Below are 119,647 nucleotides of genomic sequence, written 5' to 3'. Positions count from 1 at the left end.
ACTAGTTTTCGAGTAAGAGTGGTCACCGACTTCAAAAACGTTGTTTTGAGAAAAACGTGTTTAAAGTTTCAACTCACTATTACATAAACCGGACGCCCCTACCTTTAAACATGTAGGTAGGTATCTCAATGAATTTTCACCGGATCATTTCAAAATTTTGTGAACACATTTCTAAATATATATACTTTAAGAAAATGAAAAAAAAAATTCGATTTTTCGAAAGTTACAAGTGCGCATGCCCCCTTAAATTTACCGACCATATATCTACCATGGTTAATAAAGCTATGGATGTGCTTGGTTTTATTAAAAGATGGTCAAAAGAATTTAATGGCCCGTACATAACTAAAATGTTATATACAATGCTATACAAATAATTTTTTATTATTTTTTTTTTATACTTTTATCTTTTATTTGTTGGATCTTCTCTTATTAAGAGACTAACAACAATTTTAAAATCTTTATCTAATACATAATTAGTTTATCTTTGTGAACATCTATACTATGGGGCCTCCGATGTCAACGGGCTGGAAGGTCATTTCTTCTTAATCGGGATTGTTGACTAACTTGGTTTAGTGATCTGTCTAGAGAATTTTGGTGCGTGGAGAGTTTCCTTTTTTATTTTTCCTGGAGTTGAGAAATTTCGACTTTGACGAGAGGTATATCTAGGTCTCTATGGATATCTTCATTGCGAATATACGATGGAGCTCCTGTGATGGTTCTGAGCACTTTAGACTGTGCCCTTTGGATAACGTCTATATTGCTACTGCTTGCATTGCCCCAAAGTTCGGAGCCATACTTCCAGATAGGCTTTATGACTGAATTGTAGAGTAGTACTTTATATTCCAGTCGAAGTGGGGAACGAGGATTGATAAGCCTGTGCAGTCCTCTGGATTTATGTCTTAATTGGTCCCGTTTCGCTTCAATATGTTCTTTCCACGTAAGACGCCTGTCCAGGTGAACTCCGAGATATGTGACCTCATTCACAGAGGGGACTATGGTATTGTTTAGAGTTGGAGCGGGGCAGTTTTGTCTGTTGAGAGTAAAAGTAATGTGTTTAGATTTTTCACCGCCAGTCCGCCATCCACTTCTCTATTAGTGTAAGGTGAGAGGAGAGGCTTCTGGATGCCTCCAGCGGGCATTTAGATCTTTTTAGTATGGCTGTATCATCGGAAAATGTTGACATAGTTAGACGCTGGTCTGTTGGGATATCTGCTGTATATAGAAGATATATAGAAGGTGGGGCCGAGGACGCTTTCTTGGGGTACGCCCGCCTTAATTTCGAACTCTTCTGTTGTATAGTTTTTTTGTTTTACAGTGAACACTCGATTAAGCAGGTATGTTTTGAGCAGCTTATGACAGTTTTGTGGGAGTAATAGTTTTATTTTATACATAAGTCCTTGCAGCCAGACTCGGTCAAATGCCTGGGATATGTCCAGAAATATAGCAGAACAGTATTCTCGCTGTTCATAGGCGGTTCGAAATTCAGATGTGATACGGTTCACCTGCTCTATGGTGCCATGCTTTTCTCGGACGCCAAATTGATGTTCAGGGATTATATTATTCGAAGTCATATGAGGCGTGATACGGAGCAGTAGAAGAAAGCTTTGTCTTTCCCTGGTTTCGGTATCATTATTATAATGGTTTTTTCCATTGTTGGGGGAAGTGGCCAAGCTTTGTAATAGAGTTGAATAGAATTTTTATATAATTGATAGCGCACGCAGGGAGCTCCATAATCATTTTTGGCGCAATGAGGTCATACCCTGGAGACTTATTTGGCATGAGGTGCTCTTTAATGACCTTAGTGATTTCAGTTGCTTGAAATTCTATAGCTGGAATTGGGTCTCGAATTGGTAGCTCTGGAAGAATGAAAGGAGAGGCTGCTTGATTTGGAGTAAAATCTTTACAAAGGTGACTAGCGAAGACGCTTGCTTTTTCTTCATCACTGCGCGCCCAAGATCCATCTGGTTTTCGAAGGGGCATATCTGCTTCTATGGGCGGCTTTAAGTTAGGATGGGCTTTCCATAGAGGACACCTGGTACTTTTTGGGGAAAGCTGTTCTATGTATGTTCTATGTGCTCCGTAGGATCTTTGTGAGCCTCCGTAGGATCTTTGTGAGAAGGGGATCTGTGTGCCTGCCATTCACGGCGGAGCTGCCGCTTTTCCCGGACTAGATTTTCTGTATGGGAATTTGTGGCGGAGTATGGAGGTTTTTGTGTGGTCGCAGGAGTCGAGAGCTTTGCTGCTGAGGTCATCATGTCTTCCAGGTGGTTGACTGCATCTTGAATGTCCTTGCTACAGTTAATTGACGGTCTTATGTTTATGTGAGAGCTTATGTACTTTTTGTACCTAAGCCAGTTTGTCCTTTTTGATGTGAGATAAATTTGATTATTTTGTAATTCGGCATGTTGAAATAGATGAAGAAGGACAACTGAATGGTCAGACGATAGGTCATCCAAAGGTTCGGCTCGAATGACGCTTCGTGGAATTTTTCTAGTGATCGCAAAGTCAATTAGGTCTGGCTTCTTCCGTGGGTCCGCTGGCCAGTATGTAGGCTTTCCCGGTGATAGAAAGTCTAGTTTATTTTCTGGCTGTATCAAAGCGTTGTATAGTTGTCTACCCTTTGGGTTGGTTAGGCGAAAACACCAGTGAGGGTGCTTGGCATTGTAGGCGCCGTCTGCTATAAAGCAATAAAGCAAGTGTATCAAAGAATTGCATAAACTCCATATCAGATATGCAGAAACGTGGTGGGCAGTATATTGCTGTTGGCACCTAGTGCCAAGACCTACTACCCTATATGCACACTTAGTAATTTGATCCAATCAATATGCATCAGCATGTCGCAATATACAAACCCACTAACCGATTTTCTCACCTATAAATAATTAGTAATAAGCATAAAACTATATCCAACCTATTAACCCAGCACTAGTAGACGGCGCCAGAAGCAGAATCAGCATATCAGCGGGAAGAATGACCGACTGACCGATGCAAGCAAAAACCAGCCAGCTAAGCCGAAATGCGTGTGCAAGCAGTACATGAACAAACAATCTGAGTCAGCAGACTCAGAGGTGGGTGACCTTAGCATTAACATTAGTTTTAGCACGTCCATAACTTTGACCGTTTAATTTAGCATCTTATATAAGAGTTGTTCTTCTGAAATAAAGATAGTTCCGAAATCAGAGTCAATCGTCTCGTTACTCTGTGTCTGAACCACGGCACTTAAAATTAACCTACTTCGAGTGATCCTGTGTAAAACGGTTCACAAGTAGAATCCGCGGCATACCAGTCTACTTCTAGTGTTGCTCCCGTGAAACGGACCACAAGTAGACCCCACGTCACCTTATTACTTCGCGTGTTGATTCCGTGAAACGGACCACGAGTTGATCCCGCGGCATTCCAGTCTACTTCGAGTGTTGCTCCCGTGAAACGGACCGCCAGTAGACCCCGCGTTACCTAACTACTCCAAGTGTTGCTCCCGTGAAACGGACCTCGAAGAAACCCCGCGGCATACCAGTCTAGCTCGAGTGTTGCTCCCGTGAAACGGACCACCAGCAGACCCTGCGCTATCTAACCTACTTCGAGTGTTGCTCCCGTGAAAAGGACCGCCAGTAAGGAATCAGCCGAACCACCATACCACCGGTACTTGAGGAGAACCACCCCAGGACTTAAAGCACATCAACTCCAGCCTGATCACCGCAAGCGTCTGGCTAACCCGAGCAGTCCCTTGCAGAATCCAGTTAAATTTAGTCAAGACTATTTACGGTCTTTGACTACGACTCCGGGACCTACCGTTACTCCCGTGAGTTCAAGTTTGAAGTAGTTGCCGCATAACGCTCTACGGACGAACAATTGCAGCTAGGTTTAGATGACCTCCCACGGTCTGAATTCGTATTGAAGTTGACTGCAAGGAATTTGTAGCAACTCGTTGGAGGGAATGGTGTTTTATGCGCTGCTTTATGAGGATCCCAGTTCCTCCATGAGCCTTCCCATCTGGATGATTTGTTGCATGAAATATACATCCCGTCAGATAGAAGTTGTTTTTGTTCGTTAGATGAGTTTCGGAGAGGAGCATAATATCGATATTATTATCATCAAGAAATGTCTTAAGTTCATTTCTGCGCTTTGAAATGCCGTTAGCATTCCATAGACAGATTCTCAAATAAGCCATCTAATTGGATTTTTGTTTGACTAAAAGCTCCATTAGTCGATTTTGGTTTCGCATGAGCTCCTGCATATTATTTGGCATTGTGACCATTAGACTTATAAGTGTGGACAACATTCCTTCGATACCCTTTATTTCGGGGGTTGCAGATTCTTGGCCTACTCTTTCCCTCGTAGTACCCGTAGGCGGAGGTAGGATATCCACCTCGTTTCAGGTTCCAATGGTGCTGAACCTACGCTATTTAATAGTCCTGGCCATCGTAGAGCGCTAGAGAAAGAAACTCCAGGTGTAGTCAAAGATGCCGTGGTGGTTAGTGTGAGTGGCAAACAGACGTTGTTGTAATGGTTTTTTTGTATTCATACGATTTTTTAGCTCTTTATAAACTGGGTATCCCCTGTAATTGGCAGTATGATCACACAGACTGCACGCAAGGTGCAGTACGACTTTGAGTGTCCATATTCTTAGCAGTTTGAACGCTGTAGAGGTTGGTTGCGCTTATGAGGTTCCTCTACCGTGATTCTTCTATGCAGAAGATACTGTAGTTTGCATATGGGATGAATCATATTTTTAGGAGTTGTTTTCGTTTCAGGTTGCAGCTCAACTTTGAACATAGGCTGGGGGACTTTTTGTCTGTTGATGATATTAATGGCTCCCTTAACTTTAAAACCTGCGCTTGAAACGGTCGATGATTTCTTTTATTGGTTCGATGATTTCTTTTATTGGTACCGACGATTCAATACCCTTTATGACCACTTGAAGGCTCTTGCTGCTCTTCAATTGGTAGGTGTAATATTTTTTCTGGTTGTTGAATAGGTATTTCGTGGCTAGGCAATGATTTTCCTCCGTGTAGACTTGGAGCTTGGTCTCCCGTATATTGCCCTGGGTCAGTGGCATTATATGAAAATTGTTATTTCCAATTAGCTTAGCGAGACAGTTTACCATATCGCTGCAGTTTTTATCACGTATGTAAATGGGTGGGGGCTTTTGCTTGGCTTTGGTAAGTCCCGTATTCTTCACTTATTATAGAAAATATGTTTTCAGACAGAGAATTAATCGGTTCGTCTTGATTGTTGACTTTCATTGCTTTTGCAGCGTTAGCATTTTTTTTCGGCTGAGGACTGAGCTTTCGTTTTACTTGGATATATCGGTCAATGCCCGTTTCGATTGTTGCTCGGGGGGGCTGAGAGGCAGCTACCGATGTTGCTGTTGTGGTTGATGTACACGATGTGGTAATCGATGTACTCGTGCTCGTTGTAGGCAAATATAACGGAGTTGATAGACCAGAGGGTGATAGTGCTAGGGAGGTGCACTGCGCCCTCCAGGTTACTGCACTGCTTGTGCCTGGGAGAGCGGGAGAGCATGATCTTGCACGCTCTTCGTTTGCGACGAATGAGAAATAGGCATTGGAAGATCGTCTACGCTCTGTTTCTGGGACAGAGAGCTTACTTTCGTTCATGTTGTTGTTGCTTATGTTAGGTACTGCAGGTAGGGGGCCGCTCTTATTTCTTTAAATGAATGTGCACAAGCTGTTGGTTTAGTTTGTCGTGATGACATTTCAATTTTTTAATTTAATAAATTTTGATTTTGTGTTAGTTATTAGACACTATAAGCCGAGACTTATGTGTGTCCAAAAACGTCCTTTCGCAATTTCTAGAGCACACCACTTCTTTTGCTTTTTCACTGAGTTTCCTTGTATTTGCATAGCTGCTGGCGGACAAACATCTGTGTCTTAACCCTCTAACTTAAAAAAACACTAACGTTATGGCATTTGCGATCAATCAATTATATGGCTGCTATAGGATATGGTTGACCGATCCCGTTCGGCTTATCCGACTTATATACTGCCACCAAACGAAAAAAGGACGTGTGTAAAGTTTCAAATCGATAGCTTTAAAGGCTTTTTAACTGACTTGCACACTTGACTAAAATTATAATACCATCGGCAAGGGTAAAAAACAAGTAGTTAAGGAAAATGTTCCTAACAAAGTTATTATCAATAACAGAAACCGTACAATTCATAAAGACAATATTAAATAATTGACGTCAAATTATTTAATATTATTGCTGGTAGCCACAACCAAATCAGAAATTATGGATTGTACAAACCATGATTTTTTCTATGCAAGGATACCTAAGATGTTCTTTTGTATGTACCATACGCAGATTCATTTCATTTTACTAATATAAACCTTTGTAGAGATAACTAATCTAGTGCATATTGAGTTACCGAGCGTTTTCGGGAGCTTTAATTAATGTTCCAAATCCAGGCTTTAATAAAAAAAAGCTCTGTTAGATTTATATAAGTAAGAGACGCGGCTTAACGCTTAATGGTGCGGAGCGACCGAGAGATACCGCGACGGGCGACGCGAAAAGGGACATAAAAATAAAAGAAAGTGACGTCACGAGTTCAATAAATTATTGCCGGCCAAACTTTCCGGCGGCTGCTTGACCCGACATGCTCACTCCATTCATATCGTTTCTGCAATTGGGTTAAATACTCATCCTTCTATCTGGACCAGAAACACTGCGTTTCCAGGCATCTATCCAGTTCATGTTGAGTTTTGTGAGGTCTAGCTAACTAAAACTAAAAGGAAGCCCTCCGTGCAGAAAATGATTAGAGAAATGTTCTCAGAGAGAGGGACTAACGGCCTGGAATTAATCACTGCAGCAATATTGTACACCAGGGTCTGCTACTCGTCGGCCTTTAGTACAGCCGAGCCCACTCATGGAAGGCCACCAAGCCAATCAGCCAATAAAAGTTAAATAAGACTGCCGATTCTCTTTAGGCACGCCGGCCAACAAGCTAAGGATATTGGAGCACCACTTCCGCAGCTGAAATTCGCACTTGGACAAAAGCGCTGAAATCTGCCCTGAAATGCCAACAACCTCTCCTTGGTGGTGCCACTAGAAATAAGATCATCGACGTAAAAATCTCAAAGCAAGATTTCGGATCCCCCTGGAAAGTCTTCAACCTCGTCCTTAGCAAATTGGTGCATCGCTCGCACAGATATATAGGACGCCGGCTTTGTTCCAAACAAAACAGTGTCCAATTTATATGTTTGCAGCTTCTCCAGAGAGGAATCAGCGCTACCGGATGCGCACGAAACCTCAGCAGGTTGTAAAAAAGCTTAGGTTGGATGACCAGCCCAGCCATTAAGAATAACCTGAGGTAAGAATAACCGTCTTCAAAGAATAACCTGAGGTGGTAACAGCGGAACCGTCAAACACCACCCTAAGTTCAACGTGGTGCAGTCTTTCTTTAGGAGACAGTATTGGGGCAGAAAATATTTGCAATCTCAATGAACCTCCGGCGGAACCAGGGACATATGACGTAGGTTAAGATACTCCTTTATAAAGGTCGAATACTGAGCGCGCAATTCTGAGCGCTAATAAGACAGTTTCCTCTCTAACAACTGGAAACGACATAGAGCCTGTGAGTACGATCATCCAATAATCCCTTTTGGAGTATCCAATAAACCGGAGTTATGTTTAATTGGCAACCTGACCGTATAGGCACCACCTTATAACCGCACGAAGTTCTTAACAAAGACTATCGCAATCCAGTTCTTCCTTTGACGCCTTCACAGGCGGATCGGTGCAGGTTACCACTTCCCAGATCTGTCGAAGAGGTTGATCGAGGCGCTTATCTCGAGCCTTTTGGGCAGATCAGTTCCGCCCGCTCAGCTGAAGAGCTTACCATTGTCAGGGTCTACGCCTCCCAACCGAGCCGAGTTTTTTGGATTGAGGACACCCCAGGAGACAGATGAATTTGCCCCACACAAAGCAGCTAGTAAAATAATCCAGCCGCACATTTTTCATCGCCTCCGGAAATGTCTCCACGGCTTTCAAGGAGGACAGCAATCCATGAAGATCCTCAAAAAGGGCAACTGCACTTTGACTCAAAAATACTTTCCTTCTAGGAAAGGCACACTCGAAAAACGGATTATTTTCGCAATAAAACATTTATTTTTGTTCGTTAATTTAATGTCAGCTCACGACCCACTGTGCAATTGCTTTATAACGGGGTAATATATGTATGAGCGATTGTAGCACTCTACAAACAGCGAATATGCGTAGGTAATAGATGGTGTTATTGCTCGCAAAAATCACAAAACCGAATAATGTTTTTAAGGTTTTAATTTATTTTATATTTCAAGCCGCGCAGCTCAAAATCAAAATATGAGCGTTGTGCGGCCACTACGTCGAATTTGAACTCTCGGGCATAACGACGTATATAAGTTCTGACTAAATGTACCTCGATTCTTGAAGGGACTGATCGGGTTGACCAGGCGTTTGCTGAGATCAGGCTAGAGTTGATGTGAGATACCTAAAGTCCTGGTTTGGTTCTTCTTATGAAAGTTCTACTTATTATCCGTTTACACTGGAGCCACGCGAAGTAGATAGCTTTAAGAGAGTCCTACTTGTGGTCCGTTTTACACAGGATCACTCGAAGTAGGTTTGTTTTAAGTGCCTTACCTTGACACTGAGTAACGAACCGATCCACTCTGTATTCGCAACTATCTTTATTTCAGAAGGACAATTCTTATATAATATCCAAAATTATACATCATTAAATGTAAGGAAGGTCTATGTTATGGACGTGCTAAAACCAATGGTAACGCCAGTGTCACCCAACCCTGAGTCTGCTGACTCAGATTCCTTGTTCATGCATTGCTTGTCCATGCATTTTGGCTTAGGTAGCTGGTTTTTGCTTGCTTCGGTCAGTCGGTCATTGTTTCCGCTGATAATGCTGATTTCTGCTTCTGGCGCCGTCTACTAGTGCTGGGTTATTAGGTTGGATATTGTTTTATGCTTATTGCTAATTATTACTAGGTATGCCAATAGGTTAGTGGCTCTGATCATTGCTTATTGCGACATGCTGATGAATATTGATTAGATCAGATTACTAAGTGTGAATTTGGGTTAATAGGTCTTGGCACTAGATGCCAACATTCTCCCCCCATCGAGGGACTCAATCCAATGCGGCTGTGCATTGTTGTTGGCCCGTCTCAGTTGACCGTTGTGTACCCTTGCACTAGAAAATATTGTGGATCTTAAACTTATTACTAAAAATCTAATGTTAATACCAAAAAAAATTTTATTCATGTGGGTGAGATCTTCAACATTCCTAAGATACCAATGATATTTGTATCCAGCCTGTTGTCTCCTTCGCCTTGTTGTGCGCCCTCGTAACCATTCTCCTTGGTCATCCCATCTAGTACTAGTACTAGTGCGGCATTGCTAAAGGGGTTCGGCTGGCCCATGTATTGTCACTTGGGCGGTTGGTAATAGAACGGTGGGCTTAGACATTTTTCCCGAATTTTTTTCTCGAAAACTATTGCATTTTTGTGAACCATCGCTTTAATATGTGAAAGTACATCATTTAAAAAAAAAAGTAGAAAATATTGAACAGTTTCAAAGATATGCCCCATTGAAGTTGAAGTATGCCCCATGCAAAACCAAGTTTTGCATATAAAAATCAATCCTTCGATTAAGTACTAGATTATTATGTATTAAAAAAGCATACTAAATTTCAAGACAATCGGGTCACTAGTTTTCGAGTAAGAGTGGTCACCGACTTCAAAAACGTTGTTTTGAGAAAAACGTGTTTAAAGTTTCAACTCACTATTACATAAGCCGGACGCCCCTACCTTTAAACATGTAGGTAGGTATCTCAATGAATTTTCACCGGATCATTTCAAAATTTTGTGAACACATTTCTAAATATATATACTTTAAGAAAATGCAAAAAAAAAATTCGATTTTTCGAAAGTTACAAGTGCGCATGCCCCCTTAAATTTACCGACCATATATCTACCATGGTTAATAAAGCTATGGATGTGCTTGGTTTTATTAAAAGATGGTCAAAAGAATTTAATGGCCCGTACATAACTAAAATGTTATATACAATGCTATACAAATAATTTTTTATAATTTTTTTTTATACTTTTATCTTTTATTTGTTGGATCTTCTCTTATTAAGAGACTTACAACAATTTTAAAATCTTTATCTAATACATAATTAGTTTATCTTTGTGAACATCTATACTATGGGGCCTCCGATGTCAACGGGCTGGAAGGTCATTTCTTCTTAATCGGGATTGTTGACTAACTTGGTTTAGCGATCTGTCTAGAGAATTTTGGTGCGTGGAGAGTTTCCTTTTTTATTTTTCCTGGAGTTGAGAAATTTCGACTTTGACGAGAGGTATATCTAGGTCTCTATGGATATCTTCATTGCGAATATACGATGGAGCTCCTGTGATGGTTCTGAGCACTTTAGACTGTGCCCTTTGGATAACGTCTATATTGCTACTGCTTGCATTGCCCCAAAGTTCGGAGCCATACTTCCAGATAGGCTTTATGACTGAATTGTAGAGTAGTACTTTATATTCCAGTCGAAGTGGGGAACGAGGATTGATAAGCCTGTGCAGTCCTCTGGATTTATGTCTTAATTGGTCCCGTTTCGCTTCAATATGTTCTTTCCACGTAAGACGCCTGTCCAGGTGAACTCCGAGATATGTGACCTCATTCACAGAGGGGACTATGGTATTGTTTAGAGTTGGAGCGGGGCAGTTTTGTCTGTTGAGAGTAAAAGTAATGTGTTTAGATTTTTCACCGCCAGTCCGCCATCCACTTCTCTATTAGTGTAAGGTGAGAGGAGAGGCTTCTGGATGCCTCCAGCGGGCATTTAGATCTTTTTAGTATGGCTGTATCATCGGAAAATGTTGACATAGTTAGACGCTGGTCTGTTGGGATATCTGCTGTATATAGAAGATATATAGAAGGTGGGGCCGAGGACGCTTTCTTGGGGTACGCCCGCCTTAATTTCGAACTCTTCTGTTGTATAGTTTTTTTGTTTTACAGTGAACACTCGATTAAGCAGGTATGTTTTGAGCAGCTTATGACAGTTTTGTGGGAGTAATAGTTTTATTTTATACATAAGTCCTTGCAGCCAGACTCGGTCAAATGCCTGGGATATGTCCAGAAATATAGCAGAACAGTATTCTCGCTGTTCATAGGCGGTTCGAAATTCAGATGTGATACGGTTCACCTGCTCTATGGTGCCATGCTTTTCTCGGACGCCAAATTGATGTTCAGGGATTATATTATTCGAAGTCATATGAGGCGTGATACGGAGCAGTAGAAGAAAGCTTTGTCTTTCCCTGGTTTCGGTATCATTATTATAATGGTTTTTTCCATTGTTGGGGGAAGTGGCCAAGCTTTGTAATAGAGTTGAATAGAATTTTTATATAATTGATAGCGCACGCAGGGAGCTCCATAATCATTTTTGGCGCAATGAGGTCATACCCTGGAGACTTATTTGGCATGAGGTGCTCTTTAATGACCTTAGTGATTTCAGTTGCTTGAAATTCTATAGCTGGAATTGGGTCTCGAATTGGTAGCTCTGGAAGAATGAAAGGAGAGGCTGCTTGATTTGGAGTAAAATCTTTACAAAGGTGACTAGCGAAGACGCTTGCTTTTTCTTCATCACTGCGCGCCCAAGATCCATCTGGTTTTCGAAGGGGCATATCTGCTTCTATGGGCGGCTTTAAGTTAGGATGGGCTTTCCATAGAGGACACCTGGTACTTTTTGGGGAAAGCTGTTCTATGTATGTTCTATGTGCTCCGTAGGATCTTTGTGAGCCTCCGTAGGATCTTTGTGAGAAGGGGATCTGTGTGCCTGCCATTCACGGCGGAGCTGCCGCTTTTCCCGGACTAGATTTTCTGTATGGGAATTTGTGGCGGAGTATGGAGGTTTTTGTGTGGTCGCAGGAGTCGAGAGCTTTGCTGCTGAGGTCATCATGTCTTCCAGGTGGTTGACTGCATCTTGAATGTCCTTGCTACAGTTAATTGACGGTCTTATGTTTATGTGAGAGCTTATGTACTTTTTGTACCTAAGCCAGTTTGTCCTTTTTGATGTGAGATAAATTTGATTATTTTGTAATTCGGCATGTTGAAATAGATGAAGAAGGACAACTGAATGGTCAGACGATAGGTCATCCAAAGGTTCGGCTCGAATGACGCTTCGTGGAATTTTTCTAGTGATCGCAAAGTCAATTAGGTCTGGCTTCTTCCGTGGGTCCGCTGGCCAGTATGTAGGCTTTCCCGGTGATAGAAAGTCTAGTTTATTTTCTGGCTGTATCAAAGCGTTGTATAGTTGTCTACCCTTTGGGTTGGTTAGGCGAAAACACCAGTGAGGGTGCTTGGCATTGTAGGCGCCGTCTGCTATAAAGCAATAAAGCAAGTGTATCAAAGAATTGCATAAACTCCATATCAGATATGCAGAAACGTGGTGGGCAGTATATTGCTGTTGGCACCTAGTGCCAAGACCTACTACCCTATATGCACACTTAGTAATTTGATCCAATCAATATGCATCAGCATGTCGCAATATACAAACCCACTAACCGATTTTCTCACCTATAAATAATTAGTAATAAGCATAAAACTATATCCAACCTATTAACCCAGCACTAGTAGACGGCACCAGAAGCAGAATCAGCATATCAGCGGGAAGAATGACCGACTGACCGATGCAAGCAAAAACCAGCCAGCTAAGCCGAAATGCGTGTGCAAGCAGTACATGAACAAACAATCTGAGTCAGCAGACTCAGAGGTGGGTGACCTTAGCATTAACATTAGTTTTAGCACGTCCATAACTTTGACCGTTTAATTTAGCATCTTATATAAGAGTTGTTCTTCTGAAATAAAGATAGTTCCGAAATCAGAGTCAATCGTCTCGTTACTCTGTGTCTGAACCACGGCACTTAAAATTAACCTACTTCGAGTGATCCTGTGTAAAACGGTTCACAAGTAGAATCCGCGGCATACCAGTCTACTTCTAGTGTTGCTCCCGTGAAACGGACCACAAGTAGACCCCACGTCACCTTATTACTTCGCGTGTTGATTCCGTGAAACGGACCACGAGTTGATCCCGCGGCATTCCAGTCTACTTCGAGTGTTGCTCCCGTGAAACGGACCGCCAGTAGACCCCGCGTTACCTAACTACTCCAAGTGTTGCTCCCGTGAAACGGACCTCGAAGAAACCCCGCGGCATACCAGTCTAGCTCGAGTGTTGCTCCCGTGAAACGGACCACCAGCAGACCCTGCGCTATCTAACCTACTTCGAGTGTTGCTCCCGTGAAAAGGACCGCCAGTAAGGAATCAGCCGAACCACCATACCACCGGTACTTGAGGAGAACCACCCCAGGACTTAAAGCACATCAACTCCAGCCTGATCACCGCAAGCGTCTGGCTAACCCGAGCAGTCCCTTGCAGAATCCAGTTAAATTTAGTCAAGACTATTTACGGTCTTTGACTACGACTCCGGGACCTACCGTTACTCCCGTGAGTTCAAGTTTGAAGTAGTTGCCGCATAACGCTCTACGGACGAACAATTGCAGCTAGGTTTAGATGACCTCCCACGGTCTGAATTCGTATTGAAGTTGACTGCAAGGAATTTGTAGCAACTCGTTGGAGGGAATGGTGTTTTATGCGCTGCTTTATGAGGATCCCAGTTCCTCCATGAGCCTTCCCATCTGGATGATTTGTTGCATGAAATATACATCCCGTCAGATAGAAGTTGTTTTTGTTCGTTAGATGAGTTTCGGAGAGGAGCATAATATCGATATTATTATCATCAAGAAATGTCTTAAGTTCATTTCTGCGCTTTGAAATGCCGTTAGCATTCCATAGACAGATTCTCAAATAAGCCATCTAATTGGATTTTTGTTTGACTAAAAGCTCCATTAGTCGATTTTGGTTTCGCATGAGCTCCTGCATATTATTTAGCATTGTGACCATTAGACTTATAAGTGTGGACAACATTCCTTCGATACCCTTTATTTCGGGGGTTGCAGATTCTTGGCCTACTCTTTCCCTCGTAGTACCCGTAGGCGGAGGTAGGATATCCACCTCGTTTCAGGTTCCAATGGTGCTGAACCTACGCTATTTAATAGTCCTGGCCATCGTAGAGCGCTAGAGAAAGAAACTCCAGGTGTAGTCAAAGATGCCGTGGTGGTTAGTGTGAGTGGCAAACAGACGTTGTTGTAATGGTTTTTTTGTATTCATACGATTTTTTAGCTCTTTATAAACTGGGTATCCCCTGTAATTGGCAGTATGATCACACAGACTGCACGCAAGGTGCAGTACGACTTTGAGTGTCCATATTCTTAGCAGTTTGAACGCTGTAGAGGTTGGTTGCGCTTATGAGGTTCCTCTACCGTGATTCTTCTATGCAGAAGATACTGTAGTTTGCATATGGGATGAATCATATTTTTAGGAGTTGTTTTCGTTTCAGGTTGCAGCTCAACTTTGAACATAGGCTGGGGGACTTTTTGTCTGTTGATGATATTAATGGCTCCCTTAACTTTAAAACCTGCGCTTGAAACGGTCGATGATTTCTTTTATTGGTTCGATGATTTCTTTTATTGGTACCGACGATTCAATACCCTTTATGACCACTTGAAGGCTCTTGCTGCTCTTCAATTGGTAGGTGTAATATTTTTTCTGGTTGTTGAATAGGTATTTCGTGGCTAGGCAATGATTTTCCTCCGTGTAGACTTGGAGCTTGGTCTCCCGTATATTGCCCTGGGTCAGTGGCATTATATGAAAATTGTTATTTCCAATTAGCTTAGCGAGACAGTTTACCATATCGCTGCAGTTTTTATCACGTATGTAAATGGGTGGGGGCTTTTGCTTGGCTTTGGTAAGTCCCGTATTCTTCACTTATTATAGAAAATATGTTTTCAGACAGAGAATTAATCGGTTCGTCTTGATTGTTGACTTTCATTGCTTTTGCAGCGTTAGCATTTTTTTTCGGCTGAGGACTGAGCTTTCGTTTTACTTGGATATATCGGTCAATGCCCGTTTCGATTGTTGCTCGGGGGGGCTGAGAGGCAGCTACCGATGTTGCTGTTGTGGTTGATGTACACGATGTGGTAATCGATGTACTCGTGCTCGTTGTAGGCAAATATAACGGAGTTGATAGACCAGAGGGTGATAGTGCTAGGGAGGTGCACTGCGCCCTCCAGGTTACTGCACTGCTTGTGCCTGGGAGAGCGGGAGAGCATGATCTTGCACGCTCTTCGTTTGCGACGAATGAGAAATAGGCATTGGAAGATCGTCTACGCTCTGTTTCTGGGACAGAGAGCTTACTTTCGTTCATGTTGTTGTTGCTTATGTTAGGTACTGCAGGTAGGGGGCCGCTCTTATTTCTTTAAATGAATGTGCACAAGCTGTTGGTTTAGTTTGTCGTGATGACATTTCAATTTTTTAATTTAATAAATTTTGATTTTGTGTTAGTTATTAGACACTATAAGCCGAGACTTATGTGTGTCCAAAAGCGTCCTTTCGCAATTTCTAGAGCACACCACTTCTTTTGCTTTTTCACTGAGTTTCCTTGTATTTGCATAGCTGCTGGCGGACAAACATCTGTGTCTTAACCCTCTAACTTAAAAAAACACTAACGTTATGGCATTTGCGATCAATCAATTATATGGCTGCTATAGGATATGGTTGACCGATCCCGTTCGGCTGATCCGACTTATATACTGCCACCAAACGAAAAAAGGACGTGTGTAAAGTTTCAAATCGATAGCTTTAAAGGCTTTTTAACTGACTTGCACACTTGACTAAAATTATAATACCATCGGCAAGGGTAAAAAACAAGTAGTTAAGGAAAATGTTCCTAACAAAGTTATTATCAATAACAGAAACCGTACAATTCATAAAGACAATATTAAATAATTGACGTCAAATTATTTAATATTATTGCTGGTAGCCACAACCAAATCAGAAATTATGGATTGTACAAACCATGATTTTTTCTATGCAAGGATACCTAAGATGTTCTTTTGTATGTACCATACGCAGATTCATTTCATTTTACTAATATAAACCTTTGTAGAGATAACTAATCTAGTGCATATTCAGTTACCGAGCGTTTTCGGGAGCTTTAATTAATGTTCCAAATCCAGGCTTTAATAAAAAAAAGCTCTGTTAGATTTATATAAGTAAGAGACGCGGCTTAACGCTTAATGGTGCGGAGCGACCGAGAGATACCGCGACGGGCGACGCGAAAAGGGACATAAAAATAAAAGAAAGTGACGTCACGAGTTCAATAAATTATTGCCAGCCAAACTTTCCGGCGGCTGCTTGACCCGACATGCTCACTCCATTCATATCGTTTCTGCAATTGGGTTAAATACTCATCCTTCTATCTGGACCAGAAACACTGCGTTTCCAGGCATCTATCCAGTTCATGTTGAGTTTTGTGAGGTCTAGCTAACTAAAACTAAAAGGAAAATGATTAGAGAAATGTTCTCAGAGAGAGGGACTAACGGCCTGGAATTAATCACTGCAGCAATATTGTACACCAGGGTCTGCTACTCGTCGGCCTTTAGTACAGCCGAGCCCACTCATGGAAGGCCACCAAGCCAATCAGCCAATAAAAGTTAAATAAGACTGCCGATTCTCTTTAGGCACGCCGGCCAACAAGCTAAGGATATTGGAGCACCACTTCCGCAGCTGAAATTCGCACTTGGACAAAAGCGCTGAAATCTGCCCTGAAATGCCAACAACCTCTCCTTGGTGGTGCCACTAGAAATAAGATCATCGACGTAAAAATCTCAAAGCAAGATTTCGGATCCCCCTGGAAAGTCTTCAACCTCGTCCTTAGCAAATTGGTGCATCGCTCGCACAGATATATAGGACGCCGGCTTTGTTCCAAACAAAACAGTGTCCAATTTATATGTTTGCAGCTTCTCCAGAGAGGAATCAGCGCTACCGGATGCGCACGAAACCTCAGCAGGTTGTAAAAAAGCTTAGGTTGGATGACCAGCCCAGCCATTAAGAATAACCTGAGGTAAGAATAACCGTCTTCAAAGAATAACCTGAGGTGGTAACAGCGGAACCGTCAAACACCACCCTAAGTTCAACGTGGTGCAGTCTTTCTTTAGGAGACAGTATTGGGGCAGAAAATATTTGCAATCTCAATGAACCTCCGGCGGAACCAGGGACATATGACGTAGGTTAAGATACTCCTTTATAAAGGTCGAATACTGAGCGCGCAATTCTGAGCGCTAATAAGACAGTTTCCTCTCTAACAACTGGAAACGACATAGAGCCTGTGAGTACGATCATCCAATAATCCCTTTTGGAGTATCCAATAAACCGGAGTTATGTTTAATTGGCAACCTGACCGTATAGGCACCACCTTATAACCGCACGAAGTTCTTAACAAAGACTATCGCAATCCAGTTCTTCCTTTGACGCCTTCACAGGCGGATCGGTGCAGGTTACCACTTCCCAGATCTGTCGAAGAGGTTGATCGAGGCGCTTATCTCGAGCCTTTTGGGCAGATCAGTTCCGCCCGCTCAGCTGAAGAGCTTACCATTGTCAGGGTCTACGCCTCCCAACCGAGCCGAGTTTTTTGGATTGAGGACACCCCAGGAGACAGATGAATTTGCCCCACACAAAGCAGCTAGTAAAATAATCCAGCCGCACATTTTTCATCGCCTCCGGAAATGTCTCCACGGCTTTCAAGGAGGACAGCAATCCATGAAGATCCTCAAAAAGGGCAACTGCACTTTGACTCAAAAATACTTTCCTTCTAGGAAAGGCACACTCGAAAAACGGATTATTTTCGCAATAAAACATTTATTTTTGTTCGTTAATTTAATGTCAGCTCACGACCCACTGTGCAATTGCTTTATAACGGGGTAATATATGTATGAGCGATTGTAGCACTCTACAAACAGCGAATATGCGTAGGTAATAGATGGTGTTATTGCTCGCAAAAATCACAAAACCGAATAATGTTTTTAAGGTTTTAATTTATTTTATATTTCAAGCCGCGCAGCTCAAAATCAAAATATGAGCGTTGTGCGGCCACTACGTCGAATTTGAACTCTCGGGCATAACGACGTATATAAGTTCTGACTAAATGTACCTCGATTCTTGAAGGGACTGATCGGGTTGACCAGGCGTTTGCTGAGATCAGGCTAGAGTTGATGTGAGATACCTAAAGTCCTGGTTTGGTTCTTCTTATGAAAGTTCTACTTATTATCCGTTTACACTGGAGCCACGCGAAGTAGATAGCTTTAAGAGAGTCCTACTTGTGGTCCGTTTTACACAGGATCACTCGAAGTAGGTTTGTTTTAAGTGCCTTACCTTGACACTGAGTAACGAACCGATCCACTCTGTATTCGCAACTATCTTTATTTCAGAAGGACAATTCTTATATAATATCCAAAATTATACATCATTAAATGTAAGGAAGGTCTATGTTATGGACGTGCTAAAACCAATGGTAACGCCAGTGTCACCCAACCCTGAGTCTGCTGACTCAGATTCCTTGTTCATGCATTGCTTGTCCATGCATTTTGGCTTAGGTAGCTGGTTTTTGCTTGCTTCGGTCAGTCGGTCATTGTTTCCGCTGATAATGCTGATTTCTGCTTCTGGCGCCGTCTACTAGTGCTGGGTTATTAGGTTGGATATTGTTTTATGCTTATTGCTAATTATTACTAGGTATGCCAATAGGTTAGTGGCTCTGATCATTGCTTATTGCGACATGCTGATGAATATTGATTAGATCAGATTACTAAGTGTGAATTTGGGTTAATAGGTCTTGGCACTAGATGCCAACATTCTCCCCCCATCGAGGGACTCAATCCAATGCGGCTGTGCATTGTTGTTGGCCCGTCTCAGTTGACCGTTGTGTACCCTTGCACTAGAAAATATTGTGGATCTTAAACTTATTACTAAAAATCTAATGTTAATACCAAAAAAAATTTTATTCATGTGGGTGAGATCTTCAACATTCCTAAGATACCAATGATATTTGTATCCAGCCTGTTGTCTCCTTCGCCTTGTTGTGCGCCCTCGTAACCATTCTCCTTGGTCATCCCATCTAGTACTAGTACTAGTGCGGCATTGCTAAAGGGGTTCGGCTGGCCCATGTATTGTCACTTGGGCGGTTGGTAATAGAACGGTGGGCTTAGACATTTTTCCCGAATTTTTTTCTCGAAAACTATTGCATTTTTGTGAACCATCGCTTTAATATGTGAAAGTACATCATTTAAAAAAAAAAGTAGAAAATATTGAACAGTTTCAAAGATATGCCCCATTGAAGTTGAAGTATGCCCCATGCAAAACCAAGTTTTGCATATAAAAATCAATCCTTCGATTAAGTACTAGATTATTATGTATTAAAAAAGCATACTAAATTTCAAGACAATCGGGTCACTAGTTTTCGAGTAAGAGTGGTCACCGACTTCAAAAACGTTGTTTTGAGAAAAACGTGTTTAAAGTTTCAACTCACTATTACATAAGCCGGACGCCCCTACCTTTAAACATGTAGGTAGGTATCTCAATGAATTTTCACCGGATCATTTCAAAATTTTGTGAACACATTTCTAAATATATATACTTTAAGAAAATGCAAAAAAAAAATTCGATTTTTCGAAAGTTACAAGTGCGCATGCCCCCTTAAATTTACCGACCATATATCTACCATGGTTAATAAAGCTATGGATGTGCTTGGTTTTATTAAAAGATGGTCAAAAGAATTTAATGGCCCGTACATAACTAAAATGTTATATACAATGCTATACAAATAATTTTTTATAATTTTTTTTTATACTTTTATCTTTTATTTGTTGGATCTTCTCTTATTAAGAGACTTACAACAATTTTAAAATCTTTATCTAATACATAATTAGTTTATCTTTGTGAACATCTATACTATGGGGCCTCCGATGTCAACGGGCTGGAAGGTCATTTCTTCTTAATCGGGATTGTTGACTAACTTGGTTTAGCGATCTGTCTAGAGAATTTTGGTGCGTGGAGAGTTTCCTTTTTTATTTTTCCTGGAGTTGAGAAATTTCGACTTTGACGAGAGGTATATCTAGGTCTCTATGGATATCTTCATTGCGAATATACGATGGAGCTCCTGTGATGGTTATGAGCACTTTAGACTGTGCCCTTTGGATAACGTCTATATTGCTACTGCTTGCATTGCCCCAAAGTTCGGAGCCATACTTCCAGATAGGCTTTATGACTGAATTGTAGAGTAGTACTTTATATTCCAGTCGAAGTGGGGAACGAGGATTGATAAGCCTGTGCAGTCCTCTGGATTTATGTCTTAATTGGTCCCGTTTCGCTTCAATATGTTCTTTCCACGTAAGACGCCTGTCCAGGTGGACTCCGAGATATGTGACCTCATTCACAGAGGGGACTATGGTATTGTTTAGAGTTGGAGCGGGGCAGTTTTGTCTGTTGAGAGTAAAAGTAATGTGTTTAGATTTTTCACCGCCAGTCCGCCATCCACTTCTCTATTAGTGTAAGGTGAGAGGAGAGGCTTCTGGATGCCTCCAGCGGGCATTTAGATCTTTTTAGTATGGCTGTATCATCGGAAAATGTTGACATAGTTAGACGCTGGTCTGTTGGGATATCTGCTGTATATAGAAGATATATAGAAGGTGGGGCCGAGGACGCTTTCTTGGGGTACGCCCGCCTTAATTTCGAACTCTTCTGTTGTAAAGTTTTTTTGTTTTACAGTGAACACTCGATTAAGCAGGTATGTTTTGAGCAGCTTATGACAGTTTTGTGGGAGTAATAGTTTTATTTTATACATAAGTCCTTGCAGCCAGACTCGGTCAAATGACTGGGATATGTCCAGAAATATAGCAGAACAGTATTCTCGCTGTTCATAGGCGGTTCGAAATTCAGATGTGATACGGTTCACCTGCTCTATGGTGCCATGCTTTTCTCGGAAGCCAAATTGATGTTCAGGGATTATATTATTCGAAGTCATATGAGGCGTGATACGGAGCAGTAGAAGAAAGCTTTGTCTTTCCCTGGTTTCGGTATCATTATTATAATGGTTTTTTCCATTGTTGGGGGAAGTGGCCAAGCTTTGTAATAGAGTTAAATGGAATTTTTATATAATTGATAGCGCACGCAGGGAGCTCCATTATCATTTTCGGCTTAATGAGGTCATACCCTGGAGACTTATTTGGCATGAGGTGCTCTTTTATGACCTTAGTGATTTCAGTTGTTTGAAATTCTATAGCTGGAATTGGATCTGGAATTGGTAGCTCTGGAAGAATGAAAGGAGAGGCTGCTTGATTTGGAGTAAAAACTTTACAAAGGTGACTAGCGAAGACGCTTGCTTTTTCTTCATCGCTGCGCGCCCAAGATTCATCTGGTTTTCGAAGGGGCATATCTGCTTCTATGGGCGGCTTTAAGTTAGGATGGGCTTTCCATAGAGGACACCTGGTACTTTTTGGGGAAAGCTGTTCTATGTATGATTTTTGAGCATGTTCTTCTCTGCTCCGTAGGATCTTTGTGAGCCTTCGTGTCGATTTTTTTAGCCTTTCCTTTGAAGAAGGGGATCTGTGGGCGGAGCTGCCGCTTTTCCCGGACTAGATTTTCTGTATGGGAATTTGTGGCGGAGTATGGAGGTTTTTGTGTGGTCGCAGGAGTCGAGAGCTTTGCTGCTGAGGTCATCATGTCTTCCAGGTGGTTGACTGCATCTTGAATGTCCTTGCTACAGTTAATTGACGGTCTTATGTTTATGTGAGAGCTTATGTACTTTTTGTACCTAAGCCAGTTTGTCCTTTTTGATGTGAGATAAATTTGAATATTTTGTAATTCGGCATGTTGAAATAGATGAAGAAGGACAACTGAATGGTCAGACGATAGGTCATCCAAAGGTTCGGCTCGAATGACGCTTCGTGGAATTTTTCTAGTGATCGCAAAGTCAATTAGGTCTGGCTTCTTCCGTGGGTCCGCTGGCCAGTATGTAGGCTTTCCCGGTGATAGAAAGTCTAGTTTATTTTCTGGCTGTATCAAAGCGTTGTATAGTTGTCTACCCTTTGGGTTGGTTAGGCGAAAACACCAGTGAGGATGCTTGGCATTGTAGGCGCCGTCTGCTATAAAGCAATAAAGCAAGTGTATCAAAGAATTGCATGAACTCCATATCAGATATGCAGAAACGTGGTGGGCAGTATATTGCTGTTGGCACCTAGTGCCAAGACCTACTACCCTATATGCACACTTAGTAATTTGATCCAATCAATATGCATCAGCATGTCGCAATATACAAACCCACTAACCGATTTTCTCACCTATAAATAATTAGTAATAAGCATAAAACTATATCCAACCTATTAACCCAGCACTAGTAGACGGCGCCAGAAGCAGAATCAGCATATCAGCGGGAAGAATGACCGACTGACCGATGCAAGCAAAAACCAGCCAGCTAAGCCGAAATGCGTGTGCAAGCAGTACATGAACAAACAATCTGAGTCAGCAGACTCAGAGGTGGGTGACCTTAGCATTAACATTAGTTTTAGCACGTCCATAACTTTGACCGTTTAATTTAGCATCTTATATAAGAGTTGTTCTTCTGAAATAAAGATAGTTCCGAAATCAGGGTCAATCGTCTCGTTACTCAGTGTCTGAACCACGGCACTTAAAATCAACCTACTTCGAGTGATCCTGTGTAAAACGGTTCACAAGTAGAATCCGCGGCATACCAGTCTACTTCTAGTGTTGCTCCCGTGAAACGGACCACAAGTAGACCCCGCGTCACCTGATTACTTCGCGTGTTGATTCCGTGAAACGGACCACGAGTTGATCCCGCAGCATTCCAGTCTACTTCGAGTGTTGCTCCCGTGAAACGGACCGCCAGTAGACCCCGCGTTACCTAACTACTCCAAGTGTTGCTCCCGTGAAACGAACCTCGAAGAAACCCCGCGGCATACCAGTCTAGCTCGAGTGTTGCTCCCGTGAAACGGACCACCAGCAGACCCTGCGCTATCTAACCTACTTCGAGTGTTGCTCCCGTGAAAAGGACCGCCAGTAAGGAATCAGCCGAACCACCATACCACCGGTACTTGAGGAGAACCACCCCAGAACTTAAAGCACATCAACTCCAGCCTGATCACCGCAAGCGTCTGGCTAACCCGAGCAGTCCCTTGCAGAATCCAGTTAAATTTAGTCAAGACTATTTACGGTCTTTGACTACGACTCCGGGACCTACCGTTACTCCCGTGAGTTCAAGTTTGAAGTAGTTGCCGCATAACGCTCTACGGACGAACAATTGCAGCTAGGTTTAGATGACCTCCCACGGTCTGAATTCGTATTGAAGTTGACTGCAAGGAATTTGTAGCAACTCGTTGGAGGGAATGGTGTTTTATGCGCTGCTTTATGAGGATCCCAGTTCCTCCATGAGCCTTCCCATCTGGATGATTTGTTGCATGAAATATACATCCCGTCAGATAGAAGTTGTTTTTGTTCGTTAGATGAGTTTCGGAGAGGAGCATAATATCGATATTATTATCATCAAGAAATGTCTTAAGTTCATTTCTGCGCTTTGAAATGCCGTTAGCATTCCATAGACAGATTCTCAAATAAGCCATCTAATTGGATTTTTGTTTGACTAAAAGCTCCATTAGTCGATTTTGGTTTCGCATGAGCTCCTGCATATTATTTAGCATTGTGACCATTAGACTTATAAGTGTGGACAACATTCCTTCGATACCCTTTATTTCGGGGGTTGCAGATTCTTGGCCTACTCTTTCCCTCGTAGTACCCGTAGGCGGAGGTAGGATATCCACCTCGTTTCAGGTTCCAATGGTGCTGAACCTACGCTATTTAATAGTCCTGGCCATCGTAGAGCGCTAGAGAAAGAAACTCCAGGTGTAGTCAAAGATGCCGTGGTGGTTAGTGTGAGTGGCAAACAGACGTTGTTGTAATGGTTTTTTTGTATTCATACGATTTTTTAGCTCTTTATAAACTGGGTATCCCCTGTAATTGGCAGTATGATCACACAGACTGCACGCAAGGTGCAGTACGACTTTGAGTGTCCATATTCTTAGCAGTTTGAACGCTGTAGAGGTTGGTTGCGCTTATGAGGTTCCTCTACCGTGATTCTTCTATGCAGAAGATACTGTAGTTTGCATATGGGATGAATCATATTTTTAGGAGTTGTTTTCGTTTCAGGTTGCAGCTCAACTTTGAACATAGGCTGGGGGACTTTTTGTCTGTTAATGATATTAATGGCTCCCTTAACTTTAAAACCTGCGCTTGAAACGGTCGATGATTTCTTTTATTGGTTCGATGATTTCTTTTATTGGTACCGACGATTCAATACCCTTTATGACCACTTGAAGGCTCTTGCTGCTCTTCAATTGGTAGGTGTAATATTTTTTCTGGTTGTTGTATAGGTATTTCGTGGCTAGGCGATGATTTTCCTCCGTGTAGACTTGGAGCTTGGTCTCCCGTATATTGCCCTGGGTCAGTGGCATTATATGAAAATTGTTATTTCCAATTAGCTTAGCGAGACAGTTTACCATATCGCTGCATATCGCGATATTTGGTAAGTCCCGTATTCTTCGCTTATTATAGAAAATATGTTTTCAGACAGAGAATTAATCGGTTCGTCTTGATTGTTGACTTTCATTGCTTTTGCAGCGTTAGCATTTTTTTTTGGCTGAGGACTGAGCTTCCGTTTTACTTGGATATATCGGTCAATGCCCGTTTCGATTGTTGCTCGGGGGGGCTGAGAGACAGCTACCGATGTTGCTGTTGTGGTTGATGTACACGATGTGGTAATCGATGTAGTAGTGCTCGTTGTAGGCAAATATAACGGAGTTGATAGACCAGAGGGTGATAGTGCTAGGGAGGTGCACTGCGCCCTCCAGGTTACTGCACTGCTTGTGCCTGGGAGAGCGGGAGAGCATGATCTTGCACGCTCTTCGTTTGCGACGAAGGAGAAATGAATGAGATCGTCTACGCTCTTTTTCTGGGACAGAGAGCTTACTTTCGTTCATGTTGTTGTTGCTTATGTTAGGTACTGCAGGCAGGGGGGCCGCTCCTATTTCTTTGAATGAATGAATGCTTTTAATGAATGTGCACAAGCTGTTGGTTAAGTTTGTCGTGATGGCATTTCAATTTTTTAATTTAATAAATTTTGATTTTGTGTTAGTTATTGGGCACTATAAGCTCGAGACTTATGTGTGTCCAAAAGCGTCCTTTCGCGATTTCTAGAGCACACCACTTCTTTTGCTTTTTCACTGAGTTTTCTTGTATTTGCATAGCTGCTGGCGGAGCAGCACAGAAACACGTCCACTCTCTCTCGTTAATTGGCTATCAATTCTATACACACATAAATATCTTGAATATCTTTATTAGTTAGAATTTTAGTATTAAATACGTCAATTTTTGCAAGTGTATATTGCCACCAAACGAAAAAAGGACGTGTGTAAAGTTTCAAATCGATAGCTTTAAAACTAAGATCGAAGTTTGCATAGAAAAGACAGACTGAAAGAGGGCAGTCGGTCGGACGGTCAGACGGAAATAGGGACAAGCTTATATAAACTCAGCAGATGATCCTGTTGAAGAATATATATACTTTATGGGGTAGGAGAAGGCTTTTTAACTGACTAGCACACTAGACTAAAATTATAATACCCTCGGCATGGGTAAAAAACAAAAAGTTAAGGAAAATTTTCCTAACAAAGTAAGTATCAATAACAGAAACCGTACAATTCATAAGCTTTAATTAATGTTCCAAATCCAGGCTTTAATAAAAAAAGAGCTCTGTTAGATTTATATAAGTAAGAGGCGCGGCTTATTGCTTAATGCTGCGGAGCGACCGAGAGATTCCGACCAATTTTAGATTGAGGACACCCCAGGATTCAGATGAATTTGCCCCACACAAAGCAGCTAGTAAAATAATCCAGCCGCACATTTTTCATCGCCTCCGAAAATGTCTCCACTGCTTTCAATGAGGACAGCAATCCATCAAGATCCTCAAAAAGGACAACTGCACTTTGACTCAAAAATACTTTCCTTCTAGGAAAGGCACACTCGAAAAACGGATTATTTTCGCAATAAAAAATTTATTTTAGTTCGTTAATTTAATGTCAGCTCACGACCCACTGTGCAATTGCTTTATAACGGGGTAATATGTGGATGTGGATATGTGGATGAGCGATTGTAGCACTCTACAAACAGTGTGCGGCCACTACGTCGAATTTGAACTCGCGGACATAATGACGTATATAAGTTCTGACTAAATGTACCTGGATTCTTGAAGGGACTGATCGGGTTGACCAGGCGTTTGCTGAGATGAGGCTGGAGTTGATGTGAGATACCTAAAGTCCTGGGTTGGTTCTTCTTATGAAAGTTCAACTTATGGTCCGTTTACACTGGAGCCATAGTTGAGCCATAGTTCTGCTTCTGGCGCCGTCTACTAGTGCTGGGTTATTAGGTTGGATATTGTTTCATTCTTATTGCTAATTATTATCTTTGCTTATGGCGACATCTCATCCTGGAGTGTGGTAAATTTCTTGCGCAACAAAATTTCCAACGGCTCCAGTACCATGATGGTCAAGTCTTTCCTCTGCACTGCAGCCTTGACCTTATTATGCAGGTCTCCCATCTCCTGGTAGGTCACCTCTGCTCTTCGCCGCAAAAGCCTTTCTCTGCTTGCGGGAACCGAGGCACTATCTACGTCTCCAGACTCCATTATGTAAGTTTTCGTGCCACTAATCAAACCGGGCGCGATCACGCCGGGTCACCAAATGTTGAGTTATCAGCGTTTTGATAGCGGCCGAATTAACAAGACGAGGTTCAATTTATAATTTATTATGGGTCAATTTAACCGCAAAACAAATTTCGCGGCCGATCCGAACCAATGCCGACTAACAAGTGCATAAAACCTAAGAGCTTGCGCAGAAGCGCTACAAAAGAACAACAAAGCGCATGCGAATCTGGGAGAAACAAAGAATATGAAACACCTCATAACGGGCAATTAGTGGACCGCTGCGGCTAGTTACACTGAGAGAATTAAATAGAAATAATTATGATATTTGATGATGGTACAAGTATCAACAGCGGCTGTGCATTGTTGTTGGCCCGACTCAGTTGACCGTTGTGTACCCTTGCACTAGAAAATATTGTGGATCTTAAACTAATTACTAAAAATCTAATGTTAATACCAAAAAAAATTTTAATCATGTGGGTGAGATCTTCAACATTCCTAAGATACAAATGATATTTGTATCCAGCCTGTTGTCTCCTTCGCCTTGTTGCTCGCCCTCGTAACCATTCTCCTTGGGCATCCCATCTAGTACTAGGCGTTTTTTCTGGTTGGTCAGCGCGAACACAGGACTCTTGTTCCTATCTTGGCCTTGCTTCTTGCTCCCTTTTGGAGATGCCTTTTACCGGGTGATGTCTCCTTCCTACATCCTTCAGAATTGGAGGTGACTTCAATTCCCTGAATTCTTTTGTCTACTGGCCCTTACACTCTGTGCTCTTCAGCTGTGAGTTGACAACTTGGGCTTGTGGCTTGTGGCTCAGGGTCCGTCTGCTTTTTCTGTCATCATTTATCATTTATATGGCTGCTATAGGATATGGTTGACCGATCCCGTTCGGCTGATCCGACTTATATACTGCCATCAAACGAAAAAAGGACGTGTGTTAAGTTTCAAGTAGATAGCTTTAAAACTAAGATCGAAGTTTGCATAGAAAAGACAGACTGAAAGAGGGCAGTCGGTCGGACGGTCAGACGAAAATAGGGACAAGCTTATATAGACTCAGCAGTTGAAGAATATATATACTTTATGGGGTAGGAGAAGGCTTTTTAACTGACTTGCACACTTGACTAAAATTATAATACCCTCGGCAAGGGTAAAAAACAAAAAGTTTACGAAAATTTTCCTAACAAAGTTATTATCAATAACAGAAACCGTACAATTCATAAAGACAATATTAAATAATTGACGTCAAATTATTTAATGTTATTGCTGATAGCCACAACCAAATCAGAAATTATGGATTGTACAAACCATGATTTTTTCTATGCAAAGATACCTAAGATGTTCTTTTGTGTGTATCATACGCAGATTTATTTCATATTACTAATATAAACCTTTGTAGAGATATAACTAATCTAGTGCATGTTCAGGTACCGAGCGTTTTCGGGAGCTTTAATTAATGTTCCAAATCCAGGCTTTAATAAAAAAAAAGCTCTGTTAGATTTATATAAGTAAGAGGCGCGGCTTAACGCTTAATGCTGCGGAGCGACCGAGAGATTCCGACCAATTTTAGATTGAGGACACCCCAGGATTCAGATGAATTTGCCCCACACAAAGCAGCTAGTAAAATAATCCAGCCGCACATTTTTCATCGCCTCCGGAAATGTCTCCACTGCTTTCAATGAGGACAGCAATCCATCAAGATCCTCAAAAAGGACAACTGCACTTTGACTCAAAAATACTTTCCTTCTAGGAAAGGCACACTCGAAAAACGGATTATTTTCGCAATAAAAAATTTATTTTAGTTCGTTAATTTAATGTCAGCTCACGACCCACTGTGCAATTGCTTTATAACGGGGTAATATGTGGATGTGGATATGTGGATGAGCGATTGTAGCACTCTACAAACAGTGTGCGGCCACTACGTCGAATTTGAACTCGCGGACATAATGACGTATATAAGTTCTGACTAAATGTACCTGGATTCTTGAAGGGACTGATCGGGTTGACCAGGCGTTTGCTGAGATGAGGCTGGAGTTGATGTGAGATACCTAAAGTCCTGGGTTGGTTCTTCTTATGAAAGTTCAACTTATGGTCCGTTTCCACTGGAGCCACGCGAAGTAGATAGCTTTAAGAGAGTCCTACTTGTGGTCCGTTTTACACAGGATCACTCGAAGTAGGTTTGTTTTAAGTGCCGTACCTTGACACTGAGTAACGAACCGATCTACTCTGTATTAGCTACTATCTTTATTTCAGAAGAACAATTCTTATATAATATCCAAAATTATACATCATTAAATGTAAGGAAGGTCTATGTTATGGACGTGCTAAAACCAATGGTAATGCCAGTGTCACCCACCCCTGAGTCTGCTGACTCAGATTCCTTGTTCATGCATTGCTTGTCCATGCATTTTGACTTAGGTAACTGGTTTTTGCTTGCTTCGGTCAGTCGGTCATTCTTTCCGCTGATAATGCTGATTTCTGCTTCTGGCGCCGTCTACTAGTGCTGGGTTATTAGGTTGGATATTGTTTCATTCTTATTGCTAATTATTATCTTTGCTTATGGCGACAACTCGTCCTGGAGTGTGGTAAATTTCTTGCGCAACAAAATTTCCAACGGCTCCAGTACCATGATGGTCAAGTCTTTCCTCTGCACTGCAGCCTTGACCTTATTATGCAGGTCTCCCATCTCCTGGTAGGTCACCTCTGCTCTTCGCCGCAAAAGCCTTTCTCTGCTTGCGGGAACCGAGGCACTATCTACGTCTCCAGACTCCATTATGTAAGTTTTCGTGCAAGGTGCAATGTAATGGAAACAACAGCAACAAATTTTCCTTTACAAGGTTTCCTTTATGCACTTTAATGATCACTAATCAAACCGGGCGCGATCACTCCGGGGTCACCAAATGTTGAGTTATCAGCGTTTTGATAGCGGCCGAATTAACAAGACGAGATTCAATTTATAATTTATTATGGGTCAATTTAACCGCAAAACAAATTCCGCGGCTGATCCAAACCAATGCCGACTAACAAGTGCATAAAACCTAAGAGCTTGCGCAGAAGCTCCACCAAAGCTCCCAAAGTGCATGCGCTACAAAAGAACAACAAAGCGCATGCGAATCTGGGAGAAACAAAGAATATGAAACACCTCATAACGGGCAATTAGTGGACCGCTGCGGCTAGTTACACTGAGAGAATTAAATAGAAATAATTATGATATTTGATGATGGTACAAGTATCAACAGCGGCTGTGCATTGTTGTTGGCCCGACTCAGTTGACCGTTGTGTACCCTTGCACTAGAAAATATTGTGGATCTTAAACTAATTACTAAAAATCTAATGTTAATACCAAAAAAAATTTTAATCATGTGGGTGAGATCTTCAACATTCCTAAGATACCAATGATATTTGTATCCAGCCTGATGTCTCCTTCGCCTTGTCGCCCTTACACTCTGTGCTCTTCAGTTGTGAGTTGACAAACTTGGGCTTGTGGCTCAGTTTTCTGCCGTGATATCAGGAGCTGATTCCGGTCGCACTGGACCCATCACAATCCATCCAAGCGCGGTATTTTTTAGTAGCGGCTGTCCTTCTCCCAAATATGCCTGTTGTGGCCTCATAAGCTGGGAGATGATTTCGGCGCCCGGAAGGCGCCAGGTCAATCTTCTGGGGCTGAGTTCATGAAATTCAGCATCGGCTAAACGCAACTGAGGTGAGATATTTCTAGGCGCTTGAATAGGGTGGGATGGTAAATTGGGCATTATTTCCGGTAGTACAACGATGTTGATTTGATTTTCAAAATCAGTGGTTAATGATGATAGGGACACCACAGTCCTTTGTCGTGAACTTTTAGTTGTTCCTCCCAGTGCAACGATGTTCTTATTGTAGTCCAAGTGTGTCAGCCATCCTTCCGGTGATTATGTTAATCTGTGATCCAGAATCTAGGAGTGTGCGGCATTGCTGAGGGGGTCCAGCTGGTCCATGTATTGCCACTTGGGCGGTTGGTAATAGAACGGAGGGCTTATCTGTAAGCAGGGCTGAACGTCGACGTATTTTTCTACATTGTTACTTGACTGGTTGCTTGACGCTTAAGGTTTTCTAACATCTCCTTCAGAGATTGTCGATTGGTTGGATCGGTGATGGCTAGTTCTAGAGATGACAGCGTGTGTGGATCCAATCTTTCCCCAATGATGTGTATCAAGATTGGCTCCCAGTTGCCTACTGACACCTTGAGTGCGTTGAGAGTGGCGACCGTTCGGAACATGGTATCATGTAAGCTGTGCAGCTGGTCCGCTGATCCATTTGTCCATTTGTCTGGGGTGTCCGAAAAGCTTTTGGGTCGCGGACTTAATCAACAGCCGTTCTTTTGTGGTATCGATACCACAAGAGTAGTCTCCGTAAAACTCTAGAATTTCTACTGGTGGTATTTCAAAGGAAAGTTCGATCGCGGGTTTTTGTGTTGATGCTGAAGTCGATTGCGATTCTTCGCTCAGAAACGAAAAGTATTCTGCTCGTACAACCTAAAATCTGTCATCGGTGTGCCCATAATTTTTTATGGCTGGTTCCAGGTCGATGAGATCATGGTATCACGTGACGATTTCCTTCCATAGCTCCTTCATGTGTTGTCTGACGTGTGTAGTCACTTCCCGTCCTTCGGAGCGGTTGCACAGAAAGTCTTCCATATCGTCTAAACGTCCTTCATGTCTTCGTTTTAATGCTGTTAATCGAAGGTCTTCTAATTCGTTTCCTCGTGTTGATTGTGCCTTTGGCTCGAGATTTTTGCCTGTTTTCCAGGGCCTTTTGACGGGCCTGACACTGATGGGATTCGAAAATATTGCTTCATATTTTTTCACAAGTTCTTCTAGCGCTTTGGCCTTTGTAAAATACTCATTTTCCGGACTTAGTGCCAGCTCATGGAGCTTGGCATCATTCTTCTTAAACTGGGTCCATGCGTGAGTGAGTTGCTTGCGACTCTCCTCGAAGTATCTTTCCTTGAGTTTACGCTCTGCGGAGTCCTTAGTGAAGTTTCATATTAGCCTTTGGATGGCTATGTTGCTTTCAATTTGAGCATTTGTATTACGGGGTCTGATTCTGATCCCATAGTTACGATGTGTTTTGTTTTTTTCGATGAGTTAAATTGCGTTGCGTCTTGTGTTCAGGTTGTGATGCTATAGAAAAGGACCATGTCGTGGTCACCAAATGTTCCGTAGAGCGTTGTGCGGCCACTACGTCGAATTTGAACTCGCGGGCATAACGGTAGGTCCCGGAGTCGTAGTCAAAGAACGTATAAAAGTTCTGACTAAATGTACCTGGATTCTTCAAGGGACTGATCGGGTTGTCCAGGCGTTTGCTGTGATCAGGCTGGAGTTGATGTGAGATACCTAAAGTCCTGGGTTGGTTTTTATCAAGTACAGATGATACGGGGTTTCGGCTGATTCGTTATCGGCCGGTCGTGGTCGTGCTAAAACCAATGTTAACGCCAGTGTCACCGATCTCTGAGTCTGCTGACTCAAATTGCTTGTTCATGCATTGCTTGTTCATGCATTTCGGTTTAGCGAGCTGGTTTTTTCTTGCTTCGGTCAGTCGGTCTTTCTTCCCGCTGATAATGCTGATTTCTGCTTCTGGCGCCGTCTACTAGTGCTGGGTTATTAGGTTGGATATTGTTTCATGCTTATTGCTAATTATTACTAGGTATGCCAATAGGTTAGTGGGTCTGATCATTGCTTATTGCGACATGCTGATGAATATTGATTAGATCAGATTACTAAGTGTGAATATAGGTTAGTAGGTCTTGGCACTAGGTGCCAACAAAATTATTTTCCCAAGCACAATCACGTCAGAGTTCACAAAATGTTCAGTTACCGAGCGTTTTCGGGAGCTTTAATTAAAGTTCCAAATCCAGGGTTTAATAAAAACAAGCTGTGTAAAATTTATATGTATAAACACAATTTATTTTTCTAACTTGATTTGATTGATGCGTAAAGTTGAAGACCGATCAAATAAGTAAGTGACGCGGAAGCGCGGCTCAACGCTTGATGCTGCGGAGCGACCGAGAGATATCGCGAGAGAGCGAGACAAAGCTAGCGCATAACGGCAGATGCAGGTGGCCGATCAAATGCACGAGAGCGGGCGACGCGAATAGGGACATAAAGATAAAAGAAAGTGACGTCACTAGTTCAATAAATTATTACAAAAATAAAATTAATAATTTAATACTGATAATAAATTTAATTAAATTGATAAAATAATAATGATCAGTTCGTTATTAATTGTAAAATATTCAAAGAAAAAAATATTTTTATCTGAAGAATTTAAAACAGAATTTAAATATCGCCTGCGCTTGTTTACTTACGATTTGGTGAATTTAATGGACAATGCACAATTACACTTGCAGTACTAGAGTACATTTTTTTTATTAAAATCTGGTTGAACTAGTTCCATTTGAATAATTAAATTTTCTTTTAGCCCGTTGAAAGCTCTTACGGCTGAATCATCAAACTGTATTAGGGTTTTACGTGATACTTTTTTACTTTGCCATTTGGGCCTTCTAAATATTTAGTCAAAGGTCTTTGCGTAATTTTGTACAAATTTTCTGTAACATAATATCCTGTAAGGCCTTGGAAGATTCAAAGTTTTTGAAGATTTTTGGGGATTGGATATTTTTCAATTGTAGAGATTTTATCAGAGTCGGTTTTGATTAAATTGTGAGAAACTTCGTAACCGTAAAATTAGATTCTAATTTAACAAATTTTGAATTTTCAGCTTTGCAGCTGATAGAGCATAAGGGTATTGTTTTCTGTAGATGGCCTTATCATTTACGGTGGAATCTGCATATTTATTTTTGAATGCTTCTCTTTGATTATATTCTATATGTTATTGTCTATACATGTACAAAAGTTCCGACTAAGTTAACCTGGGTTCTTCAAGAGTCTGCTCGGGTTGAACAGGCGCTTGCTGTGATCAGGCAGAGGTTAAAGTATCGGCTAATTCCGTATCGGCAGGTCCTACTGGCGGTCCGTTTCATGGGAGCAACAATCGAAGTAGGTTGGTTTTAAGTGCAGTAACATCGGCAGGTCCTACTGCAAGTCCGTTTTACGAGAGCAACACACGATGCAGGTTAGGTAAGGAGGGTTCTACTTGTGGTTCGTTTGGTTGGTTAGGGAGGGTCCTTCTTTTGGTACGTTTCACGGGAGCATCACTCGAAGTAGGTTGGTTTTAAGTGCCATGACTGTATTCGCAATTGTCTTTTTTTTGGATAAGGTGATCTTTTATAAGATCAGATAATTATATATGTTGTGGCTTAACTATGGTTAGCTGGTAAGGTCACTGTTAACGAACGTACATGCTATGTACTAGTTCTGATTTCTGTTTCTGGCGCCATCTTTTAGAGCTGGGTTTTTAGGTCTTAGCATCAGGTGCCAACACAGGCAGCGGATCTTCCAGAAGATTAAACCATTTCAAGAATTGAATGAGCACGGGGAACAGGTAAAGTTGGACTGAGCAACATAGAATATGTGCTGCAAATCAAGTCACAGTGATAATAGACCATATGCAATCGTGGAGAGAAAAGGAAGCATAATGGAATCCCTATGGATGCCTAAGATGCCTAGAGTTGGTGTCAAACTTGGGACTAAATAAGAAAAGGAACGATCTATCTCCAGGTAGTCGCCAAGGTGCATTGCATATCAAGGCCAAACATACCGCATCCCTAGTATGCCCCTCCTGGATGCAGAAGCTTTATCTGGGCATAAACTTCTAAATAAAGTTTCACATTCTTCCGGAGCTGGTGGCTGGGCTGGAGAAGTTACAGACTTATTTTCACAGTAAAGGATAACTAAATGAACCACACATCCCAACCAACAAGCAACAGGTTCGCCTGGATAAAGGAAAGGAGGTTTTGTAATTATATGGCCAATAAAATTATAAAACCGCGCTATACGCTCTTAAGAATCTCAACCGTCCATGTTATCCATGACATACCCCACAGGACATATGCTCAATGAAGAGCAAATCAAAAACAACGTCCAGAAGTTGATCAAAAACTTTACAAGGGATTCATCTGATCGCCGCATAAAGGAGGGTTACTACGAAAAGCGACTACGCCAGATCTCCTACTTATTAAATTAAAAAAAATATAATGCCAAACTCCACGAATTAACCTTACGTCTTGAGGACGAATATTTTACAAAGATAGAACTCGTTATTAAATACGTAGTATTCCATATTTTCAGATATTTTTCGCAATAACTCCGGAAAACCGGTGAATATCTGAATCCCAAGGCACAGCCTAAGACTGTCGAACAAGTTCTAACAGAGGACCCAACAATCACCTCACTGAATCGAAGTCAAGAATAAAGGCACACTGAAGGAAAAGAAGTTTCGTTGTACACCAGGCCACATAAGAAAAATTTATGGAAAGGGAAAGGGACGGCAATCACGACCTCATTGATTGGGATCCAAACATTAAGAGAGATAGACATACTAGCGATAGATTCCATTTTGTTCAAACGGAATATTTCACTTTTTTTTAATGAAAAACCACAAGAAAAACAGGGAGCTACAGGGTATTTTTGATAACATTTAGCTTCTAACCATCGATAAGCCACAAAATATGTATGTAATTAAACATCCTATAAAATATCTGTTTCTCCCGTCAGAAGGAACTTTTATATATCACATAATACATTAATATGGAATATATAATGACAACAATTTATTTTCAAAGCTAAAGATTTAATTCATTTGATTTAAAAATGAAAAATCGATCGGCTAATTTTTTCGAAAATTCACATATGCAAATTACCTAGTAGTCCGAATGAAATCTATAAAATTATGTTAATTTTATAATATTACACTTGACAGAGATCCCTCCAACGATTCCATATTTTCAGTAAGTTTGCACAGCAAGTTCTGCTCGTTGCAAGAGACGCATCCAAACTGACCTGCGTAACACAGAGTTGTTTCTAATTTCATCATTTCTCCAAAGTCTATTGCCATCTCTGTTTCTTGCATTCAGTCCGCGCTCTCCGATCAGACCATGCTCAGCAGCAGAGTGTGTCCCTTTTTCCCTTTCAGCTGCTGTGCATTCTACAACTACTAGACAATGTGTCGCCACACCAAAGCTGTACGCACATGACGCACAACTACTAGACAATGTGTCGCCACACCAAAGCTGTACGCACATGTACTATGGACAAACTAACCATTCTACGACACGGCCTTCCTGACAACTCACACGTCCTCGTGTGTTTTGTTTTCAATACCACGAGACTCAATTTCTCTTTAAACTTTTCTTTATTCTTAAACAGATATTTTTTTTCTTTCTTTTTACTTCATGTATTGGACAAAAGCTTTCAAAAATAAAAATCACTTACATAAATATCAAATCTTCTGTATTCATTACATTTCTTCAATTAAACATAATCTTATTAATTCATTTTGTTATTCTTTAATAACATTATTCTCTTTTGTAAAATAAAACCTTTGTGCATTTCCTTTGGCACATTTTAACAATTTTGTAATTCCTTTTACACGTCTTACGATATAACATTAGTGTAGTTCCTTTAACACTTTGAAATAACTTTAGTGTAGTTCCTTTAACACTTTTAAACATTTGTGTAATTCCTTTAACACATTGAAATAACTTTAGTGTAGTTCCTTTAACACTTTTAAACATTTGTGTAATTCCTTTAACACAATGAAATAACTTTAGTGTAGTTCCTTTAACACTTTTTAACATTAAATTCTGTTCGGTATATCTCTATACATTAATTTATGCCACCCCTTTTTTTTTTTTTCTTTTTGAATCTCTTTCTTTATTGTCAGACGCTTTTTCCATCATGCCGTCTCTATCTTTGCGTATTAGCTGATTGTTCGGCAAAGCTCTTAAGAATTCATGGGAATATTTGTAAATTCGCTTACTTGCTAAGGACAGACATCTATCTCCATTTAATATTTTGACAATCTCAAACGATTTGCAAAAATGCCTACCACCTATGTATGTACCCTCGGCGTTAAGTTTTACAATGTTATTTATTCTTTTGTTTCCCCTTAAATTTATCCATGACGCTTTCCTCCACTAAGGAGCATTCAGCACCTGAATCAAAACAAAATGGAATAGACTCACCGGATGCCCTCATTATTCCAGTCGGTGGAGCTACTGTGCAGATATCTACCCGCTTCTCATACGTACGGCCTTTTGGACAAGCGGATGCAAAATGTCCTATTTCGTCACATTTAAAGCATTTGACACTTGACCAATCCTTCGGTCCAGTCATGTTGCTGCCGCTGTTGATTTTGCCTTTGCTCTGACCCTTTTCCAAGCGAGCACGGCATTCGGCGTATTTATGACCACCCTTTCCACAGTAATTGCATTCCGTCGGTGTCGGAGACTTGAACTTCTTGCGCTCCGAGCGTGTTGAATCGTCATCTATACTGCGCTTTTTGAAAGAGTGTGCGTGTAACTGTTGTTGTAGCTCATTGCGAGTTTTTACGTTGTTTGTAAAAACCAAGTGCGTCAACTTGTTATCTATTTGCGCCATGTGAGCCAGAGTCACAGATACCGCTATTTCTTCCAAATCCTTGGCTTTCCATTTTGACATAAGTAGCGTAACAATACGGCTACCGTATTCAGCGAAGCCCTCCTCCGGCTTTGGTCGACCATTCAGAACATTTAACAGCATGGCGGCAGAAGTCTCAATTCCAACAAAGCGTTGTATAAACAGCTCCTTGAACTGCGCCCAAGTGATGCCGGCAAAGCAAATTTGGGAAAGCCACTGTGATGCGCCGCCTTCTAGTGCCTTGCTTAGGGCGATCACCAGATTGCTACCCTCGAGCACGTTATCCGCAAAAATTAGGTCCACTGTTGAACACCAAGAGGAAGCATCTGCTCCAGCACTGTCAGGATTGAATTTTGGAAGAGCTACATATGACGCTTTTCCATCGGTTGGCGGTGCCCTTGGTGTCTGCATGTTTTTGATGATTTCCAGTAGGTTGCGGTTTTGCAGCTCCAACGCCAACAAATACGGATCGGTGGCACGATCAGTAGGCAAAGCAGATCCCACTTCTGATGACAGAGATCCCTCCAACGATTCCATATTTTCAGTAAGTTTGCACAGCAAGTTCTGCTCGTTGCAAGAGACGCATCCAAACTGACCTGCGTAACACAGAGTTGTTTCTAATTTCATCATTTCTCCAAAGTCTATTGCCATCTCTGTTTCTTGCATTCAGTCCGCGCTCTCCGATCAGACCATGCTCAGCAGCAGAGTGTGTCCCTTTTTCCCTTTCAGCTGCTGTGCATTCTACAACTACTAGACAATGTGTCGCCACACCAAAGCTGTACGCACATGACGCACAACTACTAGACAATGTGTCGCCACACCAAAGCTGTACGCACATGTACTATGGACAAACTAACCATTCTACGACACGGCCTTCCTGACAACTCACACGTCCTCGTGTGTTTTGTTTTCAATACCACGAGACTCAATTTCTCTTTAAACTTTTCTTTATTCTTAAACAGATATTTTTTTTCTTTCTTTTTACTTCATGTATTGGACAAAAGCTTTCAAAAATAAAAATCACTTACATAAATATCAAATCTTCTGTATTCATTACATTTCTTCAATTAAACATAATCTTATTAATTCATTTTGTTATTCTTTAATAACATTATTCTCTTTTGTAAAATAAAACCTTTGTGCATTTCCTTTGGCACATTTTAACAATTTTGTAATTCCTTTTACACGTCTTACGATATAACATTAGTGTAGTTCCTTTAACACTTTGAAATAACTTTAGTGTAGTTCCTTTAACACTTTTAAACATTTGTGTAATTCCTTTAACACATTGAAATAACTTTAGTGTAGTTCCTTTAACACTTTTAAACATTTGTGTAATTCCTTTAACACAATGAAATAACTTTAGTGTAGTTCCTTTAACACTTTTTAACATTAAATTCTGTTCGGTATATCTCTATACATTAATTTATGCCACCCCTTTTTTTTTTTTTCTTTTTGAATCTCTTTCTTTATTGTCAGACGCTTTTTCCATCATGCCGTCTCTATCTTTGCGTATTAGCTGATTGTTCGGCAAAGCTCTTAAGAATTCATGGGAATATTTGTAAATTCGCTTACTTGCTAAGGACAGACATCTATCTCCATTTAATATTTTGACAATCTCAAACGATTTGCAAAAATGCCTACCACCTATGTATGTACCCTCGGCGTTAAGTTTTACAATGTTATTTATTCTTTTGTTTCCCCTTAAATTTATCCATGACGCTTTCCTCCACTAAGGAGCATTCAGCACCTGAATCAAAACAAAATGGAATAGACTCACCGGATGCCCTCATTATTCCAGTCGGTGGAGCTACTGTGCAGATATCTACCCGCTTCTCATACGTACGGCCTTTTGGACAAGCGGATGCAAAATGTCCTATTTCGTCACATTTAAAGCATTTGACACTTGACCAATCCTTCGGTCCAGTCATGTTGCTGCCGCTGTTGATTTTGCCTTTGCTCTGACCCTTTTCCAAGCGAGCACGGCATTCGGCGTATTTATGACCACCCTTTCCACAGTAATTGCATTCCGTCGGTGTCGGAGACTTGAACTTCTTGCGCTCCGAGCGTGTTGAATCGTCATCTATACTGCGCTTTTTGAAAGAGTGTGCGTGTAACTGTTGTTGTAGCTCATTGCGAGTTTTTACGTTGTTTGTAAAAACCAAGTGCGTCAACTTGTTATCTATTTGCGCCATGTGAGCCAGAGTCACAGATACCGCTATTTCTTCCAAATCCTTGGCTTTCCATTTTGACATAAGTAGCGTAACAATACGGCTACCGTATTCAGCGAAGCCCTCCTCCGGCTTTGGTCGACCATTCAGAACATTTAACAGCATGGCGGCAGAAGTCTCAATTCCAACAAAGCGTTGTATAAACAGCTCCTTGAACTGCGCCCAAGTGATGCCGGCAAAGCAAATTTGGGAAAGCCACTGTGATGCGCCGCCTTCTAGTGCCTTGCTTAGGGCGATCACCAGATTGCTACCCTCGAGCACGTTATCCGCAAAAATTAGGTCCACTGTTGAACACCAAGAGGAAGCATCTGCTCCAGCACTGTCAGGATTGAATTTTGGAAGAGCTACATATGACGCTTTTCCATCGGTTGGCGGTGCCCTTGGTGTCTGCATGTTTTTGATGATTTCCAGTAGGTTGCGGTTTTGCAGCTCCAACGCCAACAAATACGGATCGGTGGCACGATCAGTAGGCAAAGCAGATCCCACTTCTGATGACAGAGATCCCTCCAACGATTCCATATTTTCAGTAAGTTTGCACAGCAAGTTCTGCTCGTTGCAAGAGACGCATCCAAACTGACCTGCGTAACACAGAGTTGTTTCTAATTTCATCATTTCTCCAAAGTCTATTGCCATCTCTGTTTCTTGCATTCAGTCCGCGCTCTCCGATCAGACCATGCTCAGCAGCAGAGTGTGTCCCTTTTTCCCTTTCAGCTGCTGTGCATTCTACAACTACTAGACAATGTGTCGCCACACCAAAGCTGTACGCACATGACGCACAACTACTAGACAATGTGTCGCCACACCAAAGCTGTACGCACATGTACTATGGACAAACTAACCATTCTACGACACGGCCTTCCTGACAACTCACACGTCCTCGTGTGTTTTGTTTTCAATACCACGAGACTCAATTTCTCTTTAAACTTTTCTTTATTCTTAAACAGATATTTTTTTTCTTTCTTTTTACTTCATGTATTGGACAAAAGCTTTCAAAAATAAAAATCACTTACATAAATATCAAATCTTCTGTATTCATTACATTTCTTCAATTAAACATAATCTTATTAATTCATTTTGTTATTCTTTAATAACATTATTCTCTTTTGTAAAATAAAACCTTTGTGCATTTCCTTTGGCACATTTTAACAATTTTGTAATTCCTTTTACACGTCTTACGATATAACATTAGTGTAGTTCCTTTAACACTTTGAAATAACTTTAGTGTAGTTCCTTTAACACTTTTAAACATTTGTGTAATTCCTTTAACACATTGAAATAACTTTAGTGTAGTTCCTTTAACACTTTTAAACATTTGTGTAATTCCTTTAACACAATGAAATAACTTTAGTGTAGTTCCTTTAACACTTTTTAACATTAAATTCTGTTCGGTATATCTCTATACCAGTGGTGGGCAAACTCTCATTTCCCATAACTCGCGAGCATAGGGCCAAAAATTCTGCTGCAGCGCTGCCGGCACACGCACAGTATGAGCGAGCTCGCTCCTCTCCGAAGCACTCTCATTAGCTTTCGTGAGAGGGCCAAAGTTGGCATTTTTCTCTCATTTCATTTCATTTGAGCGCCAAAAATATTCTGTTCTACCAATGAAAATGAATTTATTCGATGATCGGACCTCACTGGAGCACGACCATTGCGACAAAAAAATCACTGAGAAAAATGTTTCTTGAAATTTGGGAAGAAAAATTTTTCTTTATAGAAAATATGGATGGGGAAGCGCAATGCTTAATTTGTTTAAGAATATTATCTAGGAAAGCTTTATTTAATATTGAAAGGCACTATAATAGTGCGCATTCGAATTATTGTCAAGATTCAGGCGAAATTCGAAATTCGAATTTTATTATTATAATTGTGTAAATTCATTATACAAGTCTGAAAAATACAAAAAGTACCTTATTTTGTGCAATATTTACAAAATTACCGATGAACGAATTAGTACACAAAGTTTTTCGCTCAGTGAATGGGTTGCTCTCTTTGTTTTTCGCTGCTTACGCACACAATCAAATGTTATAAATGTGTGCGTTTTGCCCACCACTGCTCTATACATTAATTTATGCCACCCCTTTTTTTTTTTTTCTTTTTGAATCTCTTTCTTTATTGTCAGACGCTTTTTCCATCATGCCGTCTCTATCTTTGCGTATTAGCTGATTGTTCGGCAAAGCTCTTAAGAATTCATGGGAATATTTGTAAATTCGCTTACTTGCTAAGGACAGACATCTATCTCCATTTAATATTTTGACAATCTCAAACGATTTGCAAAAATGCCTACCACCTATGTATGTACCCTCGGCGTTAAGTTTTACAATGTTATTTATTCTTTTGTTTCCCCTTAAATTTATCCATGACGCTTTCCTCCACTAAGGAGCATTCAGCACCTGAATCAAAACAAAATGGAATAGACTCACCGGATGCCCTCATTATTCCAGTCGGTGGAGCTACTGTGCAGATATCTACCCGCTTCTCATACGTACGGCCTTTTGGACAAGCGGATGCAAAATGTCCTATTTCGTCACATTTAAAGCATTTGACACTTGACCAATCCTTCGGTCCAGTCATGTTGCTGCCGCTGTTGATTTTGCCTTTGCTCTGACCCTTTTCCAAGCGAGCACGGCATTCGGCGTATTTATGACCACCCTTTCCACAGTAATTGCATTCCGTCGGTGTCGGAGACTTGAACTTCTTGCGCTCCGAGCGTGTTGAATCGTCATCTATACTGCGCTTTTTGAAAGAGTGTGCGTGTAACTGTTGTTGTAGCTCATTGCGAGTTTTTACGTTGTTTGTAAAAACCAAGTGCGTCAACTTGTTATCTATTTGCGCCATGTGAGCCAGAGTCACAGATACCGCTATTTCTTCCAAATCCTTGGCTTTCCATTTTGACATAAGTAGCGTAACAATACGGCTACCGTATTCAGCGAAGCCCTCCTCCGGCTTTGGTCGACCATTCAGAACATTTAACAGCATGGCGGCAGAAGTCTCAATTCCAACAAAGCGTTGTATAAACAGCTCCTTGAACTGCGCCCAAGTGATGCCGGCAAAGCAAATTTGGGAAAGCCACTGTGATGCGCCGCCTTCTAGTGCCTTGCTTAGGGCGATCACCAGATTGCTACCCTCGAGCACGTTATCCGCAAAAATTAGGTCCACTGTTGAACACCAAGAGGAAGCATCTGCTCCAGCACTGTCAGGATTGAATTTTGGAAGAGCTACATATGACGCTTTTCCATCGGTTGGCGGTGCCCTTGGTGTCTGCATGTTTTTGATGATTTCCAGTAGGTTGCGGTTTTGCAGCTCCAACGCCAACAAATACGGATCGGTGGCACGATCAGTAGGCAAAGCAGATCCCACTTCTGATGACAGAGATCCCTCCAACGATTCCATATTTTCAGTAAGTTTGCACAGCAAGTTCTGCTCGTTGCAAGAGACGCATCCAAACTGACCTGCGTAACACAGAGTTGTTTCTAATTTCATCATTTCTCCAAAGTCTATTGCCATCTCTGTTTCTTGCATTCAGTCCGCGCTCTCCGATCAGACCATGCTCAGCAGCAGAGTGTGTCCCTTTTTCCCTTTCAGCTGCTGTGCATTCTACAACTACTAGACAATGTGTCGCCACACCAAAGCTGTACGCACATGACGCACAACTACTAGACAATGTGTCGCCACACCAAAGCTGTACGCACATGTACTATGGACAAACTAACCATTCTACGACACACTTATTATTAATTTTATTAAAATCATAATAACGTTACATATGTATGTATGCAGATTAGGGACCTTAACATTATTTCGATAATATTTTCGACGCTACCTTGTCTAACAATAAAATAAATATCGATACTATCTGAATACATATTAATTTTACCTGCAGTTAATAAAAATTGTATGTTAATACAACATATAATATATCTAATTGTCATATTTGTATACAACTGTCACTTAAAAGAAAGGTCCGTGATAAACTTATTAGTTTGTAAAAATTTCCAATTCAGGGTGACATTTATGTATCATTAAAATGTATACATATGTATATTTTTTTAAAGGGTGTAGTTTCTACGCCTTTTTTAATATAAATATATACATATGTATGCATTTTCAAACACCTAATGAAATATTAATGACAGATTGAATATTTTTGCCACGAAACACTCAATATAAAAAATGGCCGAATCAACGACTGGTACAAGCATTGAAGGTGCTGCTGCTCCGGAAGCTTCACATTCTAATGCTGAAGTTATTAGAGGGCAGATTTTTGAAGTGGCGCCGAGATATACTAAATTAGCATATATAGGTGAAGGAGCTTACGGCATGGTTGTGTGAGTATTATTCCTACATAAGTAGTTACATATGTAAATATATACGTATATGTACGTATGTATACATAGTCCTACGTACATTTAAGTAAAATATAAACTTCCTTAAAAATTAAAATAGTGTTGATTAATAGATTAAGCCGAAACTCAAATCTTTCAAAAGAAAGCTGCTGTTTTAGACGATTTTTAATTCAAGAGCACACTGAACACTTTACATATATGTTTGTATATGTACATATTTATCATACATAATATGTTTGTATCCTTCAGTACCAAATTTCCTGGCCGAGCTTTTCCTGGGGTAAAAAATATTTTACTTCGATAAGAAACACCAAATCAATGAGATCGAACAAACGAAAATCGAATCGAAGCAGAGGAAGAACTTCTGCCGATCCTCTGCTGCTGTGAATGTTGGACCGTGCATAATTATTTTTGCTTTCGGCTATTTCGAAGACACACTTACAATGAAAAGGGATCGGAGATAAGAGTACAAGTGTAAGACGGTGAAAAAATTGGGAAGTGTCTCATAAAATACTCTTTAAATATTGTGGATGATATTTTCCAATCCATTTATAAGTAAGATTATACTAAACAAAATATTTAAGTTTATAAGTGAAATTATGTTTCATACATATTCGTATACATGAGCTATGGAAATTCTCACAAGGATCACCTATTTATATCCGATTAAGTTATTTATCCAATCCGATAAAGAACTTAAAAAAAAAATGTATGGCATTTTCGATCAATCAATTATATGGCAGCTATAGCATATAGTCGACCGAACCCGGCCGTTCCGACTTAAATACTGCCTGTAAAAAAAAGAAGGATGTGTGAAAAGTTTCAAGTCGATAGCTTTTAAACTAAGAGACAAGTTTGCGTAGAAACAAACAGACGGACAGACGGACATGCTTATATCAACTCAGGAGGTGATCCTGATGAAGAATATATATACTTTATAGGGTCGGAGATGTCTCCTTCCCTGCGTTGCACACCTTTGACCAAAATTATAATATCCTCTGCAATGGAATAGATAGTAGAATAATAAATTGTCATGCTACGTAAAAACTCCATAAGCTGTTAGTAATTACATAAAAAAATTAGCACCGTAAGCTGAGAACCTCTGCTATTCTTTCTTGCTATTTTTTCCATTAAAAGATCTAACTTGTATCTTTTTACCATATATTTGGCATACATTCAACTACTTATGTAAATTTTTTGCTAAAGGGAATATAATTAAATTTAAGAAAGTTCATAGGGTAGAAGAAAAATAACCCCTCCTGGCTATAATTTTTCAGCCAAACTATGGAAGTTTTTCAATTATTTTAGTTTCGGCAATCATTTTCTGATCGGCAAGATAAAAAACAGTTGTTGCTAAAAACCCCTCTTGAAAATGGAAAAGCGACTTTCCGGGCGATGAAATGCAAACCTTCCGAGCGCACAAGTTCTATAAATTCTATACCATAAATTCTATTTATGAAAAATAAAATTTTTCAAATCATATTTTTTTCTAACACCAGTAAATAAGAACAATTTTCAAATTTAAATCAATTTATGGTGTTGCTGAACGGATTTTATTAAAGATAAAAATAATAAATTTTTTCGCGCGGCTCCCACTGCATACGTACAGCCCACCTCCCGACCGAGGGAAACTGCCGCATAATGTTCGGCTCGAATCGCGGGTATAGCTTAGAGCTGGAAAAACATCGATGTTGGCCGCAATCGATGTTGTCGATGTTTTGGAATGAAAACATCAATTATAATCGATTATCGAAAAAAACGAATATTTTTTGTCGTTTAAATTTAACTTATTTAATTGAGATTATAAAGGAAAATAACAACATGTTAACAATTTTTGGTTTAAGAGAGCTCCTGCGCTCACTAATGACTTGGCCAGCTTTGCTGAAGATCCTCTCGGACGCCGTGGAAGATGCTGGAACGCAAAAGTATTGCTTTGCAATGCTTTTCAAAGCTTCCATGGAATCTGGGCATTTGTTGATCTGCTTACATTTGAAAATTTGTTATCTGCTTACCACGCTTTCTGTTTCTCGGTTACAAGTGACGATAATCGATGTTTCCAGAAAACCATCGATGTTTAAAATATTTTTGGCAACATCGATAAAATCGATGTTTTTTCCACCTATAGTATAGATCCGAGAAAGTTTAAGCGAAGAGAAGGACTAAGATATCACAAAGAAGAGTGGTGCACAGATAAAGCGTTTAGTATAAATATGTACATATATCGAACTACAATGGGTGAGGATTAGAGGACGAAAGTTTCTAGTCCTCCTACTTGGAATGAAACAATTTAAGCGTATTAGTAAATGCTGGATGTCTACATTTCCATAAATAAGATTATTTAGAAACATGACACCCAGTAGGTCATGTAGGACGACAATAACCGGATTGGAGTCGTCTGAAACTCCACGGTATCTGCCCCGTTGTCTGCGTCGCTGTAATTATGGAGCAAAAATATGCTAAAATGCTTTTAAGCTAAAATTTAGGCTCTAATTTTACCTTCAGAGGTAACTACTAATAGCTTGTACTTCGTGGTCGCTAGTCCAGAAACCTTTTCACCTGCTATCCATGGTTCCTGAACTAAGACTATATCGGCTCCATCCTCAGTCAAATGGAGCAGCTGAGACTGCCATACAATGGTGGTGGTTTATCTGCAGAATCCGTAAGGACATCTGACAGCTTCCCATCTGTTACTCTTATGTCGGCGTCTGAGAGGTCTTTGTCGGTGACCCGACTCGTAGCCATCCTGCGAAGCAGAAACCTCTAACTCTGAGGCCAGTTCCTCTTGAGAAGTGGCTGTGTTTGCTTCATCATTCGAGTCCGACTTACAAACCTTTATGGTGACGGAACTAAAGCCGAAGTTTAGCTCCCCAAGAGCAGCCTCTATGGGAGCTATACTTTAATTGTTGATGATTAAGATTGCCTGATTGCCCCCTTTGCAGACAGGAGAGGGGTTCCCTGGTTCCTTGGCCAGAAGTTCGAAGTATTTTACTGCTAGGGGTGCATCCACCCATTTCCACTTATACCTTGGGACTTTGCCGTCAGAGTTACATCTGTGGATAACCCCAAACAGGATGCGGCTTTTCGGAATTTCTGCGGTGGCTACGCAGAATCTGCCCTGCGGCATATGTTAATCTGGTGTGGCCAAGTTTGCTATCCGCCTCAGATTCGCTACCTTAAGGGGGCAGGATGGTTTCAGAGGCTGAAAAAAAAACATTTTTGCGAATTTTATTTTCATTTCTGAGTGAATATAATTATTCAATTAATTTACACGATACATGGCTATATTTGGAGAGTATCTAGGAATTTTTTTGTTAAGAAATAATTATTATTTATCCCGTGACGGGTAGTCGGCCGAAGTCACTTCAAACAGTTGTTATCTTACGGTGCGTTAAGTCTGTAAAGTCGGAGGTAACATTTTTACATTAAAAATCAGCCCATTATTGTCCGTAAAAATGGCAGAAAAAAATTTAAAAAAAAAAGCGTTGGTTCATCCGCAAGTATTTATTGTATAAAATATGTGTAAACAAATTTTATTTAGATCCGAGCATTACTTTTTGAGTTACGTTACGCACTGTCTTGAAAAAGTTGTTTTGAGAAAAACGCGTCTAAAGTTTTAAAAGCTATTGAAAGTATATGGAGAGAAAGAAACTGGAAAATCGGTGTCTCAGCGAGCTTTAGTCCGATCGACGACATGACATTTGGAGATGACGCCATTGTAGGGTTAGTGGGTAGCTTACCGCTACCCATCCCTAGTTTGAGGCGGTGTCCACCCCAGACCATGCCTAGTTTGCTCGCCATCTGGGGGCCCCAAAAAAGACGGACACCCCTGGCGGTGACGAACCGCACCATTTCTGTTTTTGGCCAGACTCACTCGTCACTGCCAGTGTTGTGGGATTTTTGGGAGATCCCGAATCGTTGATTTTGTTTTTGTTATCTTTGTTTAAATTCTCCATAGTTTGGTCCCACTAGCTGCGGAGAAAGGACGGTCCACCCGGGTAAGGCTTCTTAGAGAAGGGGTCGCCAGGTACCCTGAACCCTTCGTTTGAGACTGGGCAGAGTTTATTTACCGGGTCCCCAGTCTGGCTGACTCTTGCACGAGTCGAGTGACATCTTAGTCCGGTGGGCAGGCACTGTAGTGTAGGAGAGGCACTGTAATGTAGGAAGTGTGTGAGGCTACTTCTTAGATGCGGCAACACAAGCGCATCGTCGGCCCCGCTTACGGTGCGGATACCCGCTATCTAACCGGGGCTGTTTATTTGCGAGGAGTGCCCCAAGGAGAGTCCTTCTATCCTTCGCTTTATTCACAGCTAACCTTACTGTAAAGATAGTTTGCTATCCGCAACATGCGACCCGTTCGGTAGCCATTTCGGATCTAAGTTAGGCATCCTAGGAGTCATTTCACATTTCACGTTTTTTTGGAAAATTTATTGTAGTTTATTCGATATGTCTTCATGTTTTGAGATACATTGGGGAAAATTTGAAAATTTCGGTTTGGAAAAAATGCGTTTAAATATTGACGACTGCATATGCAGCGCACGAGAATCTCTTATAACTGCTGTCTCTTTAAAACGACTTAGTAATTTCAAAAATTACTTTATTACCATGTTGTAAACATGTTAACAAAGCAATTTGTGAAAAAAAAAACAAGAAAGAAAAGCTAACTTCGGGCGGAGCCGTAGTTGATATACCCTTACAGTTAGGTAGCAGCTTATATAAATATAATCGTAGAAAGTCCCATCCATCTAGCTTAAAACAACACAGTTATGCTAATTCCGATCGTTCAGTTACATTTGCAGCTATAGGATAAAGTCGGCCGATCCTGGTCGTTCCGATTTACAGCTGTGTTCATTGAAATAGCAGTGCCTACAACCTGCACGTTCAAGAATGGAAAATACTATTATAAACACAAATTTGACACAAAATTTATCTATAACAGCTTAATGTATTTATTTTTAAGTAAATCAAAATTTTTTCCAAGCTACATACTTAAATATTTAAAAAAATATGGCTAATAACAAAAAAATAAGTATACATTATGATGATCATTGAAATAGCAGTGTTAAATTAAAAATAAAACAAAATTCTCAATAGCTTATAAATAACTTAATTATATTAAAGAAAATATTTATTAGTTCCTAATATTTGGTTGTAAACCCCTTATTAGCTATTACAGCCTCACACCCACGTGGCATTGAGTCCACCAGATCCTGGCACCGTTTAAGGGGAATCTGGCCCCATGCCTCCTGCACAACTTTCCAAAGCTGCGGTTTAGAAGTCGGAGATTTCTTGGACACATACCGCTTGATGTCCCCCCATAAATTTTCTATGGGATTTAAGTCTGGAGATTGTGCTGGCCAAGGCATTACGTCAATCTTTTCTTTATTGAACCACTCCTTGGCCAATTTGCTGGTGTGCTTTGGATCATTATCCTGTTGGAATGTCCATTTTAATGGAATCTCTTCCTCAGCAAACGGCAGCATAACTTTTTTTAGTATATCTACGTATACTCGTTGATCCATGATTCCCTCTATCATGTGTATGGGACCTACGCCACTATAAGAAAAACATGCCCAAACCAAGATTTTTAGGCCCCCGTGCTTCACGGTTTTAAGCGTATGGTTTGGGTGGTATTCAGTGTTTGGGGCTCGACGAACATACTCTCTAGAGCCTTTTCCTCCAAAAAGCACAAGTTTTGACTCGTCTGTCCACAGGATATTACGCCATTTCGATACTGGCCAGTTCAAGTGGCTTTTGGCAAACTCCAACCTTGCTTTTATATGTCTTTTACCAAGCAATGGAACCTTTCTAGGACTTCGTGCACTCAAATTTTGGTCTAAGAGTCGTCGGCGAATAGTCACATCACTGATCTCCAAGCTCAGGTCCGCTTTTATGTCCCTAGAGGATGCGAAAGGATTCGCTTTGCTGAAGCGCACTATACGGTGGTCCTCTATGATTGTTGTTTTGCGTTTCGCACCGCGTTTTTCTGGCTTGGAATCATGATTTATGGCATTCGAAACCATCTTGGCTGAACATTTTAAAATGTTTTGAATTTCCTTGTAAGTTTTACCCTCCTTTCGTAGCCAAACAATCTTTTCCCTTTCTTCCTTAGAGCAGTGAGGTCCCCTACCCACTAAAATTAAAATTTTTTCAAATTTATAATGTATTGCCATAAAAATTACAATAATGAACTTAATTAAACTCACTTTTTACAAAATTACAAAATATTTTGTAACTTTTCTGGAAACAAAATCAAAAACTGCTATTTCAGTGAACAGCCAAAAAGTTGTGCACATGGCCAAAATTATCGATAAAACACAAAAATGGAGATAATCTGGCGGGATTTTTTTTCTTTTCTTATGTCTATATTCCATTCTACTAAAAGAAAGTTCAAGTCATCAACTATCAAAAGGGAATATGGCAAAAAAGAGCTTTATAGTGCTGCTCCTGTCGCACTGCTATTTCTATGAACACAGCTGTATATACTGTCTGCAAACAAAAGAAGGATGTTTGCGAAATTTCAAGTCGATAGCTTTTAGACTAAGAGACTAGTTTGCGAAGAAACAGGCAGACGATCAGACAAACAGACGGACATGCTTATATCAACTTAGAAGGTGATCCTGGAGGTGATCAGGAGGTGATGATGGAAGGAAAAAAATCATCTCGGCCGCGTCCACTTGTCATTCCGTGGGTTATACTGAGCAAAAAAGCTCACTTTGCAGTATGGTCCATATATATCTAGGGTGAAAATCGAGCTTGCGAGTTTTCGCTTGAAGTTTTCTTTTTGCACTTTAATATTTTTTAGAAAATAGTATTTTTAGTCATACTTATATTTCGTAAACTGACTGAAAATTTCGTTATATTGTTACAAAGTTGTAGCATTTGATACGTCCTACGCACGTCCTTAGCGCAAGTCAAAAAATTTATTATCATGGTGAAAATGACAAAAATGTCGAGAAAAACGTACCTTTTTTGAGATTGGAAAGTGGAAAACTTCAGCCACAAATTACACAGGCCGACAATTTCCAAATTTTTTTTTCCTCCACGAATAATTTTACTTGCTCCATAACCTTTAGGCTCCCCTGAACCAAAGTCCAGAACAAACATAGGTTTTATCACCCACAGTTTCCGCTGTACACCTAATAGAAGAAATTTATCAAATTTTACCATATATTAAATTATGTATGCCGTGTAATGGCGATGACCATCATTGTTTCTAGTACAGATTAAAAACACCTGTTTGAAATTGCGATGACCATCATTGTTTCTGGTACAGATTAAAAACACCTGTTTAATTGAAGAAAATATTGTTTAACTAACTATAATAAATTCAATAAAATTCGAGTATTTCGAGTTTTCCCTTAAATCCAAAATTAAAACATGGTATGATCAACTGATTTCAATAAGAAAATAAAAATCTTCCATAGAAAAATGTTTGGGGAAAAATCATAGAAGACCAAAAATTAATGTAAAAAATCTGAGATTTCGACTTTGGATGAGTATTCCATTTACTGCTAGATACCATTTTTGAATTTTAGTTGGTACACGTACATTTCAAAAACAAGAAAGAAAAGCTAACTTCGGGCGGAGCCGAAGTTTATATACCCTTGCAGTTGAGTCGCAGTCCGCTAGGTGGCGCCACGCATATTATATTATTAGATACATAGCAGATCGTATATAGTTATGAAATTTGGCTTATGAAATTTGGCATCTTGAATTAAATTGCCCAAAGAGGAATCCATTGAAACTGCCATGCTTTTAACATGAAAAACAATCAAGATATGGCATTTCCGATCTATCAGTTATATGGTAGCTATAGGATTCTTATCAAATTTGGCAGATCGTATAAATTTGCCCAAATTAGAATGCATAGAAAGTCCCATCCTTCTAACTTGGAAAAAACGTAGTTATGGCACTTCCGATCAATCAGTTATATGGCAACTATAGGATACAATCGACCGATCCGACTTATATACTGCCTGCAAAGGAAAGAAGGACGTATGCAAAGTTTCAACTCGATAGCTTTAAAACTGAGAGACTAGTTTGCGTAGAAACAGACAGACGGACAGACGGACATGCTTATATCGACTCAGAAGGTGATCCTGATCAAGAATATATATACTTTATAGGGTCGGAGATGTCTCCTTCACTGCGTTGCACACTTTTGACCAAAATTAAAATACCCTCTTCAAGGGTATAATGATATTTTCTAAAAACAATGACGGCCTACAATTCAATTAATGGTAAAATTTTATCAATTTCTTCTCTTAGGTGTACCGCGGGATCTGTCGGTGATAGAACCTATATTTGTTCTGGACTTTGGTTTAGGGGGCGTAAAGGTTATGGAGCAGGTGAAATTATGCGTGGAGATTTTTTGCTGTTGGCCTGTGTTATTAATAAAAATTTTAATTTCAAAGACTTTCTTTGAAATCTCTTTGAGTTTCCATACGGGGCAATTTCTTTCGGTCTTCAGATACAGATGCCATTATACCTTCACGATTATTGTCGATTGAGCGCTTAGCAACACTAATAGTTGGATTCATATCCGCTCCGTACCTTGAATATGGCAACTTGTTACGAATGTGGGACCAATATGGGACTTGGGCCAGCATCAATTACTGTAATTATCTGCTTGCTCATCATCAGCAGTTCTATCTTCTTTGATTCTCCCAGATTTCCATGCTCTTTGTAGCGCATGCACTTTGGGAGCTTTGGTAGATCTGCGCCCAAGTTCTTAGTTATTTACTTGTATATTCGGCATTAATTTAAGCGTATGAATATTTTATGGTTAAATTGAACTTCTAATGAATATTGGAAATTTGAACTGCAACTGGTTTATTTATTCGGCCGTTATTAAAAACTATTAGTAGTATAACTGCAAGGTATTAATGGATTTGGTAATGGAGGATCTTCATCATCTGTATCTTCAAGGTATTGCTGTAAATATTCATACGGAATTTTCTGATATATGGAGGTTCAGATAACAAGGTATAATTTGTTATCTGAACGTTTCTGTATCTGAATTGTTCTGTATTACAGGATTTATTATGCCACGTAAATTATTTGTTAAATATTGCGTCCATTGGATAAATTTTCCAACCATATACAGCCGAGCTAGAGTATTTCACGTTGAAATATATGAGAACGTACATTTACATGATGTATTTTCCCAAAACTCCAAAATTTTCTGATGGCTCTTTTGTATATACATACGGATCAATCTACTAGCTTTTGTTGTCCATTTCGAATTTTCTACCGGTCTAGGTTTGATGTTTACAAGACTAATTGAGAAACTACCATTTAAAATAGATTCAGCCATTTTGTATAGATATTTCATGTCCGTGGAAAGCTTTTTCGACACGAAAAGAGAGAGACAGAATAGTGAACAAAAGGCAGAGGAATCGAGTGACGTCATGGGTGTTTCTGAGGAAAGTAAACTTTTTCCGACCAGATTTTCCGGTGGCTGCTTGACCCAACTCAACGCAAAATAAAAAATTACCAGGTCAGGACATCCAGATCTAGGGGTTCTCAGAGAGAGAGCTTCGAACTATAAGAAATATTATAAACAAGCGTCTGCAACTCGTCGGCCTTTAGTACAGCTTCCCACAAGGACGGCATTCGTCGTGAAACAGATGAAAACTCTGATGTAACATTTTATAGGGGGGCAGCAAAAATCAATACCGGTTACATCGAAGACCTGATAACTTTACACTGTCTCCTTCGCAAGATCGCCCATTACTTGAGCACAGTTCTTCTCCCAATCGGCCAATACTGAGAACGTATCATTGCCAATAACGATCGAGGTCCAGCGTGCAGGTTCTGCTCATAAAAGCTAACGATTATGTTTCGCGTTACCGGATGGCAAAATTACTGAGTGACGACCATTGGTAACTGATTCAAAAAGAGGGACAACGAAGTCAACGTGTTGGAGGAGGCAACCATTCCCTTTGTCGCAACGTTCTTATTTCATCACACAAATAAGCGCGATGAACAGCCCACAAAAGCATGCTAGTCACTGCCTTGAGATCATGAACGGTAATTCCAATATGTCGGACCCGTCTGTCAAACTTATATCCTGTGTCTTTAGAAGATAGGGCGACCCCTTAAGACTTCATCCACCCTAAGATTCGTCGGGGTGCTGTCATTTTTTAGCACACAGTGATGAGGCTGAAAAAATTTGTTATCTCGATGCAACTCCGGCGGAACCCGGAACATATGATCTAGGTTAAGATACTCTTTTATAAAGGTCGAATACTGAGCTGTTGAGACAGTTTCCTTTTCAACGACTGGAAACGGCGTAGAGCCAGTGAGTACGAGTCGCCCAGTACACCGAAGCTATGTTTAATTGGCTACCTGACTGTGTAGGCACCACCTTCTAACCGCACCAAGTTCTTAGCAAAGTAACTCTGAATCCAGTTCTTCCTTTGACGCCGTCACAATCGGATCGGTGCAGGTTTCCACTTCCCTGAACTGTCGAATAAGTTGATCGAGCCGCTCATCTAAAGGGCATTGGGGGCTGACCAGTCGCGACCACTCAGCTGCCATTAGGACTTTACCATTATCACGGCCTTATAACGTCAAAATTGGGCTGAAGGTCAGTGATGTTGGATGCTACGATCGTAGTTAATTGCGCCGAGTAGTCCGAGCATGGGAATTGCAAGCAGACTTGCACAGAAAACACATCTGTATATGGGCGTCACCTATACCGGCTACAGACAACCTTAAGACTTAATTTTGTAATCTTAATCTAAAATGTACCTGCGAGCCAGAATCGAGCAGCGCTTTGCAGGGCAGTAGAACTCCAGAGCGGTGCCGGATTGGAATATTACCAGTGACTGGAAGCCCCACATCCCCAAAACTATTCTTGGCGACGAAAGAATTGAGGGCAGCGAAGTGGTTGGGCTCGTATGGAGCCGCGGCCAAAAATATTTCTAGTAGTGATATCGCTATGAAATTTTGTCCAAAAATCTATAAAAATATTCTAAACACACTGTAAAAAAAATCGTATCGTATAGCTTCCATACAAACGGATGGAGCGACTTTTCATAAAATTTTTTTTTTTTCCAATAATAAATTAAATATTTAACATTTTAATAAAAACGTTATTATTAAATTGGTTAACTTGTCATCCCAGAAATTTTACGTAACTAGGCATTAAGTTAAAAGATATTATACTAATAAAAAACTACGAATAAGCAAATATTGATGTTTACTCATATTTGTATCAAGAAAGAGTGATAAGACTTCAACAAAATTAAATTCTGTAAATTCTGTATAGATAAATTGCATGAGCGTAATATAGTAATATAGCAATAGATTCTTCGGTTTTTGACAGATCATACATTAAAAACATATAAACGCGAGAATATACACTTATAAGAAGAACCTATTAAAGTTTAAAGCAATGGAATAAACAAAAATTAAATCAAAACTATTAATAAATGAAAAATTATTAATAAAAACAAACTCAAAAGACGAAGACAAAGCAACAGAACAACAATCACACGAGCATAACAAATTTTTGTAGTGCAAAACTGACCCTCAAAAAGTTGAGAGGGTGTTAGAATTTTCACGATTTTAAGCACATTTGCAAATTTCTGCAAAAAAAATTTACACATTTATTACCTTAAGAGCCAGGCAAACACATTGGTTACACTTAATTGTGGATTTTTGTGTATATTTTATTTATTAAAATAAAATATATTTTTTTGTTTAATTATAAATTTTATTGAAAAATAATGTAACTTAAAAGAAATGGGTGTTGTCCCACCATTTTTTTTCGCTGGATAACTTCTGAAATAATACTTTCCAGCTATTGTTCTTGGTCTTCGTTTTCCAACGCCATATTCCACGAATGTCCGATTAAGTCATTATAATCCTTCATCCTCTACCTCAGCCGTGCTGTCCAATTCACAAGATAATAATTGAATTATGTACCTCTGTTGGGAGATTTTGCCTTGGAGAGGCAAACCTCTGTTGAAGAAGTTACGACCTAAAAAGTTTAATTTCAGAGAAATGGTATTTTAACTGAGTATAAGAAGAATACAATTCTCTACGACATGTAACAAATTCTAGAGGTGCAAAGTGCTGCAATCACTTTGTTGCTCTATTTAAAAATTACATTTCACTACCGAATTTTTGTTTTTTTATGTTACAACTTACACAAGATTTTATGGACATTACAATTAATTTACACAGTTAACGCTCACAAACACATATTACAAACCACGATTGTTGGACTCCATTTCAAAAACAGTACTTAATTTTTTTTTTTTGTTAAGCTTTTTCCACTTTGAACCAGAAAGAAAATTTTTTGCTTTTGCAACTCGCTTTTTTATTAGGAGAAACAGCTGACTTCAACAGCTGACCTATAACGTTTATATATTCATGAAACAGTAATGACTGGTCATTTCCAAATCCAGACGCATAACTTCGCCAAAAAGCTCCTAAGGCGATAAGCTTAAAAACCCTTGGCAGGAGTTTACTATGTGGGATAGCCATCACAGATCCAGTAGCGTAGATAGGGGGGGGATCAGGGGGATCAATCCCCCCCTTGGGTCTGAGAATTATAAGATGATATAATCTCAAAATTGAAAAAGAAACACATTTTTACGCGATGACTGTGCAGTGCAGCATTATTATTATTATTATCGCAGATTGCGGATTATTATCGCAGTGTAAAATAAAACTTACATAAAAACAGGATATTATTCTGAGTCATATCCCCCCCCCCATATCAAAAAGCTATCTACGCCACTGCACAGATCATGCATGCGGAAGAGTTTGTAATCACAAATGCAGAGTTACCAGGATGAAAGAGTCTATTCAGTTCTACCGCAAGGTCATATGCACAAACCGGTATCGTCGGTAAATCCATGCTCTCCAAAGTCCGGCACCTCTGCTCAAGGAAACTAGCGATGGACTCCCACTTTGGAATGGAATCTAAGGAATCCGAGTCAGCTTGCATTTCCTTCCACTTAGACTGCGTGGCATCATCAACCTTCTGAAACAGCACTTGGATTATGATGCAGCTAGCAATCTGCTTCGTTGTGCCCATGGTTGTCAGGGCTGGCATATGCGAATTAAATTTATCCGAAAGCTCGCGAAGCCTCTTCGCCGATGCTGATTCTTCGGTCCTCAGATGCAGTATCTCATCAACATGAGCTTGAAAAATAAGCCGGCGATTACTGAACGTTTTGTTAAGCAACTTCAAGGCGACTTTGGCTCAAAGAGAGATTCCTTTCAAGAGATGCAGAATCAAAAAACGGATTGATTTTCGCAACAAAAAATTTATTTTAGTTAGTTTATTTACTGATGGTTCACGACCCATTGTGAAACTGTTATATATCGGGGTATATAATGTATGTGTGTTCCGCCTGGCGCCTGGCAGGATATGCGGTAATGGTGCCTGGCAGCCGGTTAGATACCAACCCGAAAATGCTTTACTAAATTCAGTGTAAATTACATCTGTTTTTAGTCCGTTCTGGAACCTATCCGTGGCAAAAGGTCTAATAAGTTGGTAGTGGTGGAGCGGCGCTTCCTGAAGCGATGTGATATTATTGAACTAGAATGATGTTGCCAATGTGGAGTGATTAGTTTTTCTAAAAGCTGTGGAATTGCTGACTATTAAGAAATGGCTTTCTAATTGGCAATGTCGGACTTTTTTCCTTTTTTAATGCAAAGAAATATTGTAAGATTTCTTCCATTAAAAATATAGCTAAATGATCGAAGTTTCCAGAGATAGATGAAATAATTTAGGTATAGAATTGCACAGTGCTTCTACGCAGCACCTGGTGATATAACATTGGTTTTACCTTAAAAGGGTCCGATGATAAACCACTTTTATGAAAAGATTGCCAAAATAAAAAGTTGGCTGATTGGATATTACAAGTGTAATGCTGAGTCGCAGTGATATTAGGAGAACACGTCATTTGAAATAACTCGGCTTTATTTTATCTTTGTCATTAAGTTAACGAGCTTTCGCCCGTCCTATGCTAAAAGGCGGCCCACTCGTATTCTCTATCTCAGTGCATACGCATTCTAAATCGGAACTTTCTGGCACTTCATTTCATATGCAAACAAATAAAAATTTTATAACGTTGTGAAACAATTAATTCCCCTTTTTGTTATTTTGGAAAAAAGGGAAAAAGTCATTGAAAAGACTCAATGACCAAACAGTACCCTTTCCCAGCACATATAAGCAGTTTTAATACAGCCAGCAGGACAAATATGGAATTTAAAAAAACTGCACGGATATAATACCTTCGGCTACGGTCGAAGTTAGTTTTTCTATCTCGTATTCCAAAATACGATATATAAAATTTTTCCTACAATGAAATAACAAAAAAAAAAAAACAATTATTCAATGTAATAATTATAAAAAATATTTCTTTTTTGAAACTTTTTTCTTGTATTTCTAGGTCTGCCGATGATACATTAACTAATCAAAGAGTTGCAATTAAAAAGATTTCACCTTTTGAGCACCAGACATATTGCCAACGAACTCTTAGAGAAATAACAATTTTGACTCGATTTAAACACGAAAACGTAATGTTTATTTTTTTTAAATTTAAATAAATGTTATTCAAGATTTCATATTTTTAGATTATTGATATACGAGACATTTTGAGAGTAGACAGTATTGAACAAATGAGGGATGTTTATATAGTGCAGTGTTTAATGGAGACTGATTTATATAAACTATTAAAAACACAGGTAATAATATATACTGTTTAAATAAATATTACAAAATTTCCCTTTTTTGTAAATTTTACCAAATTTGGCGGTGATCTTTTTAATTATCCGTCAGACCCGCAGTCAGGCGGTGTCGTGTCCCATGTGGCCGCTTGTTTCTAGGTGTTTTGTTTTTTTGTTTAGAATATTTTCTGCCTCCAGTAAATAGAGCTTTCAAATTTTAATCATTTGTTAACATATATGTACTTAAACTAAATAAATATAAATTTTGAACTAAAAATATTGTGTAAACCCAAAATACACCATTGCAAATATCTCCACCTCAAAAACAAATGTTGAAACTTCCATCTTGTATCTTGAATCTTGAGAATATATATATGTATTTTATAGGGTCTGAGATGTTTCCTGCACTGCATTGCACACTTTTGACCAAAATTATAATACTCTCTGTAAGGGAATTCTTCATTTATCCTATTTCTCTCAATACACTTACATGTGCTGAGTATAGCCTACAAATTTCATTTGCTTTTATTTATTAATTTAGTCATTTGGTCAAGACGTTTTTTTTAGATACTATTTACGCATTAATAGATACGCATTAAAAGTTTTACGACTGCGTACGTTCAGTTGAACCTTCTAATTGCGGAATCTATTAATATCTATTAATATTAAATAATGAATTTAAAAGATATTTGAAATGAAATTTTTTTTTTGTAATTTTAAAAGACCCTTCTTTTCATTTTGTATACCGTTTCCATTTGGCAAAGAATTGAAGGAAACATGTCCGACCCTGTATGTATAGTTGTGTTCAATAAAATAATTGCAACACATTCAAATAAAATATAAATGTTTTTTTTTTATATATATATGACTGAAAATGTTTACGTTTGATGAAACGTTTCGTGTCTTTAAAATGCGAAATGAAAAAGGGAGGGAATCCCCTCTCGTCCCTTCCCGAACCCGGATTGGAGAGGGGAATAAGTGGTCCGGGAAGGCAGAGATAGCGTATAGGATAATAGAGAAATTGAAAAAAGCCTCATATTCGACATGAGTGTATCATTTTTTGTGTTGACGTATTCTTTAATATGTGAAATGTACTATTCAATATAAAATAAATAAACCCTGTTGGTTTCGGGGTTTTCAGGGCTGAAAAAAAAGTTTTTCGCGATTTTTTTTTTCATTTCTGAGTGAATATAATTATTCAATTTTTTTACACGATACATGGCTATATTTGAAGAGAATCTAGGAATTTTTTAGTTAGAAATAACTTGTCGGGTCGACATGTTGGACGTTCAAATAAGATGATAAGAAACGTCATAACAAAAGTGAAGAAACACACGTAGAAAACGTTCCCTGACCACTCTAGAGGTCTGAATATTGCTTCAACGGATCAAATAGTGCGCACATATCTCAGAAAACATAATCTGAAAGCCTACAGCCCAAGAAAAGTCCCACTTTAAAATGCCAGACATATCGCATCGCTCAATTAGTTCCCGGCCCGACATATAAGGAGCAGTAGTAAGCAAATATAGATATTTTTTATCAAAAGTGTCGATTATGATAATTATCATAAGCTCTGTGTAAAAATTCTACAACTCTGTGACCACGTGCTTTTAAGTTACAAATTTTTAAGTGAAAGGGAAATAAAGGAATTTCCTGTCCTGATTAAGCACTGTATTTTGATCGGAAAAAATACAGTATAAGCAAAAACTTGGCTTGATAAACATTACCCAGATTCTTCTCCGGGAAAATCAACCATCAAAGATTGGTACAATGATTTTAAACGTGGTCGTGTGGACACCGAAGACGCTGAACGCAGTGGTCGCCCAAAAACAGCAGTTACGCCAGAAAAAGTGGCGAAAATCCGAAAAATGGTATTGGCCGATCGCAAATTGAAATTAAAGGAAATAGCTGATGCCTCAAAGATATCGGAAGGCAGTGTGTTTACGATATGACATGAACATTTGGAGATAAGAAAGCTCTGCTCAAAGTGGGTGCCGCGATTGCTAACACCAGACCAAAAGCAACAACGCATCGATGTTTCCGAGACGTGTTTAAGCATGTTGAAGCGCAATAGGACCGATTTTTTTTCGCCGTTACGTAACCATGGATGAAACCTGGATACACCACTATACTCCAGAATCCAGTCGTCAGTCGTCTGAGTGGGTGGTAGCCGGTGAAAGCCGTCCGAAGCGTCCTAAAACACAAATATCGGCGGGTAAGGTTATGGCTTCTGTATTTTGGGATGCACATGGGATTTTATTTATAGACTACCTGGAAAAAGGTAAAACAATAAACAGCGAATATTATATAAAACTGCTGGATTGACTGGAACGCGTCCACATATGGCAAAGAAGAAACCACTCTTTCATCAGGATAATGCACCGTGCACCAAGTCTATGGCAACAATGGTGAAATTGAGTGAATTGAGGTTCGAACTTCTGCCGCATCCACCCTATTCTCCAGATATGGCCCCCAGTGACTACTGGCTTTTTTCAGATGTCAAAAAGCACCTCCAAGGCAAGAGATATCGATCAAATGAGAAGGTGATTGTCGATACTGAGACCTATTTTGAGGGTAAAAGTTCATCTTTCTACAAAAATGGCATAGAAAGGTTGGAGAAGCGCTGGACTGAGTGTATAGCCGTAGATCGAAACTATATTGATGAAAAAAAAAATTTTTGAAAAAAAAAAGTGTTTTTACATAAATACATAACAATGTGTATAAGAATAAGAGTATATTGCTTTCTTCTGACAAAAATTCTGTCACTTATGCCACATATTAATATTGTCTTATTAATACTGAATAAAACAAGACAAATTTAATTAAAAAATAATAAAAATTGTTGAAGTTATAACGCTTTTCCCAAAAAAAAGTCAATAAAACCATGCGAGCACTATAAGAAGAAGAGCATATTCCTTTCTTATACACACTGTTACTCCGGAGCGCACGCAAGGTTGAATAGACTTTTTTTTGGGAAAAGCGTTATAACTTCAACAATTTTCATAATTTTTTGGTGAAATTTTGATATGTGGCAAAAATGACAGAATTTTTGTAAGTTGTACCGAAAAACTGGCATCAAAATCCGAAAAACACGAATAAAAGTCGAAAACTTCAGTTTCAGGTGTAAAAATTTTGTTCTTTTTGTTTAACAAAATCGAAGATATATATTTCAAAAGCTACAACATTTAACTATTGAAAAACACCGAACATTTTGAATTCGGTTGAAAAAAACAAGTTCAGGAATTTTTAAGCGTAAAAAAGTCCCGAAAAACGGTTTTTTAACCATTAATCAAGATTTTAAGGGTGTTACAAATATTTCAAACATGGTTTTGTGATATACTCGACCCAATAAACAATTCCTACTATGTCACTTCAAAAGTTCAGAATCACTGTTACACTGTGTAGGAACATTTAAAAAAATTGAAGTTTTGTTCATTTTTACTTTCTTTAGGGTCTTCACTTTTGAAAAACATATAAAACGTTTTCCTAAAGCTAAAAATATGATTATGGTGACTATTGAAAACTTTTATCTGGTGGTGGTGCTATTTTTTTCGCAGCTGTGTGTTTTTACGTCCAATTTTCATGCTGAAGACAAACTAAACTTCTTTTTTTTTTTACCGTTCTTTATGCACTGTTTTCTTCAAATTGTTTCAGAAACAAAAATGAAAATTTTGAAAATATTGTCATATTTTTTTTTTACATTTTATGCCGTAGAAATGTACCGTCCGCAACCTTTTTTCCCACTCTTTATGCATTGTTTTCTTCAAATTGTTAAAAAAAAGTGAAAATTTCGAAAATATTGATTATTGTTATATATTTGTTTTTACATTTTATACCGTTGGAATGTACCGTTCGCAACCTTTTGTGCCGATTGCGCTCTTTAATTGTTTAAAAAATAAGAAGCTTTTTACATGAAGTTAATTTTTTTGTTCAACTTACATTTAATTCGAAAATATTTGTCGGATCGACTTGAAATTTTTTGTGTGTATACGCTGATATAAATATATAAAAATGAAAAATTAACAAAAAAAATTTTTTTTTTGTAAATCCTAACTGTAAATAACTTCTTAACATTATGTGCTCCATCGACATATGAAGTGTAATTTGTGGCGCCATCTGTGGAATGGTGTGCAACCAAAATATTTATTTTTTTGAAGTGAAACTTCTTTAGGCGCGTAATGGATTTTCGGGGACGGAGTAAAACCGAGTCAGGATCGACACGAAAATGCGAGTACCCCACCCCCCTCACCGTTCATTGTCCCTCTCTCACCATATGCGCTTGTTGAGGTGGGAGAGCCGCTCACGAACGTTGTCTCTCTTCTCTTCTTTCCTCTCTCTCAGACACCAGCGAACTGCGTTATTGAACTTTTTCAAAAACACACTCAATTTGGATATTGTTAATGATAGGCACACTAGCACGACTAGACACGGGACAACAATCGATGCAGTTTTTGCACGATTCATTAAGGATTTAAGTGCTCACGTATATATCTCGCACTTTAGTTACCATAACCCAATTATCACGACATTAGGAAATGATATTCATGAAATTGACAATGAAAATGGCACATGTTTGGTAAATTGTCATTGTAATTTCTTTGTAATTTTTATACCCTTGCAGAGGGTATTATAATTTTGGTCAAAAGTGTGCAACGCAGTGAAGGAGACATCTCCGACCCTATAAAGTATATATATTCTTGATCAGGATCACCTCCTGAGTCGATATGAGCATGTCCGTCTGTCCGTCTGTCTGTTTCTACGCAAACTAGTCTCTCAGTTTTAAAGCTATCGAGTTGAAACTTTGCACACACCCTTCTTTCCTTTGCAGGCAGTATATAAGTCGGAACAGCCGGGATCGGTCGACTATATCCTATAGCTGCCATATAACTGATTGATCGGAAATGCCATAACTTTGTTGTTTTTTAAGTTAGAGGGTTGGGACTTTCCACACATGTTATATTTGACCAAAATATCTTGTGTACAAAATTTCATAAGGATCGGCCGACTATATCCTATAGCTGTCATAGAACGATCGAAATTGGCATAACTTTGTTGTTTTTTAAGTTAGAAAGATGGGATTTGGTACAGATTCTATTTTGGGAAAAACAATCTGATTTGTCGAATTTCAAAAGGATCGGCCGACTATATCCTATAGCTGTCATATAACTGATTGATCGGAAATGCTATAACTACGTTGTTTTTCAAGTTAGAAGCATGGGAGTTTCAATGGATTCCTCTTTTGGCAAAATAATTCGATATGCCAAATTTCATAAGGATCGGCCGACTATATACGATCCGCTATATATCTAATAATATAAGATGCGTGGCGCCACCTAGCGGACTGCGACTCAACTGCAAGGGTATATCAACTTCGGCTCCGCCCGAAGTTAGCTTTCCTTTCTTGTTAATTGTAATATTGTTATTTATGTAATATTGTATACTTGTGAATAAATTGAAAATTTTTGGAACTATACATTAATCGAACGTCATTCATCTATAAGAAAATATTAGAAAAAGCAAATTCATGCTTCGTCGTTGAATTATTTAACCTCTAATTTTCAAACTAACCTAAGAGAGAAAATAGAGATGATGAAATGAAAATAGAGAGAGAGGAATACTAGAAGTTTCACTTCTGTCTTGCGTAGGCTTGACACACCCTTTTATTTTTTTTTAGTTTTAAATAGTGTGGAACTTTTATTCATGCCTTCAATCATTGTAACGCTAGCTTTTTTATCGCTTTAACAAAAACAATATCAAGTTCAATTTAAATAAACTTTGTCGTCAAACGATAAGTACCTGGAATCATATAGTCGGAAAAGTCTTCCCCACTCCACCTTCTTCAGTTACTAGCTTTTGAAGGCATGCTTTTGTTTAGCGCTCCTGGAGGCCGGAATTTAGTGCTAAGCTCTTTTGGTCCTGGCTTTGCTGTTTTGGTCGACCGGCGAGCTCAATCTCTATTTTCACTGTAGTTTCTAGCAGTTGACCTTTCACTGGACGATGTCTTCGGCTTTATGTTGGGAATTTTTTTTTTGTTTTGAGAGCCCGATTCCTTATTAGTTTTGTTTAAAAAATTGGCTTCCATAAAATTCCCACGATCTGCATAGAAAATAGTGCCGCCCGGACGTAGGTCCGTTTCGATCTGCAATGGGGGGTGCGTAGGTAATGTTGTGTAGGAATAAGAAAGGGTGTTAGGCACATAAGAGGCGGCAACACAAGAGCTTCGTCGGTTCCAAGTAGGGTACCGCGAGGAATGTCCTCGAAACCATCTGTCATTCCCATGCAAGCAGTAATGTTCTTGCTACTCCAGTACGTTATACCCCTCCTGTGGGTCTTACAGCCTAAAAGCTCATCGACCAAACTTCGCGGAGTTTTTGATGCGTCCTGTAAAAAAATGTCTAAATGATCACCGTCGACAGCCTCATTTCTGGCCAAATGGTGTTTCAAGAATCTGCGAAAAATATATTCCCTAGAGCTGCTAAAGTTATTGGGTCTGACTTTTACGTCGACGACATGTTAACGGGTGCTGGTTGCGTCGATGAGCTTAAGACAAATTAGTTTGAAGTAACTTCAGACCACTTCTAAGCCTATAGCATAATAGCCTTAATTTTCTCATATACTTATTTCTATAATATCACGTTTTCCGGCGCATATTTTTAAAATCGGTACAACGAGAAGGAAGAGTACACACTTGCTTACCTACGAAAACTGTACCGTTCATTTTGAGGAAATTGAGCCAAACTAAAAAGTGCACATCAAATTCTTTCCCTTAAAGTCGACAATATATTTGAGATTCAAAAAAAAAATTTCGAAGATACATACTTTAAATTTGAAACAATCATTGTTAAGAGGAGCCCGTAAATATTCGTGATACTCCAATGAGTTCCTTTTTAAAACTGTTTTTATTTCTTACAATTCTCTTACAAGAAACATACATGAAAATCTTAAATCTATTTAAAACTACTTATCAACGGACTGCTCGCTGACATGCTATGTGACCCTTTCTTAAGTGCTTCAAGTGCACCACATAAATATTTGGTTAGACTGCAGGAGATCGTCTTTCAAACCATGCTGTTAATCACTTATTCACATGGGTCCGATCTCCTACATTCTATGTTTGGAATTCTTATCGTGTTCAATGCTTGAAAATTCTGCAAAGGGCCACAAAAAAGGTGTACATTTTATATATTTTAGATTCATTACATTGTCCTTTGATAACACTTGATATCGGACTGTACATTTATACTTTTGTTTTTATAAATTTCTTTCCTTTAGTATTCGATAACAATATGTTGTTAATTATATCATTCTATTACATATTTTTAAATAGTTTAACATTGTTTAAGTTATTTTATTAGCTCCCATGTTCAACTTAATGTTTGAACATCCTGCAAGGGGCCACAAAAGTGCTTGACTTATGTTTACATTTTTAAATTAATTATTATTTCTGTTCGATTTCTTAGTAGACTGTAATATTATATATATTTTTAATTTTTTGATTTTAGTGGACATCTTGAAAACTTTTTTCATTCGATATTTTAGTGGACTGTAATATTATATAAATTTTAATTTTTTCTTTAGATATAGCTTTTTCTTTTTTATTTGATTGATCACTTAATCATATGTATAAAACCATTACATTATACAATAATCATATAAAATAAACATTTTTTTTTTAAACATTCGGCATTGGGGTTGGCAATGCTATAGCCATCAATTGTCTTCTCGACTTTAATTTTCTTACATAGGATATAATCAGTACAGTTATGATTATCATTATTAAAATTAACGAGCTATGACCTGACACATGATGAAAGTTGATATTTTTTAATTCTAAATTTTGTGCTTTCAAGTCTTCTATTTGTTTGGCCAGGTGAGCTATTTCTATGGTTCATAACAGGAGGCTTTAGAGGGTCCCAAGCTATTTTCGGAATCTCGTTTACTTCTCCTATATAAGCCGAAGCTAATGCTTCTTGACTTTCCGTTTCAATAATATGCTGAGCAATTAGAATTTTATCATCGGTCCGAGCTGTACATTCTGAACTGATTGTTAATATGCCTTGCTCCGGCAAATCAGTGATCTGGATTTTGGAGTGGCCACATTGGAGCCTTAACTTAGTGTTTGCCTCAACTTTAAATAACCAACTACTTCTTTTTTCTAATTCCACCCAAAATGAGTTTGACGATAAGACTGGTTTGTAAAAGCAATTGGAAGGTCTATTATGTTTAAGGGGTCCTAGCTGACAACTATTATCGTTGCCATTGCTCCATGGCCAGCTGCCGTCACAAACTCTTTTGTTTGCTTGCCACTTTTGGCATTTAGCAATTGTAGACTCCGTCATTAAGTGGTATGAATCTATCTCAAAGTTGTACACTAAATATTCCGCGTCAATTTGAGCTAGAATAGTTTGATTCTCTGCTCTAACTGGAATAGAAATAACCCTATATAGTTTAGACGCATGTCGACCAAACAGAGGTATTTTCGCAATAATAATTAGTTTTTTGTCTACGAACAACCCTCTTGCGGTAAGTAAAGTGTACACATCTTTTAATTCTGTACCTGATCTTTTCCCTGAAGGAATCAAATTTTCGGATAGGACATCCTTAATTCTAGCTATTTCATTTTTAAGCTGACTTGGACTTAAAATGTTGGTATTAAGCCTTCCATGGTTGATATCAATTAACAGGCTTATGATTCCTGCTTGAATTTTTTCGCATTCATCGATCAGCCTACTCAATTCCTTCGTTACCATAAAGAATTTAATAGACTCTTTGTATACGTAATACGACTCTTGCAGTATTACAATCATATTTTCTATTCTTTTGTTCATACTTCTGAAGTGTGTATTGACTTCTTCCGTAGTTTTCTTTAGAATATTGGTAGTAGAATCGACTAACGAAGTTTGTTTTTTGCTTAACTCTTTTAAACTTTCTTGATTGTTCAACAAATTTTTCATATTTTCTTCCATTTGAACTCGATCATCTTCATCCATTATTCCAAACAAAATATGGTATAAAGAACCTATAAATTCAAACGGTGCCCGCCTTTGCCTCGATTTATTATGAGTCATGAAGAGTTTATTATTTTCCTCCAACTCCAAAATCTGTTTGAGGGTGTTCTCTAAAATAAGGTTGCACTGATCCTCAAACCCATGAAGTTTTTCACAGACTAATCTCATCTTGGTGATTATGTTTTTCCCTTTATGGATCATCTCGAAATATGCTTCCATATCGTAGTATATCACTAAATTCCATGAGGATGAAACCACTTCTATGTCTCCCATCGGATCTAAATATATGGACGAAGATTTGGGAATTTCTTCAAAACCATATTTTGAATCTCTGATTGCCGGGACTGCGTTTGTCAGCTGACAGCATAATGAAAGCATTATTAAGGCCAGCATCACTCCCAGCTTAGAAAATCTAGAACTTCTCGCTTTGGGCGGGTTGGATCTACTTTGACGTTCTTCTGCGTCATCTAGATCATTTACACCAGCTAGGGGACATATTTTATTTAATGGTCTGGTTACCACGTTCTCTTGCACCCTAAGCTTAACAACTCGAACTTTTTCGTCCTTTCCTTTATGGACTTCCTCAACCTTTGCTAGAGGCCACCTCGCTGGATGGCAACTATCATCTTTTAAAATAACTACTTGACCTTTTTTTATATTTGAAGAATTTCTTTTCCATTTATATCTTTGCTGCAAGGTATTCAAATAATCATCCTTCCATTTATTCCAAAAGTCTCTTTTTATTTTTTGGATGAATCTCCATATATCATATATCGTCATTGGGTTCGATTGCATCTAATAGCGGTCTTCCAATTAAGAAATGACCAGGAGTTAGCACCTCATTATCATCTACATCTTCGCTGGATGAGTACAAGGGTCTTGAATTTAAAACTGCTTCTATCTGGCAAAGCAGTGTAGACATTTCTTCATATGTTAGTACATTGTCCCCAATTACTCGTTTTAAATGGTATTTCATTGATTTTACTCCTGCTTCCCATATCCCTCCAAAATGGGGGCTTGCCGGGGGAATAAAGTGCCACTGGATCCTTTCCTTCTGTAATTGCGATGCTATTTTACTATTTTCCCTAATGGCCTTTTCCAATTCCTCATCTAACTTTCTTGATGCTCCTACAAAATTTGTTCCATTGTCTGAATATATGTTGGCACATTTTCCTCTTCTAGCAAGAAACCGCTTAAATGCTGCTAGAAAGGCATCAGACGTTAAGTCACTAACCACTTCTAAGTGGATAGCCTTTGTGGCCATGCAAACAAATACCGCAATATATCCTTTAAATGTTTTTTGACCGCGGTTTTTGGAGCATCTTATAAGGTATGGCCCTGCATAATCGATTCCCGTATTCAAGAAAGGATACGACATGTTTACCCTGTAATCAGGCAGATTTCCCATTATTTGTTCTACGGTGATTTTGCGATACCTTGAACATTTTACACATTATCGCAGTTGCTTTTTTATTATATTTTTCAACCCAATTACCCAATATTTGCGTTGAACATAGTTTCTCATTAAATTTATACCTCCATGAAGCGTATTTTTATGAGCATCCCTTATTATCAAGGTCGAAATGTTACCTTTGTCTAAAATTATAGGATGCTTAACTTCAAAGGCGGCATTAGAGTTTTGCAGTCTTCCACCTACCCGAAGTATTTCATTAATATCTAAAAACGGGTTAAGACCTATTATTTTACTGCTAATTTCAATTTCTTTACCTGTTCTTAGGTATTTTATTTCGTTGTTAAATTGAAACTCCTGTTGTTTTTTATTTATAATCATTTCAGCTTCTTTTAATTCTTTTGCTGTTAAAAACTTTGGGTTAGAGTTTGTTCTTGTTTTCATCCTTAAAAATCGTATTACGTAAGCTATTACTCGTGTTAATTTATGTATGCAGGAGAACTTTTGCATCAATTCGTAAATCGCGTCATCTTTGGTTTTTACTAGTGTATTTAATATTAAGGATTCCTCCATGATTGGCGACTGTGGCCATTGGCTTTTTGGATCAGTCAACTATTTGGGCCCTCTCCACCAAAGATTGAAATTTACCAATTGATCCGCGCTAACTCCTCTTGATGCTAGGTCTGCTGGATTATCCTCGGATCTTATATGATTCCATTCAGCATTTTTTAATTCCCGAATTTCATCTGTTCTACGCCTGATAAATTTTATCTTATTTAACCCATTCTTAATCCAGGCTAGCGTTATGGTTGAATCACTCCATGCATATAGCTCTACTTTGTAATTTTTCATGGCTTCCATTATGCGCATCATTAACTTACTGAGCAAATGTGCTGCGCATAATTCTAATTTTGGAATTGTTTTTCTATTTTTGATCGGATTCACCTTACTTTTGCTAGCGATTATGATTACTTCCGATCCTACCTTGGCATATACTACTGCCGCATAAGCTTTTTCTGAAGCGTCTGCAAAGCCATGAATTTGAATACATAATTCTGATTTAAAATTAATCCATCTAGGGACTCTTATTTGTCCCAACGCCTCTAATCCTGATTTGTATTCTTCCCATTCCTTACGATCTTCATTCACTAGCTCTTGATCCCAATTGATTCCTGCTGTCCACAATTTTTGTATAAAGATTTTTGCCACAATCGTTACCGGTGCCAACCAGCCTAATGGATCAAATATTTTTGATAGTGTGGACAAGACGAATCTTTTAGTTAACATTTTAGGTTCAGAACAACAAACTGTAAATTTAAACTCGTCCTTAATAGGGTCCCATTGTAGCCCTAAGTTTTTACAAATTCATCTTCTCTGATGCTAACTATTTTATTATCTCCCGAACTTTCTACCATTTCTAATATTTTTGCGTTATTTGAAACCCACTTTCTCAAATTAAACCCAGAATTCGCTAGTTCTTTAGAGATTAATTCAACTATGGTTGTGGCATCTTCTATTGAATTCGCTCCTGTCATGAGGTCATCCATATAAAAATCATTTTTTATTATTTCCCCAATCATTTTGTTTTCACAATTTTCACCCACATCTGCTAATACTCTAGTTGCTAAATATGGGGCGGAAGCGGTACCATAAGTAATCGTAGTTAGTTTGTAGGTTTTAACTGTTGTTTTAGGGTCATCCCTCCACAATATATATTGAAATTTCTGATCTTTATGATTTATTTTAATTTGTCGGTACATTTTCTCAATGTCCGATGATACCACGTATTCCCACTTACGCCAATTTACAATTATATCGAAAATATCTTTTTGAACTCTTGGTCCAACCCACATAATATCATTTAGGCTTTTTTTATTACTAGTTTTGGCTGAAGCATCAAAAACTACTCTTAATTTTGTTGTGAGACTGGATTCTCTGATAACAGCTTGATGAGGAAGGTAATATTTTCCTTCATCATTTACTTCTACCATATGTCCTAAGTCCAAATATTCTTTCATAAATTTTGCATATTCAATTCGAAGTTTTTCATTTTTTTGTAATCTCTTTTCTAAGTTTATGAAACGAGCCATTGCTTGATTTTTCGACTCCCCTAATGTTGTATCTTCTTTAAAAGGTATAGCAACAATATATTTTCCATTCGGATCTTTTTTAGTACATTTTTTAAAAATCGTTTCACATGTTTCTGTTTCTAAGTCATTGTTATCCTCTTCTTCTACCTCTCAATATCGATCCATTTGTTTCAGCTCGATACTGGTTGCTACAAATGACTTACTACCCCTGGATTTCGTGCATCCGGACACTGTCCATCCAAAGATCGTTTTTTGCCCAAGAAGCATACCCTTTTTGGTTATCTCCGGCAGTAAAATTTGTGGATATAAATCCGCACCAATTACCAGGTCAATTCGACCAGGTTTGTCGAAATTGGGATCCGCTAAATAGAATCCTTTCCAATCCGACTTGTTTATCAAAATTGTATTTGTGGGAAGACATTTCATTAGTTTTGGCAAAACAATTGCGTTTGTGCTCATTTCTTTTGAATATTTAATATTACACAGTGTAACAGTGATTTTGAACTTTTAAAGTGACATAGTAGGAATTGTTCATTGGGTCGAGTATATCACAAAACCATGTTTGAAATATTTGTAACACCCTCAAAATCTTGATTTATGGTTAAAAAACCGTTTTTCGGGACTTGTTTACGCTTAAAAATTCCAGAACGCGTTTTTTTCAACCGATTTCAAAATTTTTGGTGTTTTTTAATAGTGAAATGTTGTAGCTTTTGAAAAAAATATACATCTTCGATTTTGTTAAACAAAAGAACAATATTTTTACACCTGAAACTGAAGTTTTCGACTTTTGTACGTGTTTTTCGGATTTTAATGCCAGTTTTTCGGTACAACTTACAAAAATTCTGTCACTTTTGACACATAGCAATGTTGTCTTATTAATTCTGAATAAAACGAGACAAATTTCATCAAAAAGTTATGAAAATTGGTGAAGTTATAACGCTTTTCCCAAAAAAAGTCAATTCAACCTTGAGTGCGCTCCGGAGTACCTGTGTGTAGAAGACTGGAATATGCTCTTCTTCTTATAGCGCTCGTATGGTTTTATTGACTTTTTTTGGGATAAGTGTTATAACTTCAACAATTTTTATTATTTTTTAATGAAATTTGTCTCGTTTTATTCAGTATTAATGAGACACAATTAATATGTAGCATAAATGACAGAATTTTTGTCAGAAGGAAGCAATATACTCCTATTCTTATACACATTGTTACTCCGGAGCGCACACAAGGTTGAATTGACTTTTTTTGGGAAAAGCGTTATAACTTCACCAATTTTCATAACTTTTTGATGAAATTTGTCTCGTTTTATTCAGAATTAATAAGACAACATTGCTATGTGTCAAAAATGACAGAATTTTTGTAAGTTGTACCGAAAAACTGGCATTAAAATCCGAAAAACACGTACAAAAGTCGAAAACTTCAGTTTCAGGTGTAAAAATTTTGTTTTTTTTTGTTTAACAAAATCGAAGATGTATATTTTTTTCAAAAGCTACAACATTTCACTATTAAAAAACACCAAAAATTTTTAAATCGGTTGAAAAAAACGCGTCCAGGAATTTTTAAGCGCAAACAAGTCCCGAAAAACGGTTTTTTAACCATAAATCAAGATTTTGAGGGTGTTAGAAATATTTCAAAAATGGTTTTGTAATAGACTCGACCCAATAAAACAATTCCTACTATGTCACTTCAAAAGTTCATTCACTTTTGTCATTTTTGTAACACTGTGTTATTTTTAATTGTCAATTTTAATTTGTGATTTGAAACACAGGCACCTGTTGCTGACACTCCACTTATTTCAGTGTGTGCTTTTATTTTTGGCAACTTAAGTTTTTGTGCCGCTTCTTCAGAAATTAGAGTACTTTGTGACCCATTGTCAATCAATGCTCTAAATTTCCCGAATTCACCATCTTGACCTTTAATCTGAACATACGCCTTGGCCAACAACGCTGGTTCAGAGGTCATGCATGTATTTACATTCTCTTTTTTAAAATGTAACATGCTATGGTGTAGTTTTTGACAATACGAGCATACTAGCTCGCTTGGACATTTTGAGTTTGAACTGTGCTTTAAACATCTGTAGCACCAATTCAATTTTTTAACCATTCTCGTTTTTTCCTGAGGACTTAATGCTTTAAATTTATAGCAAAAACTTAATTGATGCCCGGGCATTTTGCACATCGGGCATGCTTGGTTATTTGTGTGATTATTTATTATTTTTCTAGTTGGCAACTCATTTCCAATGATGTCAACGAACTAAGCCGTTGATCTAAAAATTCTATGACATCTTTCAAGTTTTGAATGTTATTTGACTTTTTTACTTGGCCCTCATATTGTTGCAGAGCCTCAATATAAAATTTCTTTATAATAATATGCGCAAAAATGCAATCTGATTCTTCGGTCAGATTTGCTTTGAGACGCATCATATAAATTGATTCATTTATAGAATCAATTGTATTTTTTAAATGCCTATATGAGTCCAAATTTATTTTTGGAAGATCAATCAGGCGATTTAATTGGTCTGAAAATATTTTTCTATTATTTTCATACCTTTTTATGAGCAACTCCCAGGCTGCATCATAATTATTGCCTGAGCCAAGCAATAAATGGGAGACCACATTTCGTGCTTCCCCTTTTAGAGCACTTTTAAGGTAGCTTAGCTTTAAGGATGGGGCTTAAATCCATTCTTGAATGCACAAGCTCCTTGAATAATTCATAAAAATGGTCCCAATCTTTGGAGTTTCCAAAGAAACTGGGAACCTCAATTTTTGTTAGGGTAGGTAGTTCGTCCATTTTAGGATTACTACCTTCTACCTTTTCTAATCGACCCACTTCGATTTTATTATTCATGAGCTCAATGTGTATTTCCACATCTTCTCTGAGCTCTTTTATTTTGGGCATATCTTTATTATTAAGCCCTTCAATATTTATTAGATCGGACACAGTTTCTACTCTGCTGAGAAACATTTTTAATTTTTTAACTCTTATCGGAAAGGTTTCAGCTTTCCTTTCCTGGATTTCTATATAAGTTTGCTCGAGGTAATCCTCGAGATTCTTTATGGCACCCTCAAGCCTAGAAAATAGCTCATCCTGGCCAATAATTTTTTTAATATTTTCCTTAGCGGACTTGAATTTTGATAGCATGCTATCGAAATGATTTTTTGTAAAATATTCGTGCTCTACAGCACCAAGTTGAACCAAATGATTATGGTTCGTACAGGCTCTAAGCTCGATGTTTTTAAGTGAATCCCTATCCTCTTCTAAATAAGAATTTTTTGCGAGAAGCGCATCTACTTGCCGGGTGAGACGCACCTGGTCTTCTATAAACGCGATTTTTTCCTTTGTAGACATATTGGTTTTTTTTTTTTTTTTTAATTATATTTAAGTTATAAAACTAGAAAGTTATAAAACTAAAAGACCAAACTTGCCGATGAATATAATTTCTGATGGTTTGGTGATTTCCTTGTCGCTGCGCTGTTGATGCTGCTTCTCCTTGGGATGTTGTCACTGTTGCTGGCTGATGTTGCTGTTAAACTTGGTGTCGCTGCGGATGTTGCTTCTGCGTCACTGGTGCTGTTGCTTCCGCTGATGTTGCTCCTGATGTGCTCCTGCTTGGGGTGTTCACTGCTGCTGTGACTGATGTTTCCTCTGCTAGTCACGGCTGATGCTGATACTGATGCTGATGTTGTTTTTTTTTTTTTTTTTATGTTTTCCGATTTAATAATTATATTTATATTTTTTATATAATATATATATTTTTTCATTTAATTTTTGTAGGTTTTTTTTTTTAAGTTCGGTTGTATTGTAAGTATTCACAATTACTTTTTAACTTTTCCGTTGTAGGCCTCGGATACGCCAACACACAAATTTTATTTTTTATAAATATTTTAATATATATATATATTTTATTTTTTTTTTTTGTAAGTTCGGTTGTCCACAATCAAGTAATCACAATTACTTTTTAACTTTTCCGATGTATGCCTCGGATACGCCAACACACAAATTTTATTTTTTATATATATTTTAATCCACCTTTCTATTTAATTATGTTGTTTTTCCTTTCTATTTAATTATGCTCATTGGCATTTATATTATTTTATTCTCTGTGTTCCTTACCTCTTGGGGGGAAACAACAGAGGACTACGATATTTAAACTGAGCTCTTTTTTACCCAGATCGCAGCCTTATTTTTTAGCTACCCTGGGCTGAGAATTTTAATTTTTTCAACAGCCACTTCTAGGTGCCTGTTTTTTAAAACCTGAGACTCTTACCACAGGGGGGAAAACGTCAGGGTGTCTCGATGGACCAAATGTTAAGAGGAGCCCCGTAAATATTCGTGATACTCCAATGAGTTCCTTTTTAAAACTGTTTTTATTTCTTACAATTCTCTTACAAGAAACATACATGAAAATCTTAAATCTATTTAAAACTACTTATCAACGGACTGCTCTCTGACATGCTATGTGACCCTTTCTTAAGTGCTTCAAGTGCACCACATAAATATTTGGTTAGACTGCAGGAGATCGTCTTTCAAACCATGCTGTTAATCACTTATTCACATGGGTCCGATCTCCTACATTCTATGTTTGGAACTCTTATCGTGTTCAATGCTGGAACAATCATCTTAGTTAAAAAGTTAAAAAATATAAATATAAAATTTAAGTTCAATTTCTAAATTATTTCTCAAACTAAACTCATTGATAAGATATTTACAACTAATTATATTGTTTATAATTTCAGAGGCTAAGCAATGATCACATCTGCTACTTCCTATACCAGATATTACGCGGATTAAAGTATATACACTCGGCAAACGTATTGCATCGGGACTTGAAGCCTAGCAATCTTTTACTAAATAAGACTTGCGATTTAAAAGTACGTACTTTTTCAAACAATATATATTTTAGCCGTATTCACAATACTCAGTACTCGAAACCAAAACTTAATTTTTACCAGGTACAGTAGGGTGTTTGTACTCGTGTGAATATATGTAAAAGGGAGAAGGAATCATCTCCGATCCCATTAAGTAAGCTCTTAGAAGTTAACAAGGACTTTTTAGAAATTGTTCCCCAAAAGTTGTAACCCTTGTAGCAAGACATGAGTTTTAGAGGAAGACAAGAGTTTTTTCAATAGTTCCAGCGATTTAAGAGATTAAATTAAAAAAAAAAATTAAGGTCTTATTTTTATACCCTTGCAGAGGGTATTATAATTTTGGTCTAAAGTGTGCATCGCAGTGAAGGAGACATCGCCGACCCTATATATTCTTGATCAGTATCACCTCCTGAGTCGATAAACATGTCCGTCTGTCTGTCTGTTTCTACGCAAGCGCTAGTCCCTCAGTTTTAAAGCAATGGACTTGAAACTTTGCACACATCCTTTTTTTGTTTGCAGGCAAAATATATGGCGGAAAGGCCGGGATCGGCCGACAATATCCTATAGCTGCCATATAACTGATTGATAATAAATGCCATAACTTTTTTTTTTTTTTAAGTTGGAGGGTTGGGACTTTCCACACATGTTATATTTGAACAAAATATCTTTTGTGCAAAATTTCATAGGGATTTGCCGAGTATATCCTATAGAGATATATCCTGTCATAGAGCGATCGGAATTGGCATAACTTTGGTGCTTATTAAGATGGGACTTGGTACAGATTCCATTTTGGACAAAAATCATTACAAAATAATCTGATTTGCCAAATTTCATAGGGATCGGCCAACTATATCCAAAAGCCGCCATATAACTGATCGGAAATGGCACAACTGCAAGGGTATATAAACTTCGGCTCCGCCCGAAGTTAGCTTTCCTTTCTTGTTGTTTTTGTATTTATCTTAAGAATTTATTTATTTTTGTCAAATAACTTTTCCTACACTCCTACTTTTTATACCCTTGCATAGGGTATTATAATTTTGGTAAAAAATGTGCAACGCAGTGAACGAGACATCTCTGACTTTATAAAGTATATATAGTCTTGATCAGGATCACCTCTTTAGTCGATATGAGCATGTCCGTCTGTCTGTTTCTACGCAAACTAGTCTCTCAGTTTTAGAGTTATCGAGTTGAAACCTTGCACACATCCTTCTTTTGTTTACAGGCAGTATATAAGTCGGAAAGGCCGGGATCGGTCGACTATATCCTTTAGCTGCCATATAACTGATTGATCAGAAATGCCATAACTTTGGTGTTTTTATTTTGGATGGTTGGGACTTTTCAAACGTGATGTATTTGACCAAAATATCTTATGTACAAACTTTCATACGGATCGGCCGACTATATCCTATAGCTGTCATAGAACGATCGGAATTGGCATAACTTTGTTGTTTGTTAAGTTAGAAAGATGGAACGGATTCCATTTTGGGCAATCAAATCTGTTCTGCCAAATTTCATAAGGAACGACCGACTATATCCTATAGCCACCATATATCTGAACGATCAGAAATGGCACAACCTTAACTGCAAGGGTATATACACTTCGGCTCCGCCTGAAGTTAGGTTTCCTTTCTTGTTTCTCAAATACTTTTTGTATAAATTTATTCTTTTGGGCCGAAAATATCTTATTATTTGCTTATTATTTTTTGTGATCTGTGAAATTTTTTTTCTGAATAGTCATTTACATGTTTTTCCTTAAATATTATTTAAATATTATATTATATTATTGACAACCGACTTTGAAAAAATAGTTTTGAGAAAAACTCGTTTTAAGGTTTGCGCTCTGCCTACACCTGACGTCGAGCGTCCACATTTTTACCTTGACCATTTAACTTGAAAATGTAGGTCAATATTCTAGAGATGTTATAGAATTCAAAAAAAAAAATAAAATTTTCGACTTTTTGATACCGCGAAACCCACGTAACCCTTTATCATATTCTAAGATACCTTTGTTTAGTTAATTTATCAAAAAGTTCCACCTAATTAAACTTTAAACAGATTTTTACCCAGCGACTTACTTTGACTTGACAAAATTTTACCACCGTTTTTATCGACCTAATATCGCGACAGACTTTTTCCATAGTTGACCTACGACCTTCTCTCATCAAACTTTCCTCTAACCCTATGGTGATGCAACTTCCACATACCAAAGTGTCATTTTATTAACAAATGTAGGCAATTGTAACGAACTGTGTTTGCTAACTTTTGCTCGCAACAAATGCCGAGGCTAGTTCACAGAGTTTGGGGGATCGTTCCACCGAATTTATATATTCGACGTGATTGCCCGAGCCCAGAAATAAGGTGCTTCGTTTTATAAATATCCCCCATATTTCGATAAAGTTACAAAAGGGTGAATCTCACCGGCTGCTTGGCTCAGCTCGTCCTCCCGTCGATCCCCGATCACCGTTCCGGGTTGGTGCCAATACACACGCCCTTCCTTGCGCCCAGCTGATGCTGCTACTCCTTTGAGGGCGCCGTGGACCTTCGGTATCCTTGGCTCAATGCCCTTTCGCCGTGGCCGGCACCTAATCCGTGTTAGCAGACCGATAGACTCACCTCCCAGGCATACGCCGGGCAGGATGCGCTTCTCGGTGCCTGGTGGCCAGATCAGGGCACGAAGGGCCTACCAACCCCGCAGGACACGCCCCCGGTTGCGTTTGCCACTCGCCTCAAAAAACCTGCGTGGATCTATGGCAGTCTCCTTTAACTCCAGATGATTTGCTGTGCATACGCCCCAGCGCCTGGATCAGGATTCTATTGACTTTACAGGGGTGTTCCTGTTTGGTTTCACTGTTGGGCTTGAGTTCCCGAGCTGGCTACCCCTCGCTTTACAGGATCACACCTGGTCTTAATGGTCAGGAATCGAATGACACCATGGATTGCTATCGCAATGACACCAGGATACCTGTCGTGTCCTTTAAATCCCGCACTTGAGACTGTCGGACTTACCCACGGGGGGTCCTTCAGCCTAGACTCCTAATTCCTCCAAGGAAACTTTCCCGCTTGAATGTCAGACTACACTGTCAGTGGGTACACTGGGGGTCTTTCACTCAATTCTTCCAGCTTCCCTAGAAGACTCGGTCCCGATTTGCTCCAGGGGCCCTCCTTATGTAGTGCCTGAGGCGCCCGTTAATCCTTGAAAATCTCGCTTCCTGCCGTTAATCCTTCGCTCCTCTGTTCTCGCCGTTTAATTTTCTCCCATTTCTGCCGCATTTCTATTATATCTATCTATATAGGCGGGTTCCCTTAGTTGCCCCCTCCTTGTGCCCCGCTTGCACAGTGGTTGGGCTTGTATGGAGCCGCGGCCAAAAATATTTCTAGTGATATCGCAACGAAATTTTGTCCAAAAACATATAAAAATATTCTAAACACACTGTAAAAAAATCGTATCTTATAGCTTCCACACAAACGGATGGAGCGACTTTTCATTAAGGGGCATGCGCACTTGTAACTTTCAAAAAATCGAATTTTTTTTTTTCATTTTCTTAAAGTGTATATATTTAGAAATGTGTTCACAAAATTTTAAAATGATCCGGTGAAAATTCATTGAGATACACATGTTTAAAGGTAGGGCGTCCGGTTTATGTAATAGTGAATTGAAACTCTAAACACGTTTTTCTCAAAACTACGTTTTTGAAGTCGGTGACCACTCTAACTCGAAAACTTGTGACCCGATTGTCTTGAAATTTAGCATGCTTTTTTAATACATATTAATATAGTACTTAATCGAAGGATTGATTTTTTTATGCACAACTTTTTTTTTTACAGCTGAAAAACTACCGCTTTTTTTAACGAAAAACGATTGTTCAATTTTGATAGGTCGCCATTTTGTCGAATATTCTTTTTTTTTTAATATCCATCGATTAAGTACTAGATAAACTTTCAATAAATGTAAATCCGTTTCATTTTTTGTTTCCGACGATCCAGATTTCCACAGTCTTGGTCTTGGTCACCGCGACCCGTGTTTTTCAGACGGACCTCACTTCAATGGGGCATATCTTTGAAACTGTTCAATATTTTTAACTTTTTTTTCAAATTTAAGTTAAAATGATGTACTTTCACATAATAAAGCGATATTAACAAAAAAATTCAATAGTTTACGAGAAAAATATTCGGGAAAAATGTCTATTTTTAGGCGCTCCAACTGCGCATGCCCCCTTAAATTTTTTTTTTTTCCAATACTAAATTAAATATTTGACATTTTAATACAAACGTTGGTTAAATTGTAATCCCTAAATAATCCCCATCCGTAATCCCTGCCAGAAATTTTACGTAACTTGGTATTAAAAATTTCTTATGAAAGATATTTTACCAATAACAAAACTACGAACAAGAAAGGAAAGCTAACTTCGGGCGGAACCGAAGTTGATATACCTTTGCAGTTCAGTCGCAGTCCGCTAGGTGGCGCCACGCATCTTATATTATTAGATATATAGCGGATCGTATATAGTCGGCCGATCCTTATGAAAATTGGGAGATCAGATTGTTTTTCCCAAAATAGAATCTGTACCAAATCCCATCTTTCTAACTTAAAAAACACCAAAGTTATGCCAATTTCGATCGTTCTATAACAGCTATAGGATATAGTCGGCCGATCCTTATGAAATTTTGTACATAAGATATTTTGGTCAAATATAACATGTCTGGAAAGTCCCAACCCTCTAACTTAAAAAACCCCAAAGTTATGGCATCTCCGATCAATCAGTTATATGGCAGCTATAGGATATAGTCGACTGATCCCGGCCGTTCCGACTTATATACTGCCTGCAAAAGAAAGTAGGATGTGTGCAAAGTTTCAACTCGATAGCTCTAAAACTGAGAGACTAGTTTGCGTAGAAACAGACAGACTGATCAAGAATATATATACTTCATAGGGTCGGAGATGTCTCCTTCACTGCGTTGCACACTTTTGACCAAAATTATAATACCCTCTGCAAGGGTATAATAAGCAAATATTGATGTTTACTCATATTTGTATCAAGAAAGAGTGATATGACTTCAACAAGATTAAATTCTGTTGAGATGAATTGCATGAGCGTAATATAGTAGCAATAGATTCTTCGGTTTTTGACAGATCAGCAATTTTTAGACGCTTCTTTAAAATCTGCTTTGGGTCATCCACGGTCAGGATTTTTCAATGTTGATTGGTCGCATCTTTCATTCAACCAATCAGATTGATATTGGAGAATTTACGATTTCATGCGTTTGTAATTTACCCAAAACATTACAATCCGTCTGCAAACGTATCAAATTGATTTGATACATCAATCTTGTCAACAATATAGCCGTTTTTAATAATATTTTCTTCTATACCTTCAATCAATTTTGTTCGCCTCCAATGGCATTACCCTCTTCGCTACACCATGCATTAAAAACATATAAACGTGAGAATACACACTTATAAGAAGAACTTATTAAAGTTTAAAGCAATGGAATAAACAAAAATTAAATCAAAACTATTAATAAAAACAAACTCAAAAGACGAAGACAAAGCAACAGAACAACAATCACACGAGGATAACAAATTTTTGTAGTGCAAAACTGACCCTCAAAAAGTTAAGAGGGTGTTAGAATTTTCACGATTACACGAAAAATTTACACATTTATTACCTTAAGAGCCAGGCGAACACATTGGTATACAACTTAATGGCATTTCGTGGCATTTTGTGGCATCGCAACTAAAATTTTAGCTAAACATGAAAAAGACGTTCAAAATATAGAAAAACAACATGTATTTTTTCAAATTAATATAACTAAAACAGTTTAACAAGTAAAATTTTTTATAATATTTCAAATTTTAGAAAATAGCTTCAACTTTAAAATTCATTACAAATATTTTAAATTTGGATACGTAATAAATGATCTGACCACTTCAAAGTTCAGTTTTGTTCTGAAAAATTCGCAAGCTGCACTGTGAAAATGAACACCTGCACTCAACTTCAATTCCATTTTTAGAAAGAACGGTTAATTTTCCAGACAAACCAAGTATGCCACAAAGAAGTTTGGACAATTTAGAAGCGATTTGTTTACTTTTCCTCCATTTTTGTTGTTATGGCTTTTTTTATTTTTGGCCTATGGGCGCAACCACTGTGGCTTGGGCCTCCGATTCATATTGTTAAAATGCAGGTCACCGGACTTTGTCCAGATACCCCGCGATCCCCCCCTGGTCATTCCAAATGCATTTCTGTGTTTTGTGCATTTTCTAAACACAGCTGCGCAGTCGCCGGCCGCTTCGTTCCCCGCCGTCCCCGCTCTCTTCTATGACATTCGAGCGCGGCCGCGTTGTCCCGCCCGGGACCGTTACGTTCCACGGTGATTCCTCTTTTTCCTTCTTCCGTGCGCGCAGACGTGCTAGCTTGTCTGTCCCCCCGCTGTTGCGCCTCTTGCCATCTTTCTTGGCGTGTGGGAGATCTTATCTCCTCACACTATTTTCCTTTTATCCCTTTTTCTAAAATTGTTTTTCTAAAATTTTAAGTTCTGCAATTGTATAATTAATTTTTTTATGTATTCTTTCCATTAGATTTGCGACTTTGGATTGGCCCGAATTGCAGATCCTGAACACGACCACACAGGATTTTTAACCGAATACGTGGCCACTCGATGGTATCGGGCTCCTGAAATTATGCTTAACTCAAAAGGATACACTAAGTCCATTGATATTTGGTCTGTTGGATGCATTTTAGCCGAAATGCTAAGTAATCGACCAATATTTCCTGGAAAACATTACCTGGATCAACTTAACCACATTCTTGGCGTGTTGGGTTCTCCATCGCGCGAAGATTTGGAATGCATTATAAATGAAAAGGCAAGTTAATTGAGTTCCATTAGTTAACCATGATTAATTTTTTCTTCTAGGCGCGCAATTATTTAGAATCATTACCATTTAAGCCTAATGTACCATGGTCCAGGCTTTTTCCAAATGCTGATGCACTGGCCTTAGATTTGCTGGGAAAAATGTTAACGTTCAACCCGCACAAAAGAATTCCAGTAGAAGAAGCACTCGCACATCCTTATTTGGAGCAGTATTATGATCCTGGAGATGAGGTATATTATAATAGTAAATTATACTCTGTTAAGTGTTATCACCACTGTAACCATTGTATTGAAATGCATTATGACGATTTTTTTTATCAGAAGGAATGGAGGAAAATGAATGAAATTTGGGTACGTTGTATGTTGGACATGTATTTAAAAAGGAACCCATGGTCTCCACCCTATGAAAGTTTCTGCTGAAAGGTTTCCGTGGCAACATACATAGATAGTGTATCTTTTAAAGAATGTGATAAATATTTGGACGTTTTTGACGTTTAGAATTAGAAAGGTAAAACAATGAAGGCATTAATTGGTCCTAACTAAGCTTAACAGACCATTGTAAAGAGAGTTTCTGGGCCATATGTGAACTAGAAGTCTGCACTTAAAATTTTCAGACATACAGCACATCTGAAACTAAATGCGTCGCGCCAAAACGGTTTCAACTGATTGTATGAATATATGAATGCGCCTTGTATTTTATACAACAAACATTTATTAATAACGAGAATCAAAGCATACTGAATACAATAAACCGTGGCGATGCGCCTTTCAAATGTGATAAACTTTCTACCCATTCCTTTATCACATTTGCCAAACCAAAATTGTGCATCATCTATGAAACCTGGTATCCAATCGTATTGCTGCAGGACGACAACCTTGCATACCAAAAATAGCTAAGGTTATCCCGGTGTATCTTCAAGGAGGTCAGTTGTTGTTAATCTCGAATGTCGAAAATGGTTGATATTTTTTGCCTTATCTTGTACCTTTCGATTGGTATATCATTCATTTAGATCGGTTGCCTACAGAAAATTTTTAATTCTTCGGCTATATATAGAGTTTCCTCGCGCACGCCTAGGCATGCAGGTCGTCACCTCGTGGACTTCCGTCCACAGTGATAAGTCCATTTGATAATAATAAGGTCGTCTACATAAACTATAACGTAGCTGTGCCCGTGCGGTTGTTGATAATTTTTTTGAACCCAGTATTTTTTTTAGGATTGTGTGTCCATATTCCATATTTGTCGAGACCATTGAAATCCATAAAGTGTGTTATTGAGTTTAAGGTCTTTGTGTGAGTTCTGCTTATAAATAAAATTCGGCGGCTTCTTCATGAACACATCTGCGTTCAATTTGCTATTCAAATATGCAGTCCATTAAATAACTAATTAATATTTTTTATAAAAAAATTATTATTGGCTGCAAGATATTTTGGTGTTTTTTATCACCCGCATGCTTACTAAGCACACGTGCCTTGCGTTCCATGTGACCAATGTCTAATTTATAACTACAAACCTATTTAGAGGGTGTATCAAAATTTTGACACAAACTTGATATACTTGGGTATTATAGGTTTATCTTATATAGTCTCTAAAATCACGCGTTAATAAATACTGCAATCCAATATGGGAATATAAATTTCTATAGCTCCCATAGAACTTTTCCTTTCGCCTAATTTATCTGAAATTTGTTTTCCAGATATTGTTTATAATGTAAATTTTTTGTGTTATACTTTCCCGGATAAGTGAACGGATCTATTGTATTCTTCGACTGATTTATAAATCATGTCTTTTAAGGGAAAGGCCTTTGCCAAGGGTTTTACCAAAACCGTTGCAGGTGATCCCACCATCGAAACACATTTTTGTTTCCCGGCTTGCCCCTGACGCTTCGGAGATTGATATCTCGGCTTACATCAAAGCCAAAACAAAAGTCGACATAAAAGTGGTGGACATTACAAAATTTAAATATTCATACACCAGGCACACGTCATCTTTCAAAATACGTGTGCCCTTGCAGATGTTCAAGACGATTTGTTCCGCCAGCTTTTTTTTTGGCCAGAGAACATTTTCGTCCAAGAACATCAGCCAAGTACGATGAAAAAAAAATAACCAAACCTGTGTGTGTAAAACTCCCACATGTTACGGCCACTAACCAACCTTCCACCTCATCTTCCTCAGTTTCAAAAAACTAATGTCTTCACTAACACTTACCTATCAGAATGCTAGAGGGTTACGTAGTAAACTTCCCGAACTGATAGTTCTTTCTTTGCATCTCACATATAATATTTACAGAAACTTGGTTAAAGCCGGAGATCTTAAGCTCCGAAGTTTTTCCTAGTAGGTGCACCACTTTTAGATGTGATAGAACTCTGCGAAGGGGAGGAGGAGTGTTAATTTCTATAGACCCCAAATTCGCTTCTGAAGAGGTAAAATCACAAGAGTTTGGTGACATTGAATTTATTTGCATGAAAATCACTTTGTCCGGTCAATCTTTGTATGTTACCTGTTCGTACATACCACCTTCGTCCGAACCGCCAACATACTGGCAACATTTGTCCGATATTCCTTTGGTTTTCGATCGCCTGTCTGATGGTGACCAGCTGATAGCTCTTGGTGACTTTATTATCCCTGAACTTATGTGGTCAAACTCCCACCACGACTTCCCTGCGGGCATGTTCGACATGTCACTCGGGCAAATCAACCACGTTAGAAATTCTTTAGGTCGGCTGTTGGACTTATGCTTCGTTTCTGATCCTGATGCAATTACTCTTTCCTGAACTTTGCCCCTTTCTAACCCTGAGGATCCATATCAACCCACTCTTGAGGATTCAATCAAAAACAATTGCTTGATTGACCTCAAGTCTACACCTGAATCTCATAAAGTTCGTTTCTTTCGTAAGGCTGACTTTATGAAATTAAATAAGTTAATTTCTGAATTTGATTGGTTTGATGTACTGGAATGCCAAGATATAAACATCGCATTACAAAAATTGTATTACACTTTGAACATCTTTTTCGACGTTTGCGTGCCGTTGCGAATTATATTCGCCGCTGCCGGATTAAGTTTACTCAGGATCCGAAGCAGTTTTATAACTTTGTAAACACTAAGCGTAAACATGTATCTTTTCCCCCATTGCTTACGTTTGAGAACTCTTATGCGAACACTGATCAGGCAATGGCCGATCTCTTTGCACAGTTATTTCAAACTACATATTCACCTAGCAGCAGTTCAGCTCAGCCTTACACTTATAATATCCAATCTGATCAAAGTGGTGTGTTATCGGATCTTCTTAAGTTCAAGCCCGTGTATTCGCCAGGCCCTGATGGAGTACCAGGCTGTTTTCTGAAGAACTGCGCCGATGCTCTGTGCAAACAGTTCGTTAAACTTTTTAATCTATCGCTGGAAACATCGATCTTTCTCCTTATGTGGAAGGAATCTTTCATTATTCCGCTGCATTAAAAAGGGGAAAAAAATCCGATGCTGCAAATTATAGAGGCATCTCTAAATTGTCACCAATTCCAAAGCTTTTTGAAAAACTCCACATTTGCAACACCTATGTAGTTCAATAATAACTCCGTGTCAGCATGGATTTATGAAGCACCGCTCCACCACTACCAATTTATTGGAGCTAACATCTTTTATCACGGATGGGTTCCGGAATTGCTTACAAACAGACGTCATTAACACGGACTTCAGTAAAGCATTTGACTCTGTTAACCATTCGCTTCTTATAAGTAAACTCAGTCTTTTGGGATTCCCAACTGAACTTATCTGGATTTCGAGCTACTTATCTGGGAGAAGTCAACGTGTCTTCTTTAAAGATGTTACCTCGCGTATAGTCCGCGCAACATCTTGGGTGCCCCAAGGAAGCCATCTAGGACCCCTACATTTTACACTGTTTATTAACGACGTGCCCCTTGCCTTAACTAATTTACGTGTACTTATGTACACTGATCACGTTAAGGGGTTAGGTGGGTCTGGCGGCAAAAAAAAATCGTTTTTTTTTTTTTATTTTTTTTATAAAATTTTCCAGAATCTTGAGAATATTCTCCCAAATTTTCAAGTCGATTGGAATAAAAGATTCGGAGATACAGTCCTGAAAAGGTGGACGCTCGAGGTCAGCTATAGACAGAGCGCAAACTTTAAACGCGTTTTTCTCAAAACTGTGTTTTTGAAATCGGTTGTCAAGATTTCTCGGAAACTACTCAACCGATCTTGATAAAATTTTGCACAGGCCTTCGAGATACGATTATCTACAACTTGAACGAAGGATTTTTATTTTCGTTGATTACAACTATTTAAAAAAAAATAAAAATGTTCGAAAAATTTCACCAAAATTTGAATTTTTTTGCAAAAAGGTGTCCCAAAAATCCAATTTTTGCTTGATTTTGTTTTCCTTCGTTCAGTTTCTAGTTTTAGGTCTGTACTAAAGGAAAATATTTGTTTTTTTCATTTTAGATGATTCTGTTAGGAATTGTGCTGTCAACGCGAAAGCACCTTTTTTCCCAGGAGTCATGGCAAATGACGTCTCGATGGCTAACTGTAAAATATTTTTTTCTCAAAATTTTAGAAATTCATCTTTAAATATGTATATTTAATAATCCTAAAAGTTCCAATAAAATATTTCATTCTTTATATAAAAAAAAAATTTTTGAAAATATGCCATTTTTTTGGACTCCCAGACCCACCTAACCCCTTAAGCTATGCCTTCAGTATAAATTCACTAGCGCCCAGTCTAGACTTCAATCCGATTTGGATAAACTTCAAAATTAGTGTTTAGCAAATAACCTAAAGCTTAATGGATCGAAATGTAAAATCATGTCTTTTTACCGATCTAGTCCCCACCAGAACTTGAACGAAGGACTTTCAAGTCATGTACTTTCTCTATGGGAACGTACATGGGCCTTCGAACGATTAACTCAGGTTAACGATCTAGGTGTCCTATTAGATTTGAGACTTAAATTTACCAACCATATATCTATCATAGTTAAAAAGCTATGGGTGTGCTTGGTTTTATTAAAAGATGATCAAAAGAATTTAATGACCAGTACATAACAAAAACATTATATACATCACTGGTGCGTCCGATTCTTGAGTATGAGTCCTCAATATGGAGTACGCCAAGATCACTGTATTGAATCTGTACAAAAAAACTTCCTTACTTTCGCTCTTTGGGGACTTAATTGGAATGCAAATCTTTACCTCCCCTCCTATCGTAGTAGACTTTTACTAATCCACTTATCATCATTAACAAACCGTAGAACGATGCTGGGTGTCATTCTTCTATATAATCTTATTTATGGAAATGTAGACAGCCAGCATTTACTAACACGCGTAAATTTTAACGCTCCTAGTAGAAGGACTAGAAACTTTCGTCCTCTACTCCTCAGCCATTGTAGTTCGATATATGCCCAACACAATCAGTTCAGGGTATTATGTTCGGACTACAATGGTCTCTACCACATCTTGCCACTTTGCTCCACAAATAATCTTAAATCGCTTATATTAAACGCCTTATCTGTGCAACACTCTTTCTTGTGATATCTTCGTGGTAATATATGTTACAATTATTTCAAGCTAAGAAAAGTCCCTAAACATCGAAAATATTTAATTGTATTTTATTGTGCAGTCCTTGTCTTCCACCAGCCCTTGAAAGTCAGCTGTTCGTGCCACGTGGTGCGTGTATGCTTGCTGATTAGACAAGTTTCTTAATTTTGACGCTTTTGTATTTTTAAACAGTTTGACCAACTGAAATACCTTAAATATGGAAAATTTTTCGCATGGTATGTAGAAAATACTTGTATATGTGTTCAATTATATGTGATTTTGTGTTGTCATGTTTTTAATGAAATACGTTAACAGTACTTTTGTTGATTCTAACCTTAAAATATTTGTGTTTCGTGGAGCATATATAGCAAGATACAACAGGATTCAAATAACAGGATGAAAATTCAGGCAACAACTAGCGTGCGAATATGAGGTTTGTTAAAATAAGTTTAAGAAATCTTGTGAAGAACCGCTTTGCATTTCGCTTCGGTCCACAAAATTTTTGTACATGGTCCACAAATAAATGAATCATCTGAACTTTCTGTTGGTTGCTTAGGCTAAAATGCATTTGAGGCTCGCAAAAAATATTACAAGCGCCATAGAAATGCCAGGAAAAATAGCTTTGGTTTAGCCTTACTTATCAAACATCGCTCCATAAAAGAGTTTAAAATCACACTCATTGCCAAGTGAAGTTATTGCCCTTTTAGTTTCTCCAAAACCGGAAGATACAGCAAAAGTATATAGTTTTGAAGACGAGCTTAAAAGTATACCATATTTTGATTTTGATTTAGAAGAACGTTTATATTAATATAATAATTATTTTTAAGTTTTCGGTAGTTAAGCTATGTTATATGCAGAAATATTAAAAAACTAAAATTTTCTAACAATCGTGGATAAAAAAAAAGAATAAAAAAATATAACAACATTAATATGAATTTTATATAAGTTATACTTCAGTTCTATAATGTGGGAAAAAATTCGAAATAGAAAATTCACAAATAATATAAGAGTCAATTTCACCAAGTTTCAACTTTCTAGCTTTTAAATTACGGTTGTGGCCAAAATAAAAGCATTTCATCCCAATGTGCACTGTTCAAAATGATGCACTCTATCTCTTGCACTCTACTGGAAGGCAGTGCTCCCATGATCTAGTGAGCCGGAAAAGGTCTTTTTCAGAAAGAGGAAGTACCATTCCGCAATGTTTGGACTTCTAGCATTATAAAACTAGTTCTTGTGTTGTGCTCCTATACACAGAATAGATCAATGATATTATTTCTCGGCAACAAAAAAATGTGTTTAGTGGCATATGGATCATTTGTATGCGATAATCGTCCTTCTACTATTATAATTTCTGTTCCATCACCATTTTCTAAAAACTGGCTGTTCAGTTACCGAGCGTCTTCGGGAGCTTTATTTAATGTTTCAATTCACGGCTTTAATAAAAACAAGCACTTTAAGATTTCGATGTATGAATACAATTTATTTAAATGGTTAGGTGGGTTTGGCAGCTTACAAAAATCGTTTTTTTTTTTATTTTCTTATTAATTGCTACAGAATCTCGAGAATATTCACCAACAATTTCAAATCGATTCGAATAAAAGTATCGGAGATACAGCCTTGAAAAGGTGGACGGTTGAGGTCAGGTATAAGCAGAGCGCAAACTTTAAACGCGTTTTTCTCAAAACTATGCATGTTTTCAAAGTCGGTTGACAAGATTTCTCGGAAACTACTCAACCGATCTTTATCAAATTTTACACAGGCCTTCGAGATACGATTCTAAAGAACTTGATTATTTTATTTCTCGATTCTCGAAAACGAAAATCCAATTTTCACTTAATTTTTTTCCTTTGTTCAATTTCTAGTTGTAGGTCTGTACTAAAAGAAAATATATTGTCTTTTCATTTTTCACGATTATTTCGGGAATTGTGCTGTCCACGCGAAAGCACCCTTTTTCAGGGGTCACCATAAATTACGTCTCAATGGCTGACTGTTTTATATTTCTTTCTGAAAACTTCAAAAATTGTTCTTCAAATATGTATATTTAAGAAACTTAAAAGTTGAAAGAAATTTTTCATTCTTTATAAAAAAAAACTTTTTGAAAATAGCCATTTTTGGGGCCTAGTAAACCTACTAACCCCTTAACTGATTTGGTTTATACATATGTTTATATATATGTCATGTATATATATACAAATGGCATATGTGACCTGCGTAGGGTTGAAGACCCAATTAGAATTATAGACGCGTGAGCGCGGCTCAACGCTTCTATAATGCTGCGGAGCGACCGAGAGATACCGCATGACGGCAGATGCATGTGGCCGATCGAATACACGAGAGCGAGCGAAGCGAATAGACATAAAGATAAAGAAAAGATAAACAAATTCAATAAATTATTGCCGACCAAACTTTCCGGCGGCTGCTTGACCCAATATACTCCCCCAGCAACAGCATCATGAAGGGGCAGCAGGCACAATTTGTTGACTGCCCGCCTTGTAGCTCCGGACGCCGTCCTCAGCAGCGCCCCGACACACTCCGTTATCGTCGTCTTCATTCTCGTTGTCACTCCAGCTGCGCATCTCGGTAGCCATTTCGCCAAAGTCCAAGAGCGGTTTCACATCCACTCTGGGTAATATATTACCTATCACACTAGCCAACACTGTGCAGATCCCGGCCAGACGCTTCTCCAAGTGTTGCAATATTTATTTTTTCTTGCTGAGCCCCTTGCGGAGGCGCTTCCACTTTGGCTTGAAAACACAACTGAGACAACGTTGAGACTCCACCTTCAGCGGCTCCGTCTGAGGCTGGACGAGCAACTCTGAATGCTCAGCTGCAATGAGAACCTCACCTTGAAGTGACTAGATGCACCTGCGAGCCAGAATCGAGCAGCGCTCGGCAGGGCAGTAGAACTCCGAAGCGGTTTCTGACGAGAATATTGGCAGTGGCTAGCAGCACCACATCACCAAAACGAAATGAAGCAGACTGCGTCTGCTGCGTCCACACGCACGTCAGCTTGACGCATTGCAATGCCGAGATAAGTGCCCAGATCCAAGGCACTTACGGCATAAATTTCGCCTAAACGATTATCAGGCATGTATGAGTTTGTAATCACAAATGCAGAGTTACCTGGATAAAAGGATCTACGTCGTCCTACCGCAAAGTTTGGTGCATGTGACAAACTCTGGCATCTCTGCTCAAGGAAACTTGGCGATAGACTCCCACGTTGGAATGGAATCCAAGGAATCCGAGTCAGCTTGCATTTCCTTCCACCTAGCAGCTAGCAATCTGCTGCACTTTGGCTCAGGAATACTTTTCTTCCAGGAGAGGCACAAAAACGGATTCATTTTCGCAACAAAAATTTTATTTTAGTTCGTTTGTTTATTGTCAGTTCATGACCCACTGTGCTGCTTTATCACGGGGTAATATATGTATGAGCGATTTTAGCACTCTACAAACAGCGAATATACGTTATATGTGTGTGATATGTGGGAGCAGATATTAATATTGCGCACACAAATCACAATCCGAATAATGTTTTTTAATGTAGAAATATGTTTATGTTTATATATTTTAAGCCGTGTAGCTCAAATTTTCAACAATTTATTTTCCTAAGCACAATAACGTCGGGGTTCACCAATGATCAGTTACCGGGCGTTATCCGCAGCTTTATTTAATGTTTTAAATTTAGGCTTTAAAAATATTAGGCACTTTTAGATTTCACTGTATATATACAATTATTTTATTGATTTGGTTTATACATATATATACAAATGGCATATGTGACCTGCGTAAGGTTGAAGACCGAGTTAGAAAGAAGAAGCGGGAACGTGGCTCAACTGACTTTGAAAACATAATATTGGGACGACTTATGCCAGTATCAAATATCGTAATTATTACTAATTATTTCTGTCAGTGTAACTAGCCGCAGCGGTCCACTAATTGCCCGCTATCAGCAGTTCCATATTCTTTGATTCTCCCAGATTCGCATGCCCTTTGTTGTACTTTTGTAGCGCATGCACTTTGGGAGCTTAGTTTTATGCACTTGTTATTCGGCATTGTTTTGGATCGGTTTTTGGGGTTAAATTGACCCATAATAAATATTTAAAACAGAAATTGAACCTTGTTATTTCGGCCGCTATCAAAACGCTGATAGCGTAACACATACTTTTGGCGAACGGCGAACTACCGAACTGAGCGGACGTGCTTTGCCCGAGCTCCGGGAAAACTGCAACACAAAAAAAATATCTGGGGTAACCAAAGAAACGCCTTCTACTCTTACTTTTCAACCCGCGATATCGAAATGGAAAAAATCGGCAAATAAAAACCAAGCCGGCTCACCCGCTCTGCTCACTCCGACTCCCGCGTCATAAAGTTCGCAGTGTAAAACCCCCCCTCCAATGGCGGAACCCAATTTCGCACCTACAACTAGCAGTGCTGCAATTTCTGCAACCACAGCGACATCCACTGCAACTCAAAATACCGCGACATCAACGATTACAGCGAGTAAAAAAACATCAACTTCGGAAAGTGCTAAAACTGCCCCGGCCATATAGACTGGACTGGATCGCTACATCCAATTTAAGCGCAAGCTCAGCCCGCAGAGTAATCCGGCAGGCAATAAAACAAAAATTAACCGCGTCCAGAAGATCAACGAAGAAGCAGGAAGATCCAGTAGTAACAGATTTGGCCTACTGGCGGAGGTTGACGAAAACCAACCAGCGCCAGACACCGCAGCAAACCCAAGCCCCTCCAATCTATATCAGGGAGAAAAACTCGAGTGCCCTGGTTAACCGAATTATCAAAGGGAACATCCACTAAACAAAGGTGCAAACCAAGACTGAAGAGCACTTCCGTATCGTGTCCAAATATTTGGACAATGATCCGATAAGCTATTACACGTACCAGCTGAAAAGCAGCAAGGGCATACATGTGGTAGTAAGAAAAGGGCTTCGCCGCCAAGAACGTTATTAACATTCTAAATAAAGATAAAAAGCCACAACCACTCTTCAAGGTCGAGCTCGAGCCAGAAAGCAGGTCGCTGAAGAAGAATGAAGTCCACCCAATCTACAAGCTGCAATATCTTTTTCATCGGAGAATCACAGTTGAAGAGCCACATAAACGCAAAGGTCCAGTGCAATGCAATAACTGCCAAGAGTATGGACACACTAGGTCTGTGTAGTCTGCGGGGACACCCTCAACTCCACTTACTGCACTACAAACAAGGAAAGTACCGCGAAGAAATGTGGAAACTGCGGAAGCAACCATACGGCAAACTATAGAGGATGTATGGTGTACAAGTATGTATGTGTACTGGTCACCCAGATGGGAAAGCCCACGGCGGAAGTAGAGTTCTAATCAGAGAACGCTTAATACACCATTTTCAAAAAAGGTTTGCAACAAACTTCTTGCAGGCCACATCGATACAAATTCAGTCAAGAAACTGGAGCCGTTAAATCGCTGCCGTTTACTGCCCTCCTCGTTTCTCAACCTCGGAAGGACAATTTATGGACTTCTACAATTCACTTGGGGATTGTTTTATAGCCGCAGGAGACTACAACGCCAAACATACACACTGGAGATCACGTCTAGTGATGTCTAGTGGCTTAAATACAAAAAGTACGTGAGTGCCCACATAAAACTCGCCCCGGAGTTTAACATGGAATCGGACATCGGCTACACTACGAGCGTACTGGAAGAAAAATCTCTAATCCTCAAGGGGAGAAAGAAGACCGAAACAAATACCACAAATCTAATCAGCAAATCGAACAGGTCGAGCGAGTAAAGAGGCGCACGCATCGTGATTGGGAAAACAGCAGATAACCATCTTTAGAGCAACGCCTTAAGGAAGCAACCCGATCACTCTACCAGGCTCTTCATCAACAGGAAGAAACTGCAAAGCTGAGGTACATCCAGAATCTTTCGCCAACAAGCACAAAGTATCCCCTGTGAAGGGCTTACCCATATCTTAGCGCCCAATCGAAACAACCACCCCGATAAGAGCTAAAACCCAAAAAGGCTCCCGGTGGCGACCTACTGACGCCAAAGATGCTGATCGAACTTCCAAAACGCGCTATAGAGGTCGTCTGCAAACTATTTAATGGTATCATTAATCTTGGCTATTTTCCAAAAAAGTGGAAGAAATCCATCATTATAATGATACCGAAGTCTGGAAAAGACCACACAACACCGTCATCGTACAGACCAACAAGACTTCTGTCTTTTTTGTCTAAATTGTTTGAAAAATGCTTTCTAACTCGAATAACACCACATCTGGAAGCGTGCAACATTACCCCGGCATTCCAATGTGGCTTCCGAAAAAACCACGGAATCATCGAACAAGTAAACAGATTAACATCTGAAGATGCAGATACGCTCAGCCTTCGACCAGCGAGAATACTGTAGCGTTATTTTTCTCGACGTATCTCAGCTTTCGACCGAGTTTGGCTTAATGGACTCATGCACAAAATTAAAACGTATTTGCCAACATACATCCACAAGCTACTGTAATCATACCTTTACAATAGGGTATTCTCAGTGAGATGCAACGCAGCTACTTCGGGCGACTGCAACATCGCAGCTGGAGTTTCACAAGGAAGCGCACTCGGCCCGTGACTATATGTTTTGTATACTGCGGATAATTCCACAAACGCACAACTAACAACGTCAACTTTCGCCGACGATACCGCTATCCTTAGTCGCTCCAGATGCCCAACGCAAGCTACAAACCAACTGGCTAATCATCTAATAGTAGTGGAAAGGTGGCTATCCGATTGGCGCATTAAAATAAACGAACAAAAATGTAAACATTACTCGCTTACTCTTAATAGACAAACATGTCCTCCTCTTTCACTAAACGGCATGCAGATCCCTCAAGCTAACGAAGTAACCTTGATAGACGACTAACCTGGCGTAAGCACATCGAATGAAAGAAGGTGCACCTAAAACTGAAAGAAAGCAGCCTCCATGGCCTCTGTGCGTGGACTACAAGCTACTACTCTACAATTTAGTCCTAAAGCCAATCTGAACGTATGGCTCCCAGCTTTTGGGGAACGCGAGCAGCAGCAACATAGACATCATAAAGCGCGCACAATTAAAAATCTTGAGAACTATCACTGGGGCACCTTGGTATGTTCGCAACGAAAACATCCATCTGGGCATCCTCGCCGTGAAAGACAAAATTCAGAAGCAAAAAGATTCCTAGATTTGATACACCTCTTGTTAGTCTCCCAAAGAGAAGTTTCAAGAAATCAAAGCAATGTTTTAAAAAAAAAAAAAAAGTTTCCGCTCTGCCTATACGTGACCTCGAGCGTCCACCTTTTCAAGGCTGTATCTCCGAAACTTTTAAGAATAAGAGAATATTCTCGAGATTCTGTGGAAATTTATAAGAAAATTTAAAAAAAAAACCCATGCAGTTGAGCCGCAGTCCGCTAGGTGGCGCCACGCATCCTATATTATTAGATATATAGCGGATCGTTTATAGTTGGCGGATCCTTATGAATTTGGCATAACGAATTATTTTGCCCAAAGAGGAATCCACTGAAACTCCCATCCTTCTAACTTGAAAAACAACGAAGTTATAGCGAGTTCCGATCAATCAGTTATATGGCAGCTAAAAGATATAGACGGCCGATCCTTATGAAATTTGGGAGATCGTATAAGTTTGCCCAAATTAGAATGCATAGAAAGTCCCATCCTTCTAACTTGAAAACCAACGAAGTTATGGCATTTCCGATCAATCTGTTATATGCCAGCTATAGGTATAGTTGACCGATCCCGGCCGTTCCGACTTATATACTGCCTGCAAAGGAATGAAGAGTGTGTGCAAAGTTTCAAGTCGATAGCTTTAAAACTGAGAGACTAGACTTGCGTAGAAACAGACAAACGGACAGACGGACATGCTCATATCGACTCAGGAGGTGATTCTGATCAAGAATATATGTATATACTTTATAGGGTCGGAGATGTCTCCTTCACTGCGTTGCACACTTTTGACCGAAATTGTAATACCTTCTGCAAGGGTATAAAAATAGTGTTTTCTGTAGAGTTAAACTTAAATTATTCTTTTATTAATTCGATGAATATATAGTATATTGTATAAGCTAATTAAAACGAAAGATTGATGCTGGTTTCCGTGATGTTTATAAAGAATCCTCACATACTCAGTCCCCTCACCACGACAAGGTCTCAATCTACGAGAGGGAAATAACTTAATTTGTATTGCACCTTTTAAATAAACAATTTATCTAAATCTACAAGCATATTACTAATTTTTATAAATATATACAATTTATGTTAACATACTTAATATACTTAATGAATAAATTAATAATAAGTATGATAAGTAAATTAAATAAATTAATAGTTTAAGAAACTTCCATCATGATGACTGTAGCTTGTTTTGTATGAATTAGCTACAGCATTCCTCAGCTCATTTTAGTGGCAATATTATTGATTGGACTAAGGTTATGTTCACTTAAAGCCTCTTCAAGTTGATCAGTGCTTCTGGATCTGCATATATTAAAATCTCATAATATTACCAGTTTCCTATTGTTTTCTAATCTGAGTATTCTTTCTACTCTGCCATAACTTAATTTCGAAATTGTGCTATAGGAAACGCAGGGTTCCTATAAACAACAATATAAAATTTATCACGATATCAAGATACAAGATGGTTCTTGGATTCAAAGGCTTATTGTCTCAAAGAAAAACACTAAATTTTCAGAAATGTTTTGCTTGGCATAAATAATTATTCCATTTTTCCCAAAACCATTTAATCGATTGCTATTAATTCTTTTTATAATATCGAATTCTTGCAAAGTGAAATCTTCGCTGAGAAGACTCCAAGCTTAACAAAACAAAGAAAATTTGCAGAGCAAATAATAAGTCGTTAAAAATATCTTCGGGATGGGTTCGAAGAGACTCAACAAATGGAACCCCAAGCTCGTACTTAATGCGTAGTCAAGAACTTGCCCTCTCCTAAATTTTGAAGTTCGTCTTGGACATTTAGAGCCCCAAATCTTGTTGAAGGAACCAAGTCCCCTAAAAGAAAAAGTCCCGATGCGCTAGTGGCTCTACTGCATCCAACATATAGTGACGTTTGCTTAATGCCTCTTTTAAAATGCACGACGACTTTGCTATATGTTTCTCCTTGGCTTTTATGGATGGTAATAGCCTCAGCAACAACAATTGGGAATTGTTTTCTGTCAACAGAAGCATGCTCTGATCTTCGACACTGAAAAACTCGAGAGGCTTTTACTGCGGGAGTCCATTCGGGATCTGGATTGTTGCGAACTTTTGATCTGGCCAACCAATCATGGGCTTCAAAAAATTAATAAAAATCCAAAGTCGCGTTACTAAACTAAGCAGTGGTCAATTTGCTTTAGCTAACCAGTTGCTCCATTTACAAGTCCGTCACATGTGTTTATATTGACAGTAACCATTTATTTGACAGTTGTTTTGAGATGAAGAACATATGACCTGAGTTATACAAGCCACTTCCAAAAAACAGCTTTTCCGCAGGTGAAGCACATAATAAAACCTTTGCCCAATCCGTAGCACCAGGAAGCTTGTTGGCTTGCCAAGTAACAGACTTATATATGGCTTAAACAGTCAGCTTTTCCTACACCTTCCCCTCCACCAAAGTGTTCGTAAAATATATTTTGTTCAAAAAGCATTATGCATCACATGTGCATAATATTGTCTTTGTTTGTAGTCGAGTTAGGGAAGAAAGGTCATCATTATAAACTAACTAGTCAACTGAAGGGGGATTCTAATCAATTGAAGTTCGCCATCTTCTTCAGGGTTATTTGTAGCATTGTCATCCTGAATATTTTCGTTCTGCTCTATACATGGCACTGCCAAAGCTCTAAATTCTTCGTCTAAAAATTGGAAGACAGGTTCTTCCACATACAATGGGCATATGCGGGCTATTATGAGTTTCGGATCAGCTGCCGAGATCCAATATGCTTGCTCATCCAAATTGTCCTTCAGAAGTCGGATCCTGTCACAAAAGCCAAGTTGGAAGACACTCTCGCCGGAAACAACGACAGCCTTTCGTCTTGGGAGTACATGGATTCTTGGAGCAAAGGTGCCGGAATGCGTCGCCATTTCTTTGGCTGCGTATCCACCAGCTAACCAAGTGAGCCGAGGTAGATCTTCGAATAACCGATCTTTGTGCATGGTTATTAACGCCCGTTCAGCTCTATGCGCCCTGCGTGGTGTCTTGGCGTATGAGCTTTCTAGTCAACGGCCTGGGTGACCCGTTGTTTTGTATGTTTGGAGGATGGCCATTTTGCACGCGGATGTTCAGCTTCCCGTTGCCCAACGTGCAATCGCCGACATCATGCAATGTTGCACCAGTGCGACGTAGCCTCGTTCTGGTGGAGAATTGTTTGTCCAGCCCACCCTTCAATAGGGGGGGAGGATGTTGGGCTAAGCAGCCACCAGATAAGCCGATTAGAATGTTGATAATTTGATTAGCTGCACCGGCATTTAATCTTCTCTGTCTGTCTCCCAGTTTCGCGTGCACTTTGTTGTCCTTTGTAGCGTGTACGTTTTTGGGAGCTTTGGAAGAACTTCTGCACGAAAGCTCTTGTTCTCACTTGCATATTTTGGAGTTGTTATTGACGGGCGGCTACTTCGTTATATTGCGTAGAATTAACCCTCAATAATCATAAACCTGAATTTGACATTGATTTTATTCGGCCGCTATCAAAAAGCTGGTAGCTCTACACTCATCCTAGTTCCTTTGCATGAGCTTAATGGATTCATGATTAGGTCTGAGTGTGTTTTCAATGTCGTTGGAAAGAAGTACAGCTTCTTCATTTTGCATGGAATAGAAGAGCATTAAATGCTCTCGGAAATAATCAGACGGCGAAGAGTTAATGCGAATGCGAACCCATCCAAGATTCAGGGGATGCTCTTGTGTGTTAACACAACCAGGCCACTGATGGATCCATCAGTGGATAGCTTTGCTCGGCAATTTCGTCTTTTACATCTCCCTCCAAATCATTTGCCAAATCACTATAATTAGCGGCAGATTGTGTATTTTGCTTGAGAAATCTATACCAAGGTGCGAAATCTGCTGGTCTTGTCTTTGCGCATATCGGTCAAGAATAATACGCTTAAATATATCCAACGAGTTGTTTGGTTGTCGCTTTAATTATTCTCTTCAGCGAGCCAATCGAACTCGTTTGTCTAGATAGCAAGTTCATTTTCTTCCGACATATGCAGGCCCAAAATATTGTATAATGCTTCTTGGGCGGATATTTCTGTGGCGTTAATAAACTTGTTCCCTATGTGCTGCAATTTCCTCTTAATATATATATTCCCATTATATATTATTATTTCTGCATGGATTCACGGAGCAACTGCGATACGCCTCTGTTGGATTTGTTTATGTAGTTAATGATATAACTACAACAGGCGTAGGCATCTAGGATAAATTTAATATAGCTCTGTGTAAGCCTAGAATATATTTATTATAAGCATTGAGCAGTCGGTCAGAAAATTGTCTGCGAACAAAAAATTATGACTTTTTCACTCTAGTACGTAAGGCTAATTTGTAGGCTTCAAAAATAGTTTCAAGGTTAGACAGAAAATATTAAACATTATTAAATAATGCTGCGTCTTCATTTGGAATAGTTCTTAAAGTTTCCTTAATTTTTTTTTACAAAGTTTTATGTTCTTCAACATTTACTTCGTTTCTTTATATCGGATGCAAATCAAGCGTTTCGGACATTGGAGGGTATGGCATATTAAATCGGCAAAACTCCTGTCCGCGTAACTCTTAGGCAACATGAACTGTGCTTGTGACGTTGATACTGAATTACTTCTAGTAGTTCAGGATCGTCCCCATTTCCTCGGTATTTTCGGCGCCGTCGAGCTTAGGACCACCAGCAAGCCAGTACATGCCATGAAAATGAGGAGATCCTCTGGGAAAAATGGGAGATTGAATTCCCCAAATATATTGGTACCTGTATATACCTATAATCGAAGTATCGAGAGCACGTGACTGTATCATATCGGATTAACGGAGCCTTTTCGGAGCTGGAAAGAGCTACCGCTTCTTCCTCGATTATAACCCTATTATTCAATAGAAGAAAGAGGATAACTAAAAGTTTATTCCTCTTAGTTTCAGCAGCGGAAAGTGTAATAAAAAACGTTGGCAGCCCGAATTGTCGAATCAAGTCTATCACTTTCTGATAAGAGGAGCCCCTTGTAATAATTGTGTTACTCCAATGAGTTCCGTTTAAAAACCTTTTTTTATTTCATACACTTCTCTTACAAGAAAGATACATGACAATCTTAAATCTATTTAAAACTACTTATCAACGGACTGACCCTTTCTTAAGTGCTTCAAGTGCACCACATAAATATTTGTTTAGACTGCAGGAGATCGTTTTCAAACCATGCTTTTATGGTTGTTAATCCATGTTAATCACTTATACCCATCGGTCCGATCTCTTGACATTCTATGTTTGAACACTTTCTTTTTCTCTGCCTCCCAATGAGCTGGTGCAAACCGCCTTTAAGGACGGTAAGTGGTAGCCATCATCATATTTCACAAGTCTATGTACAAAGGACTCATCTCGCAGATTACCAGCGATAGCTGCTCCAAATTTTTTGCGTAGAGTAATGGAAATTGAATTTTGTATACGCTGCATTTCGTAAAATTTATACCTATACATATATTAAACTTTAAAAACCACAGCGCAACGACGGTCATAAAAACGGATTTGGGATCTGGCTTTTTTTCACATAGTTTGTATATCCTTTAAATATTTCTCCGCAAAAAATAGTTGGAAATGAAAGTTTCTCTCCATCTTCAAGCGTTAAGCTTGTTGGGCGGCGGCCTTCTCCCGGTGCTAATGCAATGTGTCATATCGCAGTATCATTATTTTCCAATAATGTTTCATGGCCTCCGGGATTTAAAATTTTCTTCGAGCTCTACAGAATTTTGGGATAGGTGCTACTTTGGGATAGGTGCTACTCTACCGCTTCACGATCGGATTCATCCACAATAAATGGAATTTCATTACTTCCTCGAAGTGGTGCCAGCTCGTTAAGTGAAATGTTGTGCTTTCTGTCGAGCTCAGTATTCACTAAGTGACGTATAGCTTCAAAGACCCGAGTGGGTCGAATAGTTTGAGTCATGAAATTGTGAGCGTACTCTAGCCTCCTCTTTAAATGGACTTCGATTATTTGAGTAGAGTCGAAAAAGCGTAGAAGCGCAGTCACAATGTTAATACCTAAAATTGGAACGTTCACTTCTGGCATCGGATACCATTGTCTTTCATAGCCGAAAGAAATAATCCTCAAAAATAAGGATGAACTAATAATAAATGGTTATTATTATTACCAATAAATTATTTCTGAAATAACAATGAAATAAGGATGGATAATCCTCGATGAAATAAGGCGCTTCTTGAAATAAGAAGCGATGCTAACGTTTAGGAGGGGAAATTTTTGAGAAGATAGCCAGGATGTATAATCCACTTACAGCGTACGGAACCACATTCCTCCACAGCAGACACAAATTTCAGTTGGTCCTTCCTTTATGTTCCTGTGATACAGACTCCTCTCCGCTGATCGAATCCTGTAGTTCAAATCCTTACGCTGTAGTTCTCGTTCCTGTTCCATCTCATCCTCCGAAAGTTCTGCTCTTGCGTCCATATTCCGTTATGACTGCCTTTGGGAGGCATCGAATCGGTTTTGGGGGTCCATCCTAAAGTTTATTAGCCGATCCTCTGCCATTTTTCGATTTTTTTCCTCCCGAATCCTCCTTCTACCTGTCTGTCTTCCGGGTTCCTTCGTCGTTGTCGGTGCTCCTTTCTCTCCTGTTCCCTTGAATGTTCCTCTGAATCCTGCCGATGATCAGCGCGCGCTGCGGCATTCCGAATCCGTTCAGAAATTCTGTACTCCGGATCGATCCTCCGAGCAGCATCCAGAATCCGTTCGGAAATTCGGTACTCCGGATCGGTGCAGTACTCATGATCAGCAGTATTTTCCACCTGCTCTCGTCGGCGCTCCTTGGCGGGTCCTCTCGGCAGGTCGCGCGTGCCTCCATCGCGATTCCTTTCTGGGACATGGTAGTCAAGATTCTGTCGCCGATCAGCATGTGCTTCAGCATCCCGAATTCGCTCTAGGAAGCCGTATTGGGAGTACTGCCGACGATGAGAATGGGCTTCTGCTTCCCGAAGCCGCTCACGGTTACGGATCCTTTCGCTTCGTCTCATATGGGCACGCGCTATGGTAGGGCACAGGACCTACATTCCTCCAGATATTCTGGGTTCTTGGTGCGAACATTGGCGATGTGCTGAGAATTCCGCTCCTTTATTCGGAAATATTAAGTAAAGCAGCTTGTCGCCGTTACTTTTGTAATAAATGTGTCACACACGGCATATTTTCTACCTAGAGGTAGTTGAAAAATTTAAACATACGGAAAATTATGGAAATTAATTGTTATAGAAACGTAAATAATATGGAAATAAGAAATTTTAAGCTGAAAGTTAATGAGTTATCAGGAAAATAGTTCCCAAACTTTTTTCTAAATATATTTTGAAAAGCTTTTTTTAAAACACACTATTTCCTTTTTGGAATTTTCACAGGTATAAAAATACTTTTTCCACACTTATTTTTTCACTTGTAAAAAAATACTTCTTCACACTTTTCACACACACATTGTTAAAAAATACTTCGCACTATCTGGCAGAGTACTCATCACTCGATACATTTTTGTCATTGACTAATCTACGGATTATTGCGCGCGGTTCGCACTGCATACGTATAGCCCACCTCCCGTCCAACCGACCGAGGGGCGCTGACGCGTAATGTACGGCTCGAATCACGGGAATAGATCCGAGATAGTTTAAGCGAAGAGTAGGAGAAAGATATCACGAGGAAGAGTGTTGCGCAGATAAACCTGTAAAAAGCGATTTAAGATATTTAGTGGAGCAAAGTGACAAGATGTAGTAGAGACCATTGTAGTCCGAACATATAGATATATGGTCGGTAAATTTAAGTCTCAAATCTAATAGGACACCTAGTTCGTTAACCTGAGTTATAGTTCTAAGGCGTTCCCATAGAGAAAGTATATAGCCAGGTGAGAACTAGGTAAGGTTATTTGCTAAACACCAATTTTGAAGTTTATCCAAATCGGATTGAAGTCTAGACTGGGCGCTAGTGAATTTATACTGAAGGCATAGCTTAACGTCATCAGCGTTCATAAAAACAAGTGAATTAGTTAAGGCAAGGGGCAAGTCATTAATAAACAGTCTAAAAAGTAGGGGCCAAAGTTTTGTTCTCCCAGATAAGTAGCTCGAAATCCAGATAAAAAGATCAGTTGGGAATCCCAAAAGACTGAGTTTACTTATAAGAAGCGAGTGGTTAACAGAGTCAAATGTGTTACTGAAGTCAGATACTGAGATCTTGAAGCTGTATTTCCTTATGCTCCGCAATAACGTCTCGTACTGGTGGAACATTAAGTTTCTTTTTTTCTAATATAGCACCATAGCCCTGGTGATTGTTTTCAGTATTTTTGACCGTCTGCCAAATTTGGATACCATAGGACCAATTAGGACCATAGGACCAATATGAAGACAATTAGCTTTAAGTTTTAGCTATGGTGGTACCTAATGCTTAGATCAATAACCCAGCTCTATCAGACGGCGCCTACATGTACCATACCCGGGCCCGAAATCAGAAGCAACCCCAAGCAATTTGAGTCAGTATAATCAGAGGTAGTAGGCCTTACGTTGACCTTACTGTGATCATCCATCTAACTATAGTTAAGCCACAATATATGTATATATTTATATATACAATATATGTATATATTTATATGTATATATTCTTATAAAAGATACGGTTTTTCCAAAATAAAGACAGTTGCGACAACAAGGTTAATCTTCTGGTTACTCAATATCATCTTGGGGTACTTATGCCAAAACCTCCTCAGAGTGTTGCTCCGGTCTGAGGGACCGCCAAGAAGATCTAATATACCTATATTATTTCTATACCTAATACCCTCATTGTGCTGCTCCCGTTAGACGGACCGTATATTTTCATGGGCTTTACTCTGACTCAGAGACCTACCGTACTTCCACGAGATAAAGTTCGATGATAGTGGCCGCAGAAAGCTCTATAGATGAACAGACTACGTTTTCTTTGCATCGATATGTCGCCGACATAGTCATTCTATCTAAATGTAGTCCCAAGTACGTTTCTTCGCTTGCTTGACAATTCTGATTGTTTTGCGGTAAACGTGACGTGTTTGCATTTCCGTTCGTTTACTTTTATTCACCCATCGGATAGCCATTTATCTTTTGCTTCTGTGGGAAATCTGGAGCGACTGAGTATAGCTGTGTCATAGTACACAGTATTGAAGCTCGATAATCATTTGGTCGTGATCTTCAACATTTTAGCACTTGTTTGAGGATAGTTGTGGCGCCTTTGACCATTTTTGTGCTAATGGCGACCTATATAGTTGCTTTTTTTGGACGAGTTGTACCATTTGAATGTTGGTCCGTTTCGTATATAAGGTCAATGGGTGATTATGGGGCATGCGCAGTTGGAGCGCCAAAAAACATACATTTTTCCCGAATATTTTTCTCGTAAACTATTGAGTTTTTTTGAAATATCGCTTTATAATGTGAAAATACATCATTTTAACTTAAATTAAATGTTAACTTAAAAAAATGTAGAAAATATTGAGCAGTTTCAAAGTTATGCCCCGTCGATGTGAGGTCCGTCTGAAAAACACGGGTCGCGGTGACCAAGACTGTGGAAATCTGGATTGTCGGAAATCAAAAAATGAAACGGATTTACATTTATTGAAAGTTTATCTAGTACTTAATCGATGGATATTAAAAAAAAAAATAATGGCGACCTATCAAAGTTGAACAATCGTTTTTCGTTAAAAAAAAAGCGGTAGTTTTTCAGCTGTAAAAAAAAAGTTTTGCATAAAAAAATCAATCCTTCGATTAAGTACTAGATTATTATGTATTAAAAAAGCATGCTAAATTTCAAGACAATCAAGTCACTAGTTTTCGAGTAAGAGTGGTCACCGACTTCAAAAACGTAGTTTTGAGAAAAACGTGTTTAAATTTTCAACTCCCTATTACATAAACCGGACGCCCCTTCCTTTAAACATGTGTATCTCAGTGAATTTTCACCGGATCATTTCAAAATTTTGTGCACATTTACATTTCTAAATATAAGCACTTTAAGAAAATGCAAAAAAAAAAAATTCGATGTTTTGAAATTTACAAGTGCGCATGCATGCCCCCTTAAGGGAGTTCAGAATGCACTGACGATTTTCGACTCCAATGTGTTATAAAGCTATAGATCTCGGATATGACTATAGAACTATAGATATGACAGATTGTAAGTAAATTAGTGTTATTTAACAATTGTGTAGCTAAAATTTAGACGGTGACTAGGATTTCATTTAGCTTACTATAAATAAAGACAGGGTGTTATCTATGTTTTTTATATATATTAAATTTTTCTAAAATTTAATTTTGCCAGACGTGCCATTCAGATAGTTGCTGTAACAGGGTTAAATATTCTTCCTTTCATCTGGACCAGATACATTACTGTAGAAAGACGACGCATTGCCAGCATCGTTTGATGTTGAGTTTTGTCAGGTGTAGCTCGCTAAAACTAGAAGAAAACTCCTTCGTGCAGAAGAACATTTTATGGAACTTCCGACTTATAAAAGAAAGGACCGCAAAAATCAATGCCGGTGATGACTCATCAGCGTACATAAGTACAAGTCAATTAGTTAAGGCAAGGGGAAAGAAATAAACAGTAAAAAGTAGGGTTCGAAGATGGCATCCGAAACTGAGGCCGTGAACCCGGTACACTTAGCGTGTCCTTCCAGCCAGCACTGGATGGTAGGCTGGGAAGAGGAGTATGTTTTATGGCAAGACTTCAGGGCAAAAAAAAAATTCAATAATTAATTTATTAATATTATTTGTTTTTATTATCCACTGAACCTTGAACCACTGTACCAGGGAAACGAAACGGGGAGATTAAAGAGAGCAGTTAGTGCGAGTTAGTAAAATGCAAAGAATAGAGATAAGAATCTCTATTGGGAGAGAATAGAAGCAGTAGAATAGAAGCAACACCGTAAGAGATGAAGAAGCAGAGCAGGGCTATGATTGGAAGAAAAATTAATGAAAATATTACATTACTTCAAAATATATCACTGCACTGCAATATATCACTGCACACGCGAAGCGATACGGATCTAAAAATTGCAATTTGCTTATTTTTTTTTATGTGTATAGGAATGAACACCGATTGTTTATGTTAAGCTTTTTTTAGGGTCTGAGCGAGCAAAAAAAGACACATTTTCATGTTTTTTTTTTGAGGATCTGGTAAACATCTATTTATTTAAACTATTTTTAGATTGAAGTACAACATTTGAAGAATGTTTTGTAAAATTTTCAGAAAAAAATAATAAGAACTACGGCAATGGCGACCATTATTAGCAGGCTCCTCGAAAAAAAGTTGCATTGCGGTGCCCCTCATATATCGGTTGTAGATTATCTGAAATCAAAAAATCAAAGTTCTATCGTTAGATAGACATTTTTCCCAGGAGGAGGGTTTTTAAAAGTTCCGATTTTTAAATTTTTGGGAACACTTTGAAGTGAAAAACGTGATTTTTGAGGAAAAAAATCGGCTAATTTGTTATTTAAAAAATAGAAATTTAAACAAATTTGGAAAAAACTCTCCAGGGATACCTGGTCAATTATGTTGGCAAGAAGTGGTAAAAATTTCAAAACGATCGATTCAGTAGTTTTGAAGTTTCGATGGGCACCGACTTTGAAAAAGTGAGTTTTGGGACAAACGCTTTGAAGTTTTTCTCTCCGTTGGCCTGGCTCGGAGGTGGGGTTGCTAAAATCGCTGTATCTTTGTTAATAATGCACCTATCCATCTAAAATTTGGACACAGTATTCTTGAAAGGTTCTTTAATAAGAAAATAAAAAAAAAAAAAAAAATCGAAAAAAAAAATTTGTAAAACCCTAACCCCCCCTTAAAAGGTTATGAAGGAGAAATATCACGGGTAATACACTTACCTACATATATATACATTTTAAAGGGTTGTAGACTCAACATGAAATTATTTAAGTTTTTTAACCATACCATATAATCAGTCAGTACCATATAATTTTATTATTCAATATTAAAATGTTGGAAGTTTCACTTGAAACCCTACTCTAGTTTTGTTTGAATGAAAGGGCTAAATGTTCAATTAAATAGGTGAGGATATGACAAATTTATCCTATGAATATTTTAAGCGAATCTACCTTATATCAAATTCTGCAAGGGTATAGAAACTTCAGCTCAGTCCGAAGTTATAAAAACTTCGGCTCATTCCTTCGGCTCGGCTCATTCAGCTTTCCTTTCTTGTTAAAGATGCTAGGGGCTGTTTCCATCATTTTTATTGGAAAATTGATTCTCAGTTTTAAAGCTATCGAGTTGAAACTTTGTACACATCCTTATTTTGTTTGCAGGCAGTATATAAGTCGGAACGGCCGTGATCGGTTGACTATATCCTATAGATGTTATATAACTGATTGATCGGAAATGCCATAACTTTGGTGTTTTTAAAGATTCTTGGGGCTGTTTCCAACATTTTTATTAGAAAATTGATTTGATGGTGAAATTCTTCAACTATATACAATCCGATATACAGTAGAACTCCAATTATCCGAATTAAAGGGGACCGGGACCCATTCGGATAATCAAATATTCGGATAATCGGATTTTCGTTTTCTTTTCGAAGCCATGGTATATAAACAATACAGTATTGTACACGCACAAACAAAAGTAAGCCATAGCGAAAGAGTAGCGTCCTCGAGCAAGTGAATATCACACTTTTTAATCAAAACAAACAATCGCGGGGGGAAGTCAGTGTAGGCACAACGGCAAGTTAAGGCAAGTCAAGTCAAGACTTGTGATTCGGATAATCGGCGATTCGGATAGTCGGAGTTCGGATAATTGGAGTTCTACTGTATAATAATATAAATTTGCTACCTAACTGCAAGGGTATATCAACTTTGGAACTGCCCGAACTTCCTTTCTTGTTATACCCTTGCAGAGGGTATTATAATTTTGGTCAAAAGTGTGCAACGCAGTGAAGGAGACATCTCCGACCCCATAAAGTATATATATTCTTGATCAGGGTCACCTCCTGAGTCGATATAAGCATGTCCGTCTGTCCGTCTGTCTTTCTGTCCGTCTATCTGTCTGTCCGTCTGTCTGTCTGTCTGTCGGTTTCTACGCAAACTAGTCTCTCAGTTTTGGAGCTATCGAGTTGAAACTTTGCACACGTCCTTTTTTTCCTTGCAGGTAGTATATAAGTCGGAACGGCCGGGATCGGTCGACTATATCCTATAGCTGCCATATAACTGATTGATCGGAAATGCTATAACTTTGGTATTTTTTAAGTTAGAGGGTTGAGACTTTCCACAGCTGTTATATCTGACCAAAATATATCATGTGAAAATATCATGTGTACAAAATTTCATAAGGATCGGCCGACTATATCCTATAGCTATCATAGAACGATCGGAATTGCCATAACTTTGTTGTTTTAAAAGTTAGAAAGATGGGACTTGGTACAGACTTTATTTTGGACAAAATAATCTGATCTGCCAAATTTCATAAGGATCGGCCGACTATATGCGATCCGCTTTATATCTAATAATGTAAGATGCGTGGCGCCACCTAGCGGACTGCGACTCAACTGCAAGGGTATATAAACTTCGGCTCCGCCCGTTGTTAGCTTTCCTTTCTTGTTTTTGTTTATGTATTTATCTTCAAGAACTTATTTATTTTTGTACTACTTATAATACTTATTTGTATAAATTTTTTGAGCGAAAAAAAATAAAAATTGATGAAATTTTAGCGCAATGAAGTACAGTATTAAAAGTCGAGCGAACGCCGCCGGGCGTTCGACCGCATTCCTTCTTAGCGCTATTACTTTCTAACGGCATCGAATATTGAAAAATCCTTTGAACCATATATTCTACATAACTTATAGATACAATTTATGATAACAAATTTTTTCGATTTTTTCGAATCTGCACACGGGATGACCCCCTTAATAACAATTTTTGAAATTAAAAGAAGAATTAAAGTGGCGCTCATTACGACGCCATTTCCGGCAGCCCCTCAGAAAAAGTGCATCCGCGTTGTCAGCAGAACTTCTTTACTAAAACACGTATTTTTTATACCCTCGCAGAGGGTAATATAATTTTGGTCAAAAGTGTGCAACGCAGTGAAGGAGATCTCTCCGACCCTATAAAGCATATATACTCTTTAAATTAAAATTAAAATTAAAAATTAACTGATTGATCGGAAATGCCATAACTTTGGTGTTTTTTAAGTTAGAGAGTTGGGACTTGCCACACATGTTATATTTGGCCAAAATATCCTGTACAAAATTTCATAAGGATCGGCCGACTATATCCTATAGCTGTCATAGAACGATCGGAATTGGCATAACTTTGGTGTTTTTTTAAGTTAGAAGATGGGACTAGGTACAGATTCCCTTTTGGTAAAAATAATGTGAGTTTTCAAATTTTATTAGGTCGGCCCACAATATCCAATGCCATATAACTCAACGATCGGAAATAGCACAACCTTGCTAGTTTCAAAGATGCTTGGGTCTTTTTCCATCATTTGTATTAGAAAATTTATTTGATGGTGAAATTCTAATAAGGAACGGCTAACTATATACGATACTGTATATATTTAATAATATATATCCTGTATATATATAATAATTGCTACCTAACTGTAACGGTATATCAACTTCGGCTCCGCCCGAAGTTAGCTTTCATTTTTTGTTTTATTTTTAATTCTGATGATCCTGAAAGAAGTTCTGCTGACAAGGAAACCCATGTAACCTTTTATGCGCTCGCTGGATGACTCTGGGTTTGGTTGAACACGATAGCCTGCAACCGAGAATTATTGACCTTGGAATCATGAGCAAGATTATCTGATTGAGCTGTCCCATGCACATCCGGATTTTTGTTTAAAATTGAATTTCCAACGGAGGATGTTGGGACTTGTGCCAGCATCAATTATTGTAATTATCACTAATAAGTTTTCTTAGTGTAACTAGCCGCCACGGTACACATATTGCTCGTTATCGGCAGTTCCATCTTTGATTCGCCCATATTCGCATTCGATTTGTTGTTCTTTGCAGCACATTTACTTTGGGAGCTTTGGTAGAGCTTCTGCTCCCAAGCTCTTAGTTAAGCACTTGTATTTTAAAGTTGATTATTGATCGGCCGCTACCTTGTTTTGTTGAGCGGAATTAACCCCAATAATTATTGAAATCGAACTCTTTTTTATTGATTCGAACGCTTATTAATTGAAGCTATCAAAAATCTGGTAGCTTTAAACCCCCTATTTATATTATTAAACCTGAAAACCATTTAAACTTAAACTGTAAACCTGCATTCCTACAAATTGGAGTAAAAATGTTGGGCACTTTGCCGTATATTTCAATCGTAAATAAAAAAAGTGTACGTTTCTATAGTTGAGTCAAAGTTAATAATGTTATGAAATATATTGATTTTTTAAATAAAATTGTAATAATATGTAACACTTTTCTTATTTTCTTCAATGTAGCCTGTTGCTGAAGTACCCTTCCGTATTAATATGGAAAATGATGATATATCTCGAGATGCCTTGAAATCGTTAATTTTCGAAGAGACGTTAAAATTTAAGGAACGACAACCGGAAAAGACCCTCTAAAAATTGCAATTATCAATAAAAGATCACTCCATTTCATATTTGATTAAGTCTAATAGTAAAACTAAAACATATTTGTGATTTAATTATTATACCCACCATCGTCGTATTATTTTATCTGGATTATAATTTCTTTGTATTATATAAGTGAATTATTATTTCTCGTTAGACAGTGAAATGAAGTTGTATTTTTATTTTTGTTTAAGGTTCAGGTAATAAACTTGAAATTTATGGTTTTGGGTTCTGCCTGTAATTATTATTAACAAAAAATTATTTATTAATTTGAATATTATATTTGTATAACTGTGTAGAGCATTAAACATTTTGCCATAATTTTCCCATTATTTACCCATAACGAATAGAATTATTCACATTATAATTGACATATTTCATAACGATTCAAGTTTAAATAATGTTTTACAGCTGTATCGTTATCTTTTAGTCTTTCAGTTTAAATGTTTAATATTGAGAACAAGTTTAAAAACGCGTAATAGCGAATGACTATTGATACTGGCGAGTTATATAATGATCCACACCATAATATAATTTGATGACACTTTGTAATCTTAATAACACTGGCGGACAAAATCGAATCTTTTTACTCCTCCCATAATTTTACTTGCTTCATAACTTTAGGTATTTTCTGAACTCGAGAGCAAAGAAAAAAAACCTAAAAGAAAAAATTGTACAAATTTTACCATACATATATTGAATTATAGGGGCATGCCTAGTACATAAAATTTGTATACTCTTGCAAAGAGTATTATAATTTTTTTTTCAAAGTGGGCAATGCAATGAAGGAGACGTCTCTGACCCTATAATGTGTATATATTCTTGATCAACATCACCTTCTGACTCGATATGAGCATGTCCTTCTATCCATTTTTACGCTTACTTAACTGAAAGGGTACATAAACTTGGGCTTCGCCGGAGCCAAAGGTTTTCTTTTTTATTTAATAATCAAAATGGCATCCATCAGTTACCATATAATTGGAAGACTAATAAAAAGTTTAAATATCCAGTTTTATGCATTTATTTTTGGGTTTCTATGAAATTTTAACAAACTTTTTTTTTCATTGGAATATATTTCAATTAATGAAATCATAAATTTTATTTTTTTAATATTTATTGCTTGCTCTTGTTTTAATATTTTACTAAAAAAGACCGCAATATTTAAGAAAAAAAATAGCACCACTTTCGATATCTTAGGAATGCACGCAAAAATGGTAACTTTTTTCCGACTTAAAGCACAAGTTTTACAAATTTGTCTTCAATTTACTTATTTCAATAAAAAAAAACGTTCAAATGTCGTGGAAAACTCTGCAGTGATGAAAAGCGTGATCAAGAATGGAAAATCCTCTCGAGAAGTGGGTCGACTTGATGGATCCTAATGTGTTTTGGGGAGAATCCACTATAAACCCCAAAGTCGATCATCGATGGACTCCTAGTCCTGCTACAACGCGGATAATGGGTGGCCGAGCCTGTAGCGAGAACATTGTATCTGCGTTTGGTGCAGATTATCATCTTATTGATAAATAAGATGATAAGAAACATTACCTGTAACAAAAGTAAAGAAACACGCCGTATAAAGCGGTCCCTGATCCCTCTAGAGGTCAAAAGGTTGGTTCGCCATAGCAAAAGGGAACTTTTCAAGCCGACAGCCTACAGACCTGAAAAAGGACCTAAATATTGCTGCAACGGATCATACAGTGCGCACATATCTCAAACGTCCCAAGAATTCTGAATACAATCCCCAGTACTTCACAAAGATTATAAAGCATGGAGAATGAACCGTCATAGTATGGGCCTGCATTTCATACAATGAAGTAGGTCCCATACACTGGATAGTGGCCTGCGCAAACGCCGGATCTAACCCAATAGATAATATGCGGTCCGACGTTAAGAAGGCACTTGCTGATACCAAACCATCAACATTAGATTGCCTTTGGTGTGTTATTAAGGAGGTATGGACTAATATAGCCAAAAAACGCTGCCGAGACTTAGTCGATTCAATTCCACGCTGTTTTAGCCAACAAAGAATGCGCTAACAAATATTAATACACGCATCTATATGATATATTAACAAGAAAGGAAAGCTAACTTCGGGAGGAGCCGAAGTTGATATACCCTTGCAGTTCAGTCGCAGTCCGCTAGGTGGCGCCACGCATCTTATATTATTAGATATATAGCTGATCGTATGTAGTTGGCCGATCCTTATGAAATTCGGCAAATCAGATTATTTTGTCCAAAATAGAGTCTGTACCAAGTCCCATCTTTCTAACTTAAAAAACACCAAAGTTATGGCATCTCCGATCAATCAGTTATATGGCAGCTATAGGATATAGTCGACTGATCCCGGCCGTTCCGACTTATATACTGCCTGCAAAAGAAAGAAGGATGTGTGCAAAGTTTCAACTCGATAGCTTTAAAACTGAGAGACAAGTTTGCGTAGAAACAGACAGACAGACAGACGGACAGACGGACATGCTCATATCGACTCAGGAGGTGATCCTGATCAAGAATATATATACTTTATAGGGTCGGAGATGTCTCCTTCACTGCGTTGCACGCTTTTGACCAAAATTATAATACCCTCTGCAAGGGTATAAAAATGCGTCATGATATTTATATATTAAAGATGCGTATATTGTATTTGTTAGCGCATTCTTATCAATATATGATAAGAATCAATATGATTACTAATAAATATCATGCGATTTAGTCATTATGTATTATAATTTAACATCCATTTTTGAAAAGTGGTGCTATTATTTTTTTCGTTGAATTATATAGACATTAATAAATTTTGTTAAATAACTTAAAAACATTTAAAAATCTATTTTTGTTCATTTTTATTTCCTTTAAGGTCTTTAATTTTGAAAAACGTTTAAAACGTTTTCTTAAAGCCAAAAATATGATTATGGTGAAAAAGTATATTGGATGGTGCTGATATTTTTTTTGAAGCTGTAAGTGAACGATTGGAAATTACCCAAACATGGTGTTTTGGAGGAGAAAAAGTTGAAAAATTCTGTAGATTATTAATATGTAATTCGTTTTAAAAAATTTCGGGAAACTTTATCTAGTAACTGCCAATAGCGAAAGGAAATAACCTAACTTTTATGTGTTGGGAAGCTTGGGAACTTTCAAAATTTGTATAATAAACTTTTTTGATCGGGATCGTCCAACTTGTATATATTTTGGATATACACCCATATATTGTATTATATAAATAGCCACATACTGCAACTGTAAGGGTATATTAGCTTCGGATCTGTCCAAAGTTAGCTTGCCATTATTGCATTTATATTTTAATCGCATCTTGAACTGTATTGTACTTGTTCTTTATTTGATACTCATCTTTCTTTAATTACCATTTTCGAAGAATGGATTCTCAAAAGAAATTTGTTGTTGCATACTTTGTATTGTTTGGATCAATATATAATTAAAAATTTAATTTATCAAGTGTGTCACAAAAATCATTTGTGGAAAATGCTGAAAGCAATTTCTCTCCAAAATTTCAGTAGTGACATAAAGGATTTAATGTTTTTGACCACGTCACCTTGGGATTCTCTTTTTGACAAGTTTATCCGATCTACCAAATTTTAATGATCGGCCGACTATATCCTAAAGCTGCTTTTTGGCACCTAATTACAAAATCTAATTTTGAATAACCGTAAAAGTGAATAACCGGGCCTGAACCTGATATCAGCAATTTCAGCGAAAAGGCTGACAGGTGAAACCTAATACCTAAGAAATCTAAGCCAACGGACCAAGATAGCTGCCCAAGCACTTGTACATTCACTATACTTAGCAGTGCCCAAGCACTTGTACATTCACTATATTTGACCTAACCATAAGTTAAGCTGCAACATTTCAAACTATGTATCTTGTAAAAAATCTACAATATAAAGACAATCTCGACTACAAAAAGGTTTGTTATTCAGTCCTCAGAGTGCTGCTCCCGTCAAAAGGACTACCAGCAGGACCCAAAGATCACTTCACATTGGAAAGAAAATGAAGACTTATTGATTAACAAACATTAAGACAGGTGGACATACTAGCGATCGAAGAACCACAGCTACCGAACAATCTCTGAAGCAGACGTTAGAACTACTTAAGCGTCACGGAACCAGTCAAGCAACGATGCAGCAAAATGCGTCATCACCCTTATCCAGCTTAAGGTAGTAGACCAATGTAACGGCCCAAATTTGGACGATTTTTTGAAATTATTACGAAAGAATGGTGAGCTGTTTCGGGGAAGCACACAGCCTTCCATAGTCATCAGAAATTAAAAAATCAAAGAAATTATTATTATGTAGACCCTGATGAACTAACTTCTAATGAACTAACCAATAATATACATAGAAAGTGAGAAATTTTATAAATGTTGGAGTTTTGAAAAATAAGTACTCAAAATCGAATTTTTTCCGTTGATAAAATGTTTGAAAAAATCAATTTATTATTAGAAATTTAAATGTTTTGAAGGTATGTGTATGTAGAATAACTGGTAAAATTTTAAGCCAAATCGGTTGAATAGTTTTGAGTCAGTGCTTCCCCGAAATTTCAAAAACCTGGTTTCGAGAAAAACGCGTTCAAAGTTTCGACACGCTTTCATACTCACTACGGCGCGCTCTCTTATTTTGCCAATAACTTTGAAAATTTAAGAGCATGTTTTTGAAAGGTGGTTCTTTCAAAAAATGTAGAAAAAAAAAATTCAATTTTTTGAACCCATCACATTGGTCTACTACTTTAACAATGTGTTCAGCTTTAGCACTTCTCACAAGTGAACTTGCCGTTCTGCTACCATCCGCCCAAGAGGCAATAAATGGACCAGCCAGACCCCCTCATCAATGCCACAAATCTCCAACAGATTGGCTAATACACTAAGACTCCCATTGGTGTCATCAACCCTAAAAATCGCTTGCATCGGAAGGAAAACTAAAAAAAGCACGAACAACGGCTGTGTCGGCACGAAAAACGACCCTATCATCATCAATCACTGATGTTCAAAAACAAATCAACAGTCCTACTACCGAAAATTATGCCCTATTATTATTATTATCCCACTTCAGTTGCGCTTAGCCGTTCCTGAATTTACGCAGCCTCCAGAAAATTGATCTGTTATTGGTATATTAACACTGACTTATGAGGCTCCAAAAGGTACATTTCGGAGAAGGACAGCCGCTACTCCAAAATACCGCGAATGGATTGTAATCAGGCCAGCTCGACTGGAATCAGCTCCACATTCCAGGGCAGAACAAGTTGTTCTTAATCACGCGGCTAGGGCACCGGAAGCATAACTGAACTATCGGAAATGACACAACCTTGGTATTTTAAAATATTTTGGACTCAAAATTTTTTTAGAAAATTGATTTAATAGTATATTCACATTGTGATAGGCTACCGAGAGGTATATCTATCAATATAAGCTACCTAATTGCAGGCATATATCAGCTTCGGCTCCGCCCGAACTCAGTTTTCATTTTTTGTTAATAATAAAACATTCAACAAATATAATATTATATAACTAAAGTTTCAAAACAGAATTACAGCTTAATTATTAAAATTAAAATTTGTAAGGAAGAATAGGCTGTTTCAAAATTAAAAAAAATTTATATTTTTCGATTGGAAGCGATTTCTGTGGCAGCCTTGAATAAAGAATTAGAATACAAGCACAATCTGAACTGGCACTTTATCAATATATACTTTTTGGGAGCAGTTCTGCGGGGTCTGATCATACTTGATCTGCGTGGGTACTGCGTGGGAACCATCCCAATCGGATGGTTCGATCTTTTATGGTCTCTGAGATCCACTATTTCGCGTTCTTACAGACAGACGGAAATTCGAGTCTGCTGTCGACGCTGATCTGGAATATATATATATGTACTTTTTTTCTATTACTATATTACGGATTATCGAGTCTGCTGTCGACGCTGATCGGGAATATATATATATGTACTGTTTTTCTATTACTATTTACTTCGGAAAGTAACTATTTACTTCCTTTACATACATTTAAATGAATACAAAAAAAGACAGACAAAAAAAAACCTTTCTGGTGTAAGTTGAAAACGTTGCCATATTGCATATAATAGATTTCAATACATTAATTCCAATACTTTCAACTCCAAATTCGTATATAAAAATGTGGCACCAGCGTATCAAAATCAAAAAATCAACTTCACTTTGAATTGAGTAGCTAAAGAATTGAACGCTTCTTTAGTTAACTACTCTTATCTTAGCTATTGATCAATAGGAATTTAGATCAAGAGAAGTTTTAATAAGAATAATTTCAAAATGGTCGAGGTTTTTAAAATCACCTAAGGGTAAATTGTGTATTACAATTAGGATTAAAAAAAAAAACTTTTTTTCACAGAAAAAATTTCATGTCAATCCAACGAATATTTTCGACTAAGTGTAAGTTAATAAAAATAAAATTACCTACATGTAAAGGTGCAATCAAAATTTTAAGCGAGTTTCATTCGAAACGGAGTTTACAAAGTCGGTGAGCAAGATGTCTTAAAAACGGCTGAACCGATCGGTCTGAAATTTTTGCATAATATTTCTATTTCTTAAACCATAAAAGAGCGGAGTTTTGGTCAAAAATCGACTTTTTCGGCATTTTCTCAAAAATTTGTTTTTTTGTAATTCCTTTGATAAATTTAAATATTATTCATTTTTGTAATTAAATTAATTTGTTTTTTGCATTTCCGATGATCCTGTCCAGAGTTATCCTGCTCACCGCAAAATTTCCATAACGTTTATAGAAAATTTTCCTATATTTTTAAGTTGATCCGAATAATAGTTTCGCAGATATAGTCTTTAAAATGTGGACGCTCGGGGTAGGTATAGGCAGATGTTTTCAAATTTGGATTCCTCTCGAACTACATAACCGATCTTAATGAAATTTTACCCTGGTCTTGGAAATATAATTTACAAGGTATTAACTGAGGGAAAGGAAAGCTAACTTCAGGCGGAACCGAAGTTTTATACCCTTGCAGTTGAGTCGCAGTCCGCTAGGTGGCGACACGCATCTTATATTTTTAGATATATAGCGGATCGTATATAGTCGGCCGATCCTTATGAAATTAGGCATTTCGAATCCATTGAAACTCCCATCCTTCTAACTTGAAAAACAACCAAGCTGTCAATCAGTTATATGACTTTTAGACTTTCAGACTTTTTATAAAAAAATTCAAATTTTGATGAAAATTTCTCGACATTTTTATACCGTTGCAGAGGGTATTATAATTTTGGTCAAAAGTGTGCAACGCAGTGAAGGACACATCTCCGACCCTATAAAGTATATATATTCTTAATTATAATAACCTCCTGAGTCGATATGAGCATGTCCGTCTGTCTGTCTTTCGGTTTCTACGCAAACTAGTCTCTCAATTTTAAAGCTATCGAGTTGAAACTTTGCACACACCCTTCTTTCCTTTGCAGGTGGTATATAAGTCGGAACGGCCGGGATCGGTCGACTATATCCTATAGCTGCTATATAACTGATTGATCGGAAATTCAATAACTATGGAATTCCATTCTATGCATTCTAATTTGGGCAAGCTTATCCGATCTGCCAAATTTTATAAGGATCGGCCGTCTATATCCTATAGCTGCCATATAACTGATTAATCGGAAATGCTATTACTTCGTTGTTTTTCAAGTTAGATGGATGAGAATATCAATGGATTCCTTTTTATGCAAAATAATTCGATATGCCAAATTTCATAAGGATCGGCCGACTATATACGATCCGCTATATGTCTAATAGTATAAGATGCGTGTCGCCACCTAGCGGACTGCGACTCAACTGCAAGGGTATATAAACTTCGGCTCCGCCCGAAGTTAGCTTTCCTTTCTTGTTTTTTTTTTGAAAATTAAATGTTTATTAAATATTTATCTCTTAGTTAATAAAAAGTTTCATGGAAACCCCATGAAACCCAGAAATCATTAGACTAAATAGGTTGCTCAGAAAAAATTTGTGAACAAAAAAAAGAGCTTTTTTCGGACTCATAACTGTATAGTATTAGGTGCACCCGCCTGTTTTAAGGGGTTATAAAACAAGCGGGTGCACCTAATAATGCAATATGTGGTATAGTTTGATACTATTTTGTGGGTAATGGAATTTATGTTTGTTCCGGACTTTGGAGAGCCCAAGTGTTATTTTGAGTGAATGAAATTATGCTGGGAGTAAAAATCTATTTTATAGACTTGTGGTATTTAGGATTGTGACTATCATTAGAATTTTTTTAAATTTAATTATTTTTAGATATACAGATTTTTTTAAGACTGGAAAAATTGGAAGTTTAATTTAAAAAAAAAAATTTTTTTATAATTGGTCGGAACTAAGATTTAAAAAACAAGATAAAAAAATTAATTTTTTTCAAACAGTCGCCATTTTATTACGACATTTTAAAAAGAATCTATACATTACTGTAGATAAGAATACCCTCTAACCAGTCTTACGAAGTGATTTTTAAGAATATAAAAAATATATTAACGTATTAAAAAATAAAAATACGCAAAACTAAACGAAAAACAGAACTGTACC

General features: G+C 38.3%; 2 protein-coding genes and 1 long non-coding RNA gene across 5 annotated transcripts; 2 read left to right on the top strand and 1 right to left on the bottom strand.

Moving 5' to 3' along the window:
* Positions 1-41,340: 41,340 nt before the first annotated feature.
* Positions 41,341-43,203, bottom strand: LOC123257225. The gene is made up of 2 exons (XM_044715376.1): positions 43,171-43,203; positions 41,341-43,120 (listed from the first exon to the last, which is right to left on the bottom strand). The coding sequence occupies exon 2, from the start codon at positions 43,013-43,015 to the stop codon at positions 41,819-41,821; it is 1,197 nt and encodes a 398-aa protein (XP_044571311.1). The 5' UTR covers positions 43,016-43,120; positions 43,171-43,203; the 3' UTR covers positions 41,341-41,818.
* A 106-nt stretch (positions 43,204-43,309) lies between these two features.
* Positions 43,310-112,115, top strand: LOC6496775 (mitogen-activated protein kinase ERK-A). 3 transcript variants are annotated; one of them, XR_006507233.1, is made up of 9 exons: positions 43,314-43,455; positions 43,630-43,821; positions 58,257-58,383; positions 58,441-58,551; positions 75,776-75,910; positions 82,485-82,769; positions 82,820-83,008; positions 88,403-88,556; positions 110,971-111,072. XR_006507233.1 is itself a non-coding variant. In XM_032455701.2 (8 exons), exons 2-8 carry the CDS (start codon positions 43,667-43,669, stop codon positions 87,355-87,357), a joined length of 1,128 nt encoding a protein of 375 aa, XP_032311592.1. In that variant the 5' UTR covers positions 43,310-43,455; positions 43,630-43,666; the 3' UTR covers positions 87,358-87,403. The 3 variants fall into 3 exon arrangements, 2 of the variants coding, with proteins under 2 accessions (XP_032311592.1, XP_014760193.1); XM_032455701.2 differs by lacking the exons at positions 88,403-88,556; positions 110,971-111,072 and adding an exon at positions 87,232-87,403 and having other exon boundaries at positions 43,310-43,455; XM_014904707.3 differs by lacking the exon at positions 88,403-88,556 and having other exon boundaries at positions 43,311-43,455; positions 110,971-112,115.
* LOC123257226 lies at positions 43,828-44,298 on the top strand. Its single transcript, XR_006507234.1, has 2 exons — positions 43,828-43,906; positions 44,089-44,298. It is a non-coding gene; the product is annotated as an uncharacterized LOC123257226 (long non-coding RNA).
* Positions 112,116-119,647: the final 7,532 nt, after the last annotated feature.

The sequence above is a fragment of the Drosophila ananassae genome, chromosome 3L (genome assembly GCF_017639315.1).
Source record: "Drosophila ananassae strain 14024-0371.13 chromosome 3L, ASM1763931v2, whole genome shotgun sequence".
In the NCBI taxonomy this organism is placed as follows: Eukaryota; Metazoa; Arthropoda; class Insecta; order Diptera; family Drosophilidae; genus Drosophila; species Drosophila ananassae.
This window is presented reverse-complemented; position numbering and strand designations above follow the sequence as displayed.

Bases quoted from the DNA above. Each gene is read 5' to 3' on its own strand.
- LOC6496775 (XM_014904707.3), top strand. From the start codon at position 43,667: ATGGCCGAATCAACGACTGGTACAAGCATTGAAGGTGCTGCTGCTCCG. The intron at 43,822-58,256 runs GTGAGTATTATT...TTGTATTTCTAG, and splicing joins GGAGCTTACGGCATGGTTGT to GTCTGCCGATGATACATTAA. The intron at 75,911-82,484 runs GTACGTACTTTT...TCTTTCCATTAG, and splicing joins ATAAGACTTGCGATTTAAAA to ATTTGCGACTTTGGATTGGC.
- LOC123257225 (XM_044715376.1), bottom strand. From the start codon at position 43,015: ATGCAAGAAACAGAGATGGCAATAGACTTTGGAGAAATGATGAAATTA.